This window comes from Prosopis cineraria, unplaced genomic scaffold, assembly GCF_029017545.1.
Source record: "Prosopis cineraria cultivar Desert tree isolate PC_DT_omini unplaced genomic scaffold, ASM2901754v1 PC9, whole genome shotgun sequence".
NCBI classification, from domain to species: Eukaryota; Viridiplantae; Streptophyta; class Magnoliopsida; order Fabales; family Fabaceae; genus Prosopis; species Prosopis cineraria.
The window spans coordinates 27,875,370-27,982,009 of NW_026555340.1; the positions used below are offsets into that span (position 1 = coordinate 27,875,370).

The 106,640-nt window shown below is 33.7% G+C and overlaps 12 protein-coding genes and 1 long non-coding RNA gene across 32 annotated transcripts; 7 read left to right on the forward strand and 6 right to left on the reverse strand.

The window, feature by feature from the left end:
- Positions 1–10,354: 10,354 nt before the first annotated feature.
- Positions 10,355–12,860, forward strand: LOC129319826 (zinc finger protein ZAT9-like). Its single transcript, XM_054964904.1, has 2 exons — positions 10,355–10,535; positions 10,681–12,860. The coding sequence occupies exon 2, from the start codon at positions 10,966–10,968 to the stop codon at positions 12,481–12,483; it is 1,518 nt and encodes a 505-aa protein (XP_054820879.1). The 5' UTR covers positions 10,355–10,535; positions 10,681–10,965; the 3' UTR covers positions 12,484–12,860.
- Positions 12,861–18,831: 5,971 nt separating this feature from the next.
- LOC129319272 (uncharacterized) lies at positions 18,832–24,056 on the forward strand. 3 transcript variants are annotated; one of them, XM_054964278.1, is made up of 9 exons: positions 18,837–19,055; positions 19,609–19,702; positions 20,191–20,250; positions 21,029–21,131; positions 21,487–22,084; positions 22,886–23,021; positions 23,179–23,346; positions 23,440–23,550; positions 23,682–24,056. In XM_054964278.1, the coding sequence occupies exons 2-8, from the start codon at positions 19,622–19,624 to the stop codon at positions 23,494–23,496; spliced, it is 1,203 nt and encodes a 400-aa protein (XP_054820253.1). In that variant the 5' UTR covers positions 18,837–19,055; positions 19,609–19,621; the 3' UTR covers positions 23,497–23,550; positions 23,682–24,056. The 3 variants fall into 3 exon arrangements, with proteins under 3 accessions (XP_054820255.1, XP_054820253.1, XP_054820254.1); XM_054964279.1 differs by having other exon boundaries at positions 19,620–19,702; XM_054964280.1 differs by lacking the exons at positions 23,440–23,550; positions 23,682–24,056 and having other exon boundaries at positions 18,832–19,055; positions 23,183–23,322.
- Positions 24,057–25,882: 1,826 nt separating this feature from the next.
- LOC129321094 (SNAP25 homologous protein SNAP33-like) lies at positions 25,883–28,589 on the forward strand. Of its 2 annotated transcripts, none has more exons than XM_054966828.1 (6): positions 25,883–26,178; positions 26,717–27,345; positions 27,495–27,588; positions 27,672–27,802; positions 28,084–28,181; positions 28,339–28,589. In XM_054966828.1, the coding sequence occupies exons 2-6, from the start codon at positions 26,848–26,850 to the stop codon at positions 28,436–28,438; spliced, it is 921 nt and encodes a 306-aa protein (XP_054822803.1). In that variant the 5' UTR covers positions 25,883–26,178; positions 26,717–26,847; the 3' UTR covers positions 28,439–28,589. The 2 variants fall into 2 exon arrangements, with proteins under 2 accessions (XP_054822803.1, XP_054822804.1); XM_054966829.1 differs by having other exon boundaries at positions 25,883–26,112.
- A 540-nt stretch (positions 28,590–29,129) lies between these two features.
- LOC129321095 (uncharacterized) lies at positions 29,130–29,805 on the reverse strand. The gene has a single exon (XM_054966830.1). It carries the CDS (start codon positions 29,652–29,654, stop codon positions 29,358–29,360), a length of 297 nt encoding a protein of 98 aa, XP_054822805.1. The 5' UTR covers positions 29,655–29,805; the 3' UTR covers positions 29,130–29,357.
- A 1,398-nt stretch (positions 29,806–31,203) lies between these two features.
- On the reverse strand, positions 31,204–36,465 carry LOC129320908 (heparanase-like protein 1). Of its 2 annotated transcripts, none has more exons than XM_054966586.1 (10): positions 36,052–36,465; positions 34,985–35,242; positions 34,819–34,855; positions 34,484–34,667; positions 33,667–33,815; positions 33,353–33,586; positions 32,819–33,008; positions 32,567–32,692; positions 32,320–32,422; positions 31,204–31,797 (listed from the first exon to the last, which is right to left on the reverse strand). In XM_054966586.1, the coding sequence occupies exons 2-10, from the start codon at positions 35,192–35,194 to the stop codon at positions 31,387–31,389; spliced, it is 1,644 nt and encodes a 547-aa protein (XP_054822561.1). In that variant the 5' UTR covers positions 35,195–35,242; positions 36,052–36,465; the 3' UTR covers positions 31,204–31,386. The 2 variants fall into 2 exon arrangements, with proteins under 2 accessions (XP_054822561.1, XP_054822562.1); XM_054966587.1 differs by lacking the exon at positions 36,052–36,465 and adding an exon at positions 35,821–35,964.
- A 7,110-nt stretch (positions 36,466–43,575) lies between these two features.
- On the forward strand, positions 43,576–52,247 carry LOC129320182 (uncharacterized). Of its 5 annotated transcripts, none has more exons than XM_054965438.1 (9): positions 43,576–44,045; positions 44,132–44,312; positions 44,594–45,829; positions 46,670–48,421; positions 48,950–50,053; positions 50,531–50,635; positions 50,813–50,902; positions 51,330–51,440; positions 51,520–52,247. In XM_054965438.1, exons 2-9 carry the CDS (start codon positions 44,232–44,234, stop codon positions 52,072–52,074), a joined length of 5,034 nt encoding a protein of 1,677 aa, XP_054821413.1. In that variant the 5' UTR covers positions 43,576–44,045; positions 44,132–44,231; the 3' UTR covers positions 52,075–52,247. The 5 variants fall into 5 exon arrangements, with proteins under 5 accessions (XP_054821413.1, XP_054821417.1, XP_054821414.1 ...); XM_054965442.1 differs by having other exon boundaries at positions 44,132–44,249; XM_054965439.1 differs by having other exon boundaries at positions 44,132–44,184.
- Positions 52,248–52,770: 523 nt separating this feature from the next.
- Positions 52,771–66,771, reverse strand: LOC129320183 (uncharacterized). Of its 6 annotated transcripts, none has more exons than XM_054965449.1 (25): positions 66,344–66,771; positions 65,622–65,981; positions 65,179–65,311; positions 63,139–63,314; positions 62,673–62,746; positions 62,463–62,498; positions 62,280–62,370; positions 61,786–61,845; positions 60,943–61,246; positions 60,099–60,244; positions 59,781–59,882; positions 59,082–59,192; positions 58,733–58,798; positions 58,548–58,613; positions 58,353–58,451; positions 57,747–57,833; positions 57,319–57,513; positions 57,119–57,217; positions 56,490–56,801; positions 56,189–56,376; positions 56,014–56,116; positions 55,743–55,888; positions 55,512–55,591; positions 54,530–54,705; positions 52,771–53,514 (listed from the first exon to the last, which is right to left on the reverse strand). In XM_054965449.1, exons 1-25 carry the CDS (start codon positions 66,683–66,685, stop codon positions 53,386–53,388), a joined length of 3,681 nt encoding a protein of 1,226 aa, XP_054821424.1. In that variant the 5' UTR covers positions 66,686–66,771; the 3' UTR covers positions 52,771–53,385. The 6 variants fall into 6 exon arrangements, with proteins under 6 accessions (XP_054821424.1, XP_054821421.1, XP_054821419.1 ...); XM_054965446.1 differs by having other exon boundaries at positions 57,675–57,833; XM_054965444.1 differs by having other exon boundaries at positions 57,636–57,833.
- On the forward strand, positions 66,622–69,297 carry LOC129320184 (remorin 4.1-like). 2 transcript variants are annotated; one of them, XM_054965451.1, is made up of 6 exons: positions 66,622–66,774; positions 66,998–67,373; positions 67,520–67,733; positions 67,906–68,104; positions 68,713–68,794; positions 68,872–69,297. In XM_054965451.1, the coding sequence occupies exons 3-6, from the start codon at positions 67,655–67,657 to the stop codon at positions 69,082–69,084; spliced, it is 573 nt and encodes a 190-aa protein (XP_054821426.1). In that variant the 5' UTR covers positions 66,622–66,774; positions 66,998–67,373; positions 67,520–67,654; the 3' UTR covers positions 69,085–69,297. The 2 variants fall into 2 exon arrangements, with proteins under 2 accessions (XP_054821426.1, XP_054821425.1); XM_054965450.1 differs by having other exon boundaries at positions 66,998–67,142.
- A 4,116-nt stretch (positions 69,298–73,413) lies between these two features.
- On the forward strand, positions 73,414–76,377 carry LOC129320703 (transcription factor PIF7-like). 4 transcript variants are annotated; one of them, XM_054966264.1, is made up of 6 exons: positions 73,414–73,683; positions 74,177–74,615; positions 74,706–74,766; positions 74,878–75,196; positions 75,281–75,687; positions 76,090–76,377. In XM_054966264.1, coding segments are annotated over exons 1-4 (594 nt in total). In that variant the 5' UTR covers positions 73,414–73,681; the 3' UTR covers positions 74,970–75,196; positions 75,281–75,687; positions 76,090–76,377. The 4 variants fall into 4 exon arrangements, 2 of the variants coding, with proteins under 2 accessions (XP_054822239.1, XP_054822238.1); XR_008595819.1 differs by having other exon boundaries at positions 73,423–73,683; positions 74,710–74,766; XM_054966263.1 differs by lacking the exon at positions 74,706–74,766 and having other exon boundaries at positions 73,423–73,683.
- A 10,331-nt stretch (positions 76,378–86,708) lies between these two features.
- LOC129320691 (uncharacterized) lies at positions 86,709–90,225 on the reverse strand. Its single transcript, XR_008595813.1, has 2 exons — positions 90,089–90,225; positions 86,709–89,508 (listed from the first exon to the last, which is right to left on the reverse strand). It is a non-coding gene; the product is annotated as an uncharacterized LOC129320691 (long non-coding RNA).
- On the forward strand, positions 87,844–90,541 carry LOC129320689 (flavin-containing monooxygenase FMO GS-OX-like 9). Its single transcript, XM_054966246.1, has 7 exons — positions 87,844–88,484; positions 88,629–88,699; positions 88,798–88,956; positions 89,046–89,128; positions 89,381–89,516; positions 89,767–89,940; positions 90,101–90,541. Exons 1-7 carry the CDS (start codon positions 87,932–87,934, stop codon positions 90,296–90,298), a joined length of 1,374 nt encoding a protein of 457 aa, XP_054822221.1. The 5' UTR covers positions 87,844–87,931; the 3' UTR covers positions 90,299–90,541.
- A 1,441-nt stretch (positions 90,542–91,982) lies between these two features.
- LOC129320451 (uncharacterized) lies at positions 91,983–98,525 on the reverse strand. 3 transcript variants are annotated; one of them, XM_054965913.1, is made up of 6 exons: positions 97,925–98,264; positions 97,607–97,739; positions 97,301–97,476; positions 95,640–95,950; positions 94,321–95,049; positions 91,983–94,024 (listed from the first exon to the last, which is right to left on the reverse strand). In XM_054965913.1, exons 5-6 carry the CDS (start codon positions 94,532–94,534, stop codon positions 92,160–92,162), a joined length of 2,079 nt encoding a protein of 692 aa, XP_054821888.1. In that variant the 5' UTR covers positions 94,535–95,049; positions 95,640–95,950; positions 97,301–97,476; positions 97,607–97,739; positions 97,925–98,264; the 3' UTR covers positions 91,983–92,159. The 3 variants fall into 3 exon arrangements, with proteins under 3 accessions (XP_054821888.1, XP_054821889.1, XP_054821887.1); XM_054965914.1 differs by lacking the exons at positions 97,607–97,739; positions 97,925–98,264 and adding an exon at positions 98,434–98,525; XM_054965912.1 differs by lacking the exon at positions 97,607–97,739.
- Positions 98,526–104,170: 5,645 nt separating this feature from the next.
- LOC129321077 (uncharacterized) lies at positions 104,171–105,603 on the reverse strand. Its single transcript, XM_054966804.1, has 2 exons — positions 104,881–105,603; positions 104,171–104,807 (listed from the first exon to the last, which is right to left on the reverse strand). The coding sequence occupies exons 1-2, from the start codon at positions 105,073–105,075 to the stop codon at positions 104,562–104,564; spliced, it is 441 nt and encodes a 146-aa protein (XP_054822779.1). The 5' UTR covers positions 105,076–105,603; the 3' UTR covers positions 104,171–104,561.
- Positions 105,604–106,640: the final 1,037 nt, after the last annotated feature.

Here is a 106,640-nt window from a genome sequence, read left to right on the forward strand (position 1 = left end):
GCCAGAATGAATGTAACGCAAGTCCATATACACACACATATTTCTTCATTTGCTTACCCTGTCGGTGATTAAGTCATTTTTAAATTGTTTTAAGTCTGTATTCTGCCTGTGGCTCAGTTTATATGTAGCTTCCTCCAATCCAAAGACATTTGACAAAACAATCTTGAGCCACCTTCCCTCCTTTGCCGCGAGATTGATTTATATTGGCAAGTATCCACTTGTACGTACGTCAATATGCATTGGAAACTGGGAGGTTGAGCATTAGTTAATCTCAAGAGAAATGAAAAAGTCTTGCTCCTATCATAATATAAATCATCTTTTAAAAGAGTTACTTATTTAAAATATAAAATACTAGATAGGCGTTATATATATATATATATATATACACCTTTCAATTACACCTATGTTTTATTGAATAATTAATGAAAGTATTTTGAATAAGTCAAATACTATATTATTACTCTCAAGGATTCGATTGAAAAGATGAAAATTTTTTTAGAAAAATTAATATCTTAATCAATTTTTTTAAAACATAAATCAGTACCTTAGATAGAGTAATTATAATAAAAAAAGGTACATTCTTTAAATTATTTATAAATTTTGCGTTTTGAAATTTTGAATTAAAACCGACTTTTTTTAAAAAAAAAAATCGAAACCGAATGTCTACATCCACTAATAGTGTTTTCGCTCTACATTTAACTGACGTAGGCTATTACTTGATGATAAAAGAATTTGAAAAGAATTTCAAATTGATATTATTAAGAGTTGTTAGATATTTTTAAAAATATCTGTTATTCATACCCTTAAAAAATGAAGAGGATGAAATCTACTAAATATATTTTCATCCTTTCAAATAAATTAAAACATAAATATAAATAATGTATAATTTTTATTTTTTTGTTAAATATTTTTAACTTAAATATTAGTTTCTGTTATGAATGAATTTAATTCATAATTTTATATGTTATTTAAAAATATTATATTAATTTAACTGGTAAGGTTCAATTGCAATCTAATTATTAACCTTGAATTAATAGAAGCAGAGGATAAGTACCATTAGTGAATGTAAACATTCAAGATCTCTTTTTATCTTATATATAATTACTCACTCGTGAAATTACGGTAAATTAATCGAACTCATAAATTTGCTAATTGATTTACCTTTGAAATAAGTCAAGTTTCATTTTTACCACTAAAAAACATTATCATTAAGTACTTTCATATTATGTTGTGATGTGGCAAGAGAAAATTTTCACAATAACTAGTCAAATGCTGCATAAAAACAATGAAAAGTTACTTATACCCTTTTTAAGGACCATAATCTTTTTTCTAAACTCAAAGATTACAAAATGCCTTAATCGATCTCTCATTTATTATGCTCTCCCAAGCCTAAAGTAACTGTCCTTGGATAGGACATATTGTACGTATAGTATAATTTTTTTCATTTCAAATCAGTTATTAGATAATAGAATGCCTTGGTTTTGATGAGCTTTCGGAACTTAACTCACATAAACTTTCATACACCAAAGAGAAAAAATTGTTAGATGATGAGAGATTAGCTAAGTAAATCCATGTCAGTATTTGAGAACAAAATTCAGAAACATTACTATTCTTCCAATCCTATAATCTATAATCATAAGTTAGCGACAATTTGTGTCGTGACTGGCTGCTTAGGGGAAGGCGAAATTAAATAGAGATAGGATCAAAATATAAGGAAAGGGAAAAACGAAACCTGTGATGATTATGGTAATGTGGCTTTCTAATTAAATACGAAATCACACACCAACAAAAATTTAATCTAGTGAAATGGATTTTATGTTCATAATGTGATAAATTAACGTTTGAATACCCATTGAAAGATGTGTCAATATTTAGTATCTAACTGTGCATCAAATAAAATTATTTTCAATAAAAAGGTATATGTGGATAAAAAAAATTTCAAATTACACATTCATTAGCATATATAGAGGACAAGTATATACGAGGGTGGCCCCACATTAATTATGGTTAGTAAACGTTATTTTATTTGGTTAATGAAATTTGCCCTTTTCTTACATGAAAATAAAATCATTCATTTTGAGTATCCCTAAAGCATTTCTGGTCACACCTTCCTCCATAACACATGCACCATTATTGCTTCCCTCAAGCAACACATGCGCTTCTTTTTATACATACACACACATTTTCTCTTTTAATATATACATATTATTATTTTCTTTTCACTTTCTTTTTCAACTTATAATCTGGACAGTTGAACAATCAAATATAATAATCATTTACGCGCTAATACTAAATATAAATATACCTTCAAGAGAATATAACTCAAGTGTATCCGAACGTAGATAGAAATAACTTTTTTTTTTCGCTCTTTTCCATTTGAACTTTTCTTTTTCATGTGTGTATACACAGAATAAAATCATTTCTTATGATTGCAAAAGATCTGAATTAGTTATATGATCGACAAGAAGATTATGATTATTACAAGAGTACTACTGTTAGCTTGAGATTTGATTAAAGGCAATCATGCTTGCATTTGTTACTATCTAATCAGCCACCAAAGTAAAAGGAAGTGCCACTTTTAATTAAATCATTTTAAATAGTAAAACTTCAATATATATCGCTGATATGTCAGCCACATCTACACTGACTAATCAACAAAATTGAAACCCTGGCTAATTAATTATACATTTTTTGCATCCACCAAACTTTTTCCGTGTAAATATTTGTTATTATATACTTTAAGGATAAGTTTGTTACAAGCCTAAAATTGATGATACGGTAAATGTTGAATGTCGAAAAGAAATTGAAGTTTCAGAATCAATTGCGTTACTGCAATCATGATCACTTAATTTAACTTCCTTATAAAGAACTTTTTTGTCCTTAATTAAGCTGTTAATGAGAATCATTTTAATTTGCATTAAGTTGTGCAGTGTATGAATTTGGATTCGATGTGTGACTTAAGTACACTCAATTCAGTTTTTTAGGAAAATATATTTTGATAATTTTTAAATATCAATGAAATAAAGGAGTATACTTTTATTATTTTTGAAATCCAAATCTGCAGTACATATTATGAAATTTCTGATATGGATGGAGGCCATTATTTTGTGCTGATAAAAGCGACTTTTGGTTAGTTAAATTAAGAAACCAAACCTAACACAACTGCTAAAATAACATATCACATTGTTCTCATTTATTTAGATACAAGGAAACACATTTTTCATGTACTACACAGAATGTAAAAAATGAATCGCAGTGTTCACTCTCTATGATTAACAACAGTATGATCCGTTATAAATTTTATATTATTATGTTATTATATAGATATATTGATATTGATACAAATTGACACCGACAATGTTTAAGGGAATGAAGATGAGAGAATAATGCCTGAGGAGTGAGGAATTAAAGCAAAGGATCTTCGATGATGATGAAGCAGTGTCGTCACTATTATATTGACTATTCATTCTTTTCTTCGAAACTGTGAAATATGAATGTTTCTCAGTTCCAATATTCTTCCCTTGCTCACCTCGCCCTTTCCTTATGGAGACCCAGAACACTTTTATCTCAAGTCACGTCTTCTAACAAGCTATCATCGACCTTCTGATATAGTAATTTTTTTGTTTGAGAGAGACATAGACTTTTCTGCTGAATTTGAGTTATGAATATAAATTTTGTTATACCCACTAATTAATTAGTATAGATTTGGTATAGATTTTATATTTTACGGTGATAATATTTTATTTTAGATTTTATATTTCACAGTGACAATTATTAACGACAAAAAGTAGGTATATTTACACTAGTTAATGCAAGTTCACATTTATAGTATCTTTGGATTAATGAGGATTTATATTTGAATTAAATCCCTCATCTGTATATACAAAAGTTTATGAATCTGCATTTGGTTCATATTCAGATTTATTCTATATATTTTCAATTTCAAATTCTAATCATTTTAAATATTTTATTCTTCTCATGTTTTTACTATTGATATTTTTGTGATTCTCCTGTCTCTTCTCATCTCGATTAAAACTAAAGATAAACTTATTATTTTTAATCTTTCATTTTCATTTCAAAACTCAGTTTATGTCTCTTATTCATTTGAAATTTTTTAAACTATACAAGTAAAAAATTTTAAATACATAGATTTTAAATATGAAAATTGAAATGTAAAATTTTAAATCTAAAATTCAAATTCAAATACATAAATCTAAACACTACCTTGAGGTATTTTCACTCACTATGGGCAATTGTGTGATTTCAACCAGAACATAATTGCACTTGAGACTTTCGAGCTTGGAGAAAAAATATCAAAACCTATTTGACCCGCAGAGTAATTTTGTTCTTTATATGGGTCTTATATGTGATTTGCCATAAAAAAAAAAAAGACCTAATACATGTTTCACATTTGGGATCAAAACCGCTTTTTCTTTGTTCATAAAAGTCAAGGATAGTTCTTTTCTTTTTTTTTTTTATGTCTTGTTATGTTTGCGTCACAGCGCAGTACTATAACTAAACAATCAAAGGATTTTACCGTTTTATCTTGTGAAAGTTAGTCATTAGTATTTGGTGTGACTTAACTTCTTTTGTGATATGTGGTCATGAGTTTATGTGTATCTCATCATTCGTGAGGTTAAATGTCTATAAAATAAATCTGAAAAAAAGTGAAAAATATATTCCAATTCACATTCTTCTTATTATTTTTTTATTTATATTACACTTTCTTTCAATTCAGAGATAGGCTTTAATTTCCAAGGATTTAAATTTATATGATGATCACACATCTAAGTAGTAGCTACGCATACGGCATGTATTATGGTGATGCACATGTAGCCAAATAAAAGAAAAAGAATTACAGGGTAACAAATTAAAAAGCCCTCTCATATTCTATCTGATTCTGCATTATAACTCTAATCTCTCTGCATATGATCTCACTTATTACTACTAGTTCTCTCATCCTCTCTTCATCAAAACTACTCAAAAAGAAAACAAAAACTACACAAATATTATAACAAACGGCAAGTACAGCTAAACATTGTACTAATTTGCCGGCTTTCAGGGCACAATTATAGGGAGTGATCATTAACTGCCAAGATATATACAGTTAATAATAAGACATTCATCCTCTACGATTACTGCAATGAACTTGGCCGGCCGAGTTCGTTTAATTTCTTAGTCATTGGATTGTTACCAAAAAAAAAAATCTTCTATTTTGAGCTTGATATTTTATTAATTAATTAATATGAGCAAAAACAAAAAGTAGCTTGATTAATTGATTAACATATGTATAATAACCCAGGTATGTGACGAGGAAGCGAGGAGGAAGCAACATCCAAGGTTGCCTGTGTCTTAAAATAACAACCCAAGACAGCTTGTACTGATTAAATATATTTAGGATCCATCAAAGGGATCCTAATCCAATATATATACCTTAAAAATTCAACATTAATCATACTGTCTCGCCCCCTACTTTGTGTGTGTGTGTGTGTGTGTGTCTGTGTTTTCATGGACCTTCACTGTGTGATAATAATGTAATGTCCAGATAGATCTGCGTTCTTTCACAGTTAATGCCACTTTGAGATTCTTATTGTGCTTGTGCGCGTGTGTAGATAGAATTTGTTAGATGCAGTCACATGCCAAGTAGTGAACATTGCTGCTTTGCTAGTAAACTAATAAGGGATGTGTGTGTGTATACTCTCTCTGTTTAAAAATAAAAAATACTTTTAATCAAATCTCATTCTTAATAAAATAGTTATTTACTTTTAAACTAATTATATCGTTTCATATATACTCCTATCAATAAATATAAAGTCATTATCAATAGGAGTACTTTAAAAAAAAAAGACAATAATTACACATCAAAAAATTAAAAATGCCTTATATTTTTTAATATTTAACCCCTTAAAAAATGCATTATATTTTTAAATAGAAGAAGTATGTGATATTAAAAGATTGAATTAAATTTAACAAAATAAATAAATTTGACAATTAATCGGAACAAAAGGGCCTCAAGTGAATTGGTTCAAAATTTTCTGCTCTTAATTTATAATTTGTAATTCTAAAAACAAAAATTTTAAGGTGTGAGATTTGTAAAAGAAAAAGTTAATAAGTATATTATTTCTTAAAAATCATTCTTCTTCATAAATTAATGAAGATTACTTGCAAATTTGTATTCAAGTTATCAATAAGAATATGAGAGTAGCAAATTACTTGAAGTGGTGGTATATATTTGATATTTTTTTTTATGAATTAGTGAATCTTGCTTGCAAATTATTGAATGAGAGTAATAAATTTTAGACCAATTCTTTAAGAAAATTTGTATCCTTATTTAAATTTCCAAGTCTTTTATTCTTTACTTAAGTTTGGTTCAATTTTTTGTCTTTTAATATCTATCTATCTATATATATATATACTCCCTCTATTAAAAAATATAAGTTATTTTTAATCGAATATTATTTTTTAATAAAATAGTTACTTACTTTTAAACTAACCCTATCTTTTTATATTTATCCTTATTAAACATTCTATAATAAATATAAAGTAATTTATTTAATAGAATAATTTTAAAAAAATGCAATGATTACACTTAAAAAAATTAAAAATTTTATATATTTTTTATCATTCAATTCTTTAAAAAATATTTTATATTTTTGAACAAAGAAAGTATATATATATATATATCCTTTAAGTTAGGTTCTTTTTTGCCAACAGGGTAAATGGAAATTCAAGTAAAGATGGATCGCAGATTACATCACGGCAGCAACTTATGAACTACCAACAACGGTAGCAATACATAAAAAAAGTTATGCCTGGAAGATATATATGTATATATATATATAAGTCTTTAAAACTTCCAATTATCATTTTTTGTAATGTATATATATATATATAACTTAATATATATCAACTTTATTTCATTAGCGCAGGTTACGATTTAGAAGTCAATAATGGATAATTATATTGTTATATATGTTGAAATTTGGCAGTTGCTTTCACCTAACGTGACATGCAATTTTAGATATAGGCTTCTCAATTGATGGAAAGGAGAATTTTACGTTTGCTGGAATTCCTCGTGAGATCAGTGGCCTTCTCATGACACACACACACAATTAAATTTAAATCCTTTCAATTTTCTTATCAACTATATGTTAGTTTATCTTTTTTCTGTTTGAATTATAGATGTTTCGTTAATCTAATTTATCGATCAAGAGTAGAAGCCGAAATTTTCAAATATTCTATTTAATATAATAATTATTAAAGCTAAATGCAACTGAAAATCCTAGCTATATTTATAAAATCCTAAAAATAAATAAATAGTAATTTAAATTCAACTCTTAAATCTAATTTAAATTTTAAAAAACTGCTGATAGAATACTATTATCCTATTTTATTGAAAATAAATAAATCTAAGATAATAATAAATCATAATTTTAATTGATAAAAATCATTATTTAAATACCTCTAATAGATAATATTAATATATCTAGTTATCTTAATTAACCATTATCCTATTATGTTGGCTAAATATATACTATATTATGTTGGATGAGATCAGATTCCCCCTTCAATCATTGAAGCCAACGAATTAGATTCCAAACATGAAATAACAACAGTACAAAATTTCAATAGGATAACTTGTTTTCCTTAATTAATAGCTCACATATAAAACATAAGTGTGAATCCATTTATAAAGTTACAAGGCTGAAACACAATATATTAAACCGTCTTAATTCATTGATGAAATTAACAAAAGAAATGGAGAGAATATAATCAAACACTTTAAGTTGTGAAGGCTAATAAACTTTTGTTGCTTCTTCACTGGTTGGAACTGCAAGGCCGCTTTTTTTTTTTTTTTTTTTTTGTTTTGCTTAATTTCTATTCCCACAGTAAATAGCCTTACGAGGCACATTAAGGTACAAAGCACCACAGTAACTAACAAAGTTCAATCACTTTAAAAGGCAAATGTGAATTTTTTCCTTTTTTTTAATAAAAGGCCATATTTGATAAAAATAATTCCTCTGATTTTTTCCCATACTTTCTAAACCATTTGAGAGAATTAATCTAATAGATAATGAAGTGCCTAGCTGGCACTCTGAGAGGGCACAACACAGCAGATTTCAAGAGGATATAATACAGCCTCTTAAGCGCACAGTATTGTGAACATAATTAACTAGATTGTGAATCCCATTAGCATAAAATTCGATATGAATAATGTGATTTAGTATAGATTTTATATTAATTGATATATTGATATGCATTTTGAGATGCTGCCAAGTGCCAACAGAAGCAGCTGCTAGCTGCATCAATTTTTGGCTTTTAAAGTTAACATGGCACACTCACACTTCTTTATGTGGACACCTCCCAAATCTTTTTTCTTTTTTTTTTCTTTTATGGGTGCGGAACCATATATACTGGATGTGTCCCGTGTTGAGCTAAGAAAACTTTAACAAGGTCTAAACCAATACAGAACAAATTGGGATGGGATTCTTTCAAGCAAGAGCTTTGACACTAATGCTGCTGCATTTTCATAATTCAAACTCGAGATTTTCAGTTAAATTAGTACAATTATCTTATTATTAGGTTCCGAAATCATATATATTAAAACAAATGATTTCTCTCAAAATACTGGGCCATGTATATTTTGTATATGCGGTTAGGTAAATTGCTGTGAGTAGAATTTGAATTCCATTTTTCAATTGGCAAAAATGAATGGGTCTAAGCAATAAATTAATCAAGATTTGTACGGACAAATGGATGGGATGAGAGGCCAGCTAGTTAAAGTGATATGATACAGTCACACAGTCCAGGACGCAAGAAAATGTGCCAAATTTTAGCTGTGTTGCTATAGACAGGGTTTTATATGCTATGGCAGTATGGCATATATAGATTAGATAGCCAGTTCCATCCAAAAATAAACAAAGCAACTTTTTGGCTAAGGGGAAATTATTGCAAGTATAAAAAGTCCGATCAACATTATTTTAAAAAATAAAAAATAAAAAAGTAGCATAGGGAATAAGTGAAATTTAGATAAGGTGAAATTTAAGATTTATGAGATGTCTACAATAAGAAAACGAGTGACCAAGAGTGAACAAATTAGAAAAAGGCTAGCCATAACTCACGGGTTTTTTTTTTTTAAAAAAAAGAATTTTCAATTTCTTTTCTCATTTCAAAACATTTCAATTTTAGATTACTCGAATGAAACTTAAAATATCGAATGTGATTATTCAATTTCTTTGCTAATGTCAAAATTTGGTTGGTGGATAATATGCAGGGAGAATGACACTCATGCTCAAAAGATTAAATTAATAACAGTTACATTATAAAAATATTATTAAAAAATAAGTTACAAATATTAATTTAGATAATAATTTAAAAAATTACAAATATGAGAGTAGTCTCAATTGTAAATTTGCAATTTAAAATTTAAATCGTATAAGTTATCTATATTTAATATACTATACTGTTTTTGAACCCATGCTTGCAACTCACTTTTTGTTATTATTTTTTTTTTCAAATCTAATTGTTTTTAAATTGAATTACTGCCATCTTGTTAACATTTCAACATATAAATGCTTATCTAGTTGCCCTTCAAATCATGGGACTTGCCTTGGCTATTATAAGCAATAAAAAACAAAAATTAAAATTAAATTATGTGATGAATGAACTTCTTTTGATATTTTCACAATCTCTCTATTTTTAAATTAATTTTAATATTGTTGTTAAGATACTTTACAAGTTTTTTAACTGCAAGGATCCAAACTCATATATATATATATATATATATTATGTCAGTTAATATCTTCTAATTTTCTCCTTGTAAAATTTAAAAATATAATTGAAAATAATTAAAAAAATAGTTTTATGTACATTTATACTCTTTGTATGTGTACATGGGGAAGTTGCTTTACAAAGCAGCCCTTGAAATGTGGCTCAATCGCTTGAGGAGAATCAGGAACACTGGGCAGGGAGTGAGGGTGGGTTTGATTAGGATATGAAGCAATTGGATAGCGGTTTAGCTCCTCGTGGGACCCACTTCAATTTCATAATTTCAAATAATTTAAAAAAAAACGAAAACGAAAATGGAAGAATAACGGCCGCAGAGTGGAAGCTTTCACTTGAAGTGCGTGTGACGCTTTTCCTTAATAGCAAGACGAAGGAAGGAATAGTTAGGGGAGGCAGTTAGTTTCAGCAGCTTCCTCACCCCTCGGCCCCACCTCGCTGACTCGGACTCATCTGCGCCGTCCGATCCACTGGTGGCGTAGTATCCTCAGTTGAGTACACGTGCTGCTATCCTCTACTTTTTCTTTACCACTCCTCCTCTTCTCTCCTTCTCTCTCTCTTTTATCTTTGCTTCCATGCATGGATTTCTCCTCCAAATATAGTCAAGCTTCCGAGTTAGAGAGAGAAACCCACTAGTGAGAGACAGAGAAACAAACGCTCGCTCACTCATTCATCACTCTCCTTCCTTCCTTCCTTCCTTTTCTATTACTTTTTCTCCAACGCTTGTTCATCCGCCATCATTAGCCACCAAGGTTACAACACACACCTCTTCGTCAAGTTCTATTTTTTTTGTCCTTTTAAGTTCTACTATCGGCGATGCTAGAGCTGGTTTAATTTGCCTCTTGGGGATTAGCTTTACTGTACTATCTCTTGACCCTTCTCTTTTCTCTTCTTTAGATCTTGCTTGCTTTAAATCACCTTGGATTTTAGTGAAATTCTCGAGATGGGTTTGGTCTTTTCCCGCGGAATTCGGGGATTCGCATCGATAAGCTGATCTGGGCCTTGCTGATTTTCCTTCCTGATATCCTGTTTCATCGCCATTTGGATTGTTATCTTGTGCGTGATGGGATCCATTATTTCAGCTTTCTTGGATGTTCTTTGATCAGCATCGAAGTTAGTGCCGTTTTGCTACGGTGATCTGCGTGTTTTTCATTTTCCCTTGAATTAATTGCGCCGAGTCGGATGGAAGAAGAAGGTCGGCAAGTGCTGGAACATGTGTGTAAATTCTGCAGCAAGAGCTTCCCTTGCGGTAGATCATTAGGAGGTCACATGAGGTCGCACATCACCAATTTTTCAACTGAAGCAGAGGAGAAACCTGCGACGGTGAAGAAGATTCAATCTGTCATCAATGCCGGAGCTGGAAGCAGTAAGGTTGCGGAGTACGATCTCAGAGAGAATCCCAAAAAGACTTGGAGACTCGCAGATTCAAGAAGGGAAGAAACACCTCCGGTCACTGACGACAAATTCTGCAAAGAGTGTGGCAAAGCGTTTCACTCTTGGAAAGCTCTTTTTGGTCACATGAAATGCCATTCCGAGAAATCTTCCATTAACAACAACAACAACAACTTGGAGAATCAAGATTCTGCTAGCCAGAAAGTTGTCACAGATAGCCAATCAGACAACGAGGGCGCTGGCAATCCTAACCGAAGAAGAAGATCCAAGAGAAGAACGAGGTTCGTTGCCGCTGCTTCAACTTCCTCTCTATCTTTTGCGAATCCTTCGTCCTCTGTTTCTGAGGTTGAACAAGAGCAAGAAGAGGTTGCTATGAGCTTGATGATGCTAAGCAGGGACGTGGGTCAGTGGAGCGGTTTGAATCCTCTTTTCGACTCCTCCGATAACAATTCGGCATTTTTCGAAGCTCGATCTTCAGTGGTTCGAACTAATCTGAGTACCAAAATTGAAACGGGTAAAGTAAAACTGACTATTGGCAGCAACTCTGATTCTGCGGATTTCAACCCGAAAGGAAAAAAACCAGAGAGTTTAGCAAGTAGCTCTCCGTTGAATGGGTTCAAATCGATCAAAGCCACAGTTTCCATTAATGGGTTGGTCAAGAACTGTAAAGAAAAGAAGCAGGAGCTTGATAACCAGTTGACATTGGAGGATTCTGAAGACGAACAGCGGAAGAGCGAGGCCAATGGAACAGAACTAGATTCATCAGTGAAGAGAAGGTTTTCGGATTATGAGGTGAAGTCGAATTGCAAGAAAGGGAAGTTCAAGTGTACAACTTGCAACAAGATCTTCCACTCGTACCAAGCTCTGGGAGGCCACAGATCTAGTCATAAGAAGCTCAAAGGCTGCTCTGCTTCGAGAAACGAGAGTAGCGAGAACAGCATAGAAACAGACCTCAACAATGGGTATGTAGTTCAAAATCAAGAGCTTATGGCTTGTGTCAATTTGGAGAATGAAGAAGAGGTAGTCACAGAACCCAAGAAGAACAAAGTACATGAGTGTCCAATTTGCCTGAAGATTTTTCCATCTGGCCAAGCTTTGGGAGGTCACAAGAGATCTCATTTCGCAGCTGAAGGGTCACTAGTACTAGAGAAACCAGTTCAGGGAATCAGAGACTTTCTTGATCTCAATCTTCCTGCTTCTACAGAAGAAGAAAGCAACAGTCGAGTGGAGAATTACCAGCCATGGTGGGTGGTACAAGGCCATCATCATCCCAAGCAGGAGGCACTGGTTGGCCTCATATCTAACTGATAAGAGTGGTTCAGACGACTCAGATTCAGGTTCGGCAATGATATGAAGATTCAAAAGCTGTATAGACAACAAGTTCCTGCATTCATTTCATTAATTCTTTCAAGGTACTTCTTCTCGTATTATTCACCAGTCAGTTCATGGGGACGATGAACTCACAGCTTTTACTTTGCTGATTTTTTTGGTTGGTAATGGTATTACTATGATATGCTATACTTTGTCAATAGAATAAGTCTCACCGGAACAGACTGTGCATTACATTTCTGTCTTCACATGTACCTCTTTTTCCTGATCTGTATGAAACTCCAAAAGTGACATGGTTGAGAGGTAATTATATTTTCTTGGCATCAAAGAGAAATGAATGAGGTGTTGAAAACAAATTGGGGCATGAGATTTGTAGATGACAAAGGTAGATTTTGGAGATATAATATATACATACATGAAAGAAGGCATGTGAAGGAGCTAAAGGTGGTTGTTTAGTCACCTACCATATAAACCTGACCACCCATCTCATCTCTTTCACTTCGCACACAAGTGGTGTGTTATTAAATCCTTCTCGCTAATCACTTTGTGCTCTTAATAGTGATTATCATAATTATTGTGTGAAGACACTTGGACACGTGGCTGCACTGGACCACTGATGTGAAACTCTCACTCAAATTGCACATTACTGGACGCAAAGTGCTTCTTTCTTACTGTAAACTCGGCTAATGAATAAATTTCAGTTTTAAAAAAAAAATCAAAACCTTGGAATATATAAACTACTAGTGTAATGGTTTTTTGGGGTGAATCAAAACTGGGGTGCAACAATTGTGATTTAATTGGATTGGTTGTCTATTTGTTGGTGGGGTGGATCTTCCGTTCCACTGTCAAGATGATTATAAATTGTAAATGCTGAATTTGAATATGAAATAAATTAAAAAAAATTAGTCACGTTTTATCACAGGACACTTAGGGCTTGTTTGGCATCTTAGTTTGGATATAGTTTTATATTCTCTTTAGTAAAAAAAAAATAAAATAAAATTGATAATGTGTTTTGAAAGATTGTTTTTGAAACCAAAAAAAATTAAATACTGCTCTGAAAAATAAAAAAAAAGAAAAATATTTTTTAAGTATTTTAAAATTATTATTTTAAAGAATAAGAAAGTGGGGTGGGGTGGGGTTGTGGCTTTTCGAGCAACTAACTGCAGAGAAAGCTCTCCAACTTCGTACGTGGCTCGGCGGCAACTCCCAAAGATATTTTAATCACCTTATTTTTTGATCCAAGGTTACTTGGTTATTTAATACTCTATTAAAATTTTCTACTAATTCATTTTTTTTATTTTTAAAATACATTGAATGCTATATTTTAAAACAGAGAGATGTCATACTTTAAATTAATTTTGAATTTATTCATGTTTTATTAAGAAAATATTTTTGGCCAACTGTGAAACATATATTTTTAAGTTAACAAAACATATTTTGATAAAAAATAAAACTAAATTAAAGTTCAAGATAAAAATGTCAATGAAGTGAAAGGTAAAACTTTATAAAATCAATGTCAACATATTATAATAAAATAATATAAGATGATAAATGTGTTAATCATACTATTTTATCACTTAATAGATTAGACATAACAAATGAGTTTGTTTCTGCTCTAATAGATAGCATCTCGTGAGCCAAGACATTTTAAAGGTTCTGCATGACTTTAACAGTTATATTCTTTAGAAATGTGGTCCCATTTTAACACTTGCTTTGTAGACTTCATTTTTTATTAATATATTTGTCATTTTATTAAAAAAAAAAAAAGTCAGTTCAGTAATTCTGAGGCAAGATATTGCATGACAAGTTGAAACCATTCGGCGCAGAGGATGGAGTATGGACTTAAATCTTCTTTTTTTAAAAAATAAGTGACTGCATTAGTTTTTTGTTTTGTGAATACAAGGAAGAGGCCATACTAGTTCTTTATTTATTCTCATTGACTTAATCAATTGAATTAAGGTCAAATTTTATATCGTACATTACCTTTTAATCCGTACGATAAATAGCTCATTTATTTTTATTATCACTGTCGCACACGAAACTAAAATTTGGGGTCCCGGATAGCCCGGCTAAAAATTAAAATATCTTTACGATTAACTATGACAAACACCAAAAAAATAAAATAATAATATATGTCTTCTAAGATGGTTGAGGGATAACAATAATAACCAAGTTGAGAAAATGACGGTTCGCCTCCTGGTTCATCAATTATCGCTATGTTTTTAATTTTGTTTTTCTGACACGGCCTTAAGCAAGACACGTTTAATCAAAAACTGGAATTAAAGGCTAAAACACCACAATCGGTCAACTAAACTATTGAGTCAATGCCTTTGTTTTTTTTTTTTAATATCTCATTGCAGCATATATAATAAGGGAGAATGGCAGATAAATCTATTTGCAATAAGAAAGTGATGATTTAATCCTATAAAATGTGATAATAACAGTGATATTTCAAGAGATTTTTTTAAAATTAAATTTATATGTGCAATTATTTTAATACCTTTCTATGACTAATTTTCTATTGTTTACGGGTTTGATATAAATATTTAGAAGTTTGGTTTTATCAATAACTAAAATGATTTAAAAAATTATAACTTTCTATTAGCATTTTTTTTCAATAAGTGAAGTCCAAGTAATTTTATACAATTTATAAATTTGATATAAGTATTAGCAAGTTTGATTCTATCAATGAATAAAATAATTTCAAAAAATCATAATTTTCTATCAGCAAAGTTCAACTAATTTTATGTTGTTTATAAATTTGGTATAAGTATTTACAAGTTTGATTCTATTATTGGCTAAAATGATTTAAAAAATCACTGACTTTTAAAATTGTGTAAGAATATCAAAGTAATTTCATACAAAAAATTAATCTCAAAGAAGTTCATTGAGATCTCATTATCATTATCACATTTTATAGGACTATCTTGTCATTTCCTTGTTTTTAAAGAGATTCATTTGTCATTTTTCCTATAATCAATATATCAATATATATATATATAATATTAAAAACTAGGGAAACTAGAGAGCATTTCTATTCACTTTGATTAGATATTCCCACGTTAAATATTGATTTATGGTACTCTTTTTTATTTTTTGGTATATTTATCTTGTAATTACTAAATAATTTTGTGAGCTACGGATCCCGTTTTGATCCTTGTTCTTCGAACTTGGCGTGGGGCTAAGAGTTTTTCATTATATGGTAGGTGTGGACTAAACAAGATATTATTAGTTCACACATTACATTTTTATGGTCATTACTTGTTAGCACCATCTTTTAGATAATTTTTTTAAAAAATTACATACAGGTCTCACACAAATAAATTAATTATCACCCATTGATAATAAAACTAAAACTATCAATAATACGTTAACTTTAGTTCAGTTGTACATAAATTTTGTAATAATTATTATTTTTTGTATGAATTTTAATATAATTCTCTATGGTTTTGTGGCGTACAAATAAGGCTTGAGGCGCATATATAGGCATCACGCTCTCTCCAGAATCCAACCTCTCAACCTTGGAAAGCCCAACCTTGAGACTGGAGAGCAGCACTTTATTATCATCTTTAAATTTTAGTATTTTTAACCAACAAAAAAAATCTAGTTAATTATGATTTGACTCATAATTCATAAAATTATGAGTTCACATTCCATTTCTGACATTAGGATATTGTTGTATGATGATTTATAAATATATCAATGATATTTTTTTTGAATTTGAAAATATATTTTGATCCGATGAGCCTTCAATATTTAATTTATCAAAATGTTTATTTGAAAAAAATTTAAATTTTTTTCATCCAACCTAATAAGGGAGACAACTTTACACATACATGCATATGAATGATCAATTTTATTTGAAAAAAAAACTAGACATTACATCAACAGCCTATCTACCATGGTTAAAGTGAAACCACTTGACGTCCCAAGGCAATAACTAAATAGTTTCATTTCGTTGAGTTTTTGGTTTTCGCATGGCCATTTTCCCCTGTCGACAAGGATAATTCTTCTCACATGTACCCTTCACCAAGAGTTTATTTATTTATTTTAGTAACTTCTTTAAACGATTGTTGAGTCTCATAATACAAAAAGCCAGTTGGATCATATCATGCTATAATATAATTTATGTTTGTGTTCATTTAAATTTTATAATTTTGATGAAATATTTTTAAATAATTATCATTGTTAATTGTTAAAAGTTTTTTATTTGGCCAAAAATTATTTGAATTTCCTTAAATTAAGAAGCGAGGGGATAGACAAATAAATTATAAGAGTAAATTAATAATTTAAAATGTTTCAGCATTAACACAAATAAGAACTTAAATATTTTAGAATATTTAACATAATATTTCTAACCATGTTAAAAATGAAACTACAATGTAATTTTTAAAAATAAAGAAAAGGTCTTTATAATTTTTTTGTTTGTAAGTGAAGTCTTTATAATTCTAATAAAACAAAAGGGACGCCAGTATTGTACTTTATAATTTATTAATTTATACAAATTAAAATTTAAATAATATTCTCTTTAAATTTTGTTATGTTTGTGCATGTTAAGAATATAAATAATAACTTATGTTTATTTTTGAGTGTATTGTCATGTATAAATTAAAATTTTGTAATGTGTTACTCTTATATATATATATATATATATATATTAAAAATAGTATTATTTTTTTTAAATTTCTTGCATCTGGTAATTTGAAATGTAATTTAGTTTGTTCTATTTTAAAATGCTTTGCCCTATACATCACCTTAAAAAACATAAAATATATATTATAATAAATTGCATTACAATTTATATGATAATATTATTTATAAATAATAATTATTATGGTTTTAAATCAAGCAAATAATACAATTCATGTTTTACTATCATTTATCAATCATATGTACAAGCATTACAAGTAACACGATAATTATTGATAACAGAAGATAAATTTGTTAATATTATATAATTAACTTGTAGTACATAATTTTTTTTATTCAGACTTGAGACACATAATTATATCAATACTTTCACAAATGATCAAACAATAATAAATTTTTACATACAAATAATAGAATAATATATTTTTATACCTTATACATTTGAAAAATATAAGTAAAAACTTATTCTATATATGCTCATATAAACTAAACTGTCTTGATTTGTTACCATAATAACAAATATATAGAAATTTTTTTATATATCTAACATCTATTATTTTATTAAGAATCTCATATTTACCATCAATTTTTACTATAATGCTATATGATTTCTCAAAACATAAAAATTTTATTTTTTATATCTTATTTAAATTTTTAAAATTTATAAATGTAGACACCACTCACATTTTTAATTGTAGGTTCCACACACCACTTTCTTAAATCACACCACTCCAATTTTTAAAAAATTAAGTTTATTAAAAATCTTACATTCCCTCTATTACCCTTAAAGCTCCACTTCATATTAAGTTTAAAAAATTTAAAAATATCAAAAATTTATAGCAGAGCCTGCTCCTGACATTTATAGCTTTCAAATTTATTTAGATTAATTTAACCATTCCAAACTACTAAAAATTATTTTATTTTATTTTTATCTTAATTGAGTTCATAAACTGCGTCTTTGATTTTTTTTGACCAACTTATATATTTAATTTTTAAAAATAAATATATTTAAATAATAATTTTTTTGTGAATTAAATAATTTTTAGATAATATTTATATTTAAATAAGGATATTATAGTTCAACATACATGACTTAACGGTTAATTGATGATTGGATGGATAAAAATAAAATCTTCAAAATAAAAGAGAGGCTTATATTTTATAATTATTTATATTAAAAAAATGTTTATATATGTTTCAAAAAATAAAAGAGATGTATCATTACTAAAGATAAAAATAGACAAAATATTTTATATGTTTTTAATTATAAATTTTATATTACTAATTTATTTTTCATAGGTCCCACATCTGCATCTTTTATTACCGACCCATATTATTTTTACCTTTTTCAGTTACTATGTCATATTGCAAGAATTAACAAATAAAATTTTAAAAAAGAAAGAAAAAGCCGGGACAGTACCCATGTAGCAAATAAAATGAACATAAAAAGTCGCATGTCTACAGTACTCATCCATAATTCCGATTACAATATCTTATCCACAGTACTCATCCAAAGTCAAAAAAATGAGGACATTTTCGGTAATTCATGTGGCATCCTTAATTTAAATAGACATAGATTTTTAAAAAACTAAAAAAAGCATAATAAATGAAAATGAAATCCATTTAATTGCTGTCACTTCTGCACATCAGGCCCGTCTCCCACCCAAAAAAAAAAAAAAAAAAAAAAGAGAACCTCTTTTGAACAAGCTCCCCGAAGATAAGCACCTAACATTGCCGGGTTCCTTCCTTTATTTGCCATGGCAGCTCAAATGTTTTAGAGAATCGATGTCTTCAAGCCGAGCCGTGGGCATCGCAACATTTTAAAGTTCAAATCATATTTGCAATTGGACTAACCTTCGTATTTTCGTCATTTTTCTTCGAAGAGGAATTATCTGATTCAGGTTATTAGCACAGATTCTTACCGTTTCACCTTCATATTGATATATGTGTATATTTGGTGTTGATGGATAAGTTCGGAGTCGGTTCTTCTGAGGATTGAATCTTTTAAGTGTACTCCCCAGTTGTTTTATTTAGCAAATCCCTGTCAACGGTTTTACTAAATTCTTTCCTATGTTGAGATGAAACTGAAAAATTATGACTTGTTTAATCACGGGTCAAGTAAGCATTTTATCATTTTCTCCTTTATGTTGCATTTTCTATGCCCAATAGTTCCCTAGTTTCACCTGGAGAGAGTAGCTGAGGTAGTTAAGATTTTACTTTCTTTGAAAAATATTGAAAATCCACTTCATTACTTGCAAAATTATGTCACGAACTTCTTGTCTTAAATATCTATTCCATTTTACTGTTACAGTTCTATACTTTTGGAAAAGATGTTGTGCGTTAGCTGTGTGGTTGGTGTTTGTTCTTTTGTATTTACTACTACTATCAAATTTAGCGTGGCTTATCTTTTAATAAACATTCATCATGTGCTCCTCTCTAAGACACCTGTGTCAGATTGCTTACAGAAATGTCAAGTAGCTTCAGGAGTGACATCGATACTTCTTTTCATGCGGAGGAACTCTTGAAAATTAAAGCAAGATGTAGAGAGGTGCCATTTCTTCCCCGTTCACCTGCTTACTACCTGGAATTAAATGACACACCCTGTTTAGAATATGCTGGAGCTTTGCATGAGCTTTTTCATATGAATGCCTTCCTTTTAAGTATATTACTTTAATCGGCTAATTTTTTTAATAAAATTCTTAATTTGATGAATTAAGTAGTATATTTATTTATGGATTTGCATTTGACTAGAAAGACAGTAATGTACTTTTCCTGGAGATCCGACATACTATAGAATATGCTATCTTTTGGTTGTATTATTGGATGACTTTCATTCTGTGCTTGAGAGAGCAGAACTCCTTACATGGATTACTGATATGTCATCGAACTTGTTCATCATATATATATATATATTGTAGATTACTTTTACAAACTTTAATTGCATGTTGTCTGAAAGAACAGAACCCTTTTCCATTCTATATGTAATTTATGTATCATTTGAACTTTTTACTGATGTGTATCTTGTTTGACATGCAGCTTAGAAAAGAGAAGGACATGGTAAATTGTTCACAATCCAAAACCTTTGAGCTACTCCAGGTATATCACATGGTAGATTGAATTCAAGCTATTATAATATGCTTTATTAAGCATTTTACATATTTTTGTAAGGAAAGTGAGAATGTAAATTTCCTGACTTTTGATCTCTAATCTCTGATGTTTGGTTACCATTAACCACAAAGATCACTATAGAATGGTTTTTGGAGCAATTCACATCTTCTCTCAATATTATAAATTGGTGGTTAGATGCATATTAGAGTCACTAAGTGCATCTCCTGTGCCCCTACTCCAGAAGAAAAGGAAGGAAGGAAGGGAGGGAGGAAAAGGAAGCAAGAGTCTTAGTGTTGGGCTTGCGGCTAATGTGAAGGCAATTTTATGAAATTTTATTGGTTGATTAAGGGAAGTATAAAGAGGCTCTGATGCAGTTATCCTCCCATATGAAATTTTAATGCACAAAATTTTCCTTTTGAAATTTAACTTCAAATTAAAGCCATCCCGTGATATTTTCTCCTTTGACGCTCAAATTGATAGATATTATATAAGTAAAGTCACATACAAAGAATTTTGGTAAACACTCAAAAGTGTATATTCTCCAGAACTAGTAAAAAGTATTTTTTTCCAATAATTCTGTTGAGTATTTGAGTACTTTGCGAAGATCTTCCATGTCTGTAGTAGCAGCAAGGGAAGTCTGAACCTTGCATTGGCTCTTTCATGAAAGTTCTGCTACTTCCATTAGCAAATTATGCTTCAAAATTTACCTTGAAGTTTTAAAATCTTAAGCTAACTGATACCAGTGTGATTTATGCCATTGATGCAGATAATAGAACTACATGAGAAGTCACTATCAGAGGCTAGTATAAAAGATAAGAAGCACATACAGAGGTTGGAAGAGGAGCTGTTGAACTGCTCTCAGGAAATAGGTAGTTTGTGTGTCTCTCAACTTTAGATGCTCTTTGAAAGGGTTCTTACATATGAAAGTAATTAAAACTCTTTCAAATGATTGATAGATGGAAAGTAGTTCATGTTGGCAATTCTTTTTTTTTTTTTATATGCATATATGTTGCCCATATTTACTCTTGTTAGTGAACCTTTTGTTCAACAGATGATTGCTATTCAATAGCTTAATATTTTTCTTCTTTTTGGTCTTTTTAGCATGTAAATTAAGTTGTAATATTCATCCATTTTCAATGAAATTGATTTATCTATTGGATTAGACGTGTGATTTTTTTTTTGGAGGCTTTACTTATTGGCTTGACTTGATCATACTTTATACAGATTACCTTAAGGATCTGCTTAATGGAAGGAACATGGAGGTTAACTACCTGCAAGAGCTTGTTTACAGCCTCAAATTGAAAATAAAAGACATGGAAGGTTTACAAGATGAGGTTTTCAGGTTAAAGGAGGAGCTGCAGAGATCGAATTCCGCGCAATTTTTCTTGCTGAAGGAATTAGAGACTAAAGAAATGGAATTGGAGAAGTCAACATTATCTGTAGAGAGATTGGAGGAATCAATTTCATCCATGGCATTAGAGTCAGAGTGTGAAATAGAGTGCATGAAGCTTGACTTGATGGCCTTGGAGCAGAGTCATTTTGAGGCTAAGAAAATACAGGAGGAAACTCTTAAAAAAAACACTAGAATGAGTAGATTGATTGAAGAGCTTCAGTTTAAAATTCAGGAAGCCGAAAAACATATTGTCTCTATAAATGAGGAAAATAGGAAGCTTAAGAATAAGATTGATGCCGTCAACATGAACACTAGAAATTTTTCTCAGAAGGTTGAAGAGTGGCTAGAAAGCAAGGACAGATCACAACTCAATGGTCTGTCTTCCTTGAGTGAACAAGAGAATGATTCTGACATATCAAAGTATACAAGGTACATAATGAAAGGGGTTTGGTTTTTCAACTAATCTGTATGTGACAAATGTCCTGTTAAGTATGTTTTAATAGTTGTGTTATAATGGAAGAGCTGTGGTTTTCCCCTATTGCAGTCTGCTCCTAACTCTGGCAGTTTTGCTTGATCTTTTAGTTGATAGTTTGAGAGTGAAATTGCCCATTTCTCTTCTTCAAGGGAATAAAATCAAATGGGGTGTCTCTTTCTAATATCTTCTTCTTTCTTGTTAATGAATATTCTCCCTTAAAAACACTAAAGATTTGAACTGATTAGCAATATTTCAGAGCCAGTGTCTTTACTTTTGTCATTAAGTGTATGCCTGATATTGTAAGCATTAAACTTATTACACTTTATATGATTGCTCCTTTTGCTCTCGTGAGCTTGTATGTTTAAATGTAGCTATAGAATTATAAATGATGGATTCTGGAAACTGAAGAAGTAACTTGGTTTATTTGTAGTTTTATTAGTCGATTAATGTTCCAGTTGGTCCAAATTCCTTATGTGTAATCTTCAATCAGTTAATCTCCAACTGTTAAATGAAATATTCCATAACCAACAAGTACGCCAGAAAATATTCAATACGTCAATTTGGACACCGGTGTACAATTGGCTGGAGGATTTTTTTTTTTTTTTCCTTTTTTTCATGTGATCTTCTTTGACTGACAGTTACTGATAACTTAGGTGCATAATTGAATTGTTTCCTTTGAATTATTTTAATTTGAACTTATAAATTGAAGCATTCTTTTACTAAATTTATGTTAATGTTTTCCTGTATTGCCCAAGTGTTTATGGAGAAGTATTGGGTCAACTCCTTGGAAGACTAGCATTGGCGTTGGAAACAGATGTAGCTGTTAAGGAGGATATGGAGAAGATGTCAAATCAGATGCAAGAGTATAAAATACTTGTGGAGAAACTTAAAGTATGCCCATTTTATCTAAGCATAGAATATTGAAATTGTTGATGTCAATTCCTCATATACTAAAGTGAAAAGATGTACCTTTTTAATAATGTAATTTCATCTATTCAAGTCTATTTTGAGTTTGGAGATGTATCTAGTGATTTCAACTTTTTACTAGGAAGAATTAAGAGAAGAAAAGTTGAAGGCCAAAGAAGAAGCAGAGGACCTTGCTCAAGAAATGGCAGAGCTTAGATATCAAGTTACAAGTTTGTTAGAAGAAGAATGTAAGCGTCGTGCTTGCATTGAACAGGCATCTTTGCAGAGAATTGCAGAGTTAGAAGCACAGGTATAACTGTAAAGTCATCCTTTCTTTCTCTTGTTATTGGAAGCTAATCCAAGCAAGGTGTGTAACTTTCATCCTTTTTTCTTTACCATCAAGCTTCAAAGAAAACAGGGAAAATCTTTATTTGCTGTCAGCGGTCTTCCTGAAACGTAGAGACTGGCATTGTTCAAAGTTCTTCGAGTTCATTAGAAGAAAATCATCTTAAAGGTTTGTGCCTATTTATTTCACACGGTCTATTTAAAGTCTTTAACAGACATGAATGCTATTCTTACTCAAGGATTGCGTTGTTAATTGCTCTACATGATATCCTGCTGACAAAATTATTGTATTCTGGACAGATGAACTGAGAGATGTAGGATCTCTTCTCATATCTTGGTTCGAAGAGATTCATTTCAAACCCCAAAAAGAAAAACGAAGTGATTGTACAGAAGAAAGAACTGCCTCTTGCGAGGGCTTTTGGTGACATGGGGTGCGAGAACTGATGTCAATATGTTGAAATGTTGTACAGATTCCTGAGAGAGCTTGCTTTCGTTTTCTCTCTCTCTCTCTCTTCTTTCTGGCAATAGAAGTAAGCTGATGCCTCGAGATTTTTTTGCAAGGATGGGAATGTCTGTTGTGCAGGATTGACTTTTAAGTCTGATTTTGTTATTTGATCTTCTTTGGTTCATTTACAATACAAGTTTCAATCTGGAGTCAGATCCTCTCGTTGTCCATTTTCTTATGCCACAATCCTGTGCGTTAATGCCACAATGTGCCACATTATAAGGATTTTAAAAAAGAAAAAATGACAGTAAAATTCTCAAAAAAAAGAAAGAAATTAATGATAGTTATAATTAGGATTTGTGTTTGTTGGTATCTTGAGAAATTTGGGGTATTTTTAAATCCTATTCACATTAATTTGAACTCTTATTGTATAGGATCATTATTATCAACAGAAATCTCATGCGCATTTTGAAAATATATTTATCATATTTATTTTGCGTAACTACATGTTTTAAAATTCAAACTCAATATTTTAGAATAAATCAATTTAACTTTTTTGATCAGTTGAATTAAATGCTTCTCGATAATTTTTTAAGAAAATTTTGTGAGCATATAATTAACACATTTTTGTTCCACTTTATTGTCATTTTTTTCTTTTTTAAAATTCTTATGACATGACATATTATGGACCAACTGATTGATTGGATATAGTGGATTTGAAGATTCTGAGAGCCACTTAGAAAGGCAACAATAAGAGGATCTGGACCCAATTGTTTGAATCTACGATCTCATTTAAAGGATATTGGATTTTTTGTCAGAAAGCATTTCTGATTATTTTAAATACCTAAATTTAAGTTCAAACAATATATTACTTGTTCGCATCTGCATGCTTGGATGTGTGGATAACTGTGTGTCTATGCAAGTGTATTGAAATAAAAAAATTCTTCTCTGTTCACATATATCTATATCAATATATTAGAATTAAATATATTTAAGTTATCCATGATTTAAAAAAAAAGGCATACATTATATTATATTATTTGTATACATATAGACATCACAGTAGAATTTGTGATAAAATTTTCACTTCATATATTAATGTCAACGCTCCATTTAGTCATTTACCATAAAAAACCATTGCTGAGCTTGGAGTTGGTGACATCTTTGTCCGCATGATGCATGAATTTTTTTTTTTTTTTAATGAAGATGACCGAATATTTAATCGTTCAACGATGTAACATAGTGATTGGCCAAAAAAAATCATGTAAATAGTAAGTCAATAATAGCCTGCAACATTTTTAAATTGCCCGGAATGTTCTTATGAAAAATAAGATACAAAAACATATATATATATATATATATATCACAAAATGCAAATGAGAGAAGGGAGGAGAAAATGAAGATAAAATTTCTAAAAAATGTATAAATAATAATTTGGTCTTTCAAAATTCAATAATTCCCTCAAGGTCTTTAAAAATTTTTTATCATTAATGAATTTATATAAGTTATCAAATTATTCTTGTTAAGAATAAATAATTTATAAATTTTATTTAAATATTCACAACGTTTTTTTTTATATTTATAATAATGTAATAGTAAATTATAATTTTACATGTTAATTACTTATTTGCTTTTGCATTATTGTGAATTTAAGAAAGAAAATTATGAATATTTAAATAAAACTTTTAAATCATTTATTTTCAATAAAGTTAATTTCATAATTTATATAAATTTATCAATAATAAAAAATTTTTTTAAGGATTTTAAAAGAATTATGATATTTTAAAAGATTATATTACTATTTATACATTTTATAAAATTTTTTATTGTCATTTTTTAAAACGAAATAGCGTGGGATAAATGATAAAAAAAATATAATTAAGCCCAAGAGTTGACAAAGTCATATGGTTTTCGACTTTTCGGTCTGAATCAAATAACTTGCAACATGGCCCACATACAAAAGATAATAAATCATAAATTTCGTCCACGCTTGATTGATGTTCATTCAAATATGATCGTGATCAAATCCAAACAACGGCAATGGCAAATTTTCAGAGCGGATGTGAATGTGTTGTGCCAATTCCAAAAGCACGTCAAAAAATAATATAAAATACTGTCTTTGCATTTACTCGCTCCACCTATCTTTTTCCTTGCAGTTTCCTACCCCTCTTTCTTGACGCGATTTTGCACAGTTTCTATTGCCGGTTCTTTCAGTTGAAATAGTCCCTTTTGTTCTCCCAACACCTATTTCTCCCTCTTGCGATTCGAAGGCTTTTAAATTGTTGGGTATTCACTTCTCCTCTCGGAGTTCTTTCGAGTTTTTCTTTCTGCGCATTCTTTGGGTTTCTCCAGGTACTCATTTACTTTCTCTTCGACAATTATTGAATTTTTAGGATTCTATTACAGTATGAAGCCCATAATTTATTTGGGTCTCTCGATATCTCCCCCCCCCCTGGGGTTTCTTGAAGGGCTTCTGGTGTTCTTTATGATCACCTAATGGTCAATTTCTTAGGCGTTTGATTCTCCTGTAAACCTCCCCAAATATTTTTCTTCTTTCATTCTCTGACGATCCAAATGGACCAAATAGGGTGTCAGTCATGTTGTCAGTTTGTTAAAGTTTTAACGCCTCCTTCTTCCTATTGGCTTAGAGATTGTGTTTATGAATGATTTGTATCATTCATGAATACGTTAATCTGAAATATTTAGTTCCTCGTCTTTTGACTTTCGTCGTAAGCAACTTTATCAAACTTAAACCTTAATTGATACAAGAAGGTTTCTTTTAGCCTAAGAAGATTAACAGATTCGTAATTAGTTCCTTAAACTTGATGTTATGTTATTTGCTTTTGGTCTACATCGACAGTGTCTGAACAATTCTTGCTTGTCTTTGCAGGGAGAAATTGATCTGCGTTCAACTTACTTAGGAACATTGTTTCTTCTTAGATTCATTTACCCGCTCACCTTCATCTACCTGTAACCAAATTCTGCAAGCGTGCTTGCTTAGTGGTGACTTGAAGAGAGAGAATGTTTGGTTCAAAGAAATCTCCTTTGAAAGTTGCAAAACACAATTCTGCTGATCCTGTCTATCCTGTCCACTCTAAATCAAACCCGTTTAATTCTGATGATTTAGCAAAGAATGGCAAAAATCATAATTCTTCTAGGAGGAGTTCTTCAGATCCTGCACTGGTGACAAAAGAAGTCAACACCAATCCTTTTGATGACTATGATGTAAATGGGAACTCTTCTTCATTATCTTCCTATGCCCTTCGATCAGCAGAACGAAACAAGTATAAGAATGATTTTCGTGACTCCGGAGGAATGGAAAATCAGTCGGTGCAAGAATTGGAGAATTATGCTGTTTACAAGGCTGAGGAGACTACTAAATCAGTTAACAATTGTTTGAAGATAGCAGAGGACATGAGAGAGGATGCTACCAAGACTTTAGTCACCCTGCATCAACAAGGAGAGCAGATTACCAGGACTCACCATGTTGCTGTTGACATTGATCAGGATCTAAGCCGGGTAATCAACCTCGTTTTTCATGGGTTATTTAATTCTTGATGCCCTATCACCTTTAAGAAAAAAAATATCTTTTTCTATACTGCCCTCTGTAAAGAAAATTCCAATGGCTTTCGGGACTGCATTGACTGAACTGTAGCTGTATTTTACAGGGAGAAAAGCTCTTGGGAAGCCTGGGTGGCATGTTCTCCAAAACTTGGAAACCAAAGAAGACACGCCAAATAACTGGCCCTGTTATAGTTGGAGGTTTTATCCTTTTTCCCCTTCGCTTACTTTATACATGTATGTGTCATGTCTAATATGTGGTTATATGTAACTTCATAATACAGACGATCCAGTCAGAACAAAGGGCAGCCACTTGGAGCGGAGAGAAAAGTTGGGATTGAGTTCTGCACCAAGAGGGCAGTCAAAGCCACGGACACCACCTCCTGAACCAACAAATGCCCTTCAAAGAGTTGAGGTTCGTATCATCTAATGAACATTATTCTATTGTCTAAAGTTAGCTGAGCACGCCAAAAGTCAATGGCCCTTGATGAGTTATAAATCAATGGATTCTTACTATAATTTTTAGTTGCATTGGCTGGTTACATGTCCTGATAAACATTCTTCATTAGCAACTACGGATGTTTTGGCAACTTCGTTGATCTTACTCCCATTAGCCACCAACAATGTTTAGTCATTATACGTCCAAATGGGATAATACGCTCCATAATTGTCTACTAAATACGTGTCATTGAACAGTTTGAGACGGGAAAGCAAGATGATGCTCTGTCAAATTTAAGTGATATCCTGGGAGAGCTGAAAGAAATGGCTGTTGACATGGGATCCGAAATTGAGAGGTTAGTTAGTTTGATTACTTGTTTATCTAATTGTAAATCTTTTGCACTCTCCTTACAAAACAAAGCGATAGTCTAAGCTTCAGCTTTTACTTGGGATCTTACACAAGCATCGACTTTACACTTGGCTTATCTATTGGTAATGTCGGTGCTGTTTCAGGCAAAACAAGGCCATAGACCATATGTACGGTGATGTGGATGAGTTGAATTTCCGCATGAAGGGTGCTAACCAGCGTGGTCGTCGTTTACTCGGAAAATAGAGGGCAGAATTATCAAGATCCATTTCCAAACTTTAATATTACTTACTTTTCGCTGCTGTTTTCTTTTTCTTGGCATTAATAAGACAAATTCTTCAATACATATGATTTTAGTCTGCTCAATTTTAAATGCGCAACTAATTAAAGTATTAAACTTCCCCTGCGTTTCTGGGATTTATGACTAATCTTCTGAAGTAATTTGGAACTTCCCCATGTAGAAGGCTCTTCTATCCTCCAGCTATATTCCCTTTTAAGATGATGATTGAATCCAAACTCTAAAATGCGATACACTGAACTACACATTGATGTTGAAAAAATTAGTGTCAAATGATATGATGCAATACCAGTCCTTCTGTAGTAGGAAGTCAGAGGATGAATCAATAAATTCGAATCTAATGTCAAAACAAGCATCCAATTTCCAACGATCACACCACGCCAATCCAATATGAACTTAGAACCAACTTCGTTCCACGTTACCAGAGTTCCGACTTTTGTTCTTCTATCTAGTAAGGAAGGAATGTCAACTCCTACCGAAGGCCGAAATCATTCCCTTGCCGTTCAAGTTAATCGATTACCCAAAAAAAAAAAAAAAAAACAAAACAAAACAAAACAAAAGCAATCTATCAAAGAAAGAATAAAAATTCGAATATCGCCATCAATTCACATTTAGAGTTAAGTCAGACAGCAAGATGGATTGCAGAAGCCAACAATAAGAACCGGTCTATATTATTAAGATCCATAAGTGATGCGTATACATTGATAAGCCTCTCTCATTCAATCATAAACCTGGTCAATATTAAAAACTGGTCTGTATGTTACGATCCATAAATAAAGAGCATACATTAATAAGCCTCTCTGAATCCCAAACCTGGTCAAACCCCATAGCAGGTAATACGATGGCGATAAATTAATACCCCGAATCCTAGTATGTGAACTCGCAATTCATCTCCATAATACTCCTGACAGTTGGGGCGTAGAGTGAGTAGACGGTCGCTTGCCTTCTGGCGATTTCCAGTTGAGCCTTACCATCGGATAAAGCGGAAGCGATGGAAGAAGGATCCGAGAGCTTTTGGCTATGGCGGAAGGCGTCAATGGTTCGTCGCTTAGTGTATGCCTTGATGTTGTAATCGGGAAACTGGCGTGCCGCGCGGAGGAGAGAACGGAAGAGGGAAAGCACATCGGCCTTCGATGGTCGCAAAGCTGAAGCAGACGACGCCATTTTTCCGGAGATTCTCTGCTTTCAGGATTGTTGCGTGGGTAAGTGGTATGAAGCGGCGAATACCCACTTTACCCTCTGGCGAATACCGACTTATAGTTCCCCCCCTCCCCACACAAACCGGGGGGAAAAAAAAGCAAAGAGGGAGAGAGAGAAAGAGAGATGGGATTGGGTGCCAAAATAAATGACGACATTGAATTCAGGCAGTCCATCGGCACAGTGAAATAAATTTGGACTGTAAGGCTAGAAACAAATCATCAAAAAATTTAGAAAATTTATCGACTTTAACTTGGTCCATATATGCATAACATTTTGGTTTTGGATTTGTATTTGCAGCTTTCTGATATAATGACATCTCGAATTTAATTTAAATTCCCGAAAGTTGACTGTATTTGTAGGCCAATTGATTTTAAAATAGCAAATTGATTGTTTTTTTTTTTAGAAAATCACTATGTGAAATATTAAACTATCCAAAAACAATAAGATACATGCACTTGTCACTGGAGTACGAACCCAAAAAATAAATAATCCAAGTCATGTAATACAATATTTTTATGGGAGGATTACATTTAGATCCAATTATTATTTTCCTATACTTAGTTGTTAATAAATCTTGTGACATTTAATTGTGTTGTAATTTGGTGTAATTCTCATTTTTTTATTAGATTTTAGACTAATTTCTTATATCATGTTACAAATTATCTTTTTTGGAAAAATGACAACCAAAAACTACTTCCATATTGACACAAGTGGAAGCAAACTTCTCAAATCCCCACAATAAACTATCAGAAACCCCACTTTGCTTAGGTAATAATTGTTGTCGGCATTGGTGGGAGACGTGAATGGCGAACTATGAACTACTTGAGTCGTGCTCGAAAGGACATTATCCTTAAGAACTATTCTGACATACCTTCCGATGATCGATAGTTCTTCAGGATTAAACAAACACCTCCCGCGAAGTAAGGAAACAGAACAACAAAGACTAAAAGCAAACACAGACAAATACAAGAGCAAAAGGCAGAGGGAGGAGAGAACTCTGAAAACTCAAGAGTAGTTACCGTTTTCTGTCAGCACCCAGGGGCTATATATAGCTTGAAGATGGAGACACAAACGCTGGCTTATAATCACCAATTAATGCTTTGGTCACACACACATTAAATAGCAAAAACATACATGAATTAATGCTTCGGTCACACACATCTTAAACAGCAAAAACGTACATGGATTAATGCTTTGATTACACACGTCCATTAATCTGGAGACATTTGACAGACAAAACATTTAAAACATTAATTCACAAAATCAGTTTTCAGAAGAGGTTTATTACCAAAAAAACTATCAAAGTAAGCTAAATATAATTATTTATCTCCTCCAAACTCATTTTATTAGCTTATATCATTCCTTAGTATATATACATTAGGAAAGTCCTTCTTTTATTCAATGTTGGACTTCGACACACACACACTTGACACACATACAACAATAATAATAATCATAAAAATAAACAACTTTGTCTTTAGGTACAACAAAATGTAACAAATATTTATCAGACTTCAATTGAAACTTGATTATTTGCATCAATATATAAAACCTGATGATACAACTTCAGTTTCTCCCATAGTAATTTATTGAAAAGTTTCTAACTTCCCAATGAAGACGACAAAAGCTCACTACTTACAATTACAAAGAGCTTACAATTAGAGGTCCTAGTGTACAAGATTCAAGAAACCTCCAACTAATGCTTTTGGTTCCCAACACAAGCTGGAGCATCAAAGTTTGGATACACAACAAATACAATGGACAGAGGAGCCACATAAATGGGAGACTGTACATTTTTGCGCACTGGATCCAAATTTGGAATGTCTCCTTGGCTTGTCAGCTGTATTGGAATGCCATTCAGCAACATGGTACGGCTTCGGGAATCTCGATCTTTTGGAGTCAAATGGTACTCTTCTCTGAAAGTGACATGAGATCCTTTGGTTCCAACCCAGGAAAATGTCTTCTTGAGATGATAAGTGAAAGAGTTCTCTCTGTGGATGCTTTTCATCTCTCTGGTTCCTCCAGTGTTTGCAGCCACAGGGTTTTGAACAGTGAGAATGAAATTAGTCTGATTGCTTAAATTGATCAACAGTACTGTCACCCCATCCTGGAGAAGATCATAGATAGAAATGACAATGAGAATAATATGAGGAAGGCTACAACTGAAATAGCAAATGGAGCCTTTAAATGCTTAGTATCTAAATACCAAGAAGCTCATCAGAATCACGGAAGCATTTTCCTCATATTAAAGTGATTAAGTAATCTTCAATATGTTGAAAATAAGATAGTGGACATTTAGGTATTAAGAGAGAAAAGAAAAGGCTCTCCCACTCAGTTTAGCAAGAAAAGCCTTATTTCTTCTTGGAAAATTCTTAGTACACTCATTGCACGCAGGATAGGTGCAAAGAACCAATTAAAATCCACAAAAACAAATGTTTCAGGTAATGGGGTTTATAGATTGGATGAGCTTCTGTCAGCTCCTTAATCTATCTTAGGTGAAAAGCCAGAAAGGAGTAGATGTAAGAATTTCTCTTTTACAACAAGCAGCATGACAGACCCATCTGTTCAAATTGAGTGATCCCTCTTAGCTTATGAGTAAGCGACAAATTTTTAAAGTTAGCATACTTACTCTTCCCTTTGAACAATGGGCATAAGTGCGCAAATAAGGCGAAGAAGAATCACTAGAAGCCTGAAGAACCTTCTTTCCCATAAGCCTTTGCCATAAAAGTGCACTATTCAGAAACAAAATCAGAACCTTGGATTAGATATGTTCCGCGAGTATATTTTATGAGTTGTTCTAACTTCTAACTCTTCAACGATCCATAAGAAGTGCATAAACTCCACATTACTTTCATGAATTATCAATTGACACTTACCTATAATAGTCAGGATTGGGAGTGAAAGTGGTTGTATTGAGAAGGCCATAGTAGCCTCCAATCAAGGTCTGCCTACAATAGACTTTGGTGTTGTAGGTAGATGCCATTCCAAGTTGATCCAAGTACCTATAATAATAAATGAACTTATAATTAATGACAAATAATTCCTAGATAAATGAATATGACAAGCCTTTCTTTAGCATTACAAAAAATGAAGAACAGAAAATCGGGCAAATGGACAAAAAACATTACCAAAAGCTGTTTAAAAATGTGCTAGAAACATAACGACTACCACTATTGTACGCCCCACCAGCTTCTCCAACCCATGCAGAAGACCAAGGGCCCTCTTTTTCAATGCTTTCGGAAAGGTTGCCGAATGTTGATGCTACGCTGCTCAAATGCCCTGGATCTAGAATCTTCTTTTCTAGATTTGGATCACTGCCTGAAAATGAGATCACAAACTCTGATTAGGAAGAACAGACAACTTCATTTTACCTGCAAGTAAATATAACATATAATATCTGATACAAGACAACTTGTAATTCAAAAGACATCATTTGCCTCCATATTTTTCAGTACATGGAAAAGTTCACAGCTTTAGAAAATAAGAACAAAAAAAGCAAGAGGCATGAGTTACATGAAATGAAACTGAGAACAATAAATGCATTGTGTATAGAGTAATTTTTGCATATAATTGCTTCCACTTAATCAATTATATAGACATGGTTAGAACAAGAAGATTCAGCAAGAATGGTCGTAGTAGTATTAGGCAAGTGTCAAGCAAACCTGGGCCCAAATTGTAAATGTGATGAGTCAGAACATTGACTATTCCTGCACCTGAAACCTGTAGTAGATTATTATACCAATCCTTTTGATAGAAACCTCCAGGTGCTACCAGTGCAGGTTTGAACCGAGATCGCTCATATAATATATCTAAAATTTGTTTAAGGCGTATCAAGTCTTTTCCATACTGTGCAGAACCAACACTTGCACCAACGCCCTTACCACTTAACTCATTACCTGCAGTATGCAAGATTTAGGTCAAGAGAAACCCAAAAAAAAAAAAAAAGAATATTACAAGCAGCCGTTGTTGTTCCTACCAAATTCCCATGAATCGATTTTATATCCCTTTGAGACTGTGTAACTAATGAAAGCATAAGCATTACTAGAGTCCCAATCTCCTCCCCAAACATTGTGACTGATTTGGTGCCTCCCATAAAGTGCATTCAAGCCAAATGTCACAATGGCTCTGCAATATGAAACATGAATAGTATTTAAAATCACATGCACATACACTCATTCGTAAATGATAACAAACAAGGGAAGTTACTCGTTAAAAATTGCAAGTGGACAAAAAACTCAAATCAGATTTTGTCTGCTATGTATATAAAATAATTCGAATTCCTTTAGGTTGATGAGTTCCTAAGCATGAATCCGTTATTAGTGGCTCGTATGGAGTTCAACTCTTGCCATCCCTGTCACAATATTAATCAGCATAATGATGCCACTAGAGAAACGACTCTGACTAAAGATAATGATGCTTAAGGGCATGTTCTTAGAATAAGCTACTAAATGGAAAGAGTCTTTCCACACTTAGGATAAGAACATAACTGACAATGTAAAAAGAAATTCTCCAGAACCAAGAGAGGAATGTCTAACTCGATTTATTATTAGGGAAAAAAGAGCTATCCCCTTCAGCCGTTAACAAATAGGGATATAGGTACTTATAGCAAATCTTGCTCAAATGATAGCCATGACATCACAATGGTATAGTCTTATAAACTTGAAGTATACTACATACCCAAATGGCGTATTTGATTTATTTTTTTTTTTTAATCTATGGCTCAATGAAGTTGGGGGGGGGGGAACAGTGAAGTAAAAAAAAAAACGATTCTCAATGTTTAAAGAAAGTCTCACCCTGTTTCATTGAAAAAATGATTCAGCTCATCCCACCTTTTCATGTGTAAACATCCCTTTGAAAATCCAAATAATCCACCTTTCATCTTTTGAAAGGGATGGCAAGGCGCCTTCAAAGTTTCTACATCATACAGCACTTGGTCTTGCAAAGAACCTCCCAATCTTATTCTCAAAGGCTTGAGAGCTATTAGACAACCAGTATCAAAAGGCTAGCATCATGCTTAAATAATTGGTCCAAATTGATACTATTCATAAAGCTACATATGGAAATTTGTCAAATCTAAAACACACTAGAGAATCATTAAATCGAGTGAGATAGGCTGTTGCATACATACCTTGTACTGCCTTGGCGAAGAAAGGGTGAGACAAGTCCTGAAAACCAATCCATATTCAACAGTGACTAAGTATACTTCTCCGGCTTCAATCTCATAATGGGTAATTCAAATTTGTGTTTGGTCTCTTCATTTGATGTTCTATAGAAATGAGTTTCAAAATACTCACCAAATTAGTGACAGATGAATATCCCCAAGGGCAGTGGTCATAGTTGCATTTGTCATGAGGCCACCAGTCAATAGTAGCACAAATGAAGTTCTCATCAGTTTCAGCTTTAGCTTGATTTCCATTAACTAGAATTGAAGCATGCATAACTTCTTGACTTAAAGTCGTTCGAAAGAAAGCCAAGAAGAGAAATAAGGCGATGTGGAATCCCATTGTTGGATCGGTTACAGTTTACAAGAGCATCCAAGTCTACTTATCTACCTGCAGTTATAAATATGCAATTTTAGTTACAGGCAGGTTTTCTGCAACCACAGAGTTGCAATTTTTCATTTCATAAAGTTGGAAATAAGAAATCAAGCTTATAATCGCCGAAGTCAGCATGTGAAATTAATAAAACTGGTGAACATGAGAGAGAGAGAGAGAGAGAGAGAGAGATGTTGTATGGCAAACGACACTATAATATCTGGTTGCAGGAATTGATCTTAATCATCTTTATTTAAACCCGTCACATTTAGAATTATAACAACGGTAAAGTTGAATTCAAAGTGATAGCCAGAACTCAAAAATTTAAACTATGCCTTTTTAAATTCCTTTTCCATTAAAAACCGTCACAGATTAATCTCCACAGGGAATTCAGCTTAAATTTCAAATGCAACTTTGCCAGTGAGAAAGAACAAGAGACCCAATAATTGCAAAATGACGATTAATTCACTAGTTTTAACGGATTACTATAAGCTAAACGAACTCCATCAAGTCTCAGATAAACCGAGTGAATCGACAATTGCAACACCAGATCTAAGAACTGAAAGTCCAACGGATAAGATGAACTAGCTTCTCACCAGCCGTCTGCGTACGCGAAACCAGAGCTGTCAATCATAAGATTCAAAACCACATCTCCAGACAACAGGTGAAGTAAAAAGAAAAGGAAAGGAAAAAGATGAGAAAGAAAGTCTCCGCAAATAAGAGAACAATATGGATCCAGAAGACATGAGTCAAAAGCAGACTACGAGACATGGAAATTACTATACTAGAAGAACACCCAGATGTAATTCCTGAAATACAAGACTTACCCAGGAAGGCAAATCCAAACCCAACCTTATCTCAATCCACCACCATTAACGACAATACTCAAGCGCAAGTCCAAGGATGCTGCCTGACATAACATGCCAATCCAGTAGGTGCTTTTACTGCTAAACAACGAGGCATTTACCACTCCGACGTTTCAGAGGCGCCAGAGAAAATGAAAAAGGACCACATTTCCCCGTTAGGTGAGACGGACGAAGCGGGGGCCGGATAAACCTGTCTCAGATGTGTTGGCCCGAGTATACAAGCTCAGCTAATGCTAAAGGCGAAACTTAACGGATGGGTGGTTTCGTTGTCATGATGGGTAACAACTCACAAGCGAGCTTCCAATTATTAGACGTCGCTTATCAATCTGAGTTGGTGGCAAAGGCAAAGTAAGTATCGCTTTTAGGTGATGAGAGAGGCAGAACTGAACTACCAATTCTTTCCAAGGAAAGATAGGAGGGTACGTGTAGAATGAGGCACGGAAAGAAAATAGTAAATAGTAAGAAATTTTCTTTGAGGCTCGAAAGCAATAAAGGGACTGTAAATTTATGATTAATTGACTATTATTATTATTATTGCAGCGTGTCTCTTGCCTTTGGGTAGAAGCTAGATAAAACCTCCCTAGTTCGACCAGAACCTTATTCCGTATCTCTCCTTTGCTTTTTATTCCAGCAAGTGGTTTGGGTTTGATCCTCCATGATTGACTAAAATTCCAAATTTGAATACCCACCACTTGACCTAATACAGTCCCATGCCTTGCAACTTGTAATTTATAATCATTTTAATTCTAAAACTGTTTGAGCGAGAAATTTTACGTATTAATTCCATCCCCTCGCTGTGATCCTTTATCCTTAGAAAGATATATTTCTATTTTTACTCCTGTATTTATTAGCGTGCGTTGAATAATCATACATGAAAAATTGTGAATAAAGGCAAAGATGGAAAAAAAAAAGTCAACTTTTTCATAATGTTTAGAAAAACAATGAATTTTTTTAATATGCGCAATATCGCCAGAAATTTTCTATATCATGAATTCCAGATGGAATAATATTTATCTTTTTATAAACGAAATGTTTGAGATATAAAACTAATATTAAAAAAATACAACTTTTTGAGCGGGGTTATTATTCTTCTTTAGTTTAGTTGTCCAACCTTGATGATGTGGGGCCATTACGTTAATAAGTATAGATATGGAAAAATCTTACCAATATGGATCAATCGCTTTGTGGGTTTCAAACCTTTGAATGGTGAAATTTGACGTTCCCTTGCATTTGTTGATCAAAGTTGTTTTCTTGTTCCTTGTGGAATTTTCTTCATTTCCAAAATTTCATCATGATAGACGCGCCCCAGATATTGAAATTAACTTACTACTTATATGTTAGAAATAAAGAGTGGTCTTGATTATAAGATGTCTTGCAAAATATAAAATAATATTCTATTTTTATCTTTATAGTTTTAATGGTATTCTTATAACTTGCAAATAACAAAACACCTCCTCTTCTTTTATTGGTTTACATTTTTTTAATAATATTATTTAGATAAGAGAGAGTAATTAATAAATTGGGAAGATATCAATTAAGGATGGTTGAAAAAAATTTATATCAATTAAAAATTATTACTTGTTATCAAAATTTGAACGGATAGTTATCGATTTAGGTTAATCTTTTATTAGTAAATATTCATTTAGATTTTAATAATAATTTATTGTAAACTAATAACAATCAATTCAGGCTTTGAATTTTAATAATAATTAATCCTTATTTAATATGAATTTTTTTGAACGGCCCTTCACCACTATTTTCCTAATAAATTCAAAGATCCCCCATTGAGAAAACTTGGGGGATCACGGCAGCTTGGAAACACCCCCCCCCCCGGGGCGGTGGGCTTCTTTTTTCCAGCCAATGGATAAATTATTTTTAGTAATGTGATGTTATGTGAATCAAAATATTTTTAGTTTATGGACGTATATATTATTGAGATAGTGAAATGAAACATAATCTCTGATTTCTTTTTGATGCGACAAAGTATTTCAATGTCCGGACATTATTCCGATGTATAAAAAAAAACATTATTCGCGGAAGTCTCACATATCAGGTAAAATTTACCATTCAAGTTAATCCTTACACACATTTTAAAGTCCGTTTTCACATGTAGAGTTGTACGAAGAATGAAATTAAAATAAAAATTTGTAAAATAAAAAAAAAACATGCCCATAAATAAAGTAAGGCGTGATAGGGGAACTATCGAACAATAGTAATCTCATAAATAAAGTAAGGCGTCATAGGGGAACTATCGAACAATAGTAATAACAAATATTACATACTTTAAGATTTTATTTTTCATTTGAAAACCAAACAAGGCTTGGATTTATCATTTTGAAATTGAAAACCTCAGTTTACAAAAATTAAAAGGATCAAAATGAAATGAAAGGAAAGCCAGGGAGAAATTAAAGAAGAATTATCAGGGCCTTTTTGGTTTTTATTCTTATTTTTTATTTTTGAAACTGTCTTATAATATAATTTTCAGAATTTTTTAAATAAAACAAAATAAAAATCTATTTGATTACATTAATTTAAAAACAGTTTTAAAACTAAAAAATAAACTAATAGTGATGGTTGTAAGAAGTTAATGACAATAGTTTATGATAAAAATTGGTCAAATTAATTATACTTTTCATTGATCAAATGGAGTGTATTTTGAAAATAAGAAAAATAAAATTAAAATGATTTTAAAGTTTTTTTATTTTTTAAAAATGAAAACAACTGTGAAGATAATTGAATTCAAAATACTTATTCACACAAGTTCCATAATTTTTTATTTTTAAAACAGAAAACAAACATTCCGTTTTGCATTTTTAATCTTAATATAGGTTGATATGAGATTATATGCATATAACACAAAAGCATATTCCTTCCCGTCTCGCTGTTTAAGGAATCAAAGATATAAGATATTTTTTGAAAAGTTAGATGTTAAAAAATGAAAAGCATTTTTAATCTTTTGAAGTGTAATTATTATTTTTTTCAAAAGTATACCTTTTAATAGTAACTTTATATTTATTATAGAGTGTTTAATAGAAGAAGATATAAAAAAATATAATTAATTTAAAAGTAAGTAACTACTTTATTAAAATATAAAATTTAATTAAAAATATTTTATATTTTTAAGTAAGGGAAGTATTTTTTTCTCAAAAATAATAATATTTATTTTTTCCGTGGTAGTCAATTAACGCATGCTTGTCTTTTCACTTTCAAATCTGGAGGCGATAAGAACAAATTAAAGAACCTGGTTCAACCTTTGTGAAACACAAGAATTGTTTTTGGAATCTTTTTAACGCACACAAAATCATCGATGAGGTTAACTGTTTTTGGCATCTTTTAATGATAATTATCCTTCTGGTCAAAAAAAAAAAATCAAAAGCCGAGACAATAGCTTCCTGCGGAGATTTTGTGCAGTAATCGGATGAACAAGACTGCTCATTAAATTAATTACGATAAGAGCAAACAAAACCACACACTGATGTGGGAAAAAATTACGAGAATATAGCAATTAGTGTGGTCCAATTTCCTAAGTGGTGCAGTTGCGTCGGGCATATAAATTCACCATGTCGAGATCACATGTTGCTTTGAAGTTTGATAATCTTATGATGAATTGATGCCGTACTACCACAAATGAATTTGTTCATCAACCATGTCTAACAACTAATATATGTATGTATGTGTGTGTATATATATATATTATATGTATGTATGGAAGAGAAATTAAAATGGATCCCCCATGTGGATCACGCAAGTTCAATTTGGGAAAGTCATTCACATGGTTTGTCATGCTTTCTCCATCTCAAATTATAAAATATTTTTAAATAAAATTTTATATATTAATAACTCTTGTTAAATACATTTAATAATTATTTTTTTAAAATAAAAATATAAACTTTTCATTTAATGACTTTAAATCCACACCTAATTAGTATTAAATAGAGAGAGAAAGGATAATATTAAAATAAAATTATTTAATTAAATATTAATATTCTCAAAATGTCTTATATTTTGAGATGGCAAATCTCTTTCAAAAGTATATTATAATTTAAGATAGAGGGAATATCTTCTTTCCTACAAGAAGAATTGGATGTTCAATAATACATTAACAAGCAATATTTTTAATACTCTTTGTAATGTTAACTTTTGAATTAATCTTTTTTATTAGATCATTAACTTTTACATGAAATAATAGGCTACCGTAATGAAATTATAGTTTTGCATTTTTTTAATTGTTTTTTAAAAAAATCAAAATTACATAATTTTAGGGTATTTTCTTGAAAAAAAATTAAAAAAAATACAAAATTGTGCCCTTTTGTCATCATGAGATATCAAAATGACTTTCATTTATATAGAAATCTAATGATGAAAAGGTGAAAGAAAATAATTAAGAAGTTGAGGCATTATAGAAAATATTAGAAATGGCCAAATCTCATTGACAAGAAGATTGAACATGCTATTAAAGTAACAAGCAAGGCAGTATTTTAATTTAGAGAATGAATTATTCTTTGAAGTCCCCCCACGCCATGAATTGCTAAAATTAGCAAGATAGGTTATGTTTAGGTGCATCATGTAATAAGGCAAGATTTCTTCCTTTTGATGGAGAAGGAAAAAATGGGCCACACATTTAATTTGATTGGGTTGAGTGACTAGCTTAATAATTTCTTTTTGTAGATTTATTATCTAGCTCTTGATTGAAATATAATTCGGGCTTTTTTTTATTTTGTTCTAATACTATATTAAAAAAAAGGTATGTGAAGATGATCATATTTTATAAAGGTTAAATGATAATTTAAATTTTAAATTATAAGTCTAAGAACAATTAAATCTTAAACTTACATTTAATATATTTTGAATTCTAAATGATTAATCTAGAAACAATTACCCTATACTATTACTCTAAGATAATTGTTTGTTATTTTCTAACCAATGGGCCCTATTATTATTTGGTCATTTTCTCTCTTTGACTCTACTTTCTCTTTCTCTTGCTTTCTATCTCTTGATCATCCTCTCTCTCTCTTAACCAAGATAACATCAACATGGCGTGCTTTCTCCATTCTCTTGCGCTCTCTCCTGATCGTCCCTTCTTTCTCCCCTTAATCAGAACATCAACATGGCTTGCTTGATGGAAATGCAAGCAAATGGCTCAAGTGAGTAGGTGATTGCCTGCAACTGCAAGAGAGCTTGCCTAACTTTCAATAAGCCTAAGTATTGTTGCATAAGGCAAATGTAAGCAGCTACTTATAATATAGCCAATCTTGATGCTAAGAGTAGCGAGAATGTCTTTAATAGAAAGATGTAAGACAGCCAATGATGAAATGTAGAACAATGTAAGCTATCTTTAAATGAACATAAACACCTATTCAAAGAACTTCATCAAGGTCATAGCTGCAGACAGCAAGATATAATTGAAAACCACTAGAGTATAAAATATACAAAACATCCCAAATAATGCACCCGGGAATTGAATGGTGACAATAGAGAAAATTTCTTCAAAAACACATCTATCACGAGAATAAGCCCAAGGAAGATGATAAAGTGAAAAATCTTGCCAACATTATCAAATAACGAAGAGTAGAGTATAGATGCACAGTTTGGCTCACTGTGAAAGTGTTGACTCTTAGCTTGAGGGAGAGGGGGAGAGAGAGTGGAGAAGGAGGACAGGTAGAACTTGAAGGAGGAAGAGAAGGAGAGAGGGCGAGAAATTGAACAAGGGGGGAGAGAGAGAGGACGATTTGGTTACGATGAGTTCCACTACTAACAAGAGTAGCTAACGTTTTTAATTGTTTAAAATTTAAAATGTATCAAACATGAGTTTAAAGTTTAAATCATTCTTGAACTCACAATTTAGGTTTTGAATTGCCATTTAAACTTTTTATAAAAGTAGTACATGCTGTTCATTTTATATTATGATCACAATATATCAATGTATTGATACTAGCTATTATTAGTGATATTAATATTGACATAAAATAAAAAACTTTTAACAAGCTAAAATCCAATTGCTAATATTTATGGCACAGACTTGCAAAGATATTCAATATTATTAATTGATTCATGTTCAAGAATTAGGTTTAAATAAAGAACAACTCCAACATGTTTTTTCCCTTCACAAATTTGAACCCTCAAATTTATTTTAGAAATCCTTTCCACCTATCTTAACCATCTGTTGGTATCCTGGGATTATATCTGGCTTTATTTCCCTCCCCCCCCCCCAATAACCCAATTGACACCTTGCAATGAGAAGATTAGAAGTGAAGGTGCGAGTCTTTAAAAAAAAAAGGAGGCTAAATCAACGTTTTTTTTTTGGGGGGGGTGTTGAATACACAATTCCATCCTATGTGAAGAGAATTACTTTGCCATTGGGATAATGCATCAAGTGTATAGCAGCAGTTGTGCGGGCTGTTACATGTGTGGGTTGTCGTGTCACGTGTGTTAGGGTAGGCGTGTGTGAAATATACGTGTACGGGATCTACTTTCCTGCAAATAAGAGCTAGCTAGAAAGATTTTAAAAAGTGTAGTGAAGTGGAAGTGGAAGTTCCATTTTATGTGTTTGACAATTTTTTTTAAAGAAGGAAATATTTCTTTTTTTTTAATCTTCAATTAGAAATGAAATTTTGAACAATGACTTTTAATATACAAAACAACTACTGATGATATGATAAAATCTTATCTTTCTTGTGAATAATCAACAATAAAAAAATAACTTATTGAGTCACAACTCATGAATAATTGAAGGTAGAGTAGTATTCAAGCAGTTTTCTTAAATTTACAAGTGCCTTGAATTTAATGACTAGACTGTAATTGACGAATGATATTTGACAATCATAAAAGTTTTTTTTTTAGTAGGATACTTTTATCTTTTAATAAAGTTTTTCATTATTTCAACTACCCCATTATCTTTTTTATCTTATATAATAAAAGCTTATTGTGTATCTTCTTCATCTTCTTCATTCATCATCATCATCATCATCATCATCCATCATCATCATCATCTCATCTCATCATCATCATCATCATCAATGATAACAACGATAGCTTCACACATTTTTTGGGAATGCTTTCATTATATTTATTTAATATGACTGTATATTTTAGTGTTTGAATATTATAAGATAAGTTAATTTAATTTTTTTATCAGTTGAACTAAATTTCTCTCAACAAAATAAATAAATAATTTCAAATTGTTAAAATTTAGTCTGTATAATTTATAACTATACAATAAAATGTTACGAAAGACTAATTTTTTTTTAATTTTTTATTAGACTCACCTCAATTGGTGACCCCATTCTTTTCCTCTCTTGCTAACTTGAAACTTCCTTCCTTTCTGGGACCCCCGGAAAACCAAAAAAGTTTTAAAACTTCCTTTCACGTGACAAACGGCGCGAGAATTAGAGAATTTTAGAAGTTTGATAGGCATTTTATTATATTAGACTATTTTCGCAATTAATTAATATATTGCTTTTTATATTTCAGGTTGGGCTGTGGGGAGTGGGGAGAGACACATAATTCTAGTCCTTTGTCTGCAGTTTCGGTGAGCCTTCTGCTTTTGCTGTCATCTCCAAAACCCTAACAAGAATAATCCCGTTTTCATGGCTTGAGACTTCATCATCTTCACTTCCTTTTGCCGATTTTTATACACATGCACTCTCAATTGCCAATAATTGCACATCTTGGAACTTCTTAATCGAAGGTCGGGTGGGTTGTCATTTACCAGGAACCGTCTTTTCCCGGTTTTGAGTAGAGATGCATTATTTTAATCTAGCTTTGAAGCATATTCTCAATTCAATTAGATCAATCTCCTCCAGCATCGTTCATCAAAGAGGACTCAACACATTCTTGTTAATTGGAATTTTGATGAATGTAGTCCCTTTTGTTAGTCTCTTACTGTCTTGATTACTGGGATGGAAAATAATGAAGCAGTGGATGATCAGAACTCAGGATGGTTCGAAGTGAAAAAGGTGATCCCTGACCCGCTGTTGAAATATTCTGTAATGCAAATTTTAATCCTTTTAACTGCCTTTTCTGTGTTCTCACTTTGTCGCAGGTTATTCTTCTACTACATTTTTTTTTTGGTGTTCATTCAGTAAGAAGTTGAAGGCAAGCGAAATCAAAAAGCTGTCTTTCTGTATTTATGCATTAAAAAAATGAAGAGCTCGGCTTACGTGATTCAACTGAATGTGTGTTCAAGCTTATTTATTGGTTCGAAACTTGGGTTAATTGATCGTGTAGGTTTTTTTATTCCCCCGGTTTATGTTATGAGACGTTTGTTCATGGCAAGATGACTATAGTAATGCTAGAATAATTTGCGGGTATGTTTCATTGTTCTATTCCTGTGAACCGTTCAGAGGTTATGATATGCATTCTTTATCATCCGCATCCAATATTATTTTTCATTGTCTTTATCTTTGTTATATTAGAGTTTTGGATTTCGAATTTGGACTTTCCTGATTTAGCTTGAACACAAGTGTTACTGAATTTCCCCACATTTTCTTGGCTTCTTATCCAGAAACACCGGAATACTTCAAAATCCTCTTTGCAGAGCTGTGCTGGAGGACTTTCAGGGAAAAATGCTTTTAATTCTTTGCACAGTCAGCGTTCCATAGATAAAAATGACAGAGATTCAAATGCCATGCTGCGATCACATCTTCCAAGGATGGAGGAGAATTTTGTACATAACTCTGGCAGTATTACAAATTCTATGTCCGAGTCAAAGGAGGAAGAGGGCACAGGTCACCTTAATCCAAATGTGGTTAAACATGACAATCAGAGTCAGAAGTCACCTACTGATGATTCTAGAGGTGGATTTGAAGTTGTTGAGAAATTACCCCAAAACAATAAGCCTGAAGTAGTCCACAAAATTAAGTGGGGTGATCTAGAGGATGAGAGCTTTCCAATGCCTCAAGAAAACTTGAGTGGAGCTGGAATCAAGTTTGGTACTATTGGAGATGATAACATGCTTAACTGTAGAAAGACTGATAGTGTTTTAGATGCAGCCCTTCCTGATTCATTTCATGCCAATGATAATGTTCCAGTGGCCAAGATTGTTGATTCAGACATGGCTTCTAGTCAGATTCCTTCATTGGCAAGTAAGGATGAGATTTCTGGAGCAAGTGGTATAGAAGTTAAGGATACATCTTTGGAAAAAATCCCACTGTTGAATGAGAAAGAAGTCAATCAAGCAGATGATATATTGAACTCCAAGAGTGAAAATGATGCTGGCATCAAAGTAGTAACTAATAATCACATAGAGAATGATGTTGGAATTTCTGAAGCGCCCCAAACAAACTGCCATTCAGTTAGTGCAGTTACCAACCTGAGTACATCACATGTGCTTGATTGTGGACCTGAAATTGTAGGAGATTCTGTAACTTCTGTTGAAGATGTTAGGGTTACACAGAATGGTAATGTGGGTGGGATTTTGTCAAGCTCTCATAATATGAGTGCTCTTGAAGAAGATGACTCAAATGAAAGCAAAGAACGGTTTAGGCAAAGGCTTTGGTGCTTTTTATTTGAAAATCTTAATAGGTCTGTTGATGAGTTGTATCTTCTTTGTGAGCTGGAATGTGATTTGGAGCAAATGAAAGAGGCAATTCTTGTTCTTGAGGAGGCTGCATCTGATTTCAAAGAGTTAATCAATAGAGTTGAGGAATTTGAGAAAGTTAAAAAGTCTTCTCAAATAATTGATGGAGTTCCTGTCATCTTGAAGAGTGACCATCGCAGGACACATGCTGTCTCATGGGAGGTGCGCTTGGTTGTATTAGTCTGTTGCCTTCTATTGCTCAGGTTGATATTTTGAGGTGCTAAAATACTGTTGTTAATCTTTAACAAGTTGTAATTGATATATTTAGGAAATTTGGATGATATAAAAATTCTAAGAATTATAGATTAAAAGCATAATCTCTATTTTGCTCCTTATCTTGATAAACAAAATTTTATTCTTAAAGGTTCTCAAATCCTTTGACAATATCTATTCTAAAGATTGTTTTACTTATCATTTAGGGTGATTGTGTTTATTCATGTGCATCAAACCAAGAAGGTATGGCTTGATGAAGAATTTGTATGAATCGATTTCACATTTTCCTCTTTTCTCTTTTTCTTATTGCATTATGGTATGGTTTGATGAAGAAGTGCCGTCTTTTGAATATTTAGAGAGCATATAATAGACTCTAGAAGGATGGAAGTCACAATGCATATGATGAATCTGTAAACAGTTAGGGTTATGAGTTAATGTGCCTTGGAATCCTCCTTTCTTATATGGCATGTATAACATAATTGGATTTTTATTTCTAGTATTACTTGCGTATATGAATTTCATATCACTTGAATTATATTATCAATGGATGCTAGGGTTATAGTTTAGACTGATTATCATTAGTTGAAGTTAACTTTCTAGACTCCAGGGAATACATATAAAGATGGCATAGAGTTAGGCAATAACTGATGTCTTTCTTTGCCTATGTTCTTGCTTGGTTTGTTTTTGAGTGGTCAATCCTTTGGCTTCACATATGATAATATCTCTGGCAAACCTGAATCACTTGGCTATCTAATTCTAAGTTGCTTGGTTGTCTTGTCTTGATTGTAGGTTCGAAGGATGACATCATCACCTCATAAGGCTGATATACTGTCTTCATCTCTTGAGGCTTTTAGAAAGATTCAACAAGAGCGTGCCAGCTTGCAAGCCGTTAATAGTGCAGAGAATGTCAAGTCTAAATGTCCAACTCCTGAATTTGTTGGCAATCACACAGATCCAGTGACAAAGCCAAGAAAGCAGGTTGGATTGTTAGATGCTAATCAAGTGTATCTAAATGAAGGAAAGCATAATATTCAATCAGGAAAGCCTTGCAAAGCAATCTTAGAGCAAAAACGACAAAGCAGCCAGCCAAAGAGCTCATTATCAGAAGTTAACTTATCTAATTCACATCCTAGGGAAAATTTGGCTGCTGTTGTAACCACCAAGAGTAAAAGAGAACATGTTGAATCTGAAGCTGAGAAGCTAAAGAAAGATAAAGTGCCAATGGTAGGTATTACTGATAAAATTTCTAGATCGGTGGATGATATCCGGAGGCAAATGCCTATACCTGAGAAAGATAAGGAAAAGAGAAATGTAGCTCCAGGAAAATCCATGAATGCTTGGAAGGAAAAAAGGAATTGGGAGGATATTCTCTCATCTCCATTCCGTGTCTCTTCTCGTATGTCATACCCACCAGGCTTAAGCAGGAAAAGTGCTGAACGTGCACGTATCTTGCATGATAAATTAATGTCTCCTGACAAAAAGAAGAAAACCACTTCAGACTTGAGAAAAGAGGCAGAAGAGAAGCATGCTCGTGCTATGAGAATCAGAAGTGAGTTAGAGAATGAGAGAGTACAAAAGCTTCAACGTACATCAGAAAAGTTAAATCGTGTCAATGAATGGCAGGCTGTTCGCAATATGAAGTTACGAGAGGGCTTGTATGCACGTCATCAACGCAGTGAATCTCGTCATGAAGCTTATCTAGCTCAAGTAGTGAAGAGAGCTGGTGATGAGAGTAGCAAGGTAAATGAGGTTCGGTTTATTACTTCCTTAAATGAAGAAAATAAAAAGTTAATATTGCGTCAAAAGCTTCATGGGTCTGAGTTGAGAAGAGCTGAAAAGCTGCAAGTTATAAAATCTAAGCAAAAGGAGGATTTGGCAAGGGAAGAAGCTGTTCTAGAACGCCGAAAACTCATTGAGGCTGAAAAGTTACAGCGTCTTGCTGAAATACAGCGAAAAAAAGAGGAGGCTCAAGTTAGAAGGGAAGAGGAAAGAAAAGCATCAAGTGCAGCACGTGAAGCAAGAGCTATTGAGCAGCTTCGAAGAAAGGAAGAAAGAGCCAAAGCCCAGCAAGAGGAAGCTGAACTTTTAGCCCAAAAGCTGGCAGAGAGACTTAGTGAAAGTGAACAACGTCGTAAGGTGTACTTAGAGCAAATTCGAGAGAGGGCTTCTATGGATTTTAGGGATCAGTCATCCCCTTTGCTACGCCGGTCTGGGCAAAGTAGATCTACAACAAATAGTGGTGATGATCCTCAAACAAACATTACCTCTAACACAGGAGGTTCTTCTCTTGGAATTGGCAACATCGCATTGCAACAATCAATGAAGCGAAGAATTAAGAAAATTCGACAAAGACTTATGGCTTTGAAACATGAATTTCTTGAGCCTTCTCTTGGTGGTGAAAGTGCTGGCATTGGATATAGAGTGGCAGTGAATGCTGCTAAGGCAAAAGTTGGCAGGTGGCTTCAAGAACTTCAAAGACTTAGGCAGGCAAGAAAAGAAGGGGCCACAAGTATAGGGCTAATAATTGCTGAAATGATTAAGGTATTTTTGGCCAAAAAAAAGGGCCTTTTATCTTTGGATCCAAGTAGTTTTAGTATTTTCTAGAACTTTGAACCATGATGAAAGCTTGTCTTCACCAAATTTTTTGTTCGCTCTTTGAAATATGAATTATGGATGCCATGCTAATTAAAAATAACGTATTTTGGGAATCACTTTATCATTTGGTTAGATCTTTGTATGCTGACAGTAACAATTGTATCTAGTTGTTTCTTAACGTCAATCTGCAGTTCATATTAATGATTGCATGTGGTCTCTGTTTTTCTTTAACCAATTATTCTGCATCATTGACTTGTATGGACCTCTACTCAACCATTTTGCTCCTAACTAAATGTTTAATTGAGTTCATCCTTTTTTGGATATCGCTTACGATTTAAGTGTCTCTGACACCTTTATATGGTAAAATTGGTCTTGTCTTTTTATTTTTTGTGCCTTTTTTTTTTAAACATATTCATATTATGTTAGTTTAGATGACTTCCTAACTTGTGCTTATGCCTTTCTTTGGTGAACTAGTATTTGGAGGGAAAGGATCCGGAGTTGCAGGCATCTCGTCAAGTTGGACTTTTAGATTTTATTGCTTCTGCCTTGCCTGCTTCCCACACTTCAAAGCCTGAAGCATGTCAAGTTACATTGCACCTTTCAAAACTTCTGAGAGTGGTACTATCTGTACCTGCAAATAGGAGTTATTTCCTTGCACAAAATTTCTTACCACCAATCATCCCAATGTTATCAGCAGCTCTTGAGAACTATATAAAAATTGCAGCATCTATAAATATTCCTGGTAATCCAAGTTTACCAGCAAATAAAGTATCGGTTGAGAATTTTGAATTAATCTCTGAAATTTTAAATAATTTTTTGTGGACTGTTTCCACAATTTTTGGTCATATAAGTTCTGAAGAAAGACAACTTCAAATGCGGGATGGCTTGCTGGAGCTATTAATTTCCTACCAAGTTATTCATCGACTAAGAGATCTTTTTGCACTTCATGATAGGCCTCAAATGGAAGGATCATCATTTCCTACCCCTATCCTTTTAAGCATACATCTTTTGGTGGCTTTGACTTCTAGATATGGAACAGTAAGTTCCATTGATTGGAATTCTTTTCCTATGGTAAAGGTACAGAAAATTGAAAATGAAGGGGCTCAGGTTGCAGATTCTATTCATTCTGTGGCGAGTAACTCTTGGGGAGATTACAGGTCTCCCTTGTCTGTAATTAATGGTAGCTCAGTCATGCATTTACCTGATGTCCCTGAGGATAGACCATTGGATGAATTGTGTAAGGTTAATGTGAGTGATGGATCTCCTACAACTGACGAGGTTCCTGGATTAAGGCAGATTGATGGTTCTCTTCAATTAAAGAATGTTGATGGGGAGTTTACGGGTGTTCCCAATGAATCTAAGAACAATCAAAGAGGGGATATTATCAATTCTTGTGTTTCCCAAAAGGATGAGAAAAGCATGATTGTTGGTGCTGCACATAAAAATGAAAAAGTATCAATCTTGGATCAACGTGTGGCATATCTTCTTTCGGCTCTTTCTGAGACAGGACTTGTCAGTCTTCTTTCTCTTTTGACTGCTGTATTACTACAGGCGAATAATAGGTCACCCTCTGAACAAGTAAGTCTGCTGCGAATCACATCGCTTGTATTCTAATGCATGGTGGAGATGATATTTCTCTTTTTGCTTGTCTTCTAAGCTTGTCCTTGTAAGTTCTCTTTCATAGATTTTCTCGTATATTATGTATCAAAGTAACCTAGTGTGAATGAAGGGTTCCACTTGGTGGCATGCATCCATATATGAGAGCCTTCAACAACCATTTTATTTGGGGTTGTGATGTGCCAGGAGTGTTTGCAATTATCAAACTGTTTGCTGTTCTAACAAGAAAAAGCAAGCAATTCACTAACTTTTTGTTTTTGCCACCCGTGTTCTTTCATAACTTATAAACACTACAGTTTAGTGTAGGTTTTATTTTTTGTATTGATTTGACAATGATATTGCTATTTTTTAGGAGAATTGAGTGGATGCACGCTCAAAAATTTCATTTTTTTAATAGTTGTATCTAAAAGGATAAGTTTAATGGCCATTCTTTTGTAGGCATCATTTATTCTTCCATCTAATTTTGAGGAGGTGGCAGCTGGAGTATTGAAGGTGCTGAATAATGTGGCTCTTTTGAATCTTGTATTTTTGCAACAAATGCTAGTAAGTTTTTTTGTTTTTATTGTGAGCTTCTATTTTAGTGTTGGTTTATCTTGAACGTTATTAGGATCTTGATAATTTAATTTTGTAAGTTAATCTCTACTTCTTTGCCCCCTTTCCTGTTTCTACCGCTCACTCATTGAAAAATTCTCCTTTTCCTTAATTCTGTTTTGCTTACAGGCTAGGCCAGATTTGAAAATGGAAATTTTCCATCTGATGAGCTTTCTTCTTTCTCATTGCACCAGCAAATGGAAAGCTTCAAATGATCAGGTGCGTTATATATTTTTATCTTTTTGGCAGTGCTTTTTGAATAACACCCACTACCCAAATATGTTATTGGTGATATCGCCAGAAAATAGATGGGACCCTTTTTCCTTTAAAGCTTCAGATGGATGATAACTTGGAGATGTCTTCAGCATTAAAAATCAAGATCTTCTAATATGAAATCCACCCATTTAGTATTGTTGGATTTTTCCAACACGAGTGGACTTTTCAAATCAAATTTGTTCAAGATCTCATCCCCATGCACTCTGTCCTTCCCCAAAATAAAGTTCTTTGGAAAAAGTTGAGATGCGGTTTTTATCATCTACTGAGATTATTGGAGGATAGTTGTGTTCTTTCATGTTATGCGTTAACAAAAGTAATTTGTAGGCAGATATACGGCTGTGCTTTAATGCCATGTACTGCTGTATCTCAGATTGGAATCCTTATGCTTGAATCTCTATCACTTCTTGGTCACTTTGCTTTGTTCCATCCTGGTAATCAAGCTGTCCTCCGATGGGGAAAAAGTCCAACCATCCTCCACAAGGTCTGTGAATGTTTAAAAAGGTTTTATTCATTTCCTCAATTTTGTTGATATAAACTAATATTGAGTTGGAACAAGACAGATATGCGATCTGCCTTTCGTTTTCTTCAGTGACCCTGAGTTGATGCCAGTTTTGGCTGCCACGTTGATTGCTGCATGCTACGGGTGTGGGCAGAACAAGTTTGTAGTTCAACAAGAACTGAATGTTGATATGTTAATTTCCTTGCTCAGATCTTGCAAAAATGCTTCATCTACATCTCAGTTTAATTCAACCTCAGATAGTTCCCCAGCAGATGAATCTAATGTACAAAATCAAGGGGGTTCTGAGTTTAGAAAGCCTCACGCGGATGTTCCAATAAAATACAGCCGCACTAATGGCAAAGGCACTCGAAGCTCTTCGGGAAAGAATGGTGCTTTGGGAAATGGCATCAAAACTAGCAAGATGAGAAGCCAGAGGGATAGCAAGGCAATTAAGAATAATGAAGAAGTGGCTCCTAAGCAAAATCTGTACCTTCCAGAGGCTTCATCTTTAATGTTGTATTGTAGATTTCCTAACAGCTTTATTGATAAAGCAGAGCAGTTCTTTTCGGCGGAGATTCCGAGTGGAATTGATGAAGTACGAGTTCAAACATTATAAATTGAAGCTTACAAATGAAAAATATGGATCTACGCGCCTGTTTAGTTGAGATTTGTTCATAGAATATACCTTGATGATTTCTCTCTCGTGTTACGCGTTGCAGCTTCATACATGAGCATCCTAAAAGCTGTGATGTAACTGTCTTGTGTAAATTATACATGAAAGTTCACTTAGTCACCTGGTGCCAAAATACAAGGGTCTTTTGCAATCATGAATAAGATAATTCATGTTCATACAATAATAATTGCTTAGCTTTTCTGGCTTAGATGGTGCCCGGCCTCCAAGGGCACGTGCTTGTTTGGAAACAGAATTGCTAGAAGGTTGTATTGCTGCTGGTCAGGACTGATGAATAGCTTGGCAAATCAGTGATAATAGACGAAACTTAACAACAAATTTACAACGGTACACATTCAGTCCCTATTTATCAATGACTTCTAATTAACTTACGAGAACCAATAAAATCAATCAAAATTAGTTATTAGTTTGTTATTAAAATTATTCCATCTCCTCAAAACTACCCTTATTTAAAGGGTAAGTATAAACTTGAAAATGAAACACGAACTAACATTGGAGATCACTCTACTATATTCCTATCAGAATACAACAATATTTATACCGAAGTACTTCAAAGGTTTTACTCACCATAGGGACCGAAGGTTCCATTGACTGAGAAAAACATAGAGTGCACCCATAAAATAAAATAGTTAATAGGAACAACAAAATCAGTAAATTTTACAACTGAATCTGATTTTTTATGTGACCAAGAATATTTATTATCTATAGTAACATCGGGCAAAGTACAACGTTGATCATTTTTAACATCACCAATCAAGCTGAAATCTTCAATGTCCGGTGATGCAGAGAATACCCAAAAAGTAACGTATATGATAAATTCCATTACACCAGACCAAGATTCACGAGTCATGACAAAACAATTCGCTAGGCAGGCAAATCAAACTGCTCAAATCATTGACACCAAAAGAAGCCCCACAAACAGGAAGCAAGCGTTGGTGCTATCAATTGTGGCTCAAATCTTGTAACCTGCGGAATAATTAGGTCAACCAAAGTTGATCACTTAGCTGACTTGTACCCCAACGCTGTTCATGTTGAACGCATCTCCCTTTTATGTCAATCATCAGATCACCTCAATTTCGTCGTCCGTTGTACCTCAAGATAAGACATCCCAAGGAGCTGCTTCAAAAAAGTACCTCGGAACGAAATTGACAGCATCCAAAAAATCATACAACGGGCAGGTACAATGATAAATTGAGGGTAGGCATGCAAGTGTTTCAACTTTCAACCAGGTACTTGTCATAGAAGAGGCCTTCGAGGATGCTCCTCCACTTTCTTAGCCATGGCTACTGAATAGGCACTTCCAGGCACCTTGACAATGAGCTCGTCCTCGTTTCCATCCTCCTGTAACCCAAGAAGACCCCGCTCCTGAAGTTAATTGAATAATGTATTGAAATTTAAAATCACATAACAATCAGCGACTTTGGTGCTCAAACAGATGGATTATCTTACTAATGAATAATGAAAGTACTTGAATGGGTCAAAGTTTTTGGCTTAAGCAAATTTCGCCAAGCAAGGTTGAAAATGAAATGCGAGCTTACTTGCACCAGGTGCGCATTCAAAGATTTCAGACTGTTACTATGTAGAAGGGCCTAGATAATGTAATAGCCCCAACTAAGTCGGAAGATCAAACGCAGCATTCTGAAAGTTAAAATCTGGGACATTTGACATGGACATGCACACTAGACTCACACTATACAGACACGACAATGCCATGAAATTCATAAAACAGCGACTGACAATGAAATGGTTGTAGGTGTTTGAATGCTCACTAAGGCTTAGGTTTAGATGGAGGGAAAAGTGGGAAGAAATTAGAGAGGAGAGAAATCTAGAAAGAGAAATTTCCATAAATATTAAATTTTTATTGTTTTTAGTAGTTTTCCATTCTAGTTTTTCTTCCTTTCTATTTATCTCTCCCTTCAAACGAAGGGCAAGATTAAAATAAATCTAAGGCTCAATATGATCAGACGGAGTGAGAACTGATTAATATCCAAGTCATTGAAATCTAATCACTTGAAATACACACATTTAGCGTCAGCATTTCATATCAAAACAAACATAATTGTTAGCTAATCTCATTTCCGTAATGTAAGGAAAGAGATATGGTCATTTAAGAATCAACTGCAAGTCCTCCATCTTTGAAACTTCTGATATGCAGAAAGTTGAAAATATGTAAAATTGACAATATTTTGCAATGGAACATTCAATGCCTCATCTCCAATTTATAAACCAAATCACCTTTATGAAGCAAATTAGAAATTTTCATTAAGATGGAAATGCAGGCCAAGTTCAAGCCGGCATTTGAAATACATCTCATGATGCTCGACCTCAAAAACAACATTGTACTAGCACAGGTTAAACCAATGCCTGACCAACAACTTACCTTAGTATTAGAACCTGTGGTGACCTTCATTTGACCTGCTTTTAACTCGCTCATAACTACTTTTAGCTGTTTCCTGGCCTTGGCTCTCTCTTTGCGTCGCTCAGTACACTGTGCTGTTGTAACATCATAGTGGCAGGCCACACAAAGAGTCCTCATATTCTCTAGCCGACATTCACCTACATACAAAGAAAATTATATTATATGCACATGCACATACATATACATAAACTTCAAACTCCACTCAATTCATGATAAAATGCATGACAAAAGAGGTAAGGGAGTCGGCATGGTTGAAAATTTTACAAAATATTGCAAGAGAAACTTGTTGACTAACCCACTAACAAACTGGGCATCTATAAACAAAAAAAAGCTTCAGACACAACTCTATGACAATAGTGCCAGCCACAAAAAATTATGCACATGTTGAAAATAATGAGGACCCAAACCTTGAACTTGATTTTTCTCTTGTTTAAACACAGAAATAAATTTAAATAAAACAATGACACAAAAGAACATTTGGAAGCTTAGTTTTTTGTTAGTTATGATTAATTGGTAGACTACATTATCAATAATTTTCAAATGGCTATCATGGGATTCGGTGACCGTAAGCTAAGTGCGCAAGGACTCACTTGGAAGTTCTGAAGAGGTGGAATAAAGTAAAGTGGGAAGGGACTATGCACCCACTTCAATGATTGAAAGTTAGGCAAAAGGTGGGCGGATGATATTACCCTTGTATATTGAAACCAAACGGGTGAAAGGGTGAAAAGCAGGTAAAAAATTGACCTATTATATCACAGGTTTGAAGGGCGAAAATGCCTTTATTGCCTTATATATAAATATATGTATTCCTTATATATTCCTTTAAAGGCAAGAAAGGGTGACAGAGTAAATGAAAAAAGACAAATGGAACTCAAACCATCCCAAATCCCCTTTAAAGGGGGTTTGAAAATTGGGGTGTGAGGTGGTAAGGATAGGTTCCTACCTCCACCTTGATATACTGGAACAATATGATCAGCATGCCACGCATTGCCCTCAGTTGGATCCTTGACAAGCTTCTCAAGCCTGCAGATGGCCAATTGGTGTTTTCAAAAGACACACGGTATTAAATTGACAAGCAAAACTGTCAACAGCCTTTCTTACAATAACTTGTTAAAAAGTATATAATGTGCCATTTAACATCACAAGAGATTGGCATTCACTTTTAAAGACTCACATGTTCTTTCGCCCAGCCACATTTGGTGCCACTTTCTCAATGTACTCTCTACGTCTTGCTCCTGGCAAAGGTCTTATATGTTCAACTAGTTTATGACAGTCTAAATGGCAATTTGAGCACACACCATGCTCAACTTCAAAAAGTTCCTGCAGATTTAATCTCAAGCTGGTTAACAAGAGCTCAGACACTCACACTGAATCAAATAAAGAAAATCGTCATAACAAAGGAATTTTTGGTATATATTCTAGTTCAAGCATGAACAAGTTCTTGCCTGCCGAAGGAATTTATTGCTTGTTCTCATACGATATTCTTCATAGCAGACAAGGTTACAGAAAAGATCTTCAAAATATTCAGGTGTCTTCGCATTGTTACCCCTGAAAAGCAGAGAAACTGATTGAAGACTCAAACAAACAATAACACCAATACATCACTTCCTTGGGACTTACATGCACGTCTTTTGACAAAGCTTACAGAGTGGCTCATCTGTCAGAGTCCAAGCTTGAGTGTATTCTTTCTCCTTCTTACCATTGCCACTTCGCAGATAGATCTTTCTCCAAACAGCATCTGATGGCAAAGGATGGCTTATTTCCATTAAAGGTGTCATACGCCGTTTACTTCCACCATTTAATAATCCCTGTCAAAGAAACAATATAGATACATTTACATATGGCCAAAAAACATTAGAGGGTAGACAGATTGAGATGAAAGAGACAATGGTATCCATAAAAGTGTTCAAATTATGCACACCTTCTTGTTGTGGCTACTAGTTTCGCTCAAGTAGCACAGTTCAACAGCCAAAGGAAGTTGTAATGGCTTTCCCAGTAACTTCTTTTGCTCAATTGGCCTCAATTTCTTCCATTCATTTGAAAATTCCAAAAGAGCATTTGTAAAAGCAGGACTACCCCTGACAGAGATCTCCTTTTTCTTTTTATCATCATCAGAAAAGGAACTGAGCAACTCAAGTTCCTCTGGTCGGAAATTCTTAAAAAGCGGTCTTGGTCTTGTGTCTGTACCCAAAATGCAAGTATACAAGTGGATCCTTCCAGTGTACGGGCTCACCTGAGAGAACAAGTAAGAATTATTCTCATATATATAAGGTGATCAGCAGTCTAATCATAACCAATACTAACGAAGAATGCTTCAAGTCACCGAGGCGACAATCCATTTTCTCATCCATATAAAGAACATCACTACATTCATTTGCAATTTTTAGGATAAAATTCAGATATAATATATAGTAAGATGATGCTCACCAAACTAGCCCTATGACCATGAGTTCAGAAAAATCAGAAGCACTTGTACTACAGAGCAGACAGTACACTCAACTAACTCCATCTAATATGAAAAAGGCAAAATAATGTTATAAATAAACTTGCCTCAAATCGTAGAGATTCAGCACAAGAGGAATTTTCTTCAGCTTCAATTGGCTGAACAGGATGGTAGTCATCTGCTTTTATTGTTGATAATTGTTTATTCTGCGTCCCAAACACCAGAAAAACATTATTGAGCTGTCAAGTTCACATACACGAAAAGTGCAGTTGTTCTCTCCAAGTTAAATACTGTAAAGTGAAAGCACCTCGTCTACTTGATTATCATCTTCACCACTGTTCTTCTGAATAAATTCTACCATCTGTTTGTTGCTTCGTCCACTCTTGTCCATCTTACTCATGTCAATACCAGAGCATCTTCCCTTGGTGTCAAAAAGATCTACACCCAGATTTACATCCAAAATAGAAGCCCCGCCTGATTCTGGGCTGGAAACCTTGTCAGCCTATTCCATGAATAAAATAGAATATTGCGTTTAAACAGAGAAAAATCAAATACGATTATCAAGGTCAAAGAATCTAAACTTCAAGTATAAACAAGAGGAGCAGTCCGAACTAAATTATTTACAAAGCAAGTCTGCTGATCAGCTTGATCACCCAATCTTGCCTCTGATTCCTTAAAGTTTGCTTGGGAAGGTTGCAAATTTGAAACTGAGGCAAAATCCAGCAGTGTGGTCACCTGTTCATAAGTTTCATCAGATGCAGATTGCTCTTCATAACTTCTATTGGTTTTGACAAGTGTGTCCAGGTAAGTAACACCTTCAACCTGCCACCCAATACCCCCCACCCCCACAAAAGGAAGTTGAATGTTATAGCAGAGAATGAAAGATAAATCAACTTCAAGCACTGCAAAAATTCTATCATTTTCAGTTTACTCATCGAAAGTTCACAGGAAGGAGGAAAGATAAATATTGAATCCTGGTTAAACTCACAAAAGATACAAAAAGGTAAAAAGTATTGAGATGACTGATGGAGGCAAATCACTAACTTGGACTTATCACAATTGGAAACAATAAATTAAAAGTAAATCTGAACTCATGACAATGTAAAATTGTATAAATACTCACTTGGAAAGCCGACCTATCAATTGTTTTTTTTTTTAATCTCCTAAGTTGGAAAGGAAATGCATTCAATATAGAGATTACATGCTTAAAAATTTCTTCTACAAGTCTATAGTTTGCAAAACATTATATGGTTTAAACTACCCTGTTAGTGAAAAGAAAGCAGAAAGAAATTTCTCCTTTTCAATATATGAAAACTCATAGCAAAGACACAATAATGCTACCTGTATCTCTTTCATTGCATCATATTTACCATCTGTTGTCGATGAAACTCGGTGCAAACTTCTGTTCAAATTTTTCCAATGTGACTCATCCCAGGTATCCTGCACAAGGACCAAACCAGCAATTCCTGCTTGAGAGAAAAAAATTCACAAGAGGAAATCCTGAATATTTGGAATGAACAATAAAAATGCAGGCACCTTTGCGCAAAATATATATACATTGACAGCATTTGTTTGCCCTCGGCGATGAGCTCTATCCTCAGCCTTCAAAGGAGATTCACATAATTAAGTATTGCAGTAAAACAGCAATACCCACTCACCTAAAAAACTAAATGAAACCACTAGAGCTTGCAAAGTGCAAAATAATATCATGTGAAATCAACCATGTTCCCGTTTCTGTGTCTCCTTTCAAATGCAGTCACCTGACGCATCCACTGTGCCCAGTGCAACTATCATTAAAAGAACCAGCATCATATTTTGAGATTTAAAACATGGTATTGGCATCATTAAAAAGAAAAAAAAAAGAAAAGATTAATTGTCATTGACCATGCATCCATTTTTTCATTATGATGCAACAGTCATTGTTTCTTTTCAACAAAAATGCCAATCATTTTTCTGCACTTCAGAAAATGCAATCTGCAGCATCTTAGACAACTTTGTATTTCATGCGTGGAGACTTCTGAAACAGATCAGAGTTTCCAACATCAATGGTTAGGATGATAGAAACAGAACCTGAAGCATCAGAGTTGGGCATTGTGGAAGCTCCAAGAACACGACATCTTGTGCTGCTGAGAAATCAACTCCAAATCCTGCTGCTAAAATACCTACTATTGCAATTTTAACCTGAGAAAATCATAACCTATGAATCAGAGCAAGGCTAATTGAAACTGATGTAGCCATGTCAAGTATAACGACTAAAAATATATTGGACATGGCATGTTGTATTGTATGTAGGTCCATGCAAAAATAATGCATAGAAAGGCAGCTAGTTTGATGGTAACAGAGAATTGCAAACTACAAGTCTACAATATGGTTCTTCAAAATTTACAGGAGCTTAATGAACACATTCAAATTGATCTTTTCACGAGAAGAGCACAAAAGTTGACCTTAAATGACCCAAGTAAGTTTGTTTGCCAGCAAGAAGTGCTTATGCAAGCTCAGAACCAGGCAAAACTCACTATAATAATTCAGTCATTTGAGCCAACAGAACAATAATAGAGCAGAGACAAGGCTATTGGCTTATGAGCAAAAAAGCAAGAGTGTCTTCTGTTCATCAAAATATCTCACATTTTACATGCCATAGAAGCACATAGAAGGCTACATTGGACCAATAGGTTAAACAGAGTGAGGAAGGAGAGCAAGAAGATAGCAGAAAAAGTATCACAAACAATTCCATGAAAAAGCTGCAATCAAATTATGAATCTATGATACCTCCAGTCTTGAACGAAATGACACCACCGCTGACTGCCTATCCCTAGCAAGTGTGTTTCCATCAATTCGGACAAAACTAATTCCTTTCTCACATACTAACTCCTGAGCGATATAAAAAGACAGTGTCACACATTAGATCTAAATGTTTGTTAGACATCAAAGTCACCAAAGCCTTAGGGGCCAAAAAGAAATAAAGTATGAAGGTAGTGAACATAGGATAAAGAAAGGAAACTCAAAAGGCAAATGACACCATTAGAAAATGCAGTGAATAAGGGAATCCAAAGAAAACAGTAACTCCCAACTAAGGAAAAGATTTACCTGCACTCCATCAAGAACTTTGTGGTGATGAGCAAAAATTATCATTTTTGAAGCACTTTCTGACTCTGCAGTGACTGGATGGAGGGAAAGCCATTCACGAAATCCAGAAAGCTTTGCAATTCCAAGTTCCTGGTAGGAAAGCTTCCCTGATAATAGATACAAAAGAAATACAAAGACAGTAAGATACCTCAATGGAAATGTTCCTACCTGAATCAAATTCTAATCCATTCAACAGCTGTTCAGCATCAATTTTTTCTTTTGTCATGGCACAAATTAAATCAATTTGATTGAGTGAAGAAAGTGTAAGCAAGGTCAACAATGAATGACATAGAATTCATTTTCTGGATAAACCAAATATTCCATTTTCTTTTGGAGCAAATACGTAAGAGTTTATCAATTGTAATCCTTCCATGAGCTATATTGAAACCACAAGGTCTTCTTCATTGGAAGCTATAAAAAAAGGTTTAATTTTCTTTTGCAGCCCCTACAACAATTTCAAATCTGTAATGCCAATGGACATAAAAGGTAACCTATAATTTGCTCAAGTTTTATGATTTTTTAGTATGTCTTATTGAACTTTATTGAGATCATTGACAATAGGCATTTGGTAACAATAGGATGATCATACTATTATCCATTTAGTTTGAGATTAATGTTACATTTTATGAAGTGGTTGATTATATGGAGAATTGGTTTAAGCTTGCGACCTCTGGGTTTTATGATGAAATACCATCATTAGCTGCAATATCTAACACAAGGCTGAACAAAGAACTATTAGGAGACCTTACTTAAAGCACAAACATGGGAATCAGACACTAAAGTGGTTATAAGTCCTGGATAATACCTTCAGATTCATCCAAAGTTTCCAAAGTTATGTCTTCATTAACACTTTCAGAAGTATCAATATCAGTATCTGACACCCCAACTGCTGTTTCTGCAGCAACTACATCTGATCTCTTCAACATCCCATCAGGTTCATCAAAACTGTCCAAGGTCATGTCGTCAGTATCACTTTTGGAAGTACTGCCATTCAACTTTCCAACTGCCTTTTTTGCAGCAACTACATCTGATCTCTTCAACAGCAACCGTATAATTTGCCGCCGTTTTGGTGGTAATTGTAGCAGCACATGTTCCTTTAGACGCCTTATCTACATGGACAACAAATAAGACAAGTTTCTAACCAATCAAGCAGTAATATCTATCTTCAACACTTGTCACAAGGGTAGGTAAGTATACTCAGTAAACCAACTGGAGGCTAAAATTCAGATACATGCACCAGAATTACCTACCCTTACCTCACAGAAGTACCTAAACATTGTTTTCACATCAGGTAGTAAATAGAATGAAATGTGTTACAGGGAGAGTGTGAACCCAAAATATGATAGTAATATAGCAAGAAAGTTGTAAGGTATATCCCAAAGCCAATATAAAGAAATTAGGAGTGCCAAAAATACAGCCAAATCAAACTCATTAAAGAATCTGGTTTAGTGCTAAAAATACAGCCAAATCAAACTCATTAAAGAATCTGGTTTGGCTGCACAAGCTCCAACAAATTGTTCCAGAATACAGGACTAGGTGGTTAACCATTAAAGGAGCCGAGACCATAGCAGAAGACTACTTTAAAAAAATAATGACAACAGTGCAATAAGTAATTTAAAAATAAAAGCCATAAGGATCAAGAACCCACCATAACAGTTTGCTTGAGTAACACATTCAACTCTTCCAAGCGAATGCCCTTTGAAAAATCCTGCCGCAAAAGCCCCTTTCTTTGTCAACTTTCACTCATGAAGATAAATTAAAAAAAAAATAAACAACTAAATATCATCAATTCAAATTCATGACTTTTCACATCATTTGACCAGAGATGCAAAAAAGGATGTGACCTTGGTCTGCATGATAGGTACTAAATTGCACTTTGTAAAGGTGAAAAGAGAAGAAAAAATAAATATGAAGCTGTAGTTCAGAGAATCTAACTTCTTTGCAAAAGCAGATAATATCACAAATATTTCCATCAGCCCAACAGAACCAGATCATAAGCAGCACTATCTTCTGAATAAGGCATGCAATAGGAATGTTCTCCAGTTCTTCTATTGATCAAGAATACAAACTAAATACAAAAAGCTATTCATGATAAGCAATCATGCAGAAATACAGGTTATGAAGAACTTCTAACAGGATTACCGCAAAAATTTTGCCATGGATTCCCTTGATATATTTACAATCGCAATAAGTTTTAGCAAATGCATATTTATCCTTGCCCAGCAGTCCAGGCCTGCAAAACAGAAGTGTGATCAAGAAAATTCAATTAACAAGTATCAAAGAAATTAAATTCACGTGAAAAATGTTCAGTGAGAATATACTTGCCATAACATGTTTATCTGATGAAATATGTCATATGGCCTACGAGTCACCTAGGAAGAAATGCACCATAAGATATAAGAAAACACTAGGAAGTTGAAATTATATAAAAAAGGAAAAGACCCAAATTATATCATAGCATGACATCAGTCATTCCAAGAAAAATTATTTGCAGCAAAGTTGATGCAGCCAGCTTGCTGTGACCTATGCTACAACCTTGACAAAGAAGGTGTCCCAGATAGCAGTATTATGCGCTTGACAGTTGAAGCTACATCAAGAACAGCCTTTATCTGCCAAGACAGAAAAGAGATGACATTCAAAACACACTTCAAATCATTTGTTTCACAATAGAAGCAGTTTTCCAGCCCCTCACTTACACACAAAAGGAAAAGTAAAGGAGAAAAAGAGCTTCATAGAAACATCAAAAAATCAGTTCTTGTAGCATAGAGACATTTTTTGGCACGATCAGCCATTCAGCATACAGTGCTGAAAACCAGCTCCGTCAATACTTCCCAGTGAATCCCAAAGTCTAGAAATCTAGAAGTATAAGATTAACCAAAACAGTGAAGGGAAAGCTCCAAAGGGATCAATTTTCATGTATAAAGAGATTAGCACCGCATATAAAGTAAGTTCCAATTTTTCAAATCTCCAAACAAGAAAAAGTTATGGAAGCTGTACATGCCTCCCCTGGTTCTGAGGTCTTCCTCGTACATCGCACATGATGAGATTCATCAACAATCAAGAGGGCCCATTCTTGCCCAAGCATGCTTTTCCTCAAACGATGGAGCATGGTATAAGAAATAACCACAATTCTAGGGCATCTTCTTAAATAAGCAGGATTATCTCGATGGCCAAAGACTGCATAAAAGGACACAAGTTAATGCCAAAATAAACCAACTATAGAGATAGAAAATCATGCCACAGGAAGAAAGTACAATTTCGATTATCATGATGATCAAATTCAATCTAAAATATTGCAATAGATGATGAGTAACACAAGAAAAACATTATTTCCTTTTTTTTTTTTGTTTAAATCAATGGCATGCCAATCTATATGATGTATCATGAACAGGACCATCCCAGTGCAGCATACAGAATAAGTCTGAGGCCAGAGTCAACATGATTTAACACGACAGAAGATGAGCTAAAAGAGCTGAGAGGGTGAAGAAAGATTTCTATTTTTCTCTTTACTTTCTCTTGAATGATTTGAAAAAGTGCATGGCTATGTATACAAAGGAAAAGTAATTTACTAACTACTAGAATAAATGCATACCACTTCCATTAACTATAAATAAAACGCATAACTACAAATTAACTGAGTAATATTCTAACAAGATCAAATAATAGGAAATGATCCAAAAAAAATTATGAGTAAAGCCTCATTGTAATCTTTCCATTAACTTTCTTGGTCCTTGCTATGTTGAAATCCTAATCTCTAATATACTCCCTCCGTCCCAATTTAAAAGACATTTTTGAGGAAAATTTGGCATTCCAAAATAAAAGATACTTTGATAAAAGTAAGGTTTTACTGATGATGCTTTTCAAATATCACCCTTTCTATATATTCTCTCTCTTGTTAATATTCTTTCACGAATAAAGTATTAAATTAAGGACATTTTTAAAAGTTTATATTTTTGTTTTGAAAAAGTAAGGCTGTAAAATGTATTTAATGAACTTTATTTGTATATGTGATTTCATTTAAAAATGTCTAACAAATTGGGGTTGAGGGAGTAATATTTTTGAAAAACCCCATTTATATGCTTCCTCCATTAAAAAGTGTAAGGCATTTTTAGCTAAATTTCATCTCCCAGTAAAATAGTTACATATCTTCAAACTAATATCACCTTTTCATATTTACCCTTATTTAATAGGGTGTTTTACTTTAAAATAAATATATAGTGATTTATTTATTATGGGCGCTTTTGGAAAAAGCACAAAGATTGTACCTTAAAACAATAAAAATGCTTTACATTTTTTAACATCTAACCTTTCAAAAAACACTTTACATTTTTTAATAGAGGGAGTAATGATAATGCCTTTTACACAATGATATTGATCAAATTGAGTGTCTTTCAGCAAAACTACCATCTGCTTGGCTGTGCAAAGCAATCACGCACTAGACACAAAGTCAAGGTTACATCTCTTCTCTTTTTCAATATCTAATTTCATGATCAAATAACACGATAGATTCTTTCAAAACCCTACTTTGTTCATGGCAAGAAATCATCAGTTTTAAGTCTACTTTCACAAGTACAGTCTTAGTAGCGCCAATTGGTCCTTATTGTCTCATTGCTAACAAACCAATCATTCATGCCTAAACACTGGTTCAATGAATTTTTCATCTACATAACGTGTACTCCATTTAAGAATTGTCAAACAAAATTAACTGAATACAATATAGCTGATTCATCTATCTTAACTGTCATAAGTCATATGTTCTTTTCCCAAAAACCAACTTACTCTTTTTCCCCTTTTAAAAAAGACAAATCTTTTTGTGCATTCTAAACAACTATAAATTAACAGTTATATTAACACTGACTTGATTTTTAAATATGCAGTGTGATTATGATAATATCATACAGTCTGCTCAAGAACAATTCCCCGTGCATATACTGCTCCGAGACCACACCCTATTTTTTTTACCAGAGGAACCTCGCCATTTAACACTACCAAGTGAACAAAGCAAGTAACATAAAATTAAAGATAAAACATAAAGCATTACCCAGATGGATATCAGCAGGCAAACAACAGGGAAGCCACCGCTCTAATTCTTCTGCCCATGTAAATCGCAAAACAGCTGGACAAACAACAAGTATAGAACCTTCATTCAAGAAGCATCCTGCAATAGCAATAGCCTGGAGAACAGCAAAAAGATAACAACTTCAGGTGATTCCATCATTTTATCAGATGCAGATGAAGCTTCTAAAATTCCACCCATTTCAGAGAATGAAATTGCATTTAATATGTGAGACCCAAGAAGAATCATCCGTTTCTTGAAGTATCAACAGATATTCCAAGCAAATGAGAAACTACAGACTTTCTTGAGCAACATAACAAATGCCAATTCTGATTAACCGAATCAACCAGGATATACCAATGTGTTTAAACTACATCGCAAGATGCCATTTTATTTACCCGAAGTTATAGCTTAGAAGCCTATCTTACCTGGAGCGTTTTCCCAAGGCCCATCTCATCAGCAATAAGACACCGGCCACCCCGTCTCAATCCAAATCTTAAACCATCCCTTTGGAAAGGCAACAGTGCATCCAACAGAGCCCTTGGTAGCGTCCCAATTAACTCATCAACCTTGTCATCAGGCAAATGCTCGGGCCTGCAGGGCGTCCAGCGCTCCGTAGCAAAGAAATGTGAAAACGCTTCAACGGCTTTCAAAGTTCCCTGCGGAATTTCTTCAACTTCTATGTCCATGACAGCCTTCAAACACTTAAGGACAGCATGGTAATCCCTCAAGTTATACACACAGGCGTTTCTGCCATCATTATTCTGGGTGTAGTGTGAAGGCATGACCTGAGAAAAATCAGAGGACACAACAAAACATCAAATAATAGCAACAGCAGCTGAAAATGTCAAGGTAAACTAATTTCCACAAAAGTAACCCTGATAACAAATATCAAGGGCTCAAGAGCACTCACGTCTTCGGAAGAAAAATAGAATCTCCATAAAAAATTTAGAATCACTTAACCAATAAAGATGAAAAAATAATTCAAACATTTTCTAGTATTTGAAGCAACCAAACATCGATGGCACTGAAGCACCCACACATCCGCCAAGAAAGAAAAAATCTTTATCATAAGTTCAAGATTATCAAACCATTTCGGTTATTTTACAGCATTTTCTCCCGAACCAAACATGGTTTCAGAATGACTTACATTGGTCAAGTGACCACTTAGTCTCCGCAAGCACCATTCTTCTCCGGGATAGGGGGAACCCCGGAGGGGAAGAGGAGTTGCAGAAAAGGAATCGGGTGAGCATATTTCGAGCCTAACCAAAAACTTATGGGGCAGAGATGCGGGAGAAACAGGTTCCACGGAGACGGACTGAGGTTGAACGGAAGGTGTGGGCTTCGCAATTGGTTCGGAAGAGATCTTACGGCACTTGAAGAGCTGCCAAGGGTCTTTCTGTCCACGAGCTTCTAAAACTGCCTTCCGTCTTTCAATTGCCGCCAACCGGTTTGCTTCGGCTCGTTTTTTCTGTTCTTCCGTGAGAACCATGGCATCCCGAGTGAAAAGACGGCAGAGCACAGTCTCTATTACGAGTTTCAAGTTTTTGAGCGCGGAAAGACTGAGACTGGTAGTGTCACGTGAGGCTTCCTCCTTATGCAAGTGCCAAACTTGTGCTTTTATTTTGAGAACTAATTGTCATTAAATTAATTTTTTAGGTCTTACGTTTCATTCTCTCTGTTTATCTTTTCTTGCCTAAATTCTGAGTGGGTAATGGGGATGTGTCTTAAGATTGTTTAAACTATAATAAATCATTATTGATTGATGACTGTCTAAAGATATATTGCTTGTTTTTGTCTCAAGCCTCAAGCAGTTATCCTCTTCCATGGTGAGCGAACAAAGAGTAGCTGCAAAACATAGGCCCGGGCACTAAAAAGATGATGTTTTTGGCCTCAGATGCCTTCACAGGAAGAATGTCAGAGAACAAGCAGCCTTGAAGATTAAAATGGTAACAAGTTGATGACTGGGGTTTATGCGCGCATGGCTGCGTGTATTATGTATGTCTTGATTCTTGCTTCTTCTAGAGGCTGCTTCTGAAGAATGTTTGCTTCGATTCTATTCATCTTCTGTTTAAAAGCTGAATCGTTTATAAGCAATGTGAAAAGGCCCATTTCCCAGATCCAATTCTTAATCAAAGAGGCTGCACTTTCAGGATGGAAAATAGGCTCAAGCAAAGGAGGTGTACATAATCTATCTGAAGCTTCTTGAAATGGAAAAGCCCATTTCTAAGATCAAATTCTTAAAATGAACCCTTTTTTCTTGCTCTTAATGAAATATTATCTCGTCTTTTGCTGAGGAGTGTCATTTTCTGATCCACCATCGCAGCAAAAGGAAGGGTTTGTGAGGCCAGTTGCTGAGGATGAACGTATAATTAGAGATGACAAGCATGAAACTGCAGTTGCAGCCGCAGCATTGGCCATTTACTCGCTAGAACAGGAAGAGTTGCTTAATTTGCAAAAGATGAAAGAAGGCCATAAATCTTCAAGGTCTCAGACTATGAGAAGAAAAGAAGAAAGCATAACTAGGAGGCCAAGTTATGGTAATTATATCATATCCCATTCCAATAACAAGATAAAGCACAATACTTAGCACAAACAACACAAAGTTACAATTGTCAAGCACAATTCTCTCTTTCCTTCCTTCTTTCAAGTGTCTGTTTCATATGCATGTTTAGCTTATAACATCTGTTGATGGAGGATTGACTTTTACAGGAGGAAGTCCGAAGAAAAAGTCACTTAGAGAGGATCATGAAGGTGCGTTTCCTGTTAGAATTTTAAGGGCAGGACAATCTCCAAGTCCTCCAAATCAAGCAGCAAGACATCAAGAACAAAAAGAAAGTCACACTCCCTGGCAACAAAATAATGTCAACACCAGAGCAGAATCTTGGAAATTGGCCGAGATTCAAAAGCGGTAATGCCAAAACATGATAAATTAAATATATTCCACCTTGCCGCACAATTGAAAATGTCTTGACATAGATAATTTGTAGGTTGTTGGTCTCTTGACATGGATATATTTTGTCAAAAAATTAGCCTCTTGACATAGATAATTCGCAGGTTGTTGGTCGCTCGACATAGATATATTTTTTTCAAAAAGTTAGCCTCTTGACACAGATAATTCGCAGGTTGTTGGCCTCTATATTCCACCTTGAATATGTCTTGATAGAGATACGTTGTAGGTTGTTGGTCTTTATAATATTCCACCATGCCGCACAATTGAAATTGAGACAGTAGTAGAAATATCTTGATACTAACTGATATAAACCATGAGATGAACCTATCCCACAAAACTAGCTTGTTGGTCACATTGCCTTGTGACTTAATTATCATCTTAAATCTTCATCTCCAGCCAGCGAGAAACGTGGTTTTCTCTCAGTATTATGCATTCATGGCAGAACATGATATCAAACATTAAAAAAGTTGCCAGAGTCTGTCCCTTTTTCTATGCAATTGCTTAAATATGAATTGCGACAGAAGTTTAATCCAGATTCCTCCAGTGACTAAAAGAATACTTTTCAGATATGAGAAGATAAAGTTTAAGATTCTTCTATGGGAGGGTGAGAAGAAGATGCAGGCCATATTTCAAAAGGACAGGAAGAAGGTTTGAGATCTAGTAGTTGTAACATTCTATATTTGAAGTTGTGAATATAATCTTCTCATGGCTAATGGAATCCACAGAACGAACTGGACCAGAAAAGAGCAATGGCAATGCAGCATTACCAGTACAAGTTAGCAAGGATAAATAGAATAGCACAAAGAGCAAGGGCAAAGTTGGAAGACAAAAGAAGAAAGGAAGAGTCTAAGGTTAAAGAAAAAGCAAACAAGATCATAAAAGCAGGCAGGCTCCCAATAAAATGTTGCTGCTTCAAATTCTTAATGGGAAGAAAATAGGCTAGGAGATTCTTAGTGATGATTCAGAACAGCTTAATTTCCATTCATTAATTTAGAAATAACAATATACACATCAGAGAGTAGTTGTACTGTGATTCTCATATTGTGCCGGAGTTGTTCAAATATCATATCTGATGTAATGGCAACCTACACAAAATAACGTTCTTTCATTAATGCATTTTTACTTGATCAAGGATATGGAAAATATCAAAGGATTACCGGGATAGCAAAAATCATGGCTTTTCTTAACCTACATGAGCTGGGTTTTTTTGGTTGGAAGATAATAGAACTGAGATGATTGATTTTGACAAAGAAAACCAAAAACGTGTATCTGCAGAAGATTTTGTGACTAATAGAACAAAAACTCAAAGGAATGGTCGTATTCCTGACCACAAAGCACCAGTTTAGCTGATGAAAATTTGGAAAAGAGGTCCCCACTTGAATGATGAAGTGTGTGGTGCCTGCCTTGCGCAGTACCAAATCTAAACCATGGTGCTGTAACTGTTGGGGACAAAGTGACCCGCCTGCACTGTGGCAGTGTCCACTTCTTGTTTTGTCCATAGAAACAGAAAGCCTTTCACAATGATAAGTTGTTATTTCTCTATTTCAGCATTTCCAATCAATTCATCTTTTCAGTCTAGTTAAATGCAAGATATCTATTATGTAGTAATATGCTCAATCACACACACATACTGCCATTAAATCCACCCGCATGGTTAAGGGTCTTGGTCCATGTCTGCGCGATATTCCTGGCTGCAGAATCTGCAACAGAGATTATTGTACTGGCAAGGAAGGTGAAAGTAAAAGATTTCCAAACATGCTCCATTTTTTAGAGTACAAGGCCATAATAAATCCATGCTGGAGAAAGCAAGACGAGGTCAAGTCAAAAAGCAAAAGGTTCTTGTTCAAAATCCTACCATTGGTATCATCTTAGGATGCATGATTAGCAAGCCAATTAGAAATAGTTTCTTTCTCTACAAGCATGGTCAATGATGACAGTCTAGACTCTCATGATCAAATCCTTGATCTTCTTGATGTAACTAATGAATGGGAAATGGTTCTAGGAGTTTTTGTTATTGACAAGAGCAAGAGTTTCAATCGAATCAAAATAGACATTGACTTTGTGGAATTTACCACCCTTGTGAAAATTGAGACCTTCAAAAATTTCCAACAAACATGTGCAATACCTCTCCCAGCAATCTTCACTCCTCTCGCTTTGCCTTTATCTGATAGGGGTGATTCCATACCTCTCCCTAGCAATCTTCACTCCTCTCGCTTCACCTTTATTTGATAGGGACATCGCCTTATTAATCTAGGGGCCTACGCTAACTATAGGCTTTCGCTAACGCTCCTTATCCTGCCCCCCTTATGTTATGTTAAGGGGCCGGTGCTTGCTTCTTTCGCGCAGCTTGTTGGTTCTTTCGGTAGCAACAGCTTTCTAAAGTGCAGCCTTTCTAAAGTCTCTACCAAGGGACTTTCCTTGCATTAGAGCTCCTCACTTCATGCATTGTATTCCATAGAATCTAATCTTGCAAAAATAAAGGGATGAAAGTATTAAAAGGTTTGATCTTTTAACTAATTTGACCAAAACCTCTGAGCTTTAGGACAATCTTAAAGGATATGGGAAAAAATATGTTCCTTTTCATGATTATAGAATTTTGATGACAAACCGATCATCGACAAGTCATTATTATGTATCACATAGATGAGTGTGTGTGTGGGGGGGGGCATTTTAGTTTTGTTTTTAGGTCAAAAGAAGCTCTGACACTGCAATAATATGAAAGGATTTTGAACCTCAAGGTTTGGCAAAAATAGGGGCGAGTATCAGTCGGTTCGGTTCCAAAATATGCAGAATCGATCGACCGAATAATACTAAAAATAAAAACCGAATTGAACCAAACAAACCAATCAAACCGAACAAGGACCGAACCGAAATTTGATAATTCGGTTCGGTTGGTTAATTCATTTTTTCGGTTTTATATTGGGTTATTAAAATTGAGCCCATTTTTTAAAATATTAAAACAAATAACAATATAAAATTGAGCTTTTTTCTATTTATTTTTTTTCAAATATGAGCCCATTTTAATTACACCTATATGACATAAAACCCAAATATTATAAAGGTATGAATAATCAAATAAATAATTTATAAAAAATAGGGTTGAAACTGACTAACCGAAATAAGATTTCAAGTGATGTTATTATTTTTTATTATTTAATAAAATAAAAAATAAAATAAAATAATTTATAAATTAAATATAATTTATAAATTAATAAATTATATGTAATTCGGTCAGTTCGGTCTATTTGATTTTAAATTTTACTAGCCGAATTGAACTGATCAACTAAAATATTTAAAATAAAAAAATCGAATCGAACTGAAAAATCAAATAGACCGAATTAAATAGATAAAATTCAATTCGATTCGGTTCGATTTTCAATTTCAATTCAGTTTTGCTCACCTAGGCAAAAGTAAGAAAATATACCAAGTTTTCTCTACCTGTTTAACACCACAAGCTATTTTTAGAATATCACTGAGTGGAAAGAATTGTCTTGTAGTTATTGCTTGTGTACGTTAAGAATGTCCTGTGACACAATATTAATGTGAATATCTCTAGACACGAATTTGTTAAAAAAAAAAAAAATTATCGGTTGTGACCTTTGAGAGTCCTTGCTTTTGTATGGGACCATGTTTTTGCTGAATTGTCTCCAGTCTCCACGCGTCTTTCTGGTTTAGGGAAATTGTCAATGTATGGTCCACTTGCAAGAAAATCCATTTGTTGTATATTTACAATTTCATGCCCTTGAAATGACGATAATTTTGGAAGCTTTTACATAGATTTAATTAATAAAAATCAATAAAATAACTTCTAAATTGATGTGGAGTCGAATTATGTTGAAAGTTTATGAGACAGATTTAGAATAAATACTCTAATCCAGTAACAAAAATGCACCATGTCAAAAGTGATTTCATTGAATCTCCTTTTCCTTATCTGGTCTACATAAAAATAGGTAACTTGCCGCTCAATTTTGTAAAAGGATCCAATATTTGGCTCCCTAATCAAAAATTAATTATTATGTATTTATCTGTGACTATCAACTCATATTCAAAGTAGAAATTTCCCCAGAAAGGGGGTTGAGTGTCATTTTCATGGGAGCTAATTTGATGCAGTGCTCATTAAATCTTAAGATGATTAATTGCGAAGATTCAAGTTCTAAAGTGGTACAAAAAAACAATATATATATATATATATATAAATAAATCAGTAGAGTTTTTTTTTTTAAACCAAAGATATCCCTATAATCGACAGCCATGAAATCTTTTAAGGAATTTAAATGTTATTTAAAGGGTTGGCTTTTCTCAAATAATGTTTTTCCATATACATATTTAGAAATTAAATATTGAAATGATACTTAAAGAACTTAGACCACTACTATATGTGCCATACCCATCTGTAATCAGTAAAGCTAATAGTGATGATGATAATAGGAACAACATGATGTTATTAAGCCCGCAAAGATGGATGATTTGATAAAACTTGAGCAAAAGAAGATGTATTGTGATGTTCGCATAACATTAACTTGGAGGTCGACTAATTTAGAACAGAGGAGGGTGAGAGCAATAATTGGTGGTTAGCCCCAAAAGAGGTAGGTGGAGCTGCATATTAAATGATGGGGGGCCAATATGTGTATGGAAGGAGGCAAAGCATATCCCATTCATTCATTAATCTCTCAAGGTCATATACTCACCACATGTTCTTTCTAAAATCTCTTTCCACTCAAATGAAAGCTCATGATTTGAATTGCCTTTCATTTTTTTTCCACACACAAAGCTTTGTTTGGATATTAGAATAGAAAATGGAAGGAAACAAAATGTTTTTTTTTTTATATTTGGATGAATAGAAAAAATGACTAATTAATTTCATAATGATGATAAAATCCATATAAAAAAGATATGGGTTCATGTCTGATTGTCCCAACTTTTAGGATAATTTTAGAAATCAGGTTTTCACCCCACAATCTCTCTACTTTTAAAGAGAAAACATATTTATCTCATGCTTTTTTTTTTTTGTTCTTCTTTTCCAAATATGGGAAAATATATCTTTCTTTTAACTTTTTTTATTTTCCATATTTTTTTCTTCATCCAAATACAAGGCAAAAGGTTTAAATGAGTCGAGAGAGTTATGCTTTTATAAAGTACTGCTGATATGAAGGTGGTTTGCATACATGCATTGATGTATCTGGAAAAAAATAATAGTAAAAAAATGTAGAGTTGTATAAATACGAGGCTTATATATATTTAACAAGTATCCTGACCAATTCTTTTTCTCTTCGTGAACTGCATTCTGTACATTCACTTTTAGAAACACATGATAAGTAGAGAAGATCCGAACCGAAGTGGATCACCCGGGACCCATTCATTGATTCATTGGTTTTAAGGAATAAAAGGGCACTCCCAAGCCTTGCCTATCTCATCATTCCCAGAGGAGTCGTCTTCGTCATCTTCATCTTCATCATCATCGTGACTGAGCCTTTGCTTCCAAACTCCCGCCTCCCACCTCAACACGCACCACTTGATTCCTCCTCTTACGTCCCCATGTAAGCTCTTCCCTCTCTCTCCTCTCTCTTTATTTTCCTTTTCTTTCTGTTTCATATATTTCAAAAAAGTGCTTCTGATGATCTTGTCAGTTTCCCCCAGTTCCTCTTTGATACTGTCATTTTTAGCAATATTGTTCTTGTTTTTGATTCATACTGTTTCTGCGGCTGCTTCTGCCCATAACTGGCCTAGTTTTGCTTGCCCACAAATATGTCCAGGTTTCATTTTGGTTATAACTTCACAGAGCCCATCAGGGATTTGTGGAGCCTGAAAGTTTGAATCTTCTCTTTTGAGCTTGTTAATCGGTTTGCATAAGTTTTTAGCTACGTTTTCTTAAGAAACCATGTCCGATCCCCTCTTTCTTTCTTGTGAATCATGTTTGAACTTAAATGCATGCATTTATTAGTTTCTGCAGTTTTAAACATGGTATGAGTGTATTTATGTGACCGTCCTTGTGCTGCCTTTTTTCTCACATTGTACTTGAGGGAGATTCAGGTCTAATCATGAGGTTGCAGAGCTAACCTGGGAAAATGGTCAGCCAGTCATGCATGGGCTTGGTGGGCTCCTAGCAACGGCCCACCAAAAGTCCACATGGATCAGGGCCCATGATACGCTGGAGTCTATTGTTCAACAAGCTGCATGCCAACGTCCAAAATCAAATTTCCTTAGTATGCCACAGGATTGGACTCCAACCAGTATAAGCTCTACCGTTGCACCCTCTGGCGGGACAACCATGCCTCCTGATGTATCCGGCCGAGCACAATCAGAGCCGACATTGAAGAGGAAGCAGGTTCAGTCGGATTCCGGCTACCTTGACACCAATGGCTTAGAAGAATGTGAACCCAGCAGTGGAGGTTGCGCTAGTGTCAGCGCCTTTAGAAGCTTGAAGAGAAGTAAAACTCTTGAGGATGATTCGCATTCTCACTGTGAATCGGTAACTTAGATTTTTACGTTGCCAATGTCCCTTTTCATTTGAATTATGCTAACCTACTCAGCTAAAACAATGTCCTGATCGCATTTCAAGTCAGTCTGTGCTTCAAAGCCGGTGAAACGTTGCATGCTACGCATTGATTTTGTTTTCCTGGGTAGATGCTTTTCTTGACGCATCTGTGTTACTATAAACATTAACCATGTTAGCAATAAAATGAAGCACAAATTTAGTTCCTTTAGTGAACGTTGTATGTTCGAATCTACAGGAAAACCAAGAGCAAGACGAAGACAGAGATACCAAAGAAGAAACAGGCCGTTCCAACCCAACAAGAAGGAACCGAGCAGCGGCTGCTCATAACCAGAGTGAGCGGGTAGTAGATGAAGCTTCCTGCATCACTTTAAATCTAACACAGGAAAAGGAAAAAAAAAAATTATGAGATGAAGTTGTTTCGTTTTCGTTAAAATAATTTACTGATAATACATAAGAAAATCGCCCCTTTTCTTTTCTTGTTTTACTCAGAGACGAAGGATAAAATTAATCAGAAAATGAAAGCTTTGCAGAGGTTGGTGCCCAACGCCAGTAAGGTGAGAAAAATCAAAGCGAATGATTTAGTTTATTTTGAAGAAGCTGCCTGCAAGCTTTAATGGTGGAAGTGACAAAAACTGCAGAATGACAAAGCCTCAATATTAGACGAAGTGATTGAATATCTAAAACAGCTCCAAGCACAGATACAGATGATGAGTATGAGAAACATGCCCCAGCAGATGATGATGCAGATGATGCAGCAACAGGTTCAAATGTCTATGCTGGCCGGAATGGGTCTTGGGCTGGGCTCAGGCCCGAGCTCCGGCCCAGGCTTGGGCCTGCTTAACACCAACACCGCCATGGCTGCACGACCACCAGTTCTTTCTTCTCTTCCACAACTCACAGTTGCAGCTCCAGCTATTGCCGCTCCTTCATGATGCCTGCATTGATTCAAGCTCATGCTCATCCTCCAAAGCCTGCACCTGCATCTGCAGCCATCACCAATCCTTCAGTTTCTTTGCCTGATCCTTATACCACTTTCCTTTCACAAGTATGTTAACATGACAAACACCTCCTTTTCTGCATTTTTCAGCGAGTTAGTTAATAATTTGAACCTTCAATTTCTTACAATTTAGGCTGCTGTGTAATATCAATAATGTTAAGCATGTTTGTCAATGAGCTAAGTTTTGAACCAAGTGTATGTTTAGTCTTACGTTGAAACCATTAAAATCATGGTTTTGGTGAAAGTAGATAGCCACTTACTTTCAACAAAACAATAGTTGTTTTAATATTTCAAGGTGAAATCGCTCTAAAAAAAGAACATGGGACTCAGGTTTGTAAGATTTAACATAGGCGAGTCCTACCCTCTCTTTCCCTAATTGAAGAATAGTTTTGAGGATTTGGATTTGGTTGCTTATGTGATGATATACTAAAGAGCAATATATTGGTGCAGTCAGTGAATGTGGATATTCTGAACAGCATGGCGGCGCTTTACCGGCAAGAGATGAGACGGAACAATCAGAGCACGGGCAGCATGCCCCAACAACATCATGGACAAAGGAATTGAGAAAGATATCAGAAATGGAAACACACCGATCAATGATGAGGGAAACAAATAATTGTATATACACCCAACAAACAAGTTTAAAATGCAGCTATATATATTCTCATGTTGATGTATCAGACTGTCGATTCTATGTATAAATCAGTTCTATTTACATAACAAGTCTTTTTCTGCTAATTATTTAACTATAGACCCCGGACCAAGACAGTGGCAAAACCAGAACATTAAGGCTAATGAGTTCAAATATGCAAATATGAATTTTTATGAGCCTAAGGGGTTCAGAATTTGTGGAGACCATGCAAGGACAGATCTAAGTTCTCAACATTTTGCAAGACGATATTATCTTGAATTTTTTTTTTTAAAAAGGCAAATACAAGGTGTGCATTTAGAGATAGATAGAAGAAATTAAAAGTGAGTGAAAGAAGGAAAAATATGCATTACACCTTTATTTTTTTTATGAGAGAATTTTAATAAAGACTCTTCTATCATATTTATTTAAATTCAAAACCCTAAATTTCTGAAATTTCACTACAATTTAAGGATACTAATTTGATATTAAAATTTTGAGAGAAATGATAAAATTGTCTTTCATTTAAATTAATATCAAAACTTTCATACTTCACTTATTAATTCACTTACGGAATGTTGTTCATTGCCCTACTTAATTTGTTTTTATTTTAAGTGTTTAAATTATCTTAAGATAACTTATTAGTTCCTATAATGTATGTTATTTATTTATTTACGAACTGTTATTCATTATCTTACTTTACTTGTTTATTATCATACTTTCACTTGATTTCATTTCAAGAATATGAACAAGTGAAATAAGGTAATGAACAACATTTTATGAGTAAATGAACAAATAAAGCAGGTAATGAACAAGGAAAGTAAGATAGTTTTGATATTAATTTAAATAAAGGACATTTTTGTTATTTTCTTCAGAAATTTATATCAAATTAGAGTAAAATTTCATAAATTCAAGGCTTTTGAATTTAAATAAATTTAATCCATGAGTCTTTGTTGAAATTCTCCCTTCTCTTATGTCACAATCTCTTTTAAATATATGTAATCGTACTCTATAAAAAAGGAAAAGAGAGCGGAATGAAATTATATCTTAACTCAAAATTTTAAAATTTAAATTTATAATTCCTAACATTTTATTATATATTATTTCCATCTCATGTAAGACTTCCTATTTCAACTCAAATTAACTCATATTTGAACATCTTAATGTATATAGTTCCATATCGTTGCCTTGAACTGATAAACAAACAAGTATCTTGATAAAATTTTTGAGTAATGTCCACATTTGACATGTTCACATGTATTTGAAGGTTGTATTATACATAAAACACCAATCCATTTGATTCATGCTGCAAGGAAAAACACAAAAACAAGAGGATACGTAGAGCAATTGTATTGTTGTCCTATCACAGTATTAATGACAAAGTTGACCAGAGATCGTAACGAATCCGGGATCTCAAGGTGAACCACAAGTTCAGATCAAAATGGGACCATAAGTAGTATCATCCAATGGAGATCACACGTGGGCACCAACGTATACATACCCTCGATTTTAAAAATACAAGGAGGATGAGAACGATTTGTTGGATCTGAACCGATTGCGACCAAATCTGGGAGGCCAAAATCGAATGCCATTTGCATGGTTGGTCGTCACTTTGCCGTCATAAGCTGGATATTATTGGAGAATGCCACTTCAATATGAGAATGACTCACAAATCATTAAGTGGCGTATCATCAATTTCCATCAGATTCTCTTGCTTGTTAATTTTTATTAATTAGTACTTAGTTTGACGTATACCGATGTATCACAAAACATTCTTTATTGTTGCCCCTCACCCTTATGCTATTTATAGTATGTATGCTAGACACTTTCATGGTAAGATTAGTGTTAGTAAATATAATTTCATGGTAATACACACACACATTCCCTTTTATTTCTATTATAAACCACCTCTAATTGCTCCGCTAGAACCGTGGTTAAACCATTAACTGTCTAGAAATAAAGTAAACATTCACTTTTATTTCCATTAAAATGAAACTTTTTTAAATTTGCATTATATTCTTTGTCATATAATTAATGAGTTTGAATAGGAGCAATGATGAGTGGCTTATATTAAAAATAAAAAATTTCTTTTAAAAAACGCTCTATCACACAGACTAGAGGGAGTGCATGTCTTTTGAGGGAAAAAATTGCTTTATTTTATATGTCCTTTTTAGAAGTTTAAAGCAGTATTTATTAGCATTCCTTTCATAATATACCCTCCTTTGCTCCATCAATTTTAAAGAGCTTTTAATAAATTTTAGGAAAAAAATTTGACAATATAGTCAACATTTTATCACGTTATTTATACTTTTTAATCTACGGCAGAAACTTTATAAAATTGGGCGTTGTTTGAGTGGATTTCATAACTATAAGATTTTTAAAAATAAAATAAACACAAATCACCTCGTGTGGAAGTCACACTTAGACTCATTTAGGTCTCCAGAGTGGAAAAACTCTCTCAATAAATTTTTAATACTACTTCATAATATAGATGGGTTTATCAAAAAATTCAAAAGTCAAAACCAAGACTTTGGTCTCCACCAGAACTAAAGTGTGTGTTTGGATACGCAATTAAGCAATTTTTTGAGTTATTAACCAAACACCTGAAAAAAGTGGGTAATCAAATTTTTTGGATGAAATTGATTTTTTTTTTTCATAAGCTACGAACGTGAGCTTCTTCATTTGAAGTGCAAGAAAGGCATGTGGGAAAATTATAAAAAATGTTCAAAAAAATTATAAGAAAGACACAAAATTTAATAAAAATAAAACCAAACTTCCTTCTCTTCTTTTTTTTAGTAAAATTTAAATTTTGAATCTTTAAAAAATTTACTAACATAAACTTTTGTCAACCCACACCCTCTACTTAGTACTTATTATAAAACTAATTTAAATTAAATATTAATTAATAAAAAAATTAATTTAATTTAATTTAAAATTGAGGATTATTACAAAGATTGTTGCAAAAATCTAAAGAGAGAGATTTGCATCATTTGTTACATTACTATATTTTTTATGTTGCCAAAATTTTTAGACAATGCTTAACATTTTCGTCAGATATGACTCATGATTAAATATTAACTTGTATATTATCATCTTTATTAATTATTGTAAAATTGATGTTTGGTATTTAAGAATTAAATACTTCTCTTTTATTAAATTTATTTGAACTAAGATATATTGAGTTATTTATTTACATAAATTAAAATTTTTAATATTAATATAATTTAAATTTTTATAATTAATCATATATATAATTTAAATAATATATTTTACTTTTTAAATAAAATTTAAAAAATTTAATAATATTATATTAAAATTTATTAATAATTTAATCTTAAAAAATAATATCTTTTATGATAATTTATACTATTAAAATTATTTCTGAATAAATTATTCATACATCTTTACTTCTGTTAAAATCAATTTTTGAAAAATAGTATTCAAAAAGATTGTTTTATAACATAATCAATTATAATTAAAATTAATTATTTAATTAATTATTTTCATAATCAATTATATCTAATTGAAATTCAAATGTGCTTCAAGTCAAGTTTAATATGGGATGTTATGAAAGAGAGTATTCATAACTTGTTGACGCAAAAGTTCACCGTCTCTGCAGAAAAAATAAAGATATATTAATCACGCAACGTATGATCAGTCACAATTAAGAGCTTCTTTAAGTTAAGGAAATAATTATGAGAAAGCCAATAACGTTGAAACGGGTGATGAGTTTCAGGTTTTTTTTTATGAGTGCCTTTCAGTCAATTTTTTGTTAAAGCTAGCACATGGTATTCGGAGAATAAACTAAACCATTCTAACTAGTTTCACATCAGATGAAAATGAGTTCAGCATTTCACCAGTGTTCAAGGAAAATGGCAGAGATTGCATGTTTATCAACTGACGAAATTTAATATGCTAGAAACCCAACTCATAATATGATTTATGAGGAAATGACTACAACAGAGCTTCCTCATCAGTGCAAAGACCTTATATGGCTTGACTTGACTAGGAACGTCTTAATCCCTAGAGGTTAATCACTTTCTTTTTATTTCAATTTCCAAGGCTTTGGCTTCCTTTGTACTTAAGAAGGGGGGAAAACTCGAAGATTATTCCATTAATATGCCAAAATTGACTCCTTTTATATATATTACTAACTTAATGGTTTAGGGGAAAATACTAAACCGGTGTCAATAAGCTAACTAACTAAGCTTAATAATCCACTATCCACCCACTAGCAGTTGCAATTTCAGAAAGCTTACTGCTCAAGTCACATTCAGAGCTAGAACTAGATCTTGTTCTTCTTCTACTATGTAAGTTCTTTTCCTATACATAAACATCTTTAAAAGGTGAATCGACAAGAGCTTACTTCCATGGGAGTGGCCTCCTGCAGATCAAGAGATATAACAGTTTCAAATGCGGGAACAAAGCCTTGACCTTGCTCTTCCTGACCCCAGCAAGCTTGCTTGCAGTCTCTTCAACGACATCATACAAACTACTGGAAAATTTCTTCAAAACGCCTTTCTCAGATTCTGATCTTGAACCATCTATCTTGCTTCCATCTACAGCCTTCTTCTTAAACTCTCTCCTATACTTTCCCTGAAAATTTGCACACTAGCTACAAATTTCTCACGTTCGATTTTTGCATCGTTTGACTCAACATCTTTAACTTCTTTCCTCCTAACTATCGCTTCCCTAGTTTCAGAACCAGAACTTTTTACTTCCATTATCTTGCTGTTTGTTTGAGCGTTTATACTCTCCTGCACTGGGATACAAGATGACTCTGATTGGGTTTGCTTTACGTCACTACTAGTATGATCCGCGGAAACATCTGTTTCCTCAGAGGGTGGTGCATTGGTCTCCTTACACACGTTTCCCTTATTCATTATCGATACACCTACTTCCTTGATCATAATAGGTAAATCAGGTTTTCCAACTTCTGCAGTTGGAGAAGGCTTTGAATTGTTCCGTGATTTCACTGTGTACAAGAAGGAATGATAAAGAGTTACTTGTGGAATTTCGACTCTCCTGCTCCTAGTGGAAATCATTTTCTGTGCGCTGTTCCATGTTTTTGTGTCAATGGCAAGTTTGATGCCAAATTTGCAGGAATCATGGAAGGAAACAGTTGAACCACTAAGGTACGGTGAAAAAATCCCACTCCTTCCTTTTGTGGCAAACAAATTCCCATCTAGGATTTGGTTTCACACTGCCACCTTCAGATTCTGTTTTCTCGGATTTCACCTCCGTATTAATAAATTCCTCCACCATCATAGTTAAAGAAGAAAGAGATCCGTGCAATTACAGATAAGATTCTATAAAGAAATTATCTCTTCAATGACCTGACAACAGTTTACAAAACAGTTAGCATATACTAGCACGCAGGCTGGCTGACAAAGACACGCTCGGAACTACGTAAATGAAAAGTGTGCATGCAAAAGCTAATCTCTCATCATCATTGACAAAGCTTTTGCAAGTCAAAACTCGAATTAATTCTCAAATATATTACTTTATCAAATGACTCAAAGGGGAAAATATCATTCGAAAGACATTTTCCATATGCCCAACGAAATGCCGAATCATCATGAGAGCAACAATCTCCTGTCTCCACGCATACAAAACCCAACTTCGTTCCCAAAAAAAAAAAAAATTCTTCGGATGCTAATACTACACATTACCCCGCACTAGCTCATTCAGAGTTCAGACTCTAGAATCAAAAATACAAGCGTCAGGCATACCTTGATCCTGCGATTTTTGTTTTTCAAAAGACAAGTCACTGCAAAATGTAAATGAATCGTCAGAGAGGGTTTAATGGAGATGCGAATGAGCAGAAGTATGGGGCGGGTGTTACTGATAATAATTTGGAAAAAGCGTTGGTTGTAACAGAGGAACTTGAATAGAGTGAAAGAGGCGGCGAAGCCAGAAGAACAATATGTTAATCAAGTGAAAACCCTAGTGGAAGTTCCAATCCAACCATGCAATGCAAATATCTCAATGCGATCATTATATCCTTATGGAATGTAATAGATTGCAACAACTTACCTCCTTGGCCTTTTTCTTCCGTTCTATCTTGCAACCAACTTTGCCCTGTCAAAACGTGAAAAAGAGAATCACAAAGAGGTTCCAACAGTAGTATTAATTAATTTAAGTTAAATTTTAAATATTAAATTATAGGAATTCATAACTTAATCTTTTAATTTTATAATTATATTGTGATGGATTTACAACTTGTTCTTCAAATTTTAACATGATTGAAGAATAAAAAAATTATTTTTTTATTAAAATTTAAAATATAAGTTACAAATTTATCATAATAGAATTACAAAATTGAGAGATTGAATTATAAATTATAAATTTTTAAAATTTAATACTTGAGATGTAATTGATATATTTGTTTCGCATAACTTAAAGAAAAGACTTGAATTAATTTGACACTTGCTCTGTTCAGGTAAAGGCATAACCTTTAGCATTAATTTGAAGAAAAGACTTGAATTAATATATTATTGTTTAAAATTAAACAATAATATTATTGGCCACGCATAACTTACGGTTATTGTTGTAAATCTGTAAATTAAGGTCTTCACTCTCATGCATAACCTTTTAATATTATTAATTGGCCAACAAAAGACTTGATGTCCTGTTATGGTTATTGTTGTACGTTGTTATAATATTAAAAGGTTTATGCGATTTGGATAATAAGGACGACCAAGTCATGACACCTCTTCAAACTCAAATACTTCCTTTATTAAAAAATATAAAATTTTTTTAAAGAGTTGAATGTTAAAAAATATAAAGTATTTTTAATCTTTTGAAGTGTAATCGTTGCTTTTTTAAAAAGTATCCCCATTAATAATGACTTTATATTTATTATATGATATTTAATAGAGGTGAATATGAAAAGATATAGTTAATTTGAAAGTAAGTAACTACTTTATTAGAGGCGAGATTCAATTAAAAATGTTTTATATTTTGAACGGAGAGGGTAACATTTATATAAAATACTTACAAATTATTTATCAATAAAATCTTCACATGAGGATTCAGGAGCAGGATTTGATCCTACAATTTTGTGAGTTATAAATTAAATCTTTATTAACTGAATTAACATTCACTGGTGTGATAAATATCTTTTAGTTAATATTTAAGAGTTATATTCTCTGAAAATTATATATTTTTTAAAATTTTCTATGAGTAATATTTTTTCAGTTTTAAAAATCATTAGTTAACTTTATTAATTCTTCATTTTTTTTTAAAAAAAAAGGCATCATGAGAGTCATCTTTATTTTTTAAAATACTCGACTATATTTTGAATTTAAAACTTCATTCTCAAAATAATTTTAAAAAATAATCCAAAAAAAAAATATTGTACACAACTACCAAAATTTAAAAGAGACGAAAAAACAAATTGTAAAAACTAAAAAGAAATCTACACATGCTCGCTGAAGAGTGAAGACTATTAATTTAAATAATTCAACGTTAGATGAAGTCTTGAATTTGAATCTTATAAATATAAAAACTGCAAAGAGAATCTCATAACCCTAACACGTTGGTGGTCCTAACTTACCATCAAGACTTACAATGACTAGCCTTGCTTTCACCTTACCTCAAGCATCCATGCATACATGGTGTTTAGAATTAAAATTAACAAACACGTCTTCATGATTTTGCTTTCATCCGTAAAGTTACAAGACTGTAAGGTAAATATTTGTTTTACCAAATTCCTATCCTTGAACTTTCAATCCAAAATATATATGCCTTTTCATATACGATTACAATCCAATTGAATACAAGATAAACACTTACCGTATTTCAATTCCCTTTCAGTAGTTATGTATATTGCTTCGAAGCAAGGCTTCTCAAACAAACAGTGTAGTTACAGCAATTACAGCAACGACATATGCAGCTTGTGTGATTTGCGTGTGCATGCCCCATCCAATAATTAATTAGGCCGTTTAATTACTGTTTCCAGAAGGGTAATGTAATTGGTATATAATTAATGACAGTGCAGTCACCATCACAGGTGATTAATTAAATTCCTTCTGTAAATGGCTAGGTGGGTTAATCTCTCTGATGCTTGTGGACTCAGAATTTGCTACTTGAAGGAAAGAAAATTATATCCTCTGATATACAGCTGTAGAAGTGTAGAGACATTTATCTTACTTGTTAAGATTTTTGTAGTAAAGTCTCCTCGTCATGATTTCTTCAAGCCTACAAATCTATCTGATTGGTTAATAACAATATGACTCATTATTAGGAATGATGAGGTGTATCTTTCTAATTACTGACCCATTTCAAGTTTCATGAGCTGGATCCCCAGAGTTATTTCTTTGTCGTTAATTCTATACAAAACAAAAATTTCCAAAGTGAAGTTTGCCACATCAGATCATTTACTTTATTTATGTATTCATATTTAAGAAACAACATAAATTTTAATCCATACATTTTTTTATTTATGGATTTAGTTTTATAAATTTTAATTCAATACAAATTAGTCGTTGCAATTTACATTAAATTAAAGAATTATAGGGAGTAAACTGTGTCAAATCAAAATATCACAAAGAATGGGTTGGTTTTGAGTTAAAAAAAAATTATAAGGATTGAATTGTTTCAATTTCAAATTCAAACATTGACTCAATAATTGAGAAAAATTCAGGAACTAAAAGATTATAGTTTCTTTGCATTTAAAGAAAGACGTATCACAAATAGATGAAAAGCTATATTGAGATTGGTTTTTTGCAGTGTTAGTGTGAGGATGATGGTGTCGCAAAGGGAAGAGAGTAGAGAGAGAGAGAGAGAAAAAACAGAGGAGAAAATGATGTGAAAATATGGAAAAGGAAAAGGGGAAAATGATGACTGTTTCAAGACTCATGACAGGCTTAACAACATCATTTCCTTCCTTTCATCCAACTTTAGCTTGGTAATGGTCCTCCTCTCTTCTTATCTTACTTTTTATATATGTGCATGACTTGTATTTTTCTACCAATTCTTCACGTCATCACTTGATTGGGTAAATCTTTGGACAAATTTATTATGCTAATTTTGATTAGTGATTCACTTAATAATTCCTAGTCCCTACTTCAACATTTATTGGTTCACCTAGCAAGGAGTTTGGTTTTTCTTGAATAAAGTCTGATATTTAAATTAATGATAGTTTAATCAAGCGAAAGATACTTGAAATCTTTAAGTAAAATTGTCTGTTCGAATTTTATGAATAGAAAAAAAAAACCACTTTAAGAATAAACCCGCATTTAAATCTAACAATGTTGAAATTTGATCTGGTATTATTATCTGCTGAATAGTTAAACTAAAAAAGTTTTATATTTAAATCTTATGACTGTGAATAAATAAATTTACTCCAGTTAGAAAGTCCAACCAACTTGATTTAGATTTACTGGGAATTGATAAACTTTCTAAGGATCAAAAAATTTATTAACAGGGAAAAAAAATATCAGCTTGCTTTATTAGATGTAGATATTTTAGAAGGATACTTATAAACATTCATGATTTTTGTGACGTGATTTTGCAACGTTCAGATTTTCTGATCCCTTTTGAAGTTTACTCTCTCTCTCTCTCTCACACACACATTAAAATTAATTTTGTATGGAACATAATTAGAGGTGCTTTCAACAACCAACAGAAACAAGGGTGGGTGACAAACCTTTGAAATATGATAAAACTATATATAAAGAAAGCAATCCGACTTACTTTTGATTATCTTTTTGTCAGAATTCCTTAGGCTGTCAGATTCGAATATGTGTGATTAAAAGACGAGATTAATTATTAGTTAAACTATCCCCACTCCTTTACGTAATCTCTTTTGGTATTATAGTCAAATGGCTGTCCACGTTAATCTCAACATATCTCAATTAATTTATTTTTTCTAGTCCAATCAAAGTCACATCATCATGAAAAGAATGTTTACTAAGAAAATCTCCCTAATCAATCTCCACGCAAAAAATAACAAACTAATCAATATTAACATCAATTATATAGTTAAAAATTCATTTAAACAAAGTCATGAACAGTGTACATTATGTGCAATGCACCGGCTCAATTGAATCTAGCTAAAAATTTGAACTTGTAAACTAACATTCAAGGAATTAATAAAAAGCAGGGAAGCTGAGAGATCATGCCCCTAATATGATCAATCATAGTATTGCGTAAAGCGAATTCTGCTGGGTGTTTACCATGCATGAAACGTGTGAATTAATATTAATTTATTGCTGTATTATGGCATATTAGTAACCTATAATTTCTTCAATTAGAATACAATTTAAATAGTGTAGCCTTAACCTTCACCCAAAGACACATAGATGGAAAAACATGGGTGACTTGCAAACCACTCAAGCCATTATTTCGTGCGAAAGAAAAATTAAAAATACCCTCTTGTTTATCCTCTCACATGAGCTTTATTTTATGGTCTTTTTTAACTTTAAGCACAAGCAGATAAAAACAAACAAGAATATATTATAGCTGAGAAAATAAAGTAGACAGAGAAAAGGAGGCTCACTTTGTCAACAATACAAGGTCAAAATATAGCAAGAAAAATTGCATCAAAATGATCAAGATGGACATTATTCCATGATTATTTCTGTTCCCTTGGCTTGAAGGTGAGGCATGCCTATTCTGATTGTGGGGTTCCAAGCCATGTATGTAGCGCATAGACTGGTTCAGTGATCTGCCCCAGAAAAATTTAAAAACATTGACCTATTCTTCCCTAAATTCTGCTAGCCGACAAGCTAGTGTCCCTATGTAACCGCCCTTACAAAGCTTTTGTTTTCTCCGGGTTTGAGTATTTGCAAAGATAAGTATCTTCTTCTAAGATCATTGCATGGCCACATCTACTATTTTAAATTGACTTATTCCATATCAATGGAGCATGAACTGAAGGGTGGTCTGGTCTGGCGTATGAAAAATCCGCTGCCCTAGATGGTTTGGACTGTGTGAAAGGAAGATCATTATCACATGGGTACCAGACATGCATGCAGGCAAGAATCGGTGTCTAGACAAACGTAAAGAGGAAAGAAGCAGTAGATGTTAATGATGATTATGAGTTCCAATGTTTCTTATTAATGGAAATGATTCTCTCGGTGTATACTTAATATGTAAGATTAGGCTAATGATAATTATGCATTTGAAATCACTGGTAAAATCTCATGAAGTGAACAAATGGCAAACCTCATTTATTTTATTGAAAGGGCAGGAGGATGGGTAATTGAGTTAATCAATTTACTTATTTTTTATTAGTTAGTTAAAGAGAATAGCATGGAGATCCAAGCATCAACAATCACTTTTGATGCAGTAACAAGTGCGAGTTAATCATAATCATGTGGTAAAGCGATGATATGAAGAATTCAACGTAAAGAATAAAAGAGTCCAAGTAACACTGTTGAAGTCCTAACTTGGAACTTTTGAAGTGGACAAATCTGGAAGCATTGATTTCCCATGATCACGTGTGTCTCCTAGCCAACAAACCATGACTGTCCCTCAAATTATGGTCTCCCTTTGCCTACGTGAAACCTTGTTCAACCATTAAAAACCCCTCACTACCCCAGCACGTTTCTCCACCTATAAATCAATTTGCAATCTCACCTATAACCTAAATAGGCTATACCTCCAAGTAGTTCTTTCCTTCCTGCAAAACTATCCAGGAACCCTGATACAACAGCCATGGTTTCTGAGACAAACCTATCCAAGAATGTCTGTGTTATTGGAGCAGGGCCATCTGGGCTAGTGGCAGCGAGGGAGTTGAGAAAAGAAGGTCATAAGGTGGTTGTGTTAGAGCAGAATCATGATGTTGGGGGTCAATGGCTATATGATCCCGATGTTGAAGGGGAGGACCCTTTAGGAAGGGACCTTTTCCTAAAGGTTCATAGCAGCATTTATGAGTCTTTGAGGCTCACATCTCCAAGAGAGATCATGGGATTCACTGATTTCCCATTTTCTGTCAGGAAAGGTGGAGACATGAGGAGGTTTCCTAGTCACACAGAGCTCCTTCTGTACCTCAAGGATTTTTGTGATTCGTTTAGGCTCAGAGAGATGATCAGGTTCAATACAAGGGTGGAGTATGTGGGGATGTTGGATTATGGTGTCTGTCATGATGATTTGAAATGGGCTGTTAGAAGCAAAGAGAAGAAGACTGGTAAAGAGGTGGAAGAGGTGTTCGATGCAGTGGTTGTCGCCACTGGCCACTACTCTCAACCAAGGTTGCCCTCCATTCAAGGTAGGTGTAAATCTCAACTTCAGTTTATGTATCTTAAGAGGAAAAGCATATGTCAGACTCAGAATCGTGCATAGCTATACATTCGAAGGTCTCAAATATAACTTATCTTTTTGTTTTGCCCTCTCTCTGTTTCCTGTTTCATAGGAATGGAGTCATGGAAAAGGAAACAAATGCACAGTCACATTTACAGATCACCAGAGCCATTCAGAAATGAGGTAAAATATTCAAATAATCCCTATAACTGCGAGAGATTTTTGTTTAAACTAAACAAGCTCTTTTAAAACTGCAACTGAGGTGAGTCTTAATCCAACAGACTGTGGTAGTGGTTGGAAATTCATTAAGCGGACAAGATATCTCAATAGAGCTTGTGGAGGTAGCAAAGGAAGTGCATCTAAGCTCCAGATCCCTCAATATCTCCGAGGGTCTATCTAAAATCATATGCAAACACAAGAATTTGCACCTTCATCCACAAGTATCATCACTTCTTATCCACTGGGTTTGAATTTTAAGGGGAATAGTAGAAAGCAAAACCTGATTCACTACCGTTATTACAATGTGCAGATAGACAGCCTTCAAGAAGACGGACGAGTTCTTTTCGTGGACGGTTCCAGCATTATTGCCGACAGTGTTTTGTACTGCACCGGGTAACATTCATCTCAGTAGAAATTAAGTACGGAAAATGTTGATTAGAACACTTATCTGCGAACATATAGCTGTTTTAGATTTTAATTGTTACCAACAACAGGTCAAAGGAGTTTTGATTGGACGATGATTGTAACCTTCACATTAGAGATCTCATTGTGGGGCCCTGTGTCTAAACATGTCCTGATGTTTCCTTTTAAAAGTTAATTAGTTGTGAATCCTCATAAATTGAGAGGTTTCCATTGTTTGCGTAGGTACTCCTATGCGTTCCCTTTTCTTAACACCAAAGGAATGGTAGTTGTGGATGATGACAGGGTGGGTCCTCTGTATGAGCACACTTTCCCCCCCTCCCTTGCTCCATCTCTATGTTTCATAGGCATACCTAGAAAGGTAAATATGTATTTGTTCAGTAGCAAGAACTGAATCTGAAAATTTTTATCACCATAATACATAAATTTACACAATCGAAAAGAGATATGCAAAAACAAGATGAATATATTTAGAGAAAAAATGAACTTCATATACATTTTCACTGCTTGTATTGATCGTAAGGAGGAGGAACAACCAACTCAATCAGAAGTAGAAAATCTTTTTGCATAGGTTAAACTAACAGTATTACTGATTGATGGATACAATACAGATCATAGGGTTCCCTTTCTTTGAGTCCCAAGCAAAATGGATAGCTCAACTGCTGTCTGGGAAAAGGGTATTGCCATCAAGAGAGGAAATGATGGAATCAATCAAGGACTTCTATCATTCAAGAGATATAGCTGGCATTCCCAAGCACAACACCCATGACATAGCAAATTTTGAGGTGCAGACCCCATTACACATGCAATTATTTAGATGTTGACTTTCTGAAAGAGTTCTTTCAATTGTGATAATCGAAAAGTCTTGTCTAAATGCACATGCACTTTAATAAAGTGTCCGCGAAGAACACATGGGTTTTGCTAAAGCGTTACCTCATCTTGCAGTACTGTGACAAATATGGAGAATATGTAGGATTCCCACGTTTAGAAGAATGGAGAAAAGAGCTATGCCTGTCGGCCTTAAGAAACGCCGATGTCAACTTGGAGACCTATAGGGATTCGTGGGATGATGACGAGCTGCTTCAGAAGGCACTTCAAAGCCCCCATTTCACTCAACTTCGAGTTGAAGATTCTCCCCTGTAAAGCAGATTTTGATTTTGGGCCACTCGAAAGTGGCAGAAACGCAGAAGACGGGGGAACAAAGCACATGGTTAGGACTGGGCAAAATCAAGAGCATCGATTTCACAAAGAAGATATATTTCTGTATTGAATTTTTTCGTCATAGTAAAATTTTTGTGTTCAAATGGGTGTAATCGATTATAGGTTATGTACACACTACAAAACAATAGAGTTCTCAGCCAGTCGAGTCCGATTGCTGTAAACAAAGACTTCGAAGGAGAAAAACTGTCATTCAGGATGGACCAAAAAACCTGTGGAATGATATTAGTTGGCGTATTTTTTATTTAAGAAAAGAAACATTTTTCTGAAAGCATTTTAATAGAAATGGAAAAAAAAAAATAAATTGGAACTGGAATTTGAATAAAAAAAAATGAGCCTGGAAATGTTAAAAATTAATAAACTCCTCCATCCTCAACATCATCCTTGTCGGCTCAACAACATCGAGCACGGATTTGAATCTTCAACATCAAACCCAAAACAAACATAAAAAGACCGAGAGTTTGAGACTAGGAAGAAGATGATGGAAATGCAAGAGGATCTTTTCATTTTTGATCGAAGAGGAAGAAGCGGATCTGTAATGCCAAAGAAGATGCCGACGACAAATGATCTGCAAACGGAGGGAGGACGTAGAGCGAGGAAGAGTGAGGAAGAAGAAGAGGATCTTGAGATCTGCGACGAATCTGACGGCGGTGGAAGAAAAAGAGGCAGTCATCGCCGGTGAGGAAGAGAATCGTCGAATAAGGAGAAGGTAGTGCTCCCCGGATAAGAATGGAGTGGTCGCAGTAGAAACCTGTGACAAGTGCTCGCTGGAGAAGAAGGCAAAGGTCGCAGGGGGTGCTCGCCGGAAAGAAGAAGAACAGGGTGTTGCCGTCGGCTAGAGCTTCTGGAAATTTGAGGACGTCGAACCAATGAATGAAGGGTGGGGGCAAATCTGGAAATTTGAAGAAATCTCAGGGATATTTTAGTCAGGAAAAAAGGAAAAAATTACATTGGCTGAGCCAAGAAGCCTGATTGTTTGGAAATTCATTTCTCAAAACCCAAACTCATCTCATGGCAGCCAGCTGCAGGAGACGAGGTTTCCAATTCTATTTCGATATCTCATAACCCATTTCCAGCGAACAAAACAGGATTTAAGCTCTTCGTATTTGCTCGAAAAAAAACACCTCTTTGGCGCAGATTAAGAATGATTCAATTCAATGTAACAAAAAATAGAATAAAATTATTCATATTTTGAATTTGAAGACATTTGCTTTGGGCAACAAAGTAACAAACCACAATACAAAGGGGGTGTAACTACAAGGTGCATCAAGATTGAAAATCTCTATTAGAAAAGGTATCACATTTATTTCTAAATCAATTTTACTCAATGCGTTTTAACTAAATTAATTTTGCCCAAAATCATGCTTATAAATCAAGTTTATCTTTTACCCAGATCTCATATAAACCACCATTAATTCCTAAAATAATTATAACATAATTATGATTTGGTTCTTCAAAAATTCATAATTTTATGTAGGTTAAAACTTGGAAAGGATTTTTACCAAAAAAAAAAAAGACTTGGAAAGGATTTGGTCCCTAATTAGTACAACATAACAAACCCTCAGTAAAGTTCTAAATATGAATGCAAAGATGCTAAGCAGCGAGGAGGTCAAACAACAGGGTAACCAATTGGATCATCCATCAAGCAAGCCAGATGGAAAAAAGTTCTTACATCTCCAACCAAAAATATACACGATTTTTTCCTATCTATCTGTTAACATGTATACATTATTATTTATGAAGGAATTTACAGGACGATCTTGAAACTCATTCAAAATCCACTGTTTTAGATTCGTTTATAACATACTTGGCCCCAAAAAACCTGAGGATCTCTGGCAGGATATCTCTTTCCCCTAGGCTTTCGGTTTCCCTTTCCCCAGCTGATTAAACCTCTTTTCTCAATTCCCAATTCAACGCCACTAGTTAGCTGCTGCTTCAAAAGCAAGCCTGTATTGTTGGAAACCAAAGCAGTGGACCTTCTCCTTCCTCTGGCCAATGCATTTCTGCCCGCACCTCTTAGAGAAACTCTTCCTGAGTGAGCACCAGCAGCTTCCATTAGACCCCCAATGGTTTGAAGATCCTCGGTGACCTCATATCTAGACAGAGAGGTGAGACTTGGTAGAATTTCACTTTGAAAGTCCTTTTGCCGCTTTGCCTTATTTGCCCATCCCTTCCTTGGCCGAGTTGGCGAAGTAGATCCACCTTCTTCCTCTTTCAGGCCACTGCTCTTTCTGCAGCAGTCTAAGAACTTAGTTTCAGTCAAGTTTAAGGTCATAGCCTCAAAGTAATCAATGCCAGCTGGAAGAAACTCCTCATGATCACTGCCATTACCAGTGAAATCTGCCTTAATGCCATTCCCAGGATGATCAATTACTGAGGAGGCAATTACGGCGAACCAATGAAGAGGACTACTCATAAAAGATTCAGAAGGCGCACAGGTGATCATTTGGAGATCGTTATGGCCCACAGATTCTGATATAGACACCAAAGCCTCTGCTGCAACTCTGACTTCCTCTAGTTGCAACTCAGAACACTCTTGTCCTGCCAATCGATATTGCGTCTCAAGCTGGTTTTCATCAGATTCTCCTCTGGGTGGAGAAGATTCCTTGTTTTCAGGACTCACAGGTGCCTGAAAATCAATATCAACAGGCGAGTTCTCATCCTCATTCATGGATATATTTAAGTCAATGATACCTGCTCCACAATTAAGTTTTCTTTCCCGTTCATTCTTTGTCAAATTCTCTCCAGAAGTTATCTGATCTCCAAAGCCAGGCACATGATTACGAGGTAACTCAATATCAGATACACAGCCCTTCTCAATTTCCTCAATCTTCTTGTTTTTTGTTTGGTCCTGACAGACTGTGGAGGGGGAAGCATGAAAAGAATGCTGCTCTGAGGAAGCCTCCAGATCTACATTAATGTTACGTGCATGGATCTCCTTTCTACTACAGTCTCTTGCCTCAGTATTCATTAATTCAAACCCATGTGTAATTCCAGAATGACAAGGTTTCAAAAGGAAAGAGTCCGTCCCGGTAGAGATTTTATTTTCTTCACAGGGTTTTCCTTTGGGTAAAAGATCTTCTTTAACGTTTTGAAATGCTGCTGTTTCAGAAATATTTGCAGGCATAACATTTAAGTTTATGTTATTAGAAGTCTCCACATCTTCAGAATCCTTAACACACTTCCTAAGCTCATGGCTGGTTGGTGAGCTTTGATTGGCAAAGCCGTTTAGATTGTTGGTAAGAAATGATGGTGCATCAGATGTTTTGGATCCACCGGAAAAGCAGCTCTGAAGAAAGTTTTGGCGATCCAAATGAAAGCCACATTTAATATTTGTACACCCATATAACTCATCTCCAGTAGGCCCAGGTAGCCTTGTCAATGGCTTAGACCTCTGATCAAACAGTTCAGAGGTGCTAAAATGAGGCAGTGCTTGAACTACTGTTTGGTTTTCAACTGTGTCAGCTCCAGATGTTCTCAAAAAAACTCGTGGAGGAATCCTGGAACTTATCACATCTGGCCCAGAGAAGAGCATATAAGGATCACTGCTTGGTCCAAGCAAGCTGGCACTCATTGGACCCTTCGTTGTTCCTACAAAGCACTCTCCGCCAGAAAACTTTCTTTCCCTCCAGGGACTTTGGTTAATTTGATCTGAGAAACAAAAGCACAGAAGGCTATCAACTTCTTAATAAGTAATTCAGATGAAACATATAGCTTTTCTGAATTAATCACTTTAGCGAAAGAATCCTAGACACCATCTCTTTACCCATTAAAAAAAAAAAAAAGGATTTCATCATACAAAACTTGGAAAAAGTGGGGACAACAAGGATGCGTACGGCTAAAATAACTGTGCAAAACCTGCACATAGACTGACTTTATACAGCAATTGACTGGTGAAAATAGTGAAGTATAATAATTGCCATGCAATCTCAAAGTCAAAGTCTCACCAGCATTTATCATATGGTACAGTCGTTCCTGTTTCTTCTCCTTCCCTAAGGGTTGGTTGTCTGAACAGACTTCATGATCCTGTCTTTTATAAGGATTCCAGAGTACATCATTGGAGATATTATGACCCCTTCTCATGGACAGATCATGAAAGGTGCCCTTCCTGTGACTGGTAGGGCCATTTAGATCATCAGACTTTACAGTTGCCTCTTTCATGAGTTGAAATGGTTCATTTAAATTGCTAAAACCATTAGAGTTAGCTCCATATGGTCTCTTATCACTGTTACAACAGCCTGAGAAACCCCTTCTAAAGCATAAGCTGAAACCATGGGCAATTTGGAAACCATTTCATCTTCCAAAGACTTGGTTTTTTCACTATCAATGTAGTCATCAGCAGAAAGATGGAGATCCAATAATTTATTGCCAGCTTTCCTGTTTTCAGAATGTGATGGTTTGAAATCTTTTGAACATCCTTCGGTTGGAAATAGAGCAGAAGCAGAATATATTTGCCTGCTGTTTTCTTTCCCAGAGCCCAGTGACATCTGGATGCTTTCAGCAGCTATAGCAGATGTTTGACCAGTAGACAATGGCAAGTAAGGCGTTTTAGAAGATACATGAGATGGGAAAGAACTTGACCATGATGTCCCCGAACTTAAATGCTTATCAGAACTCCTTTTAATGTCATCCATTAGTTCCTTCTGTCTCTTGTAAAGACGGTGCAGCTCTTGAATCTGATCAGCAAAGCACAGTTCAGAGACTTAAAAATAGTTAGGAAATTAGTGAGGTTATAACAATAATGGAAGATTAAATAACTACTATAAATGCCAACCAACCATAATATTAATGAAATTAAATAACGACAATTAATTCTCAAGATCATTGCAATTAAACTTATTATGGTTTCCTTTTGCTCCTTAATTTTATGGTCACTCTTCCAACATGTACAAGATAATTCTTTGCATGTATTTTATTCGGTTCTAACACACAGTCCCCTTCATCCATTAATTCTAAAAGCAACCACATCAGATCTCAAGGGGTCACGTCATTCTCCATTTCAACACACTACATAGACTTGTCACATATGACATCAGGATGTCAAGACTCAAGAGGCGGTTTCACAATGGCGGACAGTTTCACATCAATTGTCTGGTTTAGACAAGAAATCATGCATATTACAAAGACAATATTCAATAATAATTAAAAAAAAGTTACGGCAAGCAATTGAGTGAAAATATGAGTATGGATGAAAATTCAAAATGATAAATCTGATTATAATTAGACATCAGGAGGCAAAGGTCATGAGAAAATATAGATAACATACTTGTTCCCTAAACATGGCTTCATGCTTGAGTATTGTCTGTTTCACTAGTTCCTTATTGTATTCTAAATGGTAAACCAGTGATGATACTGGCAAGGAACCATTGCTCGAGTGATCATTCGGTATTTCAATGTTATTATTAGATGAGGTCCTTGTGCTGCCTTCTGTGCCAAAGATGAGGCCCCTATGAGAGTGATATCCTGGGACTGTGCCATTGCATTGCACATTTGCACCCATACCCAACAATGCCATCATGGAACATGTAGAGATAACAATTTATAACATGGTACCCTCAGCTCCAATTGAATGAAAACCTGTAACAAAACCAAATGTAAGTTACTTGTTCTGTTGTTTAAAAAGTAATAATAATACGCCCCAGAAGAACATCATTTTATTTTGGTTTGTATCATGATTGTTAACGGAAATACAAGAATGCCAATTATTATCTGAAGTGGTGTCTCTGGACAATACATATGTGAGCCACGAAAATGAGGAAAAATTTTAAATAGGATGTTTCACATATCTTAAAATGTCATCATCCAACAGTCAAGTCAACAGACAAAATTTGCATACACAGCATAGTTCTAGAACATTGACGGTTTCATGCACCTTTTAGCAATCAGATGCTTTCCAAAGAAACAGGACATTTTTTTGTTCTTGTCGCCGAAAGCAAGGACATAAACATTAGATGCACAGTAATTTAATAGCGACAAATTAATATGCTAACAAAAATCTGAAACATGCCTCTCCATTCTTCTATCATCTTGTTTATACGTTAAAGATTATATAGATTGCACAAACATACTCTAACATGGAATGGAAAGAGCGTATACTCTCCAGATGAGAGATATCCAGACATGACCAAAACAATCTATCCCACTCAACCAAACATGTTGTCTAACAACAACTAGCCCTAAAAAACCACCCTCCCCATCCCCAGAAAAGAAAAGCATGAGCTTAATACAATTTATAATAAGAAGAACAAAGTGCAGAGCCGCTAAACAAAGAGGTGACTTCAGAAGAAAAACACCGTCAGAAATTTAGAAAGGAAAAATGGATTCATTGAAGAACATTAGGCCCTGCATGTTGCTTAACCACAATTGAAGTGTCTTCGACACAAATCCTAGATAGATATAACAGTTCACTCGGCATATTTATTTTGTATTAAAGGTACTAAACATGAACTAGTGAAAAGCTCATCATTACTTTAAACGAGCACAGCTGCCCTCTCAATAAAAGATTTGAATTCATTCCAGACTACAAACAAATGCTTTGATGCAGGACAGTAGCCAAACTTTTCAATGAAGATAAAAGTATCCACGTAAAGAACGCACATTTATCTCCTTCCATAAACAGAACTCATTCCGAAATCAATATTGGTAAATGTCATTGGTCCAGATGAAGATTTAGACAACAAACTGAGTTTACAAATGGCATCCATGGCATAAATTGCAGCCATAAGAAAGTTTAGCAAACAAGCGCAAAGGAGGATCAGAATGATTCCACCCAGCAATTAGAAGTTATAACAAGAATTGGAGTCCCAACCCTGTTAAAACTCGTGAGGCTTATGGAAGGAAAAAGACGAGAGGAAATAATTCCCTGAGGATAGAATTATGCTGACGACCCGTGAAACCACCAGAAAAATGTCATGAAACAAATCTTACCAGCAAATCACCTTTTGCAGCAGAACCAGATGCCCAAAGAATCCATCACAATGAATAAGCCACCAAAAACGATAGTTCTCATCCTCCGAAATTAAGAACAAGACCTGCTGATTTGCTCTTGGGGAAAAACTGAAAGCAACTTCAATCAAAATCGTCCGATAACCCGGAAAAAGTATCTGGACGAATGAATGGAGAATGTATGAGAATCGCATTCATGCAGTGAAACTATCAGAGAATCCGATCGAATTTTACAAATTGCAGGAGGCAACCAGAAAGAAAAAAAAAGTACAAGCCGATGGAAATTACATTAATTTATGACATTAATTGAAACCTCTCTTTTGCAACTGGAACGCTCTTACAAAGCGAGTGAAGAAAAATGCCGATACTACTGAACTCGAGTACATTAGTCACTGACTCAAATCGGAATCGTCCTTCGGAACTGTTCCAAAATGATGAAGAGTCGTTGAAAAGTACCGATTTCGACCACAAAAACTTATCAATGATCATTCGATGCGAAAAAAAAAAAAAACCCAGCGCAAATAGAAGAAAATACCGAAAATCAGAACAATCCCATCCGGAAAATGTTCTTTACGCACGGAATCCAGAAAATCAATATAAACTTACCCGAAGAAGAAATCTAATTCTAGTCACCTCTCCAAAACCCAACAACGGAATCACCACTCATTGTACCTCGAAGCTTGCTAAGTAGCAGAAACAAAATGAAGAAAAACAAAAACCGCCGAATGGGAAGCCAGAAATCCGGAAGCAGAGCAAATGGCCCAAAAAAGCTCCAAAATCAAAAAGTAAATCTTTCAGAGAAAATGGGAAAAGCAGATAAAATGGGGATTTGGATCTGCTGGGCCATTCTCTCTAGGAAGATATCAGAGAGAGAGAGAGAGAGAGAGATCCCAAGAATGAAATCCGCTGAACCAAACGAAACTTACATGAGAAGGGACATTAAAGTTGTCAACACCCTCGTCTCTCTCTCCTTCGTCGCTTTCTTATTTATGTTTTTTTCTGATTTATTTTAACACTCTGTGAAAAAAAAACAAGCACGTATGTAATGCAATGTAATGCAGCCTCTAGATTCTCTCCCCCATATTTGTTTCTGGTTTTGTTAAAGAAAAAATTACCAGTATCAATCCCCACCAAAATGAAGAAGAAATCAAAGATCAAAACCAGACATCAGTCCTGCTGCACAGTCTCCACCTCTGGTTGCCCCAACAAGAATCAAAAACGTTATCTTCTCTCTCTTTTGTTTTGGCGCAGAAAAAGAAAAAACACGAATCTTTATTCTTCAAAACGACCTTGATCCTTCCAAATTAATTTTTTATTGGGATTTGCTTCATTCTTTATTGGTTTTTTTTATAATTACTTTATAGTAGTCAGCAGTGGTCCCACTTATTTATTTATTCAAGCATATGCCGCATGCAAGCTCTATTAATTGTAGTGACATAAATGGCTCCTATAGTTCACCACAATTACCTGAATGACCACTGGACATCTTGCCTTGGTTGCAATTTCTTCTGATCTTTTGACCATTCTGTGTTGCCCCTATGGAATCAGCTAATCAAATCGAAGCAACTATTATTAAGGAAAGGTGAGACATTGTAATCAGACTGTATTAGCTTGTAATCTTATAAGTGACTGTGAGGAATCTATTTTGATTACTTGATAAATCTACAAGTTGAAATTATTGGTGGGAGTATCCAATCTTATCATCCCTTATGTGTACTTTTCATTTCTTCTTCTTCTTTTTTTTTTCCAAGTCATTTATCCATCACAGAACTCAGAGTCTCGCGTCATTATATACTCTGTCCAACTTTTTTAAATGTATTTTTTATTTTAGGAAATACTCTACAAACTGAGATTATTAATAAGAACATTTATAAGTTTTTTTTTAATATCACTATATTACATTTATTTATATTTATAATTAACATGTAATAGATCGATATAAAGAGTTTTAAATGAGGGGCAAATTTATGTCTTAAATGCATCTTACATTTGGTTGTTTTGCTTATAAAATGAAAAAAAAGAGAGAGAAAAGAAATCATGCTTAAGATTTGCTCATAATATATAAAATTTATTATTAGGATAAATTTGATAATTCTAGACCTAAAAAAAAGTAACTCATACAAGGGATTGTTTTAAATTAATAAGGTTAAAACCTAAATTCTTCTTAAACAAAATTAAATCTCTTTTATTCGACCAGAGTATACACGTAATGATTTGATGTGCAAGTACTTATTTATTATTAATAAGAATTGATTTGATTTGGTTAACATGACAAACTTTATATCCAATTAACCTAATCACTTTAAATAAAACGAAACTAATCTAATCTAAACGGCATTTAAAACTGTAGGCATTGGATTCAACTGATTGATTAATTTTTAATAGAGATAATTATGTAGGTGGAGATCATAAACCAACGTCACACACTCACACGTATATGAAATAAAACAGATTTTTTTTTTTTTTTGCATCGACATGGTTGAATTGAATTCCACATGGGAGGAAACTTCAAATCTTGTCTCTGTCTGAAGTTACCGATCTGTTCCTTTCTTCGCCTCCTCGTTTTTGGGTCTTAATTGTATCATGTTCTTTTCTTCTCTTCATGACCAACCCTGTTCATCATTCAGCTTAATCTAGCCTGGTTAATTAATTTATTAACATTAATTTAATTCTTTTTTTTTATTCCTTTGCTTTTCAAAGGAGTCAACGTATAACAACTGGTCTCTATCTGGGACTGGTTAGAGCAGAATGTGAGGAAGTGAAGATTTGTTCCCAAAAATATTTACCAGCCATCATCATCGTCAATATATATCTACAAATCTTATAAAATGAAGATGATTGGTTATAAATGTCTTCTCTTTCATTGATCTACATACTTTTTGTATAATGTTAATGTTAATTATTCTCTCTCATTGGCCCATTAATTTTTGTATAATTAATTTAATTTTAATCTAATATTAATATTACTATTTTATTGGTTGATGTGATTGAATGTTTTTTCATTGGTTAGCATAATTTAATTTATTTTTTTCATTTATTTTAAATGATTTTTATATTTTCACTGGACAGGAGCATTAAATTAAATTAATAAATAAATAAATATCTAAATCTTGTAGGATGAAGGTGATTGACCACAAATCTCTTCTCTCTCATTAGTCGACATATTTTGGTATAATATTAATTATCCTCTCCAATTGGTCCAATAAATTTTGCATGATGAATTTAATTTTAGTATAATATTAATATGAATATTATTATTTCATTAGTTGATGTGATTAAATATTTTTTTCTAATTGGTTGATGGAATTTAATTTATTTTTTATTTATTTTAATTGATTTTTTTCTTTTTATGGGATGGGAGCATTAAATTCTATTTCAAATTTTTCCTAAATCATCTATCATGGAAGAATTGACTATGTTGTTTTTCACGCTCTCGAGTTTTGTTAAAGAGTTTTTGTTCCTAGTATAAAAAAATTTTTGTGTCTCTCAATCTCATATGCCCTAATCAATGATTGATTAGCCATTCTCTTAAATAAATTTGTTGTTGATGGTAGAGAGTTGGGCGGTCAGGGTGGTAGAGTTTCATGCCTCTTTCCATCAACGTATATCTATAAATCTTGTAGGATGAAAGTGATTGGTCACAAATAACTTCTCCCTCGTTGATCAACATACTTTGGTATAATATCAATTATTCTCTCCTATTGATCTATTAATTTTTATACAATCAATTTAATTTTAGTCTAATATTAATATTATTATTTCATTAGTTGATGTGATGGAATGTTTTTTCTCATTGGTTAGCACAATTTAATTTATTTTTAAATTTTTTAATTGATTTTTATTTTTTATGAGACTGGAGCATTAAATTAAATTAATAAATAAATATTTTAAATATTTAAATCTTGTAGGATGAAAGTGATTGATCACAATTCTCCTTTCCCCCATTAGTCGTCATACTTTGATATAATACATTAATTATTTTCTCCAATTGGTCCAATAATTTTTGTATGATTAATTTAATTTTAATCTAATATTAATATGAATATTACTATTTCATTAGTTGGCATGATTAAATATTTTTTCTAATTAGTTGATAGAATTTAATTTATTTTTAATTGATTTTTTTCTTTTATGGGATAGGAATATTAAATTCTATTTCAAAATTTCTCTAAGTCATCTATCACGGAAGCATTAACTATGTTGTTTCCATACCCTCGAGTCTCGCTGGAGAGTTTTTGTTCCTAATACAGAAATGTCTTTGCGTCTCCCAATCTCATATGTCTTAATCGATCATTAATCAGTCATTCTCCTAAATGAGTTTGTTACCGATGGTGAAGAGCTGGGCGGTAGGAGTGGAGGAGTTTCACACCTCTTTTCGACCAATGTCAGGGAGAGAAATCTTGTAGCTTTAATCTGATTAGTCAAGAAAAATTGACTCTCATTGCATTGCTTAATAGATTTTAGGCTAATATTAATATGAAAATTTTTCTTAGTTCATCAATGAGATTTAATTTATTTTCTTAATTTTTATATATTTTCAGTTTACTTGTATTGGAGCATTAATTCAAGAATAGTCCTATTTTCAAATTTTTATGATTATTAGCATTAACTCCATCCGACTATCTTTCTCCATTTGCTATATTTTCTCATGCATTTTCAATTTTTTTAATCAATGAAATTTAATTTATTTTTTATTTTTCATGTATTTTCAGTGTACTTTCACGGGAGCATTGATTCAAAAGCAATCTCATTTTTAAATTCCCTTGATTGTTAGCATTAACTCCATCCGGCTATACTTTTACCGTGACTATACTTTTCCATGCCTTTTTAATTTTCCTAATCAATAAGATTTAATTTCTTTTTCTATTTTTCATGTATTTTCTTGATTTGTTATGCTCAATACTAATAAACTTTCATCAACTATCATCCATAAACATTATCTATAAAAAGAAAAAAAAGAAAATAAAAAAGTTTAAGTTTGATTTGAATTATCAATCCTTATTTTGTGATCTTGACCCTTCAAACCATACATGTTTCACCATATATTTTGTATTGACAAGATAATGCGGTGACTTTTTATCTTTTCACATAAAAGAAGTGAGGCAAAAATGATTTAGCAAACAATACATATTCAATTCTTTTACCATATATACAAGAAAAAATACATCTCTCCTTCTCGATGAAGAAGAAATAAGAGTGTATTTTCTTATGCATTTTAAGTACAAATTCATTTTATTCCTTCTGACCTTTTAATGTGTATAATATTTTTAAAAAATTTAATAATTTAAAATATTAGCAATAAATTTTAAATTTAGCTAAAGACAAGATATGTACAAATGAAATATTTAAGAAGGAAAATGATTGAATAGAGAAACTTTTAAAAATTTAACTATATATTAAATGTGTCAAAATTAATTACATGAATGATATTTATTTTAAATTTTTTAATTTTAACCCGTGTAATGCACTGTTTAATTTTTTAAGTCTGCCGTGATTATCCCCACCATATTCATCATTGGGTTTTATAGCAAATTATTTCTTGAGAATTATTCCAAATGCTAAAAAAATTACTGACTAGTGGCAACAGCTTTCAAAAATATTTCCTGTGTGTCGAAATATTCTCCTAAATATTTCTGAGATTTTATTAAAAACTTCACGACAGAATGGCGTGAAATATGTTTTTTTATTTATTGTACATAATATGTAAGAATTTGAAGTCCCAAAGTAAAAAAAAAAAAAATCATGGGAATGAAATAATAAACGGTCATCTTCCTGATGTTTCTAATGCGCCAAAGTTCTTATTTGTAATAAAATTCTCATTGATGAAAATTGACTTGGTTAAAATTTTAAACAGGTATTTTTATCTTTAAAATTGATTTGTTTAAAATTTATAAAAAATAAATAAGAATTTATGACTTTGAAACATCGCATGTGGCTGAAAATTTAAATAAAATTAATCACTGGTGATGGGGTTAAATAAAAAAAGGAGTTAATTCCTTTAAAACAATATCTAGAATTTTAACATTGCCCTCTAAAAAATACATATCTTTCTTTTGGTAAAACATCACACTTGAATTAAAAGTTTTAATACTCATAAGATTATTGGTTCAAATTCAGATGCTAATGTAAAGACTTTGTTTATAAACCATCTTTAAGTAATCTTATAAGTATTCTTTAAATTTGAAGGTGTGCCCTAATTGTCTAATTGAGCCTTCAAAATTCCACTTACATAGGTTTTTTTTTTTTTTTGGAGGGGGGCGGGGAGATCGCACTTGAATTTCAAAGAAGGGCCATCCCAAATATTGGGCCTAATAATACTTATGTTTGATATGATAGAATTTTTTCCGTGAGTAGAAATTTAGATGATGATTTGATTTTATTTATAAGATAAATTACAAAATTTGATAAGTATTAATTTTTTTGAACATGCCCTTATTTTAATTTATAAAATGAATTGTTATTAATATTGTCTTTTCTATTAAAAGGTTACAAATAAAAGTAACATTAAAATAAAGGTTTAAAAATAGAAGTAATTTATGACAAATTAATTTAGTTTGATTAGCATGTGAGAATTAAATAACTTTGCCCTATAAATAAAAACTGAGGGAGTGCCTGATATTAGATGATTGTACAAATAAATAAATAAATTTCAAGCACCTAACACGCGAATCTATTTTAATTCAAAAAATATGCACATTCATGCCACACACACATCTGGTACATGACTGCTTGAATTAGTTGCTTACTCAAAAGAGAGCCAAATGGAGAAGGTTTTGGTTATTTCTATCAAATCAGTGATGAAACTAATGATTTTGCTGGGAAAGGAAAAAAAAAAAAAAGGAAAGCATCTGATAACAGAAAGACCAATTTTCTTTTACATCTTGAACTGATTCCTGACAAAGGGGTAAAGGAATAGGTGGACTCAGTTTCAACTCTCAACCTCCACAACTTTAAAAGAAAGGCAAGTTAAAACAACAACAAACAAAAAGGAAAATTACAGAGATGCCCACTTTCATAAACATCACAGACACATTAAGAAAACGACAGTGAATGCTCATAAACTAATTGCGCAGGTAGGTGGATTTCTGTGAAATTCCCTAGAACTCCAAACAACTAATGAAAGCTCATGAAACTAGGTGCCTCGGTAAATTTTTCTTGCCTAAAACAACCACCTCTGATAAATCTTTATTAGCTCATTCATTCATCCATGACACATCTAGCTATTACATTACATTACATGTATCTAAGAAGAAGCTTTGTTGGTTGTTTGGATTTTAACAGGATATTTCTTGGCATTCTTGACAATCTTAGTGAGAGCAGCTTGACCAAGATCAAGGCCACACACATCTGCAAGACGAACCAGATAGAGCAGAACATCAGAAAGTTCTTCTTCTAAATGCTCTTTATCATCTCTACTCCAATTGGGTAAGCCCTTTTCTACTTCTCCTTTCCACTGGAATATCTCAGATAGCTCTCCCACTTCTCCTACCTGCAAAACCACACCACAAAATCTTCATAAAAAAGAACCCATGTGAATCTAATCAGGTTTAAGCAGGGCTTACAAGAGCTAAAAGCAGGTTTCTAGGACTGTGATACTGATCCCATCCTCTGAGCTCAGCAAACTCAGCAAGCCTTCTGCTAATTTCCTGAAGAGAAACATCTCTGAGAGTTGCTGCAGCTCCATTAGAGCACTCCATGCCTGTGTCTAATGAATCTCTTCTCTTGCTCATGCTTGGAATTGCAGCAGCCCCATTCATGTCCAATTTATAGACAGCTTGAGACTACAGGTTGTAGAGAGAGAGAAGGAAGAAATTTTCTAACTGATATATGCACCAAGTGTTACTAGTGGAGGAGTACTTGAGTGCTTTTGTTTTGTGTTTGGGAGTGGGACAGTAATCATGTGAAGAATGGCTAATATGTCTACATCTTTTCCATCAATGACTTGAAATCACTCACACACACCCACCTGATTAATGTTTAGCCTGAAACTCACTGTCATGCCTGCCTATATACGCATGTGTCCCCTATTTTTCTGTACAAGAGTCATGCTCTGTTCCTCTCATCATCCTACATAGCTCGTTTTGGATTTGTCTTTCCCTTCCAACTTGATAGGTTTTGTGTGAGAAGAAACGACAAAGAAACCAAGTAAACTTGCCATTAATGTTGCTTGAGCTTATCTAGTTGCGCGAGGATTTAGACAGACTATCTTCAGGTAATGAAGCGGACTGTGAATCTCAGGCAGTTGCGTTTCCAAGAGGGAAGAGATATGAACAAGTAGCCTACCAAATCTACAAGATTGGGGACATCTATAGGATTCTGGAAATTTTGGTATTGGAATGTGTCTACTCTCGAAGAATTTGTAGGGTAATAAAACAAAGCCAATCCCCTATTTTGCTAAGGCAAAGTGAACCCTAAAGATTTGAACCTAGATTTTCTGTTGTCGCCTTATTTGGCATGCGAAAAAATTATGAATAAAAGGAAATTTAACTTGTGAAATTATTTTGTATCATTTTTTAGAAATCTAATTAATATCCACAAACAAACACCTAGGTGATACTCCCTTCGGTTTCATTTATAAGTCCCATTTTAAAAGATTCATTTGGTCCCATTTATAAGTCATGATGCATCTTTTTAGATAATATTTGAGAGATATTTTCAAAATTACCCTTCATGAGAGAGAAAGGGTAACAAGACATTATTTTTTAAATTTGTTATATAGGGGCATGTTTGAAATTTTACTTACTTTTATTCCTTGTACTTTTATTATATTGGTATTAATGAGGTTGGTAGAAATAACTTATAAATAAGACCGAAGAAAGTACGTTGTTTTTTGGCCAAAAGAGAAGTATGCATTCATTCATAAGTCCAGGTGATATGTTGTTTAAAGATGTATATCATTCACAAACTGATGTAAGTTTTGAGCTTATAAATAAAAGAAGATCAACAGGAAAAGAAATTGCAACTTCAAGATCATAAAATTTGTTGAGTTATATGTGGCTGCTAGTATTATGTAATTAGATGGAGGTGATCACGAGGTGAGGCAAAGGAGGGACAGCTTCAATATTTTTAAAACGTTGGAAACATGATAAACTAGTGTTGTCAAACAGCAACAATATGGTGCATGAATCTTTGGGCCAAAAAACTATGGTGCATGAATCATAAGGAATATAAATAAAGCAGATGCTTCTTATGCCTTATGAAGGCCATACTATTGACTGTCATCCCGCTTGTCCTTGCGATGGTCTTTTTATTTTTTATTTTTTTGGGGGTTGGGGTTTCTAGGATTCATGAAAATAACCAAGATAATAAAAAGTAATTACTA

Coding starts and splice junctions, on each gene's coding strand:
- LOC129319826 (XM_054964904.1), top strand. CDS start 10,966: ATGGAAGAAGAAGGTCGGCAAGTGCTGGAACATGTGTGTAAATTCTGC.
- LOC129319272 (XM_054964278.1), top strand. CDS start 19,622: ATGTCAAGTAGCTTCAGGAGTGACATCGATACTTCTTTTCATGCGGAG. Junction 19,703..20,190: donor TTAAAGCAAGATGTAGAGAG/GTGCCATTTCTT, acceptor TTTGACATGCAG/CTTAGAAAAGAGAAGGACAT. Junction 23,347..23,439: donor TTGCAGAGTTAGAAGCACAG/GTATAACTGTAA, acceptor TTTACCATCAAG/CTTCAAAGAAAACAGGGAAA.
- LOC129321094 (XM_054966828.1), top strand. CDS start 26,848: ATGTTTGGTTCAAAGAAATCTCCTTTGAAAGTTGCAAAACACAATTCT. Junction 27,803..28,083: donor ATGCCCTTCAAAGAGTTGAG/GTTCGTATCATC, acceptor GTCATTGAACAG/TTTGAGACGGGAAAGCAAGA. Junction 28,182..28,338: donor ATGGGATCCGAAATTGAGAG/GTTAGTTAGTTT, acceptor GTGCTGTTTCAG/GCAAAACAAGGCCATAGACC.
- LOC129321095 (XM_054966830.1), bottom strand. CDS start 29,654: ATGGCGTCGTCTGCTTCAGCTTTGCGACCATCGAAGGCCGATGTGCTT.
- LOC129320908 (XM_054966586.1), bottom strand. CDS start 35,194: ATGGGATTCCACATCGCCTTATTTCTCTTCTTGGCTTTCTTTCGAACG. Junction 34,856..34,984: donor ATTCATCTGTCACTAATTTG/GTGAGTATTTTG, acceptor ATTGGTTTTCAG/GACTTGTCTCACCCTTTCTT. Junction 31,798..32,319: donor CCCATTGTTCAAAGGGAAGA/GTAAGTATGCTA, acceptor GATCTTCTCCAG/GATGGGGTGACAGTACTGTT.
- LOC129320182 (XM_054965438.1), top strand. CDS start 44,232: ATGAAGAGCTCGGCTTACGTGATTCAACTGAATGTGTGTTCAAGCTTA. Junction 44,313..44,593: donor AACTTGGGTTAATTGATCGT/GTAGGTTTTTTT, acceptor CTTCTTATCCAG/AAACACCGGAATACTTCAAA. Junction 51,441..51,519: donor GTCCAACCATCCTCCACAAG/GTCTGTGAATGT, acceptor GGAACAAGACAG/ATATGCGATCTGCCTTTCGT.
- LOC129320183 (XM_054965443.1), bottom strand. CDS start 66,685: ATGGTTCTCACGGAAGAACAGAAAAAACGAGCCGAAGCAAACCGGTTG. Junction 56,377..56,489: donor CTAGTAGCCACAACAAGAAG/GTGTGCATAATT, acceptor TTTCTTTGACAG/GGATTATTAAATGGTGGAAG. Junction 56,117..56,188: donor CTTTGTCAAAAGACGTGCAT/GTAAGTCCCAAG, acceptor TCTGCTTTTCAG/GGGTAACAATGCGAAGACAC.
- LOC129320184 (XM_054965450.1), top strand. Junction 68,105..68,712: donor TTGGCCGAGATTCAAAAGCG/GTAATGCCAAAA, acceptor AATACTTTTCAG/ATATGAGAAGATAAAGTTTA. Junction 68,795..68,871: donor TTCAAAAGGACAGGAAGAAG/GTTTGAGATCTA, acceptor TGGAATCCACAG/AACGAACTGGACCAGAAAAG.
- LOC129320703 (XM_054966263.1), top strand. Junction 74,616..74,877: donor CGCATTCTCACTGTGAATCG/GTAACTTAGATT, acceptor TCGAATCTACAG/GAAAACCAAGAGCAAGACGA.
- LOC129320689 (XM_054966246.1), top strand. CDS start 87,932: ATGGTTTCTGAGACAAACCTATCCAAGAATGTCTGTGTTATTGGAGCA. Junction 88,957..89,045: donor ATTTGCACCTTCATCCACAA/GTATCATCACTT, acceptor TACAATGTGCAG/ATAGACAGCCTTCAAGAAGA. Junction 89,129..89,380: donor AGTGTTTTGTACTGCACCGG/GTAACATTCATC, acceptor TTGTTTGCGTAG/GTACTCCTATGCGTTCCCTT.
- LOC129320451 (XM_054965914.1), bottom strand. CDS start 94,534: ATGAAAGAGGCAACTGTAAAGTCTGATGATCTAAATGGCCCTACCAGT. Junction 94,025..94,320: donor GTACCATATGATAAATGCTG/GTGAGACTTTGA, acceptor TTTGTTTCTCAG/ATCAAATTAACCAAAGTCCC.
- LOC129321077 (XM_054966804.1), bottom strand. CDS start 105,075: ATGAATGGGGCTGCTGCAATTCCAAGCATGAGCAAGAGAAGAGATTCA. Junction 104,808..104,880: donor GAAACCTGCTTTTAGCTCTT/GTAAGCCCTGCT, acceptor GTGGTTTTGCAG/GTAGGAGAAGTGGGAGAGCT.